Below are 120,450 nucleotides of genomic sequence, written 5' to 3' on the forward strand. Positions count from 1 at the left end.
ACCATTAAACCTCCATTTGCTGTCCTGGTCACTTCTCCTTTCCATTGTTTGTACTGGAGAAGCAGCATGATTGTGCTAATCAGGTGTGGTATAATACCACCTCACACCAACTGTCTCTCCTGCTGAGGAGTCAACAAAGAGATTAGAGGACAATACATCCCAGCTCCCATTGCTCACTATGAATGGTTATCCAATTTAATTTCAGATAAAATGCATTATTTATAGTGGCTTTTACACAAACATCAACACAAAGTATTTGCATTGAAGTGTGTAGCAATGTTTTTAGCAGCGTTTATTACTGATGATGACGATAAATTCAAATGTTCTGTGAATTGCATTTTCATCTGTTCATAGCCGATGCAAAACAATGCTGAAGAAATGCAGCTTGTGAAACACATAAATGTCCAGCCTGCTGTATGCATAAGGTAGCAAAAGTAGCTCAGACCAGCAGACTGGTACAGTTATTCATGGGTAGGTGTTGTGTGTTATTCAAATGCTCATGGTGATATTGATATTAATGCTTTTTTTCCATTTAATAGTGAATTTAATCCCTGAAAATGATATGGCATATGAGTCAGTGATAAGGAAGTAATCATGTGGTAAAAAATAAAATTGAAAAGAAAAGGAGAGTCACAATATGTATATTATGTCTAATAATACTCAGCCAGTCTAAACCTGGCCTCAAGCAGCGGAGATGGAAAATGGCAAGCAGGATTTCTCATTAGCTTGGTGTCTTTTCCACGGTCAGTCGGTATATAAATAAGGAATACTGCAGAGGAAAAAATAAAATAACAATAATCAGAAGCTGAAATTAAAATTTGTTTTCTCAGTAACATATCTCTGTTTGCCAGTGCACCATGGCCTAATATTGCAGACCATAAATTAAATACGTTTGAGGCTGGCAAGTGTCACAATCTCATCAACTGTATCGGATTTCATTATTCGATTGCAAAACATATTTCAGGGGTAAAAAAGAAGAGTTATAAATAACAGTTTGAATACATGACAGTTTGTCCAAGGCCAAACATCAACGTATTTATTTTCTAAGCTCACCTTGATGTAGTAACTTTATTACTTGAGCCAAAGGTTTCCTCACACTACATACTGTATTGCATTGCACTGCAAGCGCCTGGTAAACAGACTTCACAAAGACAGTAATACTTTGAAATGCACTGCCATCTTGAAATCCAATAAAACATGTTGGTAAACAAATTTGTGGTCTTTGCCTATGTTTTACTTTGATAGTGGACTTGCGGACATGTGGACTGTGAAGCCTATGACACAAGGTCATTGGCTCTTGGCTGATCAATGAGGACCATCAGTGAAGGAGAGTAGTAGCAGTTATGACTAACCTCATAAGACAAGCAATGAGGTGTTAAGTATAAAAGTTATAGTCATTGGATGTTGAGGTCGTGCAAAGGATAAATAAGGCAGGGAACCATAATTATAGTGACAGGATCTGTACTGGGTACCCATTATACTTTACAGTGTATCAAACATGGGGCAACTGCCCTATGGAGGGCTCCATGACTTTTTACAGTCATAGCAGGTGATAAAAAAAACATGGCAGTGTCACTCCCAATTTACTATATAGTGCATTATAGTCTGTAAAGTCCACTTATTTTAGTATCTGATTTCTGTTTGTGAAATGTGAAGTGTTTTGCAATGTATGCAAAAAGCCCTGAATATTCCAACCATGCAACAAAATATTGGCATGTGCCTTCCTGCTACAGCTGTATATAGCATTGAGTAACTTTGTAGAGTGGAAAATGACACTCTTCCACACGCCTCAGTTAATGTATTGTTTCTTGAACTGGAGATCAGGTTTGTACCACACTGTCAAGTGCTACTGCACACTGGAGATCAAAATAAGAGAACAACAAAGTATTCATACTTCATTTATTCTGAAATACTGTTATGTTTTATTGTTCAGGATTTGATAGAATATCCGCTGTGGCTATACCACTGCTGTACTAGCATGTTTTTTTAAATAACCAAGGCACTTCAACAAAAACCTTTATTTTGTGAATAAAACAGTGATCAAAATAATAGAACAGTAACAATTGTGTCAGAAGAGAAGATTTAAACAATGTTTTTAGAGCTAAAGGGTTCATAAATGAACAGGAAGTGTAGAGGCCCTTGCTTTGAACAACTTCAGCACATCTGCGCCCACAGGACATCACTAGTTTCTCACACTGCTCTGGTTTGATCTTGGTCCATTTTTCTTGCAGTCTCTTCTAATATTAAATTCTGAACTGTAAAAAAAAAACAATGCTTCAGAAAAAATCAAGTATTAATACTTTGTTCTCCGCAGCATGTGATACTCTAGTCTCTAGTCCTGTTACATGGTATCTCTTTTTTCCCGATTTGTAATAAGGTTGTCACGATACCAGAATATAAAACTTCAATACAATACTACTATAAAAAAAACATACTCTATCTCCTTCAATACCATGCATACCAAACAAAACAAAAAAGTCTGTGACACACAAGATACGATATTTCTTTCTATATTTTATTCACAACCTGAAAACAGAGCTGGTACAGAAAAAGTAACTGAAAACATACTGACACACTGATGTTCTTCATCTCTGCAGCCTCGCGTAGAAAATTGGATTGTAGATCTGTTTTTTCTATATCTTTGGTACTTTGGATACTATGGAATGTGGATACCTGAATTTACGATCACTATCATTGAATTTGTTGTCCAATTCTATTTTTGCAGTTTCACAATAGCTTCCAGCAAAGACTTGAACCTTTATTTGAAGTTAAGGTTCCATGGTGAGAGAAAAAAAACGCTGTACTCTTTATTAAAAAAATCAGCTAATACACAAACTTCTTATGACACCCGTGATTATGAATGTGCATAAATTATTGATACAGAATTTGCTACTGTATCATCACCACAGCAAATACTGTGACGGCAGTTTTGACAGTTTTGAAAAAGAAACATGACCTATGGTGCTGTGTATAATGAAGTCATTAGGTGGCAGCAAAGGCCGATCCACATTACACGCATGTCTCATTCAAGCATGTGAAGTTAAAAAATGTAAGAATATTTTATTTGCATGAATCTTAGCCTGACTGATTTGGAAAGGGGAGGCGCTTTGAAACATGCATGGCAGGTGATTGGATGAGCCATGTCTGTCAAACTCACCGAAGTCAATCAGGAGAAGAAAGAAAACGTCTTTTCCATCGAGAAAAAATGTATGAGCTGCACTGGTTGTTTTGGATGAGCTGTTGCTTCTTGTGTAGTTGTCTGCCAGTAGCTCCTCAGACCAAACAGTGTCCTCAGGACACTGATTGGTCTGGATAATAAAGAACAGTTGTAATAAATTCTGTGTAGGACATGGTCCTTATTTAGGGATTACTGAAAAAGTCTAAGTACAGTCAAAACATTTTTAAATCATCAACACGTTCAACCACACTTTTATTGGAGTAGCTTATTGGAGAGCTTAAGCGTACAAGTCTGCAGCTGTTCTTGGACTCGACTGCCTACTTTTCTGTGAACAGTTATTGATCTGTTGACGAGGGAAAAAAAAGTCTAAATTTGCATCCCTAGTCATAATTCCAAACCAAGGTGTATTATTAATATATATCAATCACATGTATCCTATTGTGAGGTTGAAGGCAATAACCAGCCTTACCAGTAATCAATGACTAAGGTTCTGATGACAGTAAGTATTTTCTGCCTTTTACTGTGAAGTACAAATGACCTACGGCTAATTTGACTTTCTCCTGAACGCGGACTTTATGTAAATCTGCTCTTAATTAAAAGTAATTTGTCTGAAATAGATCCAGTTAAAATTGTGATGTCTGCTCTCTCTTCCTTGTAATGTTCAGATCTATTAAAAAGGTTATATTTTCCAGTCATATGGCCAAAAGACATTTCCCAATTGATGTTTATGGCTGTAGTCAACACTGAAGAGTTTAGCCATTATTCTGAATGCCATATTTGTCGGGCATGTAAGTTATAATAGCTTTTATTAAAAGTACTTTAAACTGAGCACAGGATGCTAGCTTGCACACATACATCTTGTACTGTTAATCAATAACTGATTTATTCTGCATCTCAAACAAGGGCAGAATGTCAGCAGATGTTTACTTGCCAAAAGCTACTCATCAAATTAAAATGACTACTGCTGTGATTGCAGAGGACACGTTCTATGCTCATGTAATGTAACGCATCTGTGAGCATTGTTATTGACAGAGAGCAAGAGGTCAAAGGACACATTTGGAGTTTGTTGAATTATCTTTACTGGGGTGAACTGAAATGGCACTTTTAAAAAGTAATAGATAGCCACAAGAAAGTTGGCTCACTCTGAATCACTTTGTACCTATTGTGGGTGCACGGCATCCTCTCAGGGACTACAGAGCATGTTCTCTACTGAGCAATGCCATACGTGTTTAATTCTCTCTGGACTGCAGAGCCTTGAGAGGAAGGCTATCTCTTGCAAAATAAGTACATGATGGCAGACCTATAAATGTCTGTGACTCACTGCATCATAAATCTCTTAACTTCAGAGGGGAGGCAGAGGGTACTATCTCATGAGTGACATGTCAATTATTCCTCCCTCCCACCTCCACTCATTTCATATGTGGCTACTTGCGGTAAACCCCACCAACCAACAACTACCTCAGACATCTTGAATCTAAACACCGGACAGAACCATGATTGATGTATAGTCCACCTTTTCTCATCACCTGGGGCCAGGATTACTCTTCTGAATAATTCATCCAACCTGTTTGTATTCTTCATTGCTTTAACTTTGATGCTTAGGCCTCTGTTTAATTGGAAAACCTTGAGTCACTGGCCACTTGTTTTATCCCTCTGACGTTCAGACAGCTACAATTAGAGGGGGTAAAAAAAGGATGTGGGAGGCTGTCTATTGACCAGCAGGCGTTTCATCAGGGCGACATTACAGTGAGTGAGTGAGGTGACTGGTGTCATAGCAACACGCCACATCAAAACTGCCTCTGTCTAAAGACTGTTTAAAGAAATGCTGCTGTTTGCACTTTGTTGAAGGTATTTGAGATGCATTTTGTTTGCAATGCTGACAGGGGGGAAGGGAATTCACTTCTTCAATTTAATACTTCATCCGCTTAACCTTTCCAAACAAAACTTGTTTATTTGCCCATGATGCAGTTACAACATACATGAAAGCAGCTCTGTCTGAGCTATTTAGGAGCAGTTGATTTTAAACACTTCTAATAAGCACAAAAAGTTGTTGTTGGGGGGGAGAATGAGATACACTAAATTCTCACTGATAAAAACAGTGTAACAATATTCCTCTTGATCACACTTATTTGGCTTAATATTTTTCACCCCTGAAGCAGCTGTTTGCTGTTATTGATCACCAGTGCGACATTGCATAATGTCCCGTGGCTGTAATGTGACTAACTTCATGAACAGGAGGTCCATTTGGGATGAAGTACAATTAATATGTTGATGATTGCATACTTTATCCCCATTCCACTTTTCTGCTGAGACAGTAATCAATGGTTTAACCAGAGGAGTCATATATTACAGTACAATCAATGAGTTTATACCCTGAATAATATTGTAGCAAGATAACTACACAAACCACTGGGACTTTTATGACATTTAAAGTAAAACAAGAGTCCTACTGTCTCTTACCTTTTAATGAAAAGATTTTATTTCCTCCTCTAACATCCATGTGCCTTAAAGGCCCCTGGGTGTCGACAGTGAACACTAGCTATCTCCTCATCTATCATTCACTTAACAGATGAAACGGTGTCCAGCCTAATATCCTTAATACTCAGGCTCAGCTATAGTCAGTATTAATCACAGGCCCTGGTTGACAGAGAGAGAAGTCATCTGTATTCTCAACTGCTTTTCAAGAGCATCACCCAATATTTAATTTAATACAGACACACTGGAGCACCTATAACCTTGCCAAAGGGATAGAAATATGTCATCAACATTGACAGGAAGTTTCCGGAAATCTGTCAAATACGATCTCAGGATATGAGAGAATTATGCTGAGGATAAACAGATAATCAATCCTATTAACTTGAACATCACTAGGGATGAAGATACAATTTAAGATTGTTTATATGTGTTAATTTATTATGTTATATGTTATATATTATTAAGCACATATTTTCATTTTATGTGGATAGAAGAGTTCTGAAAACAAATGCTGGCAACAAAAAATACTGGTAATTAAAGTTAATGGCTGGAACAGGTCAAAGCGTTCCAGGTTGAAAACTGGGTGTCACATGCAACACACAAACAACCCATCACATCAGTAATGCCATGGTGACATGTACAGAAGAGTGCTGCTTAGCCTCAAGGTCAGTCTTCAGCCTTGACTCACCTCTGCAGACCCCCCCTGCTAACGATTATAATTCTCCTGCCAGGGGCCATGATTTAAGACCAAACTGTCACTGCAATTCAAAGAAATGCCAGGAATAGTTATGACCACGGTAGATGCTGACCCAATGTCTGTAGTGTTTGGGAGCCTAAAAAAAAAGGTACAAAATTTCACAGAACAAAAATGTGTTACAACTAAAAAAAAGACGGTTTGAAAATGTCAGGATATTTGTGCCTGTCGTAGTGCTGACCTGAGCTAAGACAATGATAATGAAGATGGCTTGTGTGTGAATGTGCACACATGTTTGAACGGTCTTGCCTGTGACCTGCATGACGACATCTACGAAGATAAATTAACAACCTTGTAACCCGACAGCATCCAGTCATCATCTGTTAGCGTGAAGCTCATCCCTCCGTACATCTGTGGATAGCATGAAATATTCTACTGAAAGTCCCCCTGAGCAGCCGCCATTTATTCAAAGGGTTGTGGTCAGGAACATTATTAGTCTGCTGAAAATCCTCCATCTGTTATTAGATGATCAACAAATGTGGTAAAAGCAGCAATATTTATTTAGTTTAAATGTCTGCAATCAAACATGCATTTGCTTAAATTACAGGTTTGTAAAGAAGAAGTAAGCCAACATGGTTTTGTGTTGTATTTATGTGTTTTATAATGTGAGGTTACAGCCATTGAAAGACTGAAATACAGGACAGATGGACACAGACGTCGGTGCGAGGCAGGCAAAGCTGGAATGTGTTTATATTTTGCCATCTGCATTTGTAATGTCAATAATTAGACCCAGTTGGACTAAATCACCCACATTTCAGGGAAATAATACAACTGGTGGTGCAAGTTCATGTCCTGTCTCCCATGCCAATTTTATATTTTCAGCCGTCGACCTTTGGCCACTGTAGACTAGCTGTAAACAAACATATAATCACTTTTTATAAGTTAAGTAAAATTTTGATAAGGCAAACTTGTTAGACTATTTACACATCTACCAGGTAGCATGTATTTGTGGTTGCGTTATGTCCCCCTGATGAATGGAAGTCCAACATTCACGTTCCTTTTAGCTCTGTTTTGGGCTCCTCCAACTCCTTAAATCTGTCTCTTTATCCACTAAATGCTCCATGTTTATTTTTACTTTAAATCAGTGTATTTGTTGTTTTGTGCTGGTCAGGTGGCATACTGCGGGTTTATCAGAGAATATGCTTTGGTAGAATTTAGGGGAACTGCAGAGTTATGTTGAGTTCACACCAGCTGTGTAAATTTACTTTGCTCCACGCAATTCGCAGAACTATTGCGCTGCTCAAGTTGAAGTATTTCAGATACACAAACGACTTATTCAAATCGCGCCATTCTTGTCACTGGCATTGCCCGCCACTACCTATTCATATCTTTGCATTGACTTTATTTATTTATCGTATATATATGTTTTCCATGAAATGCAGCTGGTGTCAATATCCGTTCAGATACATTCAGTAATTTGATCTAATTTAAATCTAACAGTATTTATAAGTTGGGACATCAGATATTGAAGGAATACCCAAATGAGAAAAATTGGCAGTAAATATTCCGTAAATATGTGCCCAAAATTAATGGAAGAACAACAATCTGGACAACATTATGTTTCTCGCAAAACATTTTTCCACTTCAAAAAAGTTGCAGAAGGCCCTTTAACTTCATTATAGATTCAAACCTCATTTCTCTTTTTCTGTAACAAAGTCACTTTTAAATGTTGGTCTGAATTTAATGACAGCATTTAATTTGTCATCTCCAATGATCTCCTGATTACTGAGTGTGATCAATGATCGCCTTCATCTACAGTAGCTTCTTAACAGACTGAGTGCACCTGAATAAAAATTGAAGGCTTTTGTCAAGGCTCAACATCAATAGCTGCTATTGATTTATTGTTTCCCCTTTCTCTTTATGGGTGCAAATTCACTCCGCTCTAATAACCTCCCCCTCAGGCGCACACACACCGAACACACGCGCGCGTGCAAACGCACACCTACACGCACATGCACACACACACACACACACACACATACACACACACACACACACACACACACACACACACACACACACACACACACACACACACACACGCACACACACACACGCACGCGCGCGCGCAAACGCACACCTACAGGCACATGCACGCAAACACACACCTGCGCGCACACACGTACACACATGCACACACACGCACACACACACTTTATTTAAGCAAGAGCCACCATGCTGAGTCATTTGACATGGCAATCGTTCCTGAAGTCTATTAGGAGTGCCAAGTCGACAATGTCAAATAGGGGAAGAAGAAGTTCCAGGACTGTTGCACTCATTTAATCATATTATAAACAGTTTCACATTTAGCTGTTGTTGCTTGTTGCTGAAGAGTCTTATTTGTTTTCACTTCACTTTATTGTAGAAAGCAAAGATGGAAAATGTACTCCAATTCACACAGTCAAACAAACTTGAAACCAGTTTACAATGTAGAAATGCAAAATGACAAAATAAACTGTGATATTTTCAATTTGTTTTTTTACATGTTATTGTACTTTATTCATATTTATCTAGAAGTCTATGGAAAGCTCTTTTTTTCCATGGCTTATGACTTTTGTTAACTAGCCCTGACTGTTCTCCACTGCGGTATAAATTGATGGCATTATGCAATAACTTGAGAAACCCGATTGTACCCATATTTGAATCGATGAAATAAGGATTGACATACTATAATTCAGTATGAGGGAGGAAAACAGTTAAAGGTAATAATTTAATTAGACAAAAAATGGCATTTATCATCCACTGCCATGGCTATTGCTTGTAGCCATGTATTGTTTTGTAAGGGGTCACCTTTTAATACACTCCACTCTGTGCGTGCGTGCAAATAAATGTGTCCCATACATTTTCTTTGGGTCCTCAGAAATACACCTGCCAATGTTGATTGGATGAAATGTCGAGAAAATCGAAGGACAAACATGCAGACAGGAAAACTAAGGACAATGTGTCTATAAGGTACTTATATAATACAAAAAAGTATTATATATCTAACAATGCACATTATTTATCCAGCTCACAACTCTAATCATTAGATATGCATAATGAAACTGTGCATCAAATGAGAAACAACCTCTCATTTGTCTGTGTGACAGCTGTTCAATACAAACATCCACAGCCATGACACGATGATAAAGCATCAGTGTTATTAATGGGCAGTGCCAGCACGGTTGTGATCATGAAAGGCCTGGATTTGTCGGGCCTACAGCTTGCTGCCATATTGAGAAGTTGAAAGAATGAAATGGTCTTTAGATCATTCCTTACAAACTCAGGCTCCTTATGTGACATGACCAAACTCACAAATAGCTAGCAGTTGGAGGAAGGTGTGTCTGATTATACGGATGAATAAAATCTTAATCATCACACTGAGGTCATAGTTGCTGATACGTTATGTATGTACGTATGTTTGTATATGTGTGTATGTATGAGCAGATACACACATCAGTCACTGTACCATGCTCTCAATGACTTTCCTTGTTTCTGAGTGAACTGCCTGCTCGCTTCATTGACCTGACCATCTTGTGAGGAAAGCTGCAATTGCAGAATATTTTAAAGTATGTGGCCATCTATTTTCCAATTCGTTAAATGCATTTGATATGAGTGTGAACATATTTGCCTTTTTTCCTTAGTGATAAAATAGATAAATAAGTACAAAAACATCCCCCTTGCTGGGTGTACTTTCTCTGAAGAGTTTTTTTGCAAACATAAAAACTAGGGAAAAGGCAGGAAACCATCAATACAAATGTTGTGTTTGCACTCTTAGTAAGTAGAATTAAACACAGGGCTATATTACATAAACAGATTGTAAACACATATATCATGGTTTCATACCATAGGATAACAATCGTGTAACATGATAACGCATTTAATTGTCTCCATTCAATAGTTTGTCAACCAGAGAGCACTGACACGTTTATTCAACAGTTAATGAACAGTTAAGAACTAATTGAAAGGGGGCCCTATCAAAATGCTAGTTTGTTATGAGTTTATGTAAATATAATACATCCAACAGATTTGGACATTTGCATTGTCACATACAGCTCCCCTGGGTAATGTCTATATACGTTCAGGGTTGCAGTGCATGTGTGAAAGGGGCTAAGGTGACATTAGTTTACACACCAGGGTCCATTTTGTGCACAACGCATGCAGCCCCCACGCTTATTCTTGACGGTTCATTCCCATTCTGTCTCCCAACTTATTTGTACGGCAGAATCAATTTGAACCAGCTGTCTTCATGTTCCAGCAGACCTCCTGAAATGAGAATAAATAAACATATTCAAAGTGACAACCTGCTTGCCTTTCTCTGAAAGCAGCGGCTATGCTTGGATTGAACTGGCGACTGGCAAATGAGACTGGCGCTCAAATAGCACAGGCCCCTGATTGGATGACAGATTGGAACCAAACCTTTTTTTTATTTTCCTTCTTCTTGCTCTGAAGCAGTTTCTTAACTTCCTTACCTGATGAGTATCTCATTCCTCTCTCCCACTATTTTATATTTCCTATTCAAAGAGAATAGAATAAAAATGGAATACAAACTAACACAGTTATTGTAGTCATGAAAGGAGCGTATATTTCAAGTATGTAGTTTTTACATAAACATATATAATCTTACACGCCATTCTAACCCGTTTTGCCTTATCCTGTAGGACATACTAGTAAAAATAGCTTGACCTTGGCATGTGTCACTCAGTTTAGTGTTTCTGAAGGTAATCTATGTATTGATCTCTGTGCTACTTGATGAATGTTGTAAGTCTATACATGGGTGTTGAAGGTCAATAACGACATTCCAGTGAATGACTACTTAATGGTGCAGACTTCATGATGTTCCGTTCATCTACTGATTTATTTGTTAAAACTGGAACAGGATTGATCATGTTATTGTTGGTTTTCTATGCTCTATGTTGACAGATGTGACCCGGGCTGCAGCCTGAATCACCGAACGAGGTTTCATCTCAACAAGGGAAATAAATGTAATATGTAGTGATCTCTCTGAGAATGACACTGGGATCATTTTTATCCTCATTTCTACCACTATATTTTTTAATATATTAGACTCAATGTAGGACATGTTTTGTGGAGTGTCATGCAATGTGGAAGAAGAGATTTGCTTAAATGACTTATGACAGGTTCCCTGAACATGAAAATGTAATTAAATTCTTGGGAGTCCGCTGGGACAAAGAAAATGTTTCTTCCCTCCCAGTTTTGTCTTAATTTGTTGACAACCTCAAAAGAAACATATTACTGTTCACGCTTCAAAGCCACTGAGTTGTCAAGTGGATAGCTGATGCCAATTTCCCAAACATATGATGTGATATCATCCTTCCCCTGAATTAGGTAATAACGCCATTTGAATTAAATTATCTGGATTGAATTAGATTGCTACCCAGATGATGATATAGCTTTTACTGTTGTTGAATGAAAATTGTCCTGCGAAGCAAAAGCAAAGCCTGCTGAGCTGTAAACAATCATGGAGTGCACGCTCATAAAATAGGCTGCTACAGCAGTATTAAAGAAATTCATTTGACCAGGTTGCCCAGTACTTTCAAGCAGTATTTCTCTGAGAACAGAACATATTAAATAAAGAAAACTACTGCTTATGAATGAGGAATGAGATGAGGAATTATATTGATTGTAGAATTATAATTGGTTGAGATACTGTTATACAGTAACTGCTCGCTATGGGATGAAAAATGAAATCAGTTTTATCCTGATCCCTGTGCCTTTTTAATGAGTCCAGACTCAGCCCTACAATGATGTCTTTTTGAAACTGAGATTTCACAAGGGCCACGACATTTTATTATCTTCAAAGGTATTATGATGACAGGAAAGAGACTTTGCATGATCAAACATCCTTTCACCTTGATAGACAGTGTTTTTATGAGGTGATCGCTTCAGACATTGTTTGATACAAGTTCAATGAAAAAGAGTCCAACTAAACTCTGCACTTTTATTGCACAGCTGAGCCACCCATCCTCCATGGTTATCAGAGTGTGCCAAAAGGATTGGCTACCGTCGAAATTCACTCGTATTCCCATTTTGCAGCTATTTTTAGGGAATAGGGTCACTGGGGCTGTTGTTTAAATGTATTGTTCCCTTGCTGCAGCAATGCTGTAACCAGTGCTGTTTCTAGCCTCGTGAGTTGTATTTAAAATACTTTATTTTAGAAGAAGAATTCTGGAGACACTTAAACGTATATCCATGCAAGCTCCAAACATGTAGTTATAATACAATTTAAAAAGTCTGTTTAAATTAATTTTATCTAAATATTGTACAAAAACAATGTATGAAGCAGTGTAACACGATGGTCTGTGTAATACAAATAATACGAAAGCTGTGGTGTTATGCATGCAATGTTATCTTCATTTTAATACTATGTAGAAATACCCCAGTTCCTCAGACTAGATCACAACAGAGTTTATGCAAAAATTGCGCTGGCTGGAGCATTTGCTGCATGTCATTCCCCTACTGTCTGTACCAACATTTTCTCTCTCTCCACTATCAATGTCAGGCCTTAAAAACTGTTGCGATTTGCATGTGCTTTTGTGCGCACATAAAGCAGTTGCTGCTGTGGCGCTGCCTGCCTTTCTACACTGAGTTTTGCCTGTGGTAATGGCAATGGAATCACAGAAAGTAAGTTCATACTTGTAGGTGTTCTGGATGATGGGTGTTAGGAGGTGGACAAAACAAAACAAGCAGTTATTTTCCCTTGATGGCAATTATGCTCCTTGCATGATCAGTCACAGTGAGTCGATGGCCGAACCCTCACATAATGGCGGTTGATTGAAGGACCAATTTCCTCGGGGATCCAATTATTAATTACCGTCTGCCTGGGAAACTTGAAAGGGTTCAGATTTCATGGATTCCGGTGACCTGGCGGACTGATTGGCGGCTGTCGGTGGCGCGTTAAGTGTAGCCCGTGTGTGTCATGCCAGTTGATGTGCTCGGGGTAGGTACTTGTCACAGGCACTGACGAAGCTTCTCACCTATGCCGGCACACTGAAGAACCATTATTCACAGCTGTCACGCTCTCACTGTCGCACTCACACAGGCTGTACTCAGAGACACTGTGGGTTTAGGTTGTATTGCAATTATTTAGTGCACTATCTGGACTTTAAATAAACACCCACATGCTGAGAAACCATAGTGTTACGATAGTGTAGGTGGCTGCTCGAAATAGACTACACAACAACAACAACAACAACAACAACAACTTTGGATTTGGTACAAGTACAGATTCTGTGCATTTGTGGTAATATAAACCCAATTAATTAGCAGAAAGTGATCTCATCTCTCTCTGGTTCCTAGTATATGAGCATCTCTTCTACACTGAGTCTTATTATGCCTCACTGTATCACAGCGGCTCATAATATCAACTAAACTCATTTAGAAGAGGCGCTGCTCTGAAGTTTTCATGGTAATAGAATTTTTCTCACTTTTATTTGTTTGATACTGGGAATGATATGCAGATTTCTTTATATAGTATTTTCAATTTAAATTAAAGGGGACATATTTTAATGTTCAGGTTCATGCTTGTATATTAGGTTACTTCATGTTTACTTACTTAAATGTTAAAAAAAAAACATTATTATGTCCTATCTGCTAATAAGGAGGGGGCAGGACTTATGACCTATACTGCAGCCAGCCACCACTTTTGGGGAGCTGTTTTTGAGGAATGTTCAGTGTACACAAAATTAATTAATTATTAATTATGTACAATTAAAGCTTCACAGAGTGTCTTTCATTGGGCCAGAATACATGTCTGCTGTATTAAAGACTACACCATCTGACATGGAACAGATGTGATGGATGGGTTTTGAGTCTTCATCCCACTCTTCCACTGGTGATGTGATTAATTAGGAAGATACTTTGCTTTTGACATGGTCAACATAGACCTTTGAAGTAGAACATGACATTTTTGCTGACTTATTTTGGTCCTCTGTGTCACGTGTGTATACAACGTAATGATGGAGACAGATGTTAATTTGAAAGTTCCACTGAATTGCACCACAGAGCAGCAGCTATAGTGATAATTACCATCTGTTGAGGATTATACCAGAGTGTTGGTTTGTAGAAAAAAAATCATATGGTGTTAACATAGAAAACCAGATCAGGCAATATCAAAACTTGCCATCCACTTTGACCAAATGGTTTGGGAGAGAATAGTAATGTGAACGTAACATTGAAAAGGTCCCTTAATTCTGCAAATGTATGCCTAACAGAATTAACAATCTATTAATATTACTAGAAGAAATGAAAAGAACAAAATCCTCTGTATTGTAACTGATTTGACGCTGATGGTGTGACACTGAATTTAAAGAAACTGCCGTTACACTAATTTGGCATCTACATTTAAAGTAATTTAGCTTTTGTTTGACCAGTTTGCAGTTTGTGTAACCTTGCTGAAATCTCACCTGAACACCTGATTCTGAGTAAACAAGGTAGACAATGTGGCATTAAATAGTGTGTGTGTGTTACATTAATGATATGTGCGGAACAGGGGCAGACAAAAGCCTGTAGTACACGTTTGTTTATGTTTGGTTCTCTTGGGTCTTACATCAAGCTCATGCACAGCATTCCAGAGCTTTTGCAAAATTTGCTTCATCCATCACATAATGTGCCTGGATTAGATGGGACAGGTGGTGTCACTGCAAAAGCAAAAGCTGTTCTGCTGTGACTTTCAATGTAGGGGCGGTGTTCACATGCATTTCAACTCTGCTGTGTGATTCAAGCCACCAATAATCATGATAATACAAAGTTTTAACTTGTGTTAGAGAAAGAAAAAGAAAAGCCTACTACATGCTTCACTGATCTAAGAGATTGGCCATGACACCTCAACAGACACCAGCACCATCCTTGCAATAATAATGGTTTGCTTTATGCAAAGCCCCATTAGTGGATGTGCTCATACTAATAATGGGGTCCAGTTAATTTCTATCCCAGTGGCTGTCATGTAATCCAGCCCATTCTTTGATCTCTGCTCAGTGTTTGCACTGGACACTCTAATTGGCTTCAGCTTTGATCATGTCCTACAGGCACAGCAGCTCCACATTTCAAAAAGAAATAAAATTACAAACCTCATCAGTGCCACATCCTTTGTCATGAGTGTATGTGTTCCTTTGGGCTGATCATTATCATCGTAAACCAGAAAAAAAAAACGGTTAACAGAATAAGTAGGCACCACTCAAAGTCACAGTGATTCATAATTTGCCCCTCCCTCACTCAGTTTGGAGTTCTGGGCGAAGGGAGGTCAAACAACTTCTCTTCCAGTGGATGATGAGGATCTTATGGCTTCAGCACCCCCTCACACTGCCCTGCTGTAAGCATGGATGCATCTACACACTTCTGGCCACGGGAAGAAATCATATTCATGCTTTATTGGAACTGCTAAAACAATGCATTGTCTTGGAGTGGCTCATAATCTATAAAAACTTTACAGGTTGACAGTCATTGGAGCACTTGTATAGTAAGCCATCCTTCATTCTTCACCTGTTGCAGTGGATGCGAAGTAGTGAGCATTAACTATTAACCTAATTAATCACAAACTGCTAAATTTCAGCTCTTTCTTTCTTGTGCCTACTTCCGGGGCGTGCACCAAACTATACTAGGGAGGAATGGGGTAGATGGTCCATCTCATAGAATATGTGGACTATGGACAAGTTGTTTTTGTAGGTGTACTAGAGGAGTGCAGTTACGTCAGCACAGCTGTAAAGACAAATATAATGCAATTAATCTCCTTTGTTGTTATTGAATATCAGGTAACTTTTTGATATAAATGAAATGGTGAGTGTAATAAAAAATCAGGGCCCTTTGATAACATTCTAAAAAGCAGAGGGAACAGTTTGTGAATCAAAATGTTTGATATCAAATAATTTCAGTATTCATGTTTTCAATCATTTATCAAAGAGTAGCATGTTTTGTTTCTGTAAAATCCAGGATTTGTCACATTTTGAAGGTGAAGTGTTGGACATGGGTATTTAATGATAACCTTATTTTGTTATAGTCTTTGTCTTGTTTAAATAAGACATGGCATCAGCAAAAATAGAACAACTATAGTAAATCTGGGGAGACATGAATACTGTAGGCGGATCATTTACTCCAAAAATAGTGTACAATAATATTTTATAGCAACTACTGTATTATGTATAAAATACAAGTCAATCAAGGTTTTTGTCTTTGAATTACCATAATTTCTGCTGATGTGTTTAACTTAAAAAGACACATAGTGGAGAATTAAGCAATAAGAATAACATTTTGCAGCTGGATCAAAGGTGTTGACCTTATTCCCATCTATTATTAGTATACAGTATTGAAAAACTACAGTGTCTTACACACTGAATAAATCTATATATCAAAAATGTGTTGAAACCTCTGTCAATCAGCCAAGGCGCTCGTCAAAAAAGCACAGTATCACACCTGCACAATGAATGGCTGTTACATAACCTCAACAGAAATGTCTGAGAATTTGTTACTAAAGCCTTTCTTGTTAAGTAGCCAGGGTCTCCAGATAGATGTGTTCTTTGTCCTATTGTCAGATTTAGTGACCACTTTTCTTTAGAAAAACATGAAGATTAGCTTATTTTGAATTTTCAAGCACACTGGCTCAGGTAAAAGTGGAGAGCAGATGCAAAATATTCTTTATGGACCCATCCCTACAACCTACAGCAGAATTACACTTGGATAGACTTTTAACCTTGAATAAAAAAAAAAAACGTGTCTGGGACATGCATACATGTATACACACACTCTTTCATCATTTGTACAGAACAGTATGTCCCTTGACTACAAATTTGCCTTGCCTTCAAAGCGTTATTGGCAATAGATGGAGGTTCCTGTATTCTGTGACCAGTATGTTCAAGTAATTCCCAATGTCCTTCCACATTTTCAAGCTTTTATACAGTACAAAGCAAAACTACAGGCACATTGAAGGAAAATACGCAATAACCTTGGTTTTAATGGCAATTATCATTTACAAAGGAAGCAACTTTCAACCATTAAATGTAATCATAACTTAATGGAATATGAATAACTTCTATTGATTGAGATAATTCAATACCAAGGATTAAACACATTAATAAATAACTTTATTTGTATAGCACCTTTAAAAACAGCAGTTTGCAAAGTGCTTTGACATAGCAAGAATCAAAATACACAAATACAGTATAAACAGAACAAATAATAGTAATAGTATAATCCAATGAGATATAACACAACCATAACTTACACATCATTGTATAAAAGTGTACAGAGGACAAAGGGAATTATTATTAGCTTGTTAGTTAATTAATTGAAGGTGCTTGCAAAGAACGAAGAACACACAGGAATGCAAGTCTATGAAAACGTGTGTTAAGAGGTGGTTTAAAAGAGAATATTATGTTAATTTTATATGGAACTGTTATTAAGCAAAGTTGAAAATTAACAATGAGTGCGTAATGTCATAATTAAAAGATTTTAAGAGGAAGGGAAATGCAAATTGAAATATAGGCTTACTGTTAATGTCTTGTACAATATTCTCCCCAAAGTATGTGCAATTAACTTTCTTTAGCAGTTTTTCTTTTACTGTAACTTGCTTTTGCAAGAAATATTAAAACATCTTTGATGTTTGGCCCACTCTGCCCACAACTTAAGATCCAACTAAAGGAGTCAAACTGGAAACTGACTGTAACAGACTCCTGCAAACTTGAAACTGAAGTTAGACGACAGTCCCTTAGGATAGTGCACTTTAAAGTTGCAGAATGAATTGAAACACGGGCATGTGTGGCACATAGTACTGTGTGTATTATTAATTAGCACATTTGGCTGATAATAAGGAAGAAAATGTATGAAGTCGTGGAGGAGCGGTGTTGCAGAGCTCTACAGCTTGTATTGCATCAGTTGCATGCATTAGTATTGATGTGATTTAGTTCCAATGAGACACACTGCCCTGATTCTTAGGGATACTGTTCTCTTTTAATTTTGCTTGTACCAAAATACTGAACAGACAAATGTTTGTGAGAAAAGGAGAAATGCCTAAATACCATTTTTTTTTTAAATTTGAGACAAATAACTATGCAGAACTGTGCGTTTTTATATTTTCTGATTAGAAACGTCAAGGAGAAAACGGCTGCTTTTCCATCACCAGCACAGCACGCTACAGCATAATACCCTGAGGGCAGTGTTTGGTCCGTCAACTCAAACAATGTACAGAATCCCTCATAGAGACCCACTGTGACCAATAGATAGATCAAAACCAGAAAATAAGCCAGAGCATGTTTATCAGAGAGGCTCTTTAGATCAGTGCCCTTTCAAAGCAGCTTTAGTTTGCCCCCACTGGGCAGTCGGGGAGAATTAGATGTCATTCTGTTTCTCAGCAATAAAACTGGCCTAGCTTTGGGCAAAGAGTAAAATCAGCAGCGGCACTGAATGGAGTTCCCCTCTCCACAATGGGGATTATGGTGTGATAAAGCTGCAATAACACGTTTGTTGATGTTGTGGGGGTGGATGCAATAAAAAACAGACTTTGAAATGTACAAGTATGAAGCTAGATGATGCAGGGTATTTTCCACAAAAAACTAGAGATGATTGCTGAATGAATGGACGGATATTGTCGTGACTCTATTTGTTGTAGTATTCTGATTACATTATGTCACTAAGTCACTGTATATATGTACTGAATATACTTTAGTATGAGAATTTGTTACGAAATCTTTTCATGGAAAGTAACCAGGGTCTGCAGATAAACATGGTCTTTGTTCTATATCATGGTTATTATTTAGATATTTTAGAAAGCACATGAAACACCCATTACATCAGTTGTGGATACAGACTGAACATTGGTTTTCCATGCAGATTCTATGTGGGACATCATCACTTGTATGCAGTGACGAGAACCAAAACCCATGATGGAGATGATTGATGTCGCCGTTCAATACAATGGTGAAACCATGAAGCAGCCAGTTCAGATGATGAAAGTTAATTATCCAGCCATGCTGGGACATTTGTGGCCAGAGGAGATAAGATGGGACTGCAGCATCTACTGTGCAGCAATGTAGAATTTCCAACATGCACATATAAGACAGTATTAGACAAAAGTCATCCTTGTCCCAGAAGACCTACTTTTGCAAAAGAACAGTGGTAACGCCACTAACCAACACCCGAAATTCCAGCTCAACTTCCATATCAGCTGCTGAACTTTAGGGGTAATTTTGGCATTGGTAAGATAAGAAACACACATCAGCATCCTGATTATGTTCATATATTCATATCAGAGTTAAATGTTTGACTTGATTCAGGGTTCAGGATTTTAATGTATTCTTAATAATCTTTACCTCAGTTTGAGGTATGAAGCCCCCATTGGGAGGCCTTTTTTAAATTATTCAGCCTTAAATTGGGTTTTTGATTATCTTTTGATATGAATGCTATGAATTATTTATTTAAAGTAGTTAGAACTGTTTGCTCTCTAGCAAAATGTATTACTGCGTTTCATTATGAACAGCTAAAGCTGCAAGGCACACAATGCTTCAAAAGTGTGGATTAATTATGTAGGTTATCACAAATATTTACAGAACCAGAATCTACTCCTATCAACTCAGCACAGATGATACTGTACCAAAGCTCATTTTCTACTCTCACACTTTACAGAAGTTGTGATAGGATTCCTCTTACTATCATAGCAGGGGTTAGACAGAGACTCTCCTCGGGGCAGGAATGGTAAAATGAAATGCACCCGCATCAAACTGGACAGACAGGCAAACCTCAAATCGCCAACATAGTGACACATATAATAGTCCATCCTGTCATACGGAAGACCACTCACACGTGTATACCAGTTCAGAGTAGATATTTTGTGGGAATTCATCATTGATCTTAACACACAGACCCTAATTTCAGTTTTAGATTGAGGCATGATTAGCTTAGATACCCTTGATTTTCCTTGTGATTGAATCACACTGATTGCTCAATAGTGCTGCACAGGCACCGTTATTAGTTCAGTTAGACCTAAAGGGATTTTGTAGTGAGCCAAAGACTCTCTAAAAATCCAGGAAAACAGGAAATGGCTTGTCGTTTCTATTACTGTGATGCAGAGGTTTCTATCCGTGGTTGAGTACAAAATGTTAATAAAAACGGCATCCAGAAGTTTAAGTTTAAATCTTAACTCCACCACGTATTTTTACAAGGTCAGTGGTTCAACTGAAACTCATATAGAAGGCATCAGATGGACAGCAAACACTGAATGTTCTTTCAGTACATCCAAGGACATGTGGTCTATATAAATAAGCGTTCTGCACAGGTGTAGCTCTGGTACTGGTACTAAGTAGAGCCATGAACCTGACCCGTAACTAGAGCTATATAATACTTTATGTTGGCTTTATTTCATCCATTACTGGTTGTTGGCTCAGTATGCTAAAGCAACACACTTGCTACATCCTCTTCCAAATTGTGTATGCATATCTACGCAGCATACACAAGCAAGGGTGACACAGTCAGTGAGAGAAGGAGATCTGTAGATTATTGAGCGTTGTTGAATACTTGATACTAATTGGTTAATTATGGCATTCCATGGTCTATTATTTCTGTATAGCATACCGCTGCTGTTAATAACAGATCATTGTTATGGACGTACTTCTGACACTACACTATGGAGGACCATTTTTAAATCAGTTGAATCATTTAAAGCTCAACGTTTTGTGTCAATATATTGATTTCTTTAGGATTGGGGTAGCTGTGTCATTAGCAAGATAATATAAAGGAACGGGTCAGTTTTGTCATTTGAAAATAACTACAGTAGGTACAGTTTATTGTTACAAACGTACTGGTTAGCGAGTAATAGTACTAAAATGTTTTTCTCTTGAGGATTATAGTAAAGATCTCTCTCCACTGTCACTTTCAAAATGGTAAAGGTGTACAAAATACAAAATATCAGGTAGGACAGAGGGAGAAGTAGTGTGAGTGATGTGTGATTTCACTTTACAAGTCATGTCTCATCCTCCTCTGCGATTTGAATCTGGAAGTACCTGTCACATTTTGTCGCTCTAGGTAACACTAAGGGGGTGACATTATACAGTACTGTCAGACATGGAGGACCTGGAGCTCTCCACAAGCCTTTCTGTAGTGTCACAAGGCTGTATTTTCTCTAATCTTAGCTGCTGATCTGAAATAAATGGGAGTAATGCAATATTTTTGAGGATTATTTTGGAGGACACATTAAATCTTTGTGTGCAATGCATTTATTGGTACTGGGCAATAAGTATGCTTACAGTATTGAGGAAAAGCTTTCCCAAGCCCTTTAATCTAGATATAAAAGACTTAATAATTGTTTAAGTCTTTTCAGGAATGTTTCATGCAAACCATATACCATAAAAAGAAAACAATAATTAGTAAATTATAGTCAAAAAGCATCCCTGTGGACAACTGGTTTTGAGATGCACGCTGTGTAATTTGCAGCGTCCCTAGTTTGAATCCAGCTGGGGCCCTTTGTTGCTCCATCCCCTTGTTCCTTGTTTATCTTCACAGCATTTTGAAACCCTGAAAGCCAAGTGTTCACTGTTGCACAATAACCAATTATCCTTTTGAAGTTAAAAATAGATCACTGTTGGTTTAATGGATTAAATGGATATCAAGGAAACTACATTTATCCTACGCAGACATGTCTGCTTAATTGAACTTCATCTGGATGTGGCCTTTGCACAGCTCCCCACCTTCCGTAGGTTAATTAAACCACACAGAGTGATGGCTCTTTTCAGATCTGCACGTAAATGGGTCATATTTCATGGTTCCATGGTAACTTTAGAAGAGCAATCAAGTCGCAGGTAGATGAAAACCGTTTTTTTATGGAGCCTTGTGATTGTGGGTTGGTTAATCAATGAAGTGACAATCTTTAGCCTCTCACTCATACAGTCATTTGTATTTATGAGGCATCCCTGCAGGGTTTAAGAGAGCAGGTTCAATTAATATTCTCTCAGATTTTATTTAAAACAAAAGAGATGGAGCGACCACACACAGCTTTTTCAAGACTTTGAAGTGGAAGCGAAGAGCAATTCAATAAAAACGAAACATTATTCTCAGCTCTCATCTTTCCGAATAGCTTAATTTGTGTTTTCTTGCCCATAAAACACAACACATAAGGTCAACAAGTCCTCCAACCCATACGACCACTTACAGTGGGTCATCGGTCCTACCCTCTAACATGACCCACAGGAGTGTTCCATAAATTATGGTCGCCATTTGGTTAGGGTTAGGCAACAAAATGACTTGGTGAGGTTTAGGAAAGATCATGGTTTGGGTTCAAATAAGTATGTTATGTAACTTAACTCACATACATGAGGTAGAACTTGATGTAACGTAGGTAATATTTGTAACTGAACTTACAAATTACGTCAACACTGACTTTTGCTTTCATCTGGGACAAGGAGAGCAGGCTCCTGGGTGAAAGTCCTGTGTTTTTCGACCCATATATACACTTCAACCACCTCCCTATGCAGACTTCAATGCTCTTTATACAGTATTATATCACCAGACTTCCTCCTTTGCTCCCGGGTAAAACTTTTGTAAGAGAGGGTAAGTTACAGGTACAGTATGTCTTCACAAGAGAGCGTGCAAGGGAGCGAGTGTATAAAATGTCACACCACAGGGCGTACTGAGAAATCCTCTGAGGATTATTTGTTTGACAATCATGTGATTGTGATAAAAAATACATTTTGTTTTAACAATATTTGCTAATAATTTAGACAGGAAACATTCGAATCTTTACATCTTTGGTATCTTAATGAAAATAATAAGACAGAAAAAGCTTAAATTACCACACCCTAAGTAAACATTTATAACAAGTCTAAGGGTTGAAGTCTCGTCACCACAGAATGATCAAAGAGTAAGAAAATAGCAGGGGAAAAAATGATAAAACAAGAAAAGAAGGGATTTTGAAAAGAAATGACGAGTAAATAGAGGGCAGGAGGGCGTGATTAGAGGTTGAGTATTGGTCCTCTTGACAAATCAAAGCTGAATGAGATAGAAGCTGTTAGCTAATGGTGTACCAAATACATAAAGGAGCGGTGCACATTAGAGTTGATTGTCTGTTCATCAAAATCCATTATGATGCTTTGTGAGGTTTCATTCATAAAGTTTCTCTCTACTGTCTTCAGCCTCTCTAAGTAGAAAAGTTTGCTTTTGCCTGTCCTCTATCTCTATGGCTGCTCAAAGGTCATTTAGGTCTTTCAGGCTTCAAGTCATAATAAAGTCTATTAATAATATTGACACATTATGTCTTATTGGCATCTGAATCAAATCCAGACCGTTAAGCGAGATGCCTCATAAATTTTTTTTTGGTCATGATCTCAGATTTATCACTCAGAAGCAGCAAAGTTAAGTATTTTCTCTGTCGGGAGCCTCCACAAGCTATTATTAGTCTGAAATGACTCTGCATTCAAGTAGTGCCATTAGAACGGCAACAAATGTGCCGACACATCTTGGCACAGAAGATGGAGCTTGTTTCCGCCGCACCTTTGTTCATTACTGAAAACGGCCACTCTTGGCTTTTGTACCACGCCAAGCCGCCAGCCAGACGGGCTGAATTTATTTATGCACACTCAAGTGCTTTCATTCCAGGTTCAAAAACCAAGTGCTGACTTTCCATCCTACCTAGTACTTAAGGTATCCAGAGTAGAGCTGCAGAGGAAGGAGGTTGGGACTTGGGAGTTTTGGATGGGTCAATGAAACGTTTGTCGTCACCTCCAATTTGCCTACCAACAGTCAGCATTGTTGTAAAAGAATAGTTCAACATTTTGGTAAATATACTTATTCGCTTTCTTGTAGTGACTTAGCTTGGCATAGAGAATAGAAACACCTAGCCTAGCTCTATCCAAAGAAAACAAAACCCACCAAACACCACATCTAAAGCTCACTAATTAATCTTAATCGTATAGATTTTTGTTTAATCCATACAAAAACCAAAGTATTCAAATCACAATTTGGTAATGTTGCATACTATATCATGGACTAAAGCAGACAACCAACAGAGACTTCTTTTCCCCTGTTCCTGTCCACATGTTGAAGTGTCCGTGAGCAAGACACTGAACCCAAGTTGCTTCCAATGGACCCTTTGCGTGGCAGCTCCAGTGTGTGTGTGTGTGTGTGTGTGTGTGTGTGTGTGTGTGTGTGTGTGTGTGTGTGTGTGTGTGTGTGTGTGTGTGTGTGTGTGTGTGTGTGTGTGTGTGTGTGTGTGTGTGCATGTGTGTGCGTGTGTGTGTGTGTGTGTGTGTGTGTGTGTGTGTGTGTGATAATGACAGAGAGGCCCATTGTGAAGTGCTTTGTTGTTAAAGGTAGAAAAGCACTATGTAAGTGCGCTCCATTCACCATGTGCAGCTGCAAGACTCAAATTTAACCCTTCACCACTGCTGTGCCCTGTCTCTACAGTACTTCTGTGAAGGGCCAAGTGATCTTACCACTGTTAGACTCAGACTTGACTTTTCTTCCTCCCGGCTCACTGGAGATGGAATAACCTCTCGAAAACTGTCACTTAAAAAACCTTGCTAAATCATGAGAACCCATCTCTTCCCTTCACCTACTTCTCAACCTCCTCCCTTTCTCATGCATGCGTGAACTTGCACCTGTCTTACAAATGCAATAAAAAAACATTTTTTTTCAAAGGAATGCTTTTGGTTCTCAACACATACTGTAGCCTACTGTATATATTGTTAAACATTTAATATTACATCAAAAGTAACTTGCTGTAAGTCACTTTAAATAGGAGTGAATAGTCTAAAGATAATGTTAATTTTTTTTGCGTCTCATAACATATGATTAATGATTTGTTTGACCATCACTATTAGAGTCATAAATGGTCTATTTTCACTTCATTTTAGGTCCCTTTTTCCGCCCACAGTGTGACTGCAACAGTAGGCTTGTGCTCTGAAAGCTGCTTGTTCCCAAAGTGACTTGTGTGTTTAGCCAAACAAACATATAAGCTAACAGACTGCCCATAAGAGCCACTGTAGCACGAACACAATATGTTCTCTAGCCTGGTGTGCGTAGGAAACAATAACCACAACATATTTGTATGGGAAGAGAAAACAACCGTTTCTGCACCCACAATGAGCAGGTTTTTGTTTGTTTCTTTAAAAATCTGGCAGCTCTTTTTCATGTGCTTGTCCTTTGGCTTGCAATTTGCACACTCCAAAAAACCCAGGGAAAGTTTTTATTTTATAATCCATTCTGAATGATAATCAAAGAGACTTACCTTTTTCTGAAGCACAGTCATAAAGTAAAATACCCCAGTGACGTTTCTATAATCTGGAAATTGGACTACAGTAAAACCTGTCATCCTTGGAAAAGGTCAACGGCATATCTGTGAGCAGAGTAGAGTTTATCTCCAACATTTACTTTATCTTTTTTTGAGAATGGCAAGTTGGCTCCACAATTTCTCTTACTGGAATACAGAGTAGGGGAATTAAAGACAGATTGTAAGCAGATGCTGTACTGTTTCAATAGATATTGTGATTCCAGTTGGAGGCGTTGCACCGTTTGATGGCTAACTGGGCACAGACCCCTCTCTATCCCACATATTGTAATGCTCACACATTAAAGTTTTAATTCACTTTTTAAATGGTGATCCTGAAATCAGACTGATTGAGAACGATAAAGGGATATTTTTTTATCTATCAAGAAATGCAACGGAAATTGAGGGACACACTTCAAATGAATGCTCTATTTGCTAACAAAGCAATAAAAGTTATTGTTTGACATTATTTTGTGCTCATAGTTTAAGAAAAATATCACTCAGGGTGTATTTACAACAGGCCATTTACATGCATAAAAAAACAATAAAAAAGAGTTCTAAATTAAATAATAGGAAGATATCTTAAAACTACTGTATATCCAAAGAGTTATGTGTATGTAAACATTTCCAGAGTATATGTTTTGGACAAAGATGGATAAATCTAAAGGAAGTATGTCTTAAATATTATTTCCTTCCATTTCTTTTGTAGGTATTTTTATTTTAGGTATTTTAGCCATCAACATGATGTTAACAAAAATACTGTGGAGCACTCTACATAGTGTCATTGTCACCACTGACAATGTCCTCTTTATTAGAAGTAATTTACAGTATTGCTCCGTGGAAGAGGAGGGTGTGTGCATCATGTTTTACACAGTCCAGGAGCAGGTGGGCAGAAATAATCTGTTAACTAGTTTATTAATAGATACTTGGGACAGTGATGGCAGGAGAGAAAAGCATTTATGCAGGTTCCAAGCCTCTAGGTTTTTATGAATTCATTTTATTAGATTTACAGAAGTTGTGTTTTGAATTTGTTGGGTTTCATGAGATAGTATTTTTTAGTGAGCTCACAGTAGTAAAAGCCAGATTAAATGACGAACATGCTTGGCTGCCAGTGGCTAGTGACTGTTTGTTGCAGATCTAGTTTGACCCGGCTCTCCTGCTTGGGTCCCTGTGATGTGCAAAGTTTAGGTAGGGATTCTGTGGGATGTCGCCCGTTAGTGTAAACGCGCACATTAAAGATAAAATATCCCTGCTTCGCCGTATGAATCACATCCTTCTATATGGCAGCTTGAGTAAGATAGTGAATATTCAACTGTCAGGATCATGTGCTTTTGATGGCTCAATGATTCACAGCTGACAGCAGGCAGGAACTTGGCCACAGATATATAAGATTATATTTTACAACACTGACACAGAAAAATGTGCCATAACACGAGCTGTAGCCATGATCTATGATCAGGGTAAACTTCATAAATCATGATTACAAGTCCATGTACATTTATTTATTCCCTCATACGAAGCAGGATACTACTCAGTTACTTTACTCGAATCACATATGGCAAATATTTATTCATACAAATAAGTAAAGCATGTTTTCTTACAGTATTTGATCCTCTTGGTCTACTGTTTAACATTATTAAAATAATGTAAAGAGGGGAACCATCTTTTTGTAATAACTTGATCATATTTCATACAACAATTGCAACAAATAGATCATGTCAATGTACATTTTTCTAATGTCCAAAATCTTTGACATGAGCTATATACTAGATCAAATGGAAAATGCCATTCTATATATTCTCTATTTTTTACAAGGATATATGTGAACAAAGATGATTTAAGTTGATCATGAGGCAGATGGATGAATGTTTGTGGCGTGCTATTAACATCTACAGCTTTAAAGGAATAAAAAAAACTAGACACAGCTGTGATATATCACTTTCCTATTTTTTATTTTACGTCCCTTGTTCCAAATTTCAAGAATTAAATAAAGCAAATGTCTCTCTTTAATTTGTTTTGCCCTTTGCTTTTGTCCTAAATCTGCTGCTCTGACCTGTTTTAAAGTCAAAGCCATTTGGACTATGAAATATATGACAGGGTGAACATGCGTAGTCCGTTGTTTGGCTAATTTGTTTTTTGTTTGTTTCATGGCTATTTAAAGATAATACATTCAGTGGTGCCAGTGGTGCTGTCTAAGGACTAAGGAAAGTCAAATTTAGCAGAAATGAGTTCAATTGATACAGCTTTTTTATTAACTATTAATGAACTGGCTGTTTTATGTTGTACTAAATTGAAATAGTTTGTTACATTTAAAGAGTTTTGGCCCTCAAAAGACAGACAGCTGTGACTGAGTTTGAGCTTGAATACATCCCAGGTGCAGAGGCAGATGTCAAGAGATGTACTGTACTATCCAGATTCAAAGTTCATTGCTGACTGTCAAAAATAACTCTGGTTAGAGAATAATGGTAAAGAAAACCCCCAACAGTCCTTTAAACCCACATAAGTCTTGACCGACCTTTGCAACATGTTTGTGATATGTAGGAAAAGCTTGTCAAGCTGCCATTGTCTTCCACAGTCGAGAACATTTATATTTATACGTACACATCTCAACAAATCAACTTGGAGCATGTGCAGCATGCAAATGCCATACATCAACTTGTATGCTAAAATACAAATGGACATTTATTTATGAATGTGCCAAGCTCATGTTTCATTTGCTCTTGCAGATGCGTCTGGTCCCCCCTCACAGTCAAACTCAGGTCAAACTGTCAACTAGGCAGTGCTATTTCAAGCATAAAATGTTTTCAGAAACACTTTTTAGTGTACTGTTTAGTCCGTGACCTGTGTGTCTGTGTGCTCTGATTGGTTGTAGGTCACGTTGTGTTGCTCTGATTGGTTGTAGGTCTATCTAATTTGCTCCCAGTGGCATTTTGGTCTGCACTGTTGATAACACCCCTTGGAAATAGAAAGTGAACGCATTAGACTCATACATGTTTGCATATTAATAAAGCCCTTTTCAGTATGAAAGGATTTAGTCACAATAGTTGTGGTGTCGGGAGGTGAACACTGCGGTTCCACTATGTGTAACTGTGTGTAACTGTGTGTATGAGCTGGGAAGGCTACTTTGTTGTTTTGCTCTGCTGACATTCATCATGACAAAGAAACAGTGCAACCATTCTGGGAGATAATTCATCCCTATAAGAATCAATAGTAGTGAGGTGTTAAAGTGAATTATCTTCAGAGTCATCTAAAGCAGCCTCATTAAACCATAACAGGAACGTGTCTCTGACATCAGACAGTATCTGCACATCTAGGAAGAAATAAAATATTTATTACACCCTGGAGAAATTAGCATTCTTTAAACTCCCATCCAAAGTGTCCCAAATCTGCCTGTTCTCTCAGTTAGTAGTATGTCTGCCCTATTTAATAATTTTTGTAATGAGCTGAAAGTTATTCTTTGCCAATATGATGAGATGATGTTTGTCGATTGCAGCTTCTGTCTCAAGTCGATGCAAATTAGCTGGCTGTGTATGAAAAACTCACAGTGATTTAGTGCAATTGTATCACAAAAGCTCAAGGGTGCACTTTGTATCAGCAGTGGTTATCAAGTGTATTTTCTGGTGTCTGTGCAGTGCTGAATCCATAGAGAAACGATAAACACTCATAGAATAAAAAAGGTTTCTACTAGAACATGTTTCCAAGGGGCATCCGGTAGCTAAGTGAGTGTGAGCTCCATATATAAAGTCCCTACAAAAGCTGAGTCCTTTTTTAAGATTAGGATTTTACATTAAAAAGATTTATGATAAGATTATTATACAATGCACCATTGAAGATTAAACTAGTAGTTCCCAAGTTTGTTGTCTTGGGACTTGACTTTAAAACAGTGTATAGTTTTTGTAACCTTTCAGATGTCTCCAAAATGTCAAATTATCCAATCTTTCACAAAACACATGGTCCAAGAAATGTATTTACATTTGTGTATCAGAAATTTGTTTTTTCTTCTTCTCTCGAACGAAGCTGCAATTTCCCAGCTTGAGATCGATAAAGTATTTCTATTCTATTCTATTCTATTTTTCAGCTGGTGCAACTTATACTCCAGAGCGACTTACGTTCTGGAAATTACGGTATATTGGTGTTATCACTTAAGCCCTGTTTACACAACAATGCTTGCAGTTGAAAACAAAAATATATTTTATTTTAAAGGGTTAAAAACGCAAAACTGTGCTCTGATCTGCTTACGGTGGCTCTCGTTGCGGACGCGTTTATGTAACATCCATGTGTAGTACAGGCAAACAACAACAAACTTGTCGGACTATTTCCATCAGTCGGACATTCAAGTTGCCTGGGTGGAGGGCTGCAGTTCCCTGTCACATTGTATGGCTTCTTGCTTCTCCGCTGCTAGGGAGACAAGTAGAAGGAAGTTTCTATGCATGCGGGACCTCTTGGTTGTGTTGTGTGGCAGTGCCTCACTGCACCACCTAGCCACTAGCCATGTGGCGTGCATGCTACATCGAATCCATACAATTTTGTTTCACCGTTTGCACACAGATTTCCCCCCAAAGATGCTTGTCTAAATGCGGAATCAAAAGTGAGAACACTACGCCACTTTTGCATTTCCTGCCCAGACCGTCTCTGTCTAAACAGGGCCTTAGATAAAGGATCTGAATAATCTCCTCACCACTGCCACTTTCCAGCCAACAGCTTCAGTATCGTGGCTCTGCATCACCATCCTTGTTTGAGTCTGTGTCCCACCTTTGCCATCCCAGTCAAAATGATCCGGCTGATTCAAGTTTAATCAATAGAGCTGACTGGGTAAGAGAATCTCCAGAAACAGGGTTTGAATGAATAAGTGGCATTTCCCCTCAAAGGTTCAGATTCACACGTACAACTTTAAAAGAGTTCTAATCTCTAGTAAGAAAAGTGAACTTCAACAGGCATCAAGTTCTTATGTAATGAGCCGCTCTTGTTTTCAAGTCTTATCTTCACTCTTCACACAGGACATGCTGATCAGCAGTGTTGAAAGAAAGGTTCAGAAAGTCACTGCAGAACAGCTGCTCTATAAGACAAAGTACAACCGTGTGCATATTCTTTAATTTGTGTTGATAAACGCCAAGAAACTATCTTCAGTAGATAGTTTATAGATATGAGGTGGCAGAGACTGAAGCCAAGTTAGCTGATTGCAATAGATCCGGATGTCGTTTAATAAGTTTTCTGAATAAACTTATCGCCCTCTCTTTATTATATTTACTCTCCCACACCCTTTTCCTCTACTCAGTCAGGTCGCTTGGGCAGCAGCTCTAGCAGTGGACAACAAACTTCCCTTTCCCTGGCCACATTAACCAGCTCTAACTGGGAATCCTGAGGCGTTCCCAGGCCAGTGTGGAGATATAATCTCTCCACCTAGTCGTGTGTCTTCCCCGAGGCCTCCTTCCAGCTGGACGTGCCTGGGACACCTCCCTAGGGAGGCCTCGATATCCTGTCCATGAAAGCACAAACAGGATTGGTGACAAAGCGCACCCCTGGCGGATCCCAACCCCCCAATGGAAAAAAAGCTCTGGAGCGGATCCAAGCTGACATCGGGCGTGAGGCAGGGTACACTCCGGACAGGACGCCAGTCTATCCGGGGCACATAGAGACAAACAGAAACATACAACCATTCACCCTCACGTTCACACCTACAGGCAATTTAGAGCAATCAATCAACCTTACTTCTTTGGACTTTGGAAGGAACCCGGAGAAAACCCACATAGACACGGGGAGAACATGCAAACTCCACACAGAAGGGCCCCAGCCGGGATTCAAACCAGGAACCCTCTTGCTGTGAGGCGACAGTGCTAACATACAGTTATACGGCCACTGGTATTTCAACATCACATTAGAAAAGATATATAGAAAAATAAATATAACAGACATATTTATATAATTTTGAAGATACATATCATCATATCGCCCATCCCTAACACTAAGCTAACTGGCTGCTGACTGTAGCTTGATACTGAACAGACAGTTATTAAAGACCTTCTCATCAACTCAAAAAGAAGGAAGCGAATACGCAAATTTTCCAGTTGTTACCACATAACATTTACCCTCTGAATACCCAACCATTGTTGGCCATCGCTGATATATATTATTTTAAAATACTGTAACAAGCTATGGCTGAAATCAGGTGGATTTACAGAGCTGAAATCCCAAGGCAAGTAATGGTACACCTGGGACCTCTTTAATTTTAGTGATTGATCTGTTTTTTATATGCAATATGCAATATCTTCCCTTAATTAGCTTCAAATTGGAGATCGAGTGGGAATGCAAGGGCTAGTGGTCTGTCACCAGACTTGTGTACTGACAAGAACAATGAGACTCATCCGACGCATCTCACCATGCCACAGTTACTTAAACACAAACCAGTGCAGTCTCTTGAGGATTTTGGCAAAGCATCATAATTGGAAATCGAAATGTAACAACAGCAGAAAGGGACGTGAAGATCAACAGGATGTAAGAAACATGAAAGCAACTAACGGATCGAAAGAACTTCCAGAAGAAAAAGTGGACTGAATACAAGAGACAATGACATTGAACTCTGACAGAAAATTGCTATGTTTTATAGACTTAAGTGTAAATACATGTCTGATATTCGAGTTGGCAAAATGAAATGACAGTGATGTTCCTGGAAACTGAGTCAGAGAGGATGCAGCATGTAGAGTATGCATTAATTGAAATAGGCAATAATTGAATCGTTTATATCCACAGGCTGTTAATTACTCACTTCTTGGGAGTCTGTCGCTCTAATGAGCTCTATTATTAGCTTGATGTTATTGTCAGTGTAAACTGCAGTGGTTCATTCAAGGGTTAAATAAAATACTGTACTGTTAATTAGCTCATGCCCTTTAGTAGAAAATGATTTGTTTAGAAATCTCAGTGACTGTGCTGTACTACGGTTTTGTGTCGTTTTTATCAACCCTTTGCCCCAGATTTAAAAAATAAGTGTATTAGCCTTTGACTGTTTACTGTACAACTCTGTCCAGTGTGCTGACTCTGCTAGTTTCAGGCACAACACAGTGCTTCAACATCATTCTAAAAACCCAAATTCACCATATTTTATGAAAACATATTAAAAAAAAATCAATATTATATTCACTTCAGTATGGGGGATGGGGGGGGGGGACAAAGCAAGCGAGCTATTTTAGAATCTGTGCCATCACCAGAGAATTTATTCGTGAAGGCTCATTGGTTCGGAAACCACTTTGAAAATTCAACACAGGAAACTGAAATGGGAAAATGTTCCAAAATGTGACCAATCACCTCAAAAGCAATGTGTTTAAGGTCAGAACTCTTTAGCACATTTCAGTTTCCGTAGTTTTACAAAGACCGGAGGAAAAACCTATTTCAAAGCTCGCCAGAGTAGTGGGGGGTATAAAAAACTCTTAAATTTAGCTCTTTTATTGGCATCACTGGTGTCCATAATGTGAGTCATGCATGCATGTACAGTAGTGTGCTGTATGATGACACAATAATACAGCAGTCTTTAACTTGAACTGCTGATATGAAAATGTTTCCCATGCTGTAGTTCTACAATGTCAGCCACCTTTAGAAATAATACCAGAAGTTATGCGTGTTTTAGCAGGAATTACAGTGTCTTGTCTCACTGGGTTACTTCTATTTAATTCTATTTGTATTAAAATCAACTTTAACAACATGAGACACTGTTGCCACCAAGTGGTCTGAAAAAATAGTGCCCAAGATTTGCAAGAGCTGTTAGTTTAAAAAAAAAAAATAAGTGGAGGAGGAGATGGAATAGCCTGCCAGCTGAATTCTCTCCAGCAGACTATATTTTATATATTTTACATTTTCAAGAACAGGATGATTGAATACAAGGACAATGTTGTCCTGATGTGACAGGAGGAGTGATATAAAATTTAGAAACACGTACTAATCACAGGCTTCAAAGATAAGCACAAGGTCAGACTTTTCTATGTGTAATTCCCTGCCTCTGCTGCATCCTGTTAGGGCAGAGAGAAGTAACATTATGCTCTGGCAGAACAGAAATCTTGTTTATCAGAAGTCAGCAGCTCTCGGTATACCATAGTACTGTACAATCAAATTTATAGCTCCCACTTGATCCACTTACCATCTGCTTGCAAAGCTTCACTGTACAATAGCTGGTAAATAAAATTCCCTGCCAAAGTTAAAACACTTTTGGTTCTTTAACATTAAAGGTTGTGTTTTCAAGTAGGCGGGGCTAAGTTAGAAAAAGGTAACGTCACATACGATGGAGTTTTTTTTACCTCAAACTTGAGTGAGAATGAGTATTTATTGCTATAGAGAAATATTGAAGCAAAGCTTTCAGTGTTTGTAATATGTTCAATTTACAAATTGCTTTACTTCAGATAGCTAATTAAATGTATTAGGGTTGTAACTAATGATAAATAGTTAATATTTTCTTGAATAATCATTTGCTCAATAAAATGTCAGAAAATTCAAATGTAATGTCTTGTTTCATAAGACCCATGGTCCAAAACCCCAAATATATGCAATTAAACACCATAAGACAAAGAAAAGCTAAAAACCTTCACATTTGGGAAGCTAGAATGGTCCAATTCTTGGTATTTTTTCTGGTGAAATTATTTAAAATTATCACCAAAATAGCTGCTGATTATCTTCGAGGGACAAATGGTTTCAGTTCTAAAATGTGTGCGCCATTCATGATCAAGTAGCCTGAATGTGATACATACGCTTCCTTACATGAGAGAAACAGCAGGGTCCCCTGAGCCACCCACGACCCCTTGCTGAAGCTTTTCCATGGCTTTAGTAGTATGATGGACAGCTGAGTTCGAGGTGAGGTCTGAAGGTCGTCCTCACACTTCCTCCCCCTGCGTTCCACACTCCAACTAATCACATCCTCAGCCTTGACAGATCGTCCATCTTTCTCATCCCAAGCCGTATTTGTTCTCCCTCTTCCTCGTCTCCGTTGTCCCTCAAAGAAGAGGTCAGGACCTCACCAGACAAATGGAAACAGCATCATGCCTCTCTGGTATTTAGCAAGTGAATTTGTGGCTGTGTTGAAGAAAATGTCACTTCAGGGATTATTTTCTGTATTTGGAGAGAACACAACCTATCTTATCAGCCAAACCTTAAAAAGGAGCTACAACAGGTCTGTGTAGTCCCCGTTCATTCATAATATTCTCCCATATTATAAATGTTGTTATTATAAAATGGGCACTGGATGCAGTCACTACTGTCCTTATCAAAAGTTGGTAAAGGCTCCTAACTATTTGTGACTCAGTACTGTTAAAGCTTCAGATTGAAGTGCAACCCACCTCTCTGATAAGTACCAACAGTCTGCTGGGTCAAACATCTGTCTTATTGACTTACCTAATATTAACCCTAAGCAAGACTGCAAGGTCCCTTTTACCTTCTACGTTATATCCTCAAATGATCGTTCTCACTGCTCCGAACATGTCCTCACTGTGTTCCCTCGTCTGTGCCAGGCCCATATTATAATGTCTGATGTGCAGTTAAAGATAGTACATCAATGGATGACGGAAAGTGGTCCATGGCATGGAGTCACATTCACAACAGGAACATTGCATACAGTTGCGTCATTGGCTCATTTAGTCATTGTGGGTTATTTTCAGATCCTGAAGGGTTGATATTTTTAGCCACTTTAGCGAGGATGGCGATGTCAGTTGGTCGGTCAGTTTGTCTGCTTTGGTTCAGACTGAAATGTCTATGAGATGGATTGCCATTAAATTTGGTGTCTTAACAGGGGAAAACTGTCTTTCATCAACTATTAGATGGATATGCACATCATTTTGACACCATTAAGTGGTTCCAAGTAAAATCTTTCAACTATTGGACGGAGGATCACTTCTTTGGAGACTTTGGAGATCATTTAAGTTTTCATCTAGCACCATCATCAGATCAAGATTGTCAACATGGTCATCAGCACAGTAGCATTGTCACTATGCTGACGTTGGCATTCAACTCAAAGCACCGCTGTGCATCCGTGCAGAACTGCTATCATGGCTGTAGACTCTCAACCAGGGCTGTGGCCAAGACCACCTTAAGTCTTAAGACACAAATAGAGTCCAAGTCAAGTCCAGAGTCCTGTTCAAGATTGTTATAGGCAATAGTGTCTTTCCAATACTAATATAGTGATTAAGGGAGTTAGGATGGAACTTATCCTGAATCAGCAGCCAGGAACAACTTCAAAAGTTCTCAATAGTCGAGTCCAAGACAATTCAACGGGGCACGAAACCAAGAAGTGCAAGATTTAAAAAAAAAAAGAGTGGGCTTGAGACAGACTCTGAATTCTTAACGTTATGGTCACACTAGGAGTGACAAAGCTACAGCCTAGCATTCACCAGCTACATTGTCACAGTGTTACCGTTATAGTGCTGCTCAAGCGGGATCGTTGACGTAGTTATGTCGTCATGGACTTGTGTGTCTCTGCGAACATGGATTGTCAGGTGAGAGCGCCTGTGTTAACATGCCCCATGGCATTCCCGTGCGCATTGCAATACACTGAAAGCTAGCATAGTGTCAGCTAACTTAGCTTAATAACACAGTACCACCGCTAGCCTTTGTGCATTTAAAATGTATGTTACATACCTGGAACTCCTGTAATAGCCACCACCCTCTGCCAAGCTGCATTTTCTTTTGTTAGTGTTGTTTTTTAGATCAAGAAAAGAGGACCGGAAATGTTGAAACAAAAATATATGATTGGTTTACGCATTACCATGTCATCAGAGCACTGAAAATAGTTGAGACCAGCACATCTTTGATTTGGGGCGTGTCACACTGGTAATGCAGTGACAAGAGTCAGCCGTCAGTTTGTAGCTTCCTGTCACCGGCTTCCATTGAAAAAATGAATTAAAAAGAATTGTAGCCTGTTGCTTTGTCTTGCGTAGAACATAGCATCAGTCTTGTTATTTGTTAATGTGTCTAGTCAGGTAGTTATTCTAACTGTATAGTGTCTTAAAATTGATGGTGAGGTTGTACATATGTGAGCTATTATCATCTGAGCACTGATAATATGGACTCTGACATTTACCAGTTTATATTCTCTCTTGGATTGTTAATAAAATCTGATCCAGAATGACAGGTCAGTTTTCACCACCTGCAATTTCGATCATCATTAAAATTAAGACTCAAGGCAGTAGTAGTTGACATTGAACTGATGTGTGAAATTAGATTTTGTCAGCAGATGCAAACTGCTCTGTAGAGAGAGACATGAATCAGCAGTAGCGGCTGCCAAACTGACTGACAAAGTCACTCAATAACATGCCGATAGCAGCTGAAGGTTGACACTTATGTCACATCAGATAAATGTTGAGCGTGAACAGCCATGGAGAAAGTCGGCTCGATCAGAGGGCTGACGTCACACTTTGGCATTAGGAACTATGTTTTTTTTTTTCATTCATTTAGACCAAAGCGCAGCCCAGAATATTCCTGTGCTCTAGTGTTTCCATGCCCCCCACACAAGAACATGCTAGCATTAACACTGATTTCATATGTGAGGCAATTATTCTTAAAGTGGAGCCCTTACACGCGGTGATACATCATATTTAGAATGAAATACACAAACATTAATATTAGTCATTTAAATGACTCTTGCTGATAGAATCTGTACTCAGCAGCAATATCCCCATTTGCCAAACATACACACTTTCCGCTCTCAGCAACACATAGTGATGTGTCACGTTTTTCTATACCTTCACAGTTCACCTCAGCAGTGGTGATATACCATACAGTCAGAGACATAAGAGCAGTAGACCTGTTCGTCTGCCTGCACTTTAAATCATCCCTGACACTTTCATGATTAGAGGGGACATCAGCTCAGGCACACACTCCAGTCTCTCCCTCCTAATAACCTTTTTTCACTCAGATCATTTTGTGCACCAAAACGTGCATTTTTAGGGCCTGTTGTAAATGGGTTAAACGATGCGAGACAATAATAAACACAGGCTACTGTAGCATAATAAATGAGAACATCCTAAACTTAAGAGATTGTACAAATGGTCTGCTGTTATTTTTCAGAATTTGGTTCACTTGTAGACCTTATCTACGTTGTCAGTTTGTGTTGTGAGAAGCATACATCAGGTTATAAGCTGTGGATTTTCCCTGTTTCCATTACAGTGAATTAGCAGTGTATGAAACCATTCCATCTGCTTCGTCGCCTGCTTTTTTTTTACTGTTACACACACTTCTGGCCCTGTAATGCAGATTCATTTCAGTATGTATTGATTCTGTAAGGGAAAGGGGCAGTTGCATCTCAGGAGTGAAAGCACGTAGTATTTAAGTTTAAATAGCTCTTTGCCTGAAAATCCCTCTAATGAAAAATATTATCTGGAAATCACCAAGTGTTGCCAGCACAGGGATTCAAATTTTCAAAAAAGCCTAAATGACTTGATACACGAGTGCTCCTGGATGATCCGCCGGCTAAGCAACTGTAGCCTAGCGACACCACTCATGGTTTAATTAGAGTGACTAGATAGAACAGCCTGGAGTTGGATGGTAATCTCCTTTAGTGTATTTGTGGTTGCGTTGTTGTGTCTGTATCATTTTAATGAATAAATGTTTATGTATCCTTATATATGATGTCTGCGTAATGTACATGACTGAACAACCTTTTAATGATGAAATAAATGATGAAAAATAACTGACCAGCCTCTTCACTTAATAGAATATTCTCGTAGGACCAGTGTCATGTTTTTGAATGAATGCATCTTAAACATGTGACTTTAAATTGAATTCAATCATTGTGTTTGAGAATCCACAGCTCATTTTAATGCCGTTCTGATAAAAAAAGAAAATAGCAAGGATGAATCTAAATTAGCTCTCTGATTGATCCTATTGACTTTATAAATGTCTGTCTGCTCCCCAGAAAGAACATTATCATTCCTCAAAGATTACAGAGCGACTAATTACCCAAATTATCTCTTTGGCTCATTAGGTTCTGATGGCAGTTGACACCGTTAAGGCACTCTCCACCAATGGGAGACATAACACTGTCAAAATGTCACTCATGCTGTGAAATAATCACACTCAGAAAATGAAATCAAAATCAGTTCAGTGTATACAGTGCTGTATTTATGTGCGTTAATCAGCAATTGTTTCCCAATATGTCTACGTTATGCGTCCACTAAAATAAAGTGTTCTGCTTTATAGTAATCACATTAAAGATATGTAGACATTATATTGTAAAGACAAACAAATCTATCTTTTTTTTTTACAGTAATGATACCCTTTGATTTATGCAGTGTTAAAGGGCCAACAGATCAGTTTTCCACCCCCCTAGTGTTCCCAAGTGGTATTGTTGGTGCTGCCTTCGCAAAGTAGGCAAGATAGGCATCACTTTCCATTTTCCTCAGAGCTGCTTATTCACCCTCTCAACAATTCAATAAACAGCTCTCAAAAGCTGAATCTGGTCTTTCTTGGCTTGCGCTCCTTAAATTAGAAATGCAGAAAAGCTGACCTAGCCCTTACAAAACATGTACAGTAAAAGATTCTTGTAAAACATACAGTATTAAACACAAAACGGCTAAACATGTTTGTGCCTCAACAGAAACCCACTGGAGAAATCAACAAAAAACATATTTTTCCAAACTGTCTAAAATCTCGATATGTTCTTCAGCCGCATATATAAAATATACTCACACAGTTTTTAACACCACATCAATGGCTCAAATTTGGACCAACCAATAAGTGCTCTAATGGCAGAATAGGTCAAGAATATCTGGGGGACTGCAAAATACGTGTTGCTGCTCACACTGCACTGCAAATTGCAGAGCACTTATGTCACTTCATGGTTGTTATCCAGCTAGGTGAAATGTTATCAACTGTACGGGTAATTTGAACATAAGTACATCATTTACTTTATTGGAATTTCAGCTGGGAAATGGGCAAACCAACAACCCTGATCGTGTTTGATCTTCACACTTACCCTGCGTTGTTACATCTTTCCCAACACTGATTTACAAGACATTTAAGAGTCAGTTTGAAATATATCTGCATTCAGATCAGTAGTCCTGGTTTTGCTCCAATTATTTCCAGACGTTTCAAAAATATGAGCAGATTTCTTTAACATAATGAAGTTAAAGGTCTGGATGAGGGAAGTCACATCTGGTCCTTAGCCTCTTGTATGACATTGACATACAGAGCTCCTTAGCATTTCCAGTGGTTATTAAATCACTAGATGGAACCAAGTCATCCGGCTCCACGTCCACATAGCTTTTACGATTTTAATATTGGAACAGTTGCTGGACATCCCTTTCATTTCATGAATTAGTGCATTAGCTTTGTAACAATACTACGAACAATGCCTCTCTTTAGATGATCATGCACACAAAGTAAGTTTTACAGAAGACAGGCAGCTGAAAGAACGGCCAATAGTTACAAGACCTCATATTTTAGAACATCTAAAAACTTGGCTTCATACAAGTGGGAAATAATAATTCAGCTTGTTGACCGCCACATTTCGTCTTCCACATCCGGCAGGACTCTTTATGGTAACGCATAGTTTAATGTTTTTATGAGCTCCATCAGTTTCCCGAGATAATTTCCCTAAAACTAAGAGTCTGTCCCAAGAAATTCCATGAATACTAATGCTCTGCTCTCTCGCTTCGTAAGCCACTAATGCCCTTTCTGGAATATTCCTCGCCTTTGATAGGATTAGAGTTGTGTGTTTAGCAGGATCAAATGAATGAAGCACATAAAATGCAAAGGCTGCATTTATGGACCAGCCTTCACCAGAATTTAAAAGGCAGAAATATCAATTGAGGCTAAAGATCGATTTTTAGCACTTCCCCTGATAATGTAAATGACAGTAGGGGAAATTACATAAATCAGTCATGGAGAATGACTTTGTTATGGTGCCAATGTTAATCATTTTTAGGTCAAACACGACTTTTAATGCAGCACAAGTTTGGACTTCCTTGGCTTTGGAGGAAGCGTGTGAATTTTTTTGGAGCCTCCGTATGTAATGTAAAGAGATAAAAGGCCGATTCATCAAGATAGGATGACATAACTTTATTTATACGCTCTAAAGTGAAGGCCTTTTAACAGGAAGGAAGATATATATAAACCTAAAGATGCTGTTTCTTAGTCCAGCTCCTATTAGCACTAAGACACCCCACATTCAAAATGTATATGGCTGCAAGCTTTTTCCATGATTGTACCATTGAAGCTCTTTCAAGGTGGTTATATAAATCAGCTATCTGCGATAAAACAAGATGGTATAAAAACAATGGCCGCACATTTCTGCACTTTTGGGGTAGTAGTGGTGCCTCTCCTCTGAAGCACTTTTCACTAATGAAAAGGTGTCATGTTCACTCAGACCATGATGGATTGAAAGAACATAACCTCTTGAGAGATCTCTGGCATATCTCTGCATGGGGGAGACTTCTGCTGCCAGTCCGAGGAGAAGAGACGGGGGGGGGTGGGGGAGACAAGAGATGTGATTGATGCCGCTGAACCACTACCTCCTGGCAAAGCTCAATCTGGATAAGCCGCTCGCTGTCCTGCTGGTAGCTCCAATATCAACAATTTGCTGATGGAATCTGGACAAGTGGATATGATATTATCTCAGTATCATTTACAGAGTGTTTTGAAGGGAAAAGGAAATTACATTTTTGTTTAAAAATATATTGGGTTTTTTGTGTAATAATTGGGACAAATTTCAGAACAAATTGAATGACTTCTCATCCAATAAGCTTTTGAACTCTGGTGTAACTGCAACATTTATACCATCTCACAGTGAAATTAAAGTTAAATTGATAGCAAAACAAGTGCTCCTTTATGATGGGAGTCAACTTTTTTTGCCCTAATTAGTTTTCCAGTGCTCTAACCCACTGGCTGTCTCACTGAAATCCCAGTGAAAGTTTGTATTTGGCTGCCTCACTGCTACACATTGGCTTGATCCCTGCCGCTCCCGACATAACTTGCCAGAAAAGAGTTCTTTTCCCTCCCCCAAAACTTTGCAAATCAATGGAGAGTGCATATTATTCACTATCAACCTTGACCAGCTGTTGAAAATGAAGCATAGGGGATGAATGCTGAGGCCAAGTGGAAAGCAGAGTTTGGTTTAACATGCACACACACACACACACACACACACACGCACACACACGCGCACGCACACACACACACACACATACACATACACACACTTCTTATGATGAACATGAATGACAAGTTTCTGTAGACTGTTCTACATGGTGAAAGAGACAGACTGGGGACACAATGACCATGTGAATGTCTGGAGAGTCGCTAGCAGCCAGACATGGCTAACACTGATTAGCTCGGGGCGGAGCGCTGAACCAGCCAAAGCGGCTTTTTTTAACCAAGCACTAATATTGCTCGGGATAGCACCAAACCTTTGTAGTTGCATGAGAAGAGTCCCTACGCATAAAAATAACCAACTGAAATCATCTTTCAGTGTTGTCTATAGTGTTCTTCAAGATATGAGAAGTCTTTACGAGGCATGACATGTCAGGTGTGATGGAAATCTGAGGCCCCTCGTGGAAACGGAGGGAAATGATCTCGTCATCATGAGAAAACGGAGGGAAATTACGTCGTTATCATGAGAAACGGAGGAAATAAAATATATGTTATATATGACCATTTAGGGCTTCCGTACTACTGGCTAGTAAACTCAACCTACTATGTATTTGTGTTTTTTTTTCTCATTTTCACTGGTGTTTTGTATTCTGAGCTCTGTTATTTTACCTTACTACCTGTTCTGTTTGTTCTGTTGAGATCTGTCCTGATTATGTTGTTGTTCTTTATCTTGTTTATTTGTATTTTTTTATATATATATCGATGCCAGGTGACTACAGATGAAAATTAGCCTATTGGCTTATTCTGGCATTTTTAACCCATGCATGATCATGTGTTTTATTAATTTGCACTGTCCCCTTCTTAAATAAACTGAATTAAAGTTGATGACCGAATGCACGGGAGTTCAGTTTAATACTTTCCTCCTTGAACCGAACTCCAGTTTCCTCATTCCTTCCCTTTTTTTGAAATAGAAAATGCTGTCATTTAATGGTCATTATTCAGAAACACAAAAGAGTTGGACTTGCACCAACTATAGCGTCGCTGCTAAGTGTATCACAGACTGCAAAGAACGCTGTTGCATGCATTAAACCAGACATAAAGTACATTTTCCATATATTTCAGTGTCATGCATTCTTGTTTGCAGCTGAGAGCACACCCATGATTCACTCCAGTATAGCGTTTGGCAGCGCGCCAAATTAATCACCGGGGTAATGGGGAGACAGACCTATTGACCAGTAGTCCAATAGGACAGAGGGGCAGGACGTACAAATCAAAGCTATCCAGACTCATATTGACCAGACTGTCCACAGAAAGCAAGATTCATTCGGGTGACTGGGGTTGGAGACGGGGGCCGAGCACAGGAAGTCACAGGGATTTGATTCAGCTCAAATGCTGCCAGACCTGCACGGAATTATGCTTGAATATGTTTTTAAAGGGCAAGACTCCAATTGGTACTTTAATCCTTTTATATAATCCCCCTACAGTAAACCAGAATTCAGTTCTACTGAGTGCGCTCTTCTGTTCTTTTGTATTCTTGTTGCTCTCCATTACGGACTGTCCACAAGTGAAGACAAATGTAATGTAGAGGGCAAAATCTACACACTGGGATTGCTCAAAAGCACTGTGAAAACCTTTTTTAATCAGATTTTTGCATGAGTATTTTGAAGCGTTTGTGCATCAAGTAGTTTTGAAAGACCACATGAAAAAAAAGCGGCACTCATAGAAGGCAGCCACCACTCACCGACCTCTGTATATACTGTACACTGTTGCCAATTAAGGCTCCCTCCCAGATTGCTGTGTGGCAGGAACAAGTGGGAGCTTCCCCATTACAGAATCGATCTTACAGTTAAAGTTCCATTCTTCATCTGTTTTTTCATTATATGCGTTATTGGCAGCTGACACACCAGAAATAAATGAACTTCATTGACACGAACAGACCTCTCCTTCATAGCAGCTGTATTTTCCAAACGCTCCAATTGCGTCAGTGAAGCGGAACGAGAGATGTTTTTTATTGTCTCTGCGGTTCGTTGTGTAAATCAAAGATCCAAAGGAGAGAGTCGTGATGAATGTGCTCCTCGCATTGAAATGAGAAGTTTCCCAAGCAATTAATGATTTTAGGAAAGAATCAGCAACTACGTGGTGAAGTGAATAATATGACAGCAGGATGGCAGTACTCCATAGGCCTTTTTCAAAGACCTTCTAACATTTTAGTAGTAAAAGCACAGGTGGAGATAATAAAATAAATTATGGCTGAATTCCATTTAGCTGCTTCTGTGTCAGGGTCCTGGTATTGTTGGCTCATAGTCACTGGGACACTTGACTACAACAGAGCCATTGTTAATGTGTGCTTTTCCGACTATGACAAGTCAAGAAGTTTGCTGAGATCTCTGTTGGTTACTAGGCCTACATATATCAGTCTGATGTCTAATTGAAGGATTTTAAGTAAATAAAATCGTAATTTTAGAAAAAATAATAACATGAGATCTTGTGAGGAGCCTCTTCTACTTTTTTGGTCAGTGCGTGGTCACTTTTTCCTATAAAATGGGACCGTTTATCTTCACAACATGCACCTGAAACATACTCCTTGAAAAGCCAATCACATCTGAGCTCAATAGAAATACCAGCTCTGATGAAGGTCCGTGTGGCAAAATGCTTTAACTTCCAATGAAGACAATAACAGATGTGGATTTACTTTACTTTTGCATCTAGCACATTGGTGTGATAGTCTAGATAAGTTTTTGTTGAGATGTATTGTATATAATTCATATACCAACCAACCAGTAATACAGTAGCCTGCAGGAGTGGGCTGTGACTGTCCCCTTGTGGGCAGAGTGGTGAACATCTATCAGTGTGTTAGGGGTAAAGCTATGAGATCACAGGAGCTGTGCCATCATTTGTGCATGACTGTAAATGCTTAAACATCTCTCTGAGAGGCTCATTTACAATAGACAACTATATAAGCCTGAAAGGTAAAATATAAAATGTAACCAGTGCCTAAAGCCTAGTTTCAGTAAAGATTGTAAAGATTTTGCATGGTGTTTACATTGGCTATATATAGGGAACGGGCCAAAAACTAACTAAAAGAATGGAAATTTTAAAAGCCAGATGTCATTGTCAGTGAGCTCAGGGTACCACTGTACAGCGCAGTGATCTTAAAGTTTACCTGGCAACAGCTGAGGTAACCTCACAATAACATTTACAGACACATATGCCTCCGTATCTTCATGGCAAGAGGCTGAATGTGGTAATACTCACCCTGCCTCGTAATAAATCCACCCTTTCCCCGTGTACGTTAGTGGACGCGGACATGACCCGTTGATTGCTGTCAACACAGAAGCCCACAGTGCGCGTCCGTCAGGCAGACGACACGGAGGAGCAACCGGGCCGAGCCACAAACAGAGATCTCCCAGCATCAGTAAGCCTTTATCCTATTTTACATCGCGTTGCATGTTTTCTCTACGTTCACCGAATTAAACGGCGTCGTTCGCGTTTCCGTCGGGTATCTTATATTTTATTTATTTCTGTCGGCCCGTAGCGATGACAGTGGCTCTTATCAGTATTCATTTACTGCGACTCTTCCATCCATTTCACCCCACAGGCTGAATGACCATTTGTATTCCCTCATTTGAGCCTTTTTGTCGGGAGATGATTTAATTAATAAACCAAGCGATATGGTAATTCATCTATTATGATAATGCATTTTGTGTTAATGCATCAGTAAAATTCAGACTTCATCAGCGTCTAATTTAATAATAGGTTCAGCAACCCTGAATAGAAGGCTAGTGGTCAGTGATGACACTGTAGTTATAGGCTATCAGGTTCATTCTGTCATTGTTTTAAAAGATGTATAGATTTGGAGTGCTATCCAATTAGATAGATAGATAAACAGACAGATAGATAGACAGATAGATAGATAGATAGATAGATAGATCTAAAGCTTCAGTAGCCTAATACAATAAAGTGAGCCACCATATATGCAGTACAAAACACTGCAGAGCAATACAGCAATACAGCAATACAGCATAGCCTATAGTCATCACAGCAAGGACATAACACAAAATAGTTGGTTACTCATCTCTAGGGCAGAGTGAGTCACTGCCTTCTGTCAGTCAGAGCAACTATATGATGCATGTTCTTCACTTCTACAGTCTCCCTCTCTTCATCTCTCACAGGTTGACGAGCTGGTTTTGATGATCCTTTACCTGATGACCAGCGGAAGATGGCGCCTTCAGATGCTTATGGAGATGTGTAAACAAGATTGAGTTAACACAGAAGGGGCCTCTCAACCAACTCTTTGAAGGATAGATGTCACTGGAGCCTGGTCTTATGAGGACACTTGCTTTTACCCACAGCTTTGTGCTGTGCTGTAAGTAGTGTCTGTTTGTTGTCTAAATGTACAAAATCGATCTGTAAAGTATTCATTTAAGGCCTCCAACTAATGATTATTTTCAGAATTGGATTATCTTTTGATTATTTTCTAGATTCAAAGTTTGTCTAAAATGTCGCCAATCTGTGAGATTACCAACTGTATAACAAAACAAACATGGTTAAATACAATGGAGATTCATAATGTTCTATATGTGTGTTTAGTGTTGACTCAGCACTACCCCACCCAAACCCTGTGTATTTTGTTCTGAAGGGGTCTAACTGGCGACTAATTGACCCAAAACATTGTCACTAAGTAGGATTACACACTGTGCATGTTTTGGTTTGCAGGTAAAAATTTGTTCAGTACTTTTGCAGGAAAAATATATATTTGCACATGCATGCCCTATATGTATGGAAGCCCATTTCCACCAATGTGATGGGGAAAAAATATCCTTTATGTCATTAAAATGAGAAACTTTCTCACAATAATGACACAAAATTGAAGTGTTTTCACACTGGTGGAAATTGACTGCCATACATATGACATATAAAGTGCAAAACACATGGGGGAACTCAATTTCACACGGGGAAAGATTTATTTCCCTCAGACTCTGTTTCACAGCTTCTGATGGTGAAATAGAAATTCAGCGTAAGTCTGTCTCTGTTTGTTTTTTCCTCCACTATAAAGAGAAAGTCCAGCTGGAAGTGAGGGTGCTCTGAGGAAGAGCTATGGGCTGTGGGGGGAGCAGGACCGATGCTCTCGAGCCCCGATACCTGGAGAGCTGGACCAAGGAGACGGAGTCGACGTGGCTGACCAGCACAGACACTGACATCCCCCTGTCGTCCATCCAGAGCATCCCCTCTGAGAACTATGAGGCCGGCTTCAATTCTGAGAAAACCATCAGCCCTGGTAAGAAAAATAATTATGACTGAGTGGATGGGTGTATGGATACTTAATTGGTCCCCTAACCAGTTTAATATTTGTTTTTATTCACACCACGTTTGGAGAGCTCAGGCTTATGCTGCTATTATCAACGAATGGGCTTCTTTACAGCCTTAACATTAAAGGGAAGTGGGACACCTTTGTGTTAGTCTGCTGCTTTTCTCTGTAGGAAATATCCTGTAGGTGTAACACGTTTTCGCCGTCAAACACTTTCAGAGGTTTGACATGGCCGATTTTAAGAAGAAGCCATCGTGCGCACGGAAAATGTAAATGAAGATGGAAAAATGGCTGCGGTTACCCGTAGTCGTTGCTAAGTAGACTGTTATGTATGACGGCAAGGATATGCGATAGACTAAGCATTTGGAAACCTTTGTTCTTTAGGGCTCAGTTAGTCCACTCATACAGCTCAGAAACAGACGGAGCTGACTATTATTCCACTGTTCTTCTGTTTGTGCATTGAAGTGTTGGTGCGTTTTCTTTGAAGCTAGCGGGAAATGTAAATGGAGATAATAGGCTACATCAAAGCCACTGCGCCTGAGACAGGACTTGGCTCTCATGGCAACAGATGCAGTTGTTAGTGAATACAGGCAGAGGAGCCTTGATGTAATTGTGAAGACAAATGCAGTTACGCTACACTCTGTAGAGATAAAACAGATACGGAATTGGGACTGAGTCACCAGCTGGCAACAACAAAGATTGTATCAAGCAGTGGAGACATAATCATGTAACATATACATCTATAATATTTGGTGATGTTTTTTTAACATTACTGTGCAGAATTTCCTTTAAAATGTCCTTGCTTTGTTGGTATTCTCCCAAAAACTACAAATGATGTCCTGATTAGTTAAAGGTCCTATGTCATGCTCATTTTCAGGTTCCTACTTGTGTTTTGGGTTTCTTTGTTTATGTCTATATGCTTTAATGTTAAAAAACACATATTCTCTTTTTCCACACTGACCCTCTGTCTGAAATGCTCAATTCTTTTAGCGTCTGTCTCTTTGATATTTTCACAGTATTTCTACAGCAGCTCAACTTGCTTTATTTTATTTTTTTTAAAGACATGGAAATCTTACTTTTTAGAATATGGGACCTTTCAGTTCACATTCACACATCACTAAGTAGGTATCCATTTGTAAAATGCCATCATTCAGTACACTTAACCCACACTTGACACAAAAATACCGCTCCAGTGATATTCAGAGTGTTTTCCATAATGCATGGCACTTCACTGCAGCATACTGTCGTCAGATTAGCTCCGTAGTGGCAGTAATGCACCTGTAAGCTATCAGTAAGCCCCAACCTGTGACTAATCTATTTGATTTACAAATTATCCACTTCTACACTACGCAAATCATAAACAGTGTGAGAATAGTTATAGTGTCAGGGCTGGAATAAACCATTTTGTGGTCTAGAAAGGAGTGGAGTGGGAATGAATAAGATGCTTCACTGTTTACAGGCGAATGTTTCCCAAAGCTGAAAGAGTGCATTTCATATTTATAGTTTACTATTATCCTGTACACAGAGACCACTGATTTCCTTGTTGTAGAGATCTGGTAACCACTAATCAGCATTTATTATTTATAATGATTATGTACAAAAATGGTAGTTTCAGCACCTGAATTACTGATAATTGATAACTGATAGTCTCTGAAATGGTAAATCAGCTATTGTCAACATATTTAATACTATCATAAGCTCCCTGCTTCTGTTAATTTTTCCATCCCTTTTATAAGAATCGTTGTACAATATGGTTTCTAAATAACTTCATGTAAAACAAATAATTCTATATTTTATGTTTCAATAAACATCATTTTATATGTTTATTGTATTCAAACATTTGAATGTACAGTATGTTTTTCTGCTAAAATATTTTTTTATCTTCTGACTTAATTAGAGCTTTTTTACAGCTACTTTGTGTAAATACATTTTAAAACCATCGTAGTTCAAGCACCCGTGAGCCTCATACAAACATGAGTGACGGGGCCTTGTTAAGCAATCATGTGCTCTGGAAAACACTTAAAGTCTTGAAAGGTAAAAGGAAAGTACAAGTTGAGAGTTGCCAATTCACCCCAGTATCCAGTAAAGAGTGCAAAGTAAACTTTCAGACAAAGCTGAGGATTTGTTTTGATCCAGTTCCAGATTTCTTTGAGGACGCCCTCCCTCTTCCTGCTCAGGCTTATCTAAAGGTCTGTTCAGCCGTGTCTGAAGCCAGTCTGAGCGACGTGAAACCCAGCAGCCCCACTGCAATACTGGGCTCTCCCCTCAAGGAGCCGGTGTTACCATCATCAGGCACCACGGTGCAGCGCAGAAGTGTTCTACACACCGAAGAGATTGTAAGACTCTCTCCCTATTTAGAAAAAACAAAAGCACCTTTTCTCTGCTATTTGCTAAACATTCGCTGGCTCCAGCTTCTCAATTGTGACTATTTAGATTTTTCATCATACATGATAGTAAACTGAATATCTTAATAATGTTCCATCCTTCATTCTCCACCAATTGTCAGACAAAATGGCAGGACAATCGGATGTCGACCAAGCAGGTGACCATCACAGTGACGCAGAGCATCCATCAGGTGGACAAGAACGGGAAGGTGAAGAAGTCCCTCACCACCTACGAGGTTATGAAGCCTGTGGAAAGCCTCAAACAGGTGGCCACACAAAACACTTGAATGCAGGAGAGACTGGATGAGGCCAAAGAAAAAATTCAAAAATGACTGTGAAACACGTGAAGTGATGGCGTTTTGTGGACAAATCTTTAATGTCTCATGGCTGAGGAGAGGGATGAGACTCTGAAGTGTACAATTTAGATTGTCACATTAAAAAAGTGGCTCATTTTCTTCTTTTAAAAAAACCAAACTAGGCCATATTGTATTTAATACTGTAAGATGTAGTTCTACAGTGCCTGTTGCGTCTTACTGTACTGACATGTAAAGCTAAAAAATCAAACACGCAGTTTCAATTTCACACAGTATCAGATGAGAAGTATATGAGGAATTACAGGAATTACAGAAGACAGGAAATCATGACTTGGCACATTTCAAAAGTGACCTGAAATCTAAAAAAAGCCTTCTCACCCCATTTTATGATGCTTCTGAGGATAAGAATGTGTAAAAGTATTATTTCACAATATAGAATATTCAAAACTATACATATAGATTTGTTATTTGACTTTGATACACATCATGTCATTGCTGCTGTGCTACAATCTGTATGGCTCAGGAAACTGAAATCGATTGCACTATTTACAGTGAAGCCTGGACAGGACTTTGTGATGAGGATGTACATGAACATTGTCTTTCTACGTTGTGTCGTTTTGTACAATACAGTGTTACATTTTCTTATCTAGTCATTCATCTTTTCTAATGACAATAAATGAAACAAAAACATGCATGGCCCTTCTTTTAAATTACTTCACAAACTATTTCTTTCCATATTCAAGGAAAATCAGTTTTACTGACAAAAACATGGGAAAAGCATATTGGCACTGAGGAACTGTGGTGACAAATACATTTTCTGAGATCATCACACAATATATAAATATACACGTAACTTAGGATTGTAGCATCTTCTCCGGCAGCTTGCCTTTTTGTATGAGCAATCGATCAACAACTGCAGAATTTCTAAGAGGTCCTTGGGGGGGACAGCAGTTCTGGGGTCAGCTTTGCGTTGAGTGTGTGTGGATCTGTTTTTGGTGGTCGTAATGTGTTTTTCCTGATCTGAATGATGGCTCCTCCTTCTCCATCCACTCCTCCATACAGAAGTCTGGGAAGAAGAAATTGATTTCTCTTCGTGCAGACTCAAGAGAATCTGCAGGGAATGGGGGTTAAACATATGATGACTTAAAAACAGTATGTGATTTGACAGCCCATGTGATAATATATGGATGAAGGACATGTTGTATACCTGATGGCCTACATGTGAGCACTGAGGAGTCTTACATACCAGAGCCATGTGTTGTGTTTCGTGTGTCTGTGAGTCCAAACTGGGCCCTGATGGTAGCGGGTGCGGTGTATCTAGCTCTGAATACTTTGGTTGGTCCCATCAGTTCTCTCCAGTGACGTATGCCGTCCTCTCTGGCTAAAATGTATGCTCGCATCGGACCACTGCAGGGAGGAAATTCAACAGCCGTGTGAGTGGTCATGAATCACAGTCAAATATTATGCCATGTAAGATTACAGTCATTGCAAAAGCATATACTCCTCTGTGAGGCTTGGATGCTTTCTATGCTTCAACAGAGGGCCAATCTAATCCAATTTATTCACTCCAGAACCTCCTGGGAAGAGAGCGTGGCCATGAATGCATATCAGTTTATCAATTTTGGCTAAACAATGCCGACATGCAGAGGATGTTCCCTCCCTACGGTACGTCTCCAATAACACTGACAGCATCAAGAGATAGGTTGCTGTAGCAACTACTGAGTCACTGCTTTGAGCAGACAAAAAAGACAATTTCATTACAAGCACTTTTTGCATCCCATAGGGGCCACATGGAGCTATTGTGAGCACCATGGTGACGTTTAGACTATTGATACAGGGTGGTTTGTCCGCTGATAGAAAAACTCTTGTTGTGAAGTGTCAGAAAATGATTCATTGGAAACTTGATGATCATGAAATTATAGCCCCATCACTTGACGTGGGCTTTTCTGTCAGTCCAGTGGCTTGTGTTACGTACGGAAATGTTGCTGTTATTCCATTTCAAATACATTGGTCAACGCTGTCATGGTTTGATGAATGTGCATGTATGACGTCATTGTGGAGACTTACCTTGACATGAATTCAACAAGTCTTTGGTAGAAGAATCGCTCTATAAAGCAAACAAAAGCAAAGTTAAACAGAGCTTTCACAATTTTAACTCTTAAGTTCCTTAAAAAACTGTTCTTCGCTGTCTGACTTGAATGAAAAATCGTTTTACCTCTCTGTGTGTAGGTGCTCTTGCAATACAGTAAAGGATGAATAACTTGTTTAATCCGGCTTACACACAGTACATATAAATGTATGCTAAAACAGGCTCAACTGTTTGGTCAGATGGAATCACAACAGCAGCACAGGTGAGTAGTGTCCACACACCTGAATGTTCAGCGTAAAATCTTTCAGAATCCTGTCTCCTCCACACAAGATCTTTGCGTCTAACAATTACAAAGTTGTTGTCCAGGATGCTCTGGTGAAGAGCCTGAAAGGAAACAAAATATTGTTTTAACCCTGTTGTGCCATATTGTAGCTGATGACAATCAATAAACTATATCTAAATATGTTTGGACGAAAACTACATACTGTTCAGGGTAAAGTGTACAGATGTCTTTCAAAAAGCCAGAAGGAAGATTTGTAATTGTTAACTTATCTGCTGGAGCTGCCAGATGGATGATACTTAAAACAGCCAAATATTCTGAAAGTCATTCTCCTGCTGTTTATTAAGATGACAACAGATGGACAACTTCCAGGGGCGTTTACAACTGGAGATTGTATGACTAATGACTTTTTCATGACTTTCAGGCCTTGGGGCTTTTGAATCTATCAGGACAGCAAATTGGGCTTTTTCTTTAACGTTTGGATTCAAATGTAAAATAATAGAAATACTAATGAATAAACTTGGATTAGCAATCAACAGTTTGATTTATTCCAATTATTATAAATCTTACAGAATAACTAACTAAGGAGCATAGAGCCTCTCCAAATTATAATACACACCCAACTAAAGTGTGTGAAGTCAAATTGTTGAATAATCTGTGTAATTAATTAAAAATAATTCAAAATTCAGCTCAAGAAAATGTAAATTGACCAGATATTTGGTCATCTGGGTAAATGTACGTTTTGCATATGCTGTGTCCGTATTTTGTAGGAAATAAAGTTGTTACAGGGTTTGGTCATGAACATCTATGTCTTGTCTATTTATTTAGAGAAGGGGGAGCCAATATACATTATTAATATAGAATACAGAGATCAACGTGTTTACTCTTTATCTGACAGCACTGCTCAAGATAGAAGACTCACATGACAGCAGTAGCTCTTAAAATTAGAATATATGGATACTATTGTTAAGTTAGTGTACCTGAATACCTTTGGAAACAGTCTAAAACAGGGTTCTTTAACTTTTTTTAGGCAAAGGACCCCTTAGCTGAAAGAGAGATGAAGCAGGGACCCCCTACTACAAATATTGTATTACACTGAGATGCGTATTAGACTGGTCCTGACAGCTAGGGTGGCCTGAATCCCATACACACATCTTTTTATGCTGTATACAATACTAAGATATTACAATGATCATTATTAACATATTCATATATTTACACATATGTTGATGTTAAACATACATTATGAAGGCACATTGAATCCTTCATCGCAACTGTATCTGTGCATGGTTACCTTAGTGATTACCTTGCCTATAAGCCAGTAGGCCTACCATCAAGGTGATACAAATGTATCTTTGATAATAATACGTTGCATTCGTTTTACTGTGTGTTTTCAGACATTTTTGAAGAAAAACAACGTTGGAAAGGTTATGAAACAATTTGGTGGACCCCCTGCAGTAACTCTGAGGACCCCCCTGCACCCCCTCGCATTATAGGTGATTTAGTAGCTTATATACAGGTAACCCAATTAAAAGCACACACTTTTGAACCTATGAATTGCTAGAAAAGCTGGGATTATATATAGGAAACGTTAAATCAAATACATTCAACTTGCTCAAAAGATTAATTTAATTCATTTTGTAATTATGGCTGCAGTATATTTCCACAGAACACACAGAAAGGTGTTGTTTTGTGTTCGCTTTTATCCAAGTTTGTGATTTTAAACTCTTTAAAATAGTTTAAATACTGTAAGTAACCAATGTTCTGACCGTTGTGGGTTACCTGTATATAAACTACTCTTATAGGTGGAAACAACAGCCTCATGATCCATAATATCACCTATAATGCGAGGGGGTGCATTTCACGGCAGGGGTGCTGAATACGGCACAACACCGGGTCCCCTGTTAAAGCTCTGATGTGGTGTGAGCTCACCTCTAGCATCACAGGATGAGCTACAGCATCTGGTTTGATAACCGCCAGGGTGAGCTGCAGCACTTTGGACAGGCGGCGAGCTGTGAGTAGCATTGTCTACAGGAAAGACAGAAATCAACAAACCATAGGTTATCATAGACAGTACGCCATCAGTAACAGTTAGCTTTGCCGCGGGAATATAGCGTTAGGTAAGGTTTCATACGCAGCTTTAATTATTTATCATGAAACGACAAATAACTGCAGTATAAGGTGAGACAGCACAAGTAGAGCACTGGTATTTTTACAGTTAAGTTACTGTTAACAAAAACTATCCAAGCTAATGAATAAGTCCGTTCCCAAGGTTACCAACCTCTGTTCCGGAATACTGGTCACTATGAAGAGAGGATTATAGCAACGGTTGCCGCCATATTGTTTTAAATAGTTAACTAAAAAAACAGGTACTTTAATATGAACTAGTCTTCACTCCGTGTCATTCAGCTTTGTTTATGTAACTACGTACTGTAAAAAAGATTAACGTTAATATGCGAATATTTTCTGAATGACTCCAAGCGCCGGTGAGTCCGCGCGTTAATACCGTCCCCGGAAACTAAACCAGCACACCATGTTCCCACTGCGACGGTGGCACCCATAGACATAAAGAGTAGACGCCTCATCGAACGTTGGGCCTATTGGCGCTGACGAGCGGTGGGGCCGCCATCTTGGCCCGGTCGCCCGCTCCACTCAGTGTAAGGACAGGACACGGTTCAGCGTATTTTAATATTCACAGTGGGATTGACAGTAATAGAATATTCTGATATATGATATATGTGATGTATGATAGGTGTTTTGCAAACACTATAAATATAAACACAACAAGAGAAATCATTTATAGAGTATTAATAGGCTGTATTTCATACATGAATACATAAATCTCTCTCTCACTCACTCTCTCTCTTTCTCTCTCTCTCACACACACACACACACACACAAACACACGCAAGCACACACACACACACACACACACTCAGAGAAAATTAAAATACATATAAATCAAGAGTATCAATACAATTAGGTCAGAGAGAGAGAGATGACATTTTGGACACATCTAAATACAAGTCAAACAGACACACTTCCATTTAAAGCACTAAAAAAGCAAGAGCCGAACCCTATATGTTTATGAATATTCAGAAATGATCCATGCTCTGCCAGTCGCATAGTCGTGGTAGTGGAGAGGAGAGGGAGGGTCCACATTTGAGCGAGTGTGTGTGGTATAAAAATATATATAAAATTTTGTTAAATCGATCATTTTCACACTGTTTTGTTCTTGCACAGTTACCAATTTGAGTGTAGCTCTAATTGGTAAAGACAGTGATGTTGTAGGAGAACTTTGTATAGTATCTAAAATGACTGTGTCCTTTGTTTTTAGGCAAGGTCTAATTATGTGAATGTCTTCTTTATTACATATTTTAATTATGTAGTAATTGTATTTAATGTGCAAACAAAAACACGGGGCATAGTTCAGTAATATCCATTTTAAATTATACAAACGATTTAAGATTTTTCCTTAGTTAAATAAATGTATGATTTTTTCTTTTCATACTGTTTCAACTTCTGTGGTACAACTGAACTAAAAAAGCCTGGACTCATCAGTTCCGGTTTACAAACATGTGACGTTGGTCCTGCTTTAAGTGGAGATGTGGAGAACCAAGTAAAAATGTATGGAACATTTAGTTCAGCTGTGAGAATATCGGGCACAGAGTGGAAATACATGTCACGCTTGCCTCGTAAATCTCTGATTCATTCTTTATAATAAAGCCCACATCATGTTGCTCCTGTTTGATGAAACAGTTTAACAGCAAAGGATATTGATCAGATTCTGCCACTTCTCCTTTGATAGTCTAAACTTTAAAAAAAAAAGTGACATGACATGAAAAATGATCTCATAATTCATCTCAATGTCATGTTCAATATTTAAAAAAACAAAACTGAGAATATCTGAGGTGACCTGAGATGAACTGTCTCTGAAGTGTCTTCCTCTCATGAAACCACAGCACATCCTCCGCTGACCTAATGCTGGAAATGTGCAATCCATTTACACTAGACCACATGTACGACAACCCCTCTCCTCCCTGCTTCTCCTTTCATATCTACACAGGCACACACACACACACACACACACACACACACAGGCTTGCACACACACATCTGGCCGGGGGTAAATTAACTAAGATTCCCACAGAGGCTAATCTCCACGCCTCTACTGTGACAAGATAATAATAATAAAATAAGGGACAGCAGCTCCTCTGGCAGCTAAATATGTATCTACCTGCCACAGCCTGAGGGACTCACTATAACATTCAAAAAATGCATGGATTTATGTATAATTGTTTAAAATTGTACTGTACCGTACTGATTATGAATTGTAATATTGTAATATTAGATTAGAGCAGGAATACGCTGCACAGGGCTCTGGCATCTTGTTCCTTCTGCTGCTCAACTCAGAGGCTCAACGAGTCACTCATAGAACTGATCTGGGAGAAGGACCGATCCAAGATGGCGGCCGCATTTCTCGCGGCCCAACGTTCGATGCGGCATCTACTCTTTATATCTATGGTGGCACCTGTTATCTAAACATTAGGATTTATAAATTAATATGTGTAAATACTGAAATTTAAATTAAACTCATACGCAATAGTTATACGAATTGACCGGGTGTATTTTTAACTTGAGCTGCTGTGATTGGAAGTGCATGTAACCTTATGTTTATGTTTTTTTTTTTAGCTGATCTGTTGTACTACCTCTTAAATCTACCTCCTGCATTTAGTATGTTCCTTCTGTACATTTGTTATTATGTATAATTGTATTTAATACCCTAGTTCATATTACATATGTGTATATTGTATATATCCATAACGTATGTACCTGTCTATTTTTTACCATCTGGATTGTATATTTGTCCCAATTTATTATTATTATTATTATTTTTTTTTTTTTTTTTTACTTATGTGTACTGTCTATATTTTATGTCTACCTGTCTGAGAGAGTGAACACCTACCAAAGTCAAATTGCATACTTGGCCATTAAAGCTGATTCTGATTCTTGGGTTGATGCATGGGAGATGTTCTTAAATTGTATAATAAACTAGACCAGTCAACTTTGTAGGTTTGGTCCAACTCAAGTTTGGACATAGGCCTACCCTAGTTCTCATGTTATATGGCAGTGTCCCTCTTCACTGCACTATACATTATTCCCTCTGTGTAATTTAGTATCAGCAGGTAGAAATAAAAAATATTCATTAAATATTCATTTACATTTTTCTTCAAATAAAACAGCCTTGTGATATCTCATTGATTCACCCTTTTAAGGTTCTTTACTGATGAACTAGGAAACTTGAGAAAAAAAAGTGAATGAAATATCAAAAACAATATAACAAAAGAAGCACAGTGTCCTCATATAGTCTCATTGGGACTTTCCCAGAGCTATATCCTTACCATACAAGCAAGAAAGTCACAGTTCATATTTATACATGTAGATGTATACAAGTACGACTACTACTGTAAGTGTAAATTATGGTGGACCATTGATGAATAGATGCTCTCTAGTAACTGACAGTCTCTTGGGAAAGACACAGGCATGACAACTACACGCAGGGACTGGAAAGAAGGCGATGTTTGCCTGTGGTATGACATCAATGTGAGAGATCAGACATACAGTATGAGTTACAAACACGAAGCACATTCCAGCAATGCAAAATGGCCACACCCTTGAAAAGAGGAGGTTGTGGTTTTGACATTCAGAGAGAGAATAGGAGGGAAGAAAGGGGGGATGGATGTCCCACATAGGTTTCTCCCACCTGCCCATGTCATGTGACTTGGGGTGACACCACAGCTGTTATTGCCCATGAGGGGGATTGAGAGAGGAGGCATTGGGTGGGTGAGGGGTTTAATGGATAAACCTAGGTTCCTATAGCTACACAAACTGAAAGTAGTCCCACAATGTGGAAATACTCTACAAGGAAAAGTGCTGCAGTTAAAATCTTCCTCACATGAAAGTATCATTCATTTAAAGCTACATTTACATAAAATATTTAAAGTAAAAGTACTTGTTTGGAAGACAACAGGCCCTTGGTATTTACATTTTATAATAAATTACATATCAACACTGATGCATCCATGTGTAACTAGCATTTTACTGTCGTAGTTGGTCGACGGCTAGTTTTAATAACTTTATATACAGTTAGTTCAGTGGTTCGCAATCTAGGGGTCAGGTACCACCAAAGGGTCACAAGATATATCTTAGGGTTGTTAGGATATGTTTTGGACTTCTCACTAATCTTAGCTTTTTTGTATAATATTGAAGAATTTGAACAGTTATTTAAATAAAAATGGGAAGTTTAGAGGGTAAAGCATCTGCTGGAAACTCATAGACGTCTGAAACATGGCAAAGAGTTCAAACTAGACACAGTTTTAATCCACAGTGGTTTGGGGAGACACTACAGGCAAAACATAATTTTGTTTATTTTACTCAACTTTCTCTGTTTGCATCTGTAGAATTATCTTGAATTCACCAGTTAGCAATAAATAATGACTTATGAGACAGAAATCTCCACTTCAGTAGCACTTATACACCTAACTTTCCAGTTTTCTATCTATATTCTGAAGGTTTTTTTCAGACGGGTTTGTTCATATATCATTCATAGCCTGATTTATAAAACATTTTATTCCTAAAAACATTGCAAATTAATTTTGTTATGGCTGTTGACAGTATTTTCTGATTTATGGAGTATGAATAGATAACCAAAATCCCTTATGTAAAAACCTATGACTCCAATATGACAGTGAAATGAAACAATCATTTTGCACCTGGCTTTATCCAATGTTCGGATTTCTGTTCTGTAAATGTACGCAAACTAGAACATAGTTAAAATTGTAATTATTCACATATTTCAGCATCACACTTCAGAAAACCTGTAATACAAAAAAATGTTCCTCTTAATAGAAGTAATCAGCTGGGGGAAGTTTCATGGTGACATGTATTAGTTAAAAAGTTTACCCCATTCACCTGTAGTGTGTCTCTTTAAGACTTTCTTATGTTAAATTTTAATCTGAAAGGTCGTTTTACAATTATGTAGAAAAACAGTGATTATCTGCCCAATATTATAAATGATAAATGCACCAGGATGAAATCAAATTCCACAACTGTCATTATATCTCTTATTTGGACATTTTGGAAGACAGAGTGAGAAAGGATCTCTGCCTCCATCACACAAAAATGAATTGTCTTCTTTGATGCTTACTTCTCTCTCCCTCTCTTTGTAGATTAAGGATGTGAGGGAGGTAGAATAATGTGAGTTTGTGAGCTTAAAGAGACTAAAACCATGTACTATTGTTTCAAGAGGACGACAGGTTTCAGGATGGAACAGAGACCACCGTTGCTCACTGCTGACTCTTGCTTCAAACATCTTCAGCTGGGTGGCTGATTCAGCTGACACCCCCCCTGCTCTCTTTCCGACCATAAACCCCATCTCTTGTTTTATCTCCGTGTCACTGCTGCTGCTGACTGCTGCTGCTGCTGCTTTTGCCGCTGCCTCTCCTGCAGTTGTCGTTCCCTTTTGGTGGGAGTCGGGCAGCTGACTGACGACCCCCACAGGCTCTTGGGTGTCCATAGGCTGCTCCACATTCATTCAGCGGGAGCCATGGTAAAGGATTATGTGAAAATACGTTCCATATAGTACAAGGGAGAACAGACTTTCAAGGTTTGGAGGGAATATGATATAAAACGTTAAAGTAGTAAACTCTTAAAAAATTTAACATATTATTAACTTCAACTAAAATAATGTGTTTAATATGTTGTGCAAACAAAATGCAAATTCAGAATAGGCACATTGTTTGAAATCGATCTTAAACAATACTGACATGCCATTACCCCTTATGGGATAATGCCTGATGAGGCGTCCATTGTCAGGAATTAATGAACAACATCCATTAATTCCTAATAATGGACTCTTCGCCAGGCATTCTCCTGCAGCCAGTTAGAAACGAACATTCAACTAGACCATGGTATAATGAATGAATGAATGAATGCTTTATTTCAAACATGTGAAAAATATATTACACTTGAAGCACTAGTCATTAAAACCCTTTGTATGTTTGAAAAGGACCAGGAAGAAGCATTAGCTTATTAATTCCTACCCCCTCTCCACTTAGTACCTAGTACTATAGGTTTTCTTACTTCCTGTGTATCCTGTGTTTTTTTTAATAATACTGTATTATATCACTGTATGCACTTTATTTAACTGCTCCCATCCTTTCCCATAACTTCCTAAAAAGGCAAACAAACAAACTATGTGAAGAATAAAGTTTTCAATAAAGAATGAATATCAATGTTTTTTAATGGAGCAGCTCAAGGAAATTCCCATATAGTCAACAACACTTTGACTCTGTGTTATTTACTTTATAATGCCAAATCAAATTATTTTCAGGACACTTTCTAAGAAATGATCAGGAAATTACAGACCCATAGGTAAATTGGTTATCATATGTTCTTCTATATGATCATACACTGTGAGACACTGAGATATGATGTATCCATGTTATGCTACAATATTAGTACTGTAAGTTAAATTCTGTCCTCTGCCTTGTTATTCGTACTTTAACTAGTCAATTATTATGTCTTGTGTATACTTTCAGGACTGTAAGTCGTTTAAACATCAAACTTCTTCATGCATATCATTATTGACGAGAGAGTTCAGTTTCTACTAGTGTGAAATACATTTATGAACAAACTACCAGAGGTTTAAATAAAATGTTCAATCTCAATACATTAAACTGGTGATTTTCATTTTATATTTTAGCTGTGTGCCTGTGAAGCCCTTTGGGAATGTCATGACAAGGGTTTTTATGAATATACTTGATTCACTATGACATTTGAAGCATCCAACCTCTCTAGTGCATTTCAAACAGCTGTTTTGTTAGAGAATACTACATATTCTGGTTTGACCTGTGCACTCTGTTGTAACTATGATCCACCACATTACAGCTCACCTGTCACCCGGTCACTCAGAGGCCACCTGACCATTACAACAGGGACATTTAAAGCGGGGCACAGGCCCCATTGTGACACCCACAACCCTTTTATGTCCTAATTGTTTGGCTGGTGAGAAAAGTCAGTGATGTGTTTCCTGTTATAACACCTTTCGGGGCTTTAGTAACAGATCAGAGCCTAATTATGGTGCCTTATTTCAAGAAATCTATACGAATGAACCTTAAATGTAATCAAGAGGGAACATCTTTTGTTTAACTACATGGCCAATGTGGAACTGTGTCCTAGATTGTTTTATTCTAATGAAAAAATATGCACTTTATTATTAGAATAAGTAGTAGTATGCTCAAATCTAATGACCTCAAAGCATCCTTCTAAATCCCTCAGTCCCCTGTGTGAAATGCGGGAGTGAGCTGCCTTCACCTCTCCATCACCTGTTCTCTCCTTTAGCCTAAATGCCAGTGACCTTTGACCTTTCTGCTCCATTGCTTCACCACACGGGACCAGGCTCCCTGCAACAGCTGTGTCAACCTCAGCGCTGGCAACTGTCGTGCCCAGAGAAGGACAGAGAGTGGCATTAATGTCAGACTACGTAATGAGTCAGTAACACGCTTCTGTCTTTGTTAGGGTCACGCAGTTCAGTCTTTCACGTGGGTCTATCATTGTCCTTTACGGGTTTTAGATTTGAGGTTTTCAATCCTCATATCATGGATTTCGTCCCCTTACATGCCGCATATTTTTGCTCTTTGCTCTAGTTTTACAGTTACACATGATACCTTATAATCTACTACAGTATCTCTCACACATTTTTTTTTTATTTTTGTTGATGTTGAAACCTACTTCATAAATGCTTCGGGACAGTATTTACAGACATAACCTCCCTCTCCAACATCCCAAAACATATTTTTCAGTCATACTGCACTCTCTCTGAACTCTGTTAGAAAAAAAAACAACAACAAATCAGACAGGGAGATGTTCTGTAAGGTGTTTTAAGTCAAATTTCAAGTCACACATAAGATTAACTCTCCACCTCCCGCGGGGACTTTCCTCCAAAGAACTGAGGTTAATCTGCGAGGTTGTCCCATCCTCCGCATGTGCAGGACCTGATCTGGCGTCAGCTGGCAGTTTATTTATACCCATAGAAATCCATGCTATCCGCTGTTGAAGAAACTGCTCTGGGGTTAGCCGGTCTAACTCCTACCTGCTGTCCCAAAGGAAATTATTTCTTCCTGCCAAGAAAAGTGTGTTGTGACCTCCCCAGAAGCAGTGGGACATTGGCAAGGGGATAGATGGGTATGACAGAGGGGAACAAAGTGATTAGCAAACGGGGGCCCCGGTATGTGAACGCGGGTTAAAAATAACCTCACTGACCCAATTTGTAGATAACATACAACACACCTGCTGACTCCCTGTGCTGTCTTCTTCCCAGTTTGGCTTTAATTGTTCTTAAAAAATAACTTTTAAAGTGGTGAAATCTTAACATTGAATCACAATCATGAGCATGTTTTGTGAGAGTTTTTATGAGATTCGACAAATGTATAAGTGACCAGACTGATGATTGGTTCTCAGATAAATAAAACGGAAGAGGGATTGACAGATGGGAAAAAAAAAAATCACAGCGTAAGATGAGATCTTTTGCATGATGCGTGACACATGATGAAAGAGAAGCAGATGATTAGATGAGAGACTTCGGCTCGGCCTGCGAGCCAGTATGTGACAGTGATCAGCTGTTCTGTTAGGAGCAACAGCAGGATTACGATTCGTGTCTTAACCATTGTGTCCGGTTTTGAGCGACCAAGAATCCACTCAACAACAAAAGTAATCTGATATTCCTAGCACTCCAGATATATCTGGCAAGGCCTTGGTGCATAGCTGACATTAGTGGAAATGTTGCATTTGTGATACACCCTGGCTTTTGGCCATGGGAAATATTGAACAACTGTTGAATTTAGACAACATCCTGTGGCGGAGAAAAACGGGAGCTACAAAGATGCGACGGGGTGGCTATTTGTGGATGGCGAGTGCCTCGAAAATAGCAAGAGTTTTAAGTTTCAATATAAGCCCCCTTCTCTGAGCTCAAGCTCTCTGTGAATGAGGCCCGGGTTCCTATCACACCCAACCCAGGCGCTGATTTTAGAACACAGGTGTTGACCTTAGTGGTGCGGCTTGTGCTTGCAGCAGAGGAAAATGAACCCCTGAGCTCGGCCTGTTTGCCTCTACAGTGTTGATAATCACAGATTCTTCGAAACAGTCATATTACACTTATGTATGTATCACAGTGACTGATGAGAAAGTGCTGCACTTCAATTGGTAACTTAGTCTTTTACATAGATTTCAGAGTTGTTTTGCGGTTTGTATTACATTCTGTGTTGTTTTGTACTGTAAGCGTGACGGCGAGAGTATGGTCACCTTGTGGCTACAGGAGGATTTATTGTTTGTTTTTACGGTGCCACGAGAGCACCTGTATAACTTATTCACACTCCTCACATATCACTGGCTTCATTAACGGAGGTTTACATTACAGTGTGTCAGAGGATTTATCACATTTGGTTGAATGTGAAGCAGATTGAGTGGTCTTGTGGCTCCCTAAAGGTCATCATCTCAGGACAGCATGTCATCACATAAAAATTGCGAGAGGCTGTTAAATGCTTTGACAACAGTCACTTTTCCCTAAACTGTAAATGATACAATGAAACTAGAGTGAAGCGCGGAGAAACCAAACTGGGATGAAACTCAACCTTGGCTTCAGCTGTGACTCGTGGCCTGCTGTAACTGCTGTTCTGACTGTACCCCCCCAAACCCAATAAAACACGCCCATCGTGCAGTTGCTTCCTTGTTTCTCTGTATCCCTCTCTTTCTAACTCTTTTTTTTTCCTCCAAAAAGGAGCCATTGACATTCGGTGTAAAATAGAGGCAGGGTGGGGTGGGGGCTGAACAGAGGCAGGGGTGTAGGGTGTCTCGAGCTCAGTGCGAACAGCTGAGAGGTGTGATTTCACAGGCTGGCTCCCCCCTGTCAGGGCCCTGATTGGGCCGGACAGGAGGCGCAGGAGAGGCCCGGGCTTCTAAAGGACACCAACAGGTGGGAGGCCGCTTTGGAGGGGGGTGCTCCTGGCGGGATAGAAAAGGCCGATCTGCAAGGCCTGTTGTGGGCACAATCCACCAGGCCAGATATGGAGGAGGATGGTTGATCGCAGGATAGCTGAGGTGAAGAGAGCAGAGGGGGGAAGATGAAGTTGGGGAATGGTTCTCAGGGAGCAGAGGGGTAGTTTGAGATGAAAGGGCAGCTTCAGGGACAAGGAGTAAGGTTGGTCTGAGAGTTTTCTGGTCATGGTGCTCCTTTTTAAATCTGTGCTTTCTGACCAACAACTTTTTTTCTGGTAAGCTTTTCTTTTTTTGCCAGTTTGTCTTCCAGACTTTTGTTTAGGGTTTTAGTTTCCTCGGTTTGCAGCACCATGTGAGTAAAACCAGGCGTCAAACCAGTTGTTAGATGTTTTCTGCAAGTTTTACGATAGACGAGACACACCGGGGCAAGAGCCTGACACCTCTATCAGGTGAGGGGAAGCTGAGGTGTGATACAGGAAATAATCAGGAAATTCTCATCACAGTCCAGTCAAAGTAAAGGGCCATTTGGTTTGGAGCTGGCTGACATAGCAGGGGTTAGATTTATCAGTTGACAGTGTAGGAGAGGCCGGCTGAACCCAATGTGGCCTCCAGCTCAACTCCAGCTGCTCACCACAAGAAGACAACAGAAGAGGAGACGCAGCACAATTCAATGAAGGTGAGTCAAAAAATATTTTCAACGCATTTGAAATATGAGCCCTTTTAACATTGATTTCCTATTATTTCTCTTCTCAAAAAGGACACTATGACACAGTTGTTGGGATGGACGCGGCTTGGCATGGCATGATGTTTAGGAAATAGCACAGATTGTGACCTTTGTCTGCTGGAAGTCAGAAATATGCCTCGCCCTTCAGAGTTATTTAAACACAGGGGAGTTCAGCATCATCACACTGGCATTACCCATCAAAGAGCTGCATGGTATTTAGCACTATCAATCTGAACTGTAATACTTATTACCAGGGACAAACATTGTTAGTATTTTTCTCTTTTAGCATCTGAGGGTCCTACTTTTTTGGCTTGTGTTAGGAGAGAAAAGCCACACTTTCAACAACAATTAAACTTCCCCTTCTGTCAAACTACACTAAATGTCTCACAAGTCTGTGGCAGATGATCGCGGCCACCGTCACGTGTTCCTTTAGCCTCGTCCTTCCTCGCTCGCTCTGTCACAGTTAACCAGTGTTAAGCCGGTTGTTTCCCGCTACTTTGCAACTGTGACTATGAAAGGGTGCTTTGTGTCCGAGGAGCGCTGGATCCAGTTGTTGCCCCTTGTGAGGACATGCTTCCTTATATCCCCATATTAATACACCACTTATGGAATGTAAGGAAGTGTGTGGTTTCAAGGGGAATTGAGCACTGACCGCACTGGGAAGAAGAAACCATAATTCAGTTTTTTGATTTAACATTATAAAAGATGGAGCTCCATGAAGCGCAATGGTATGAGTGTGCCTTTGTCTGCTTTATGTCATGGCGGGGTGATGTCAAGGTTCATAAGCATGTGTGATTACATGTGTGTGTGTGTCTGTCTGTGTATGTGTGGCAGGACAACAGGTGAAACGTCTGTTCCCTCTCCTTCAACTCAGCCACATGCACAGTTAGTATTACTCTCTGTGCCAATGATCGGGTCTCAGGGACTTCTTGAAAAATTCCTGCCCTGCCCCAACGGCTGACAGTCAAGGAGGATTGACAGACCACAGCTGTCACCCATTATAGCAACCGCAGGACTCTCCAAAAAGCAAGAAGGGGAGGGAGGGAGATGTCACTGAGAATGAAGGTTTGCTCCTGTAGGCTGGATTTGGAAGGAAATAGGCTGATGTCACCAGCTGTCAGGGTTCCCAAACCTCTAAATAGGAACTATCTGCTTGGTTACATGGAGACACTTGTTCCTGTGTTGTATCCACGCAGGATTTGTCAGTAGTGGCTCAGTCGTGATATTCTTTTTCTCTCTCTGTGTTTCATCAGGTAAGACTGAAGAGGACATGATGGCCTGATGATGTCCACCTCCTATTTCCCTCTTTCTCCTCTCTCTCATTTCCTTCTTTTCTATGTCCTCAACCCCTGTAACCTTCCCTCTTTCCTTCCTCACTGCATGCCCCCCCCCCACTTAGCACAGCCTCTTGCAGATGAAGCAACACGCCTTGCTGTGGCTGGTCAAACGGAACCAAGTCAGGTGTTTCTGTGAGGTTTGGTCCCCTTCAACCAGCTACTGCGTCGTGAATTCAGTCAGCGTGGAATCAAAGACACAGTGGCGTTGTGCTGCATTGGAGGTGTCGGTCTATTGACAATGATAGATGTTTGCTATTGGTTGTTTCCTGTATGGTGATGATGTTTGATGAAAAGCAAATAAAAGAGTGCTGATTACAATCAGTGGCGGATAATAAAATTATTTGAAATGTCTAAAGTTGAAATTGCTTTTACTTATTTTAAAATACAGAAAGAGTAAAATGTCCCTGTGAGCTACAAATCCATTTGAACTGTGTGTGTTGGGTCTTGTTTTTGATTAGTTATAGTAAAATGTGTAACTTTCCTCCAGGTAGGCATATAACTCTGATATCAATATAATCATCAAGTCATCATTATTTACTGTAAATGTCTGATGATAACATTTTGCATTGCACTACCAAGCTCACTTAATAGGTGATTTATACAGTAGGCTCAATACATTCTTCAACAAAAAATGCCTCCACTAAAACAATCTAACTCTGTAGGGAAATGGGACTCAATGACTTGGTAACTGTAATAATAATAATAATAATAATAATAATAATAATAATAATAATAATAATAAGGTCCTATTTTCCATTCATAGCATTATTTTGTGAGAAGCTGTAGTCTTTGTCCGTATGTTATTCAGTATGTTTAAAAACTGTGAATTAATGTGCTGAAAATGGAGTGCTCAATATGGAACAGAATATTTGTTTTTTTTTGGTCAAAAACAAATAAACAAAATAAAAATAATTGTTGGTCTGATGAATGCAGTGTGGTTAAATTAAGCCTTTTTTCCAAATATGCACCTCGTTACATACATTTAATAGAGGAATGGATCGCCCACAACTAAAGTCAGGATGCATTGTTTGATTTGGGAGATCATACAATAGATTGGACACAGAAATATCTTTGTAACAATAAAGTGGGCTGTATGAAGTTAACAGTTAAAATCTTGAATTTCATATACTGGATGTTTCATCCTCTTTGATTTATACAACATCTAGGTAAGATAAATATCTCAAGTCAAATGAATCTACTGTATACCAGAGGATTCAGAACCACACCCTCCATGATTCCCACAATAATAATTATGTTTAGTGATGGTTTGTGTTTTTTTATGATAATGTAACTAGCACAGGAATTTCAGAAGGACGACAAGAAAGCCTGGAGATCTGTGTATAAATAAACTGCCCTGTTTCTATTAAAGTCCCAGGTTTTGGGACGGCAGTAGTTCAGTCCTTGGTGACTCGGCTGGGAACCGTAGGGTCGCCGGTCCATGTGTCGACCATGAATGGAGTGTGGACTGGTGGCCGGAGAGGTGCCAGTTCATCTCCTGGGCACTGCCGAGGTGCTGTTGAGCAAGCCACCGAACCCCCAACTATATGAATGAATGCATATATAATATGGAGCTTCTATTAGATATACAATATGACGAAGGCTGAAGGATGCTTGTTTTTCAAAATGTACAGTTCATAGGGATCCAATCAAAAAATCTCAATAAAAGGGATTCATAGGTAATATGCTAAACTCTAAAATCATAATGATACATATGTCAACTTTAAGTGATTTCATAAAAATCGTGTAGAAATGTATGGTACATCTACAGCCGTTAATAATAAAAAATAAATTGAAGTTATTATAAAACAAATTGAAAGCTTGTTAAATCATATTCCTTTACATGAAAAATGTACATGAAGAAACACAATTTGGAATAAAGGCAATAGCAGCATTATGTTATGGTATGAACAGAGGCAGATCAATGCAGCCAAGGGGCCTCGGGTGTGCAGGGGCCCTGGATTGGCAGACTATTTTATTTATTTTTAATTTACTACAGTGGGAAAAAACTTGCCTCCTTTTGGGGCCCTTAGAAACATTAAAAATATGAAGTCACTGATTAGATATATATGAGACACATCAGTCGCCATCCTGTGGCCGGGTTCATAAGGTCAGTTTTGTTGTCAAATGATGTCACTCACTGTTACTACACAGTATAGTGACAAAATGTCAAGTGCAACGAGTGAAAGAACAACGGGACCAAGATCTACTAAAGAAAATCAGTAAACTGACAGGATTTTATAAGGTTGCAGAATCTTCTTCTGTTCTAGCAGAGTTTTTTTCTGATAAAGCATGATTAATAATGTGGGGGCCCCCCAAAAAAGTAGCCTAGGGGCCCCTGACCACCTTAATCTGCCACTGGCTACCATCCATCCAGACCTCTCCGCTTTGTGTCCCAAGAGTCAGAACTAAACATGCAGAGGCAGCGTTCAGTTTTTATGCTCCACATATCTGGAACAAACCTCCAGGTCTGCTGCAACTCTCAGCTCTTTAAAATCAAGACTGGAGACTTTTCTGTTTTCCGCTGCTTTTCAGTGAACAAAACCATTTATTAACAGCTTATACTGCACTGTAACTTCTATTCCTGTGATATTATTGGTTTTATTTTATCTAAAATAATTGTATTTGCTGGTTTGTGTTATTATTTTTTGTAATAATTTAATCTGAATGTCATTCTTTATCTAAATATCATTTTATATGTGTTTCTTTCTAATGTTTTTAATGTTTTACATAAAGCACTTTGAATTACCTTGTTGTTGTAAGCAGCTATACACATAAACCCGCCTTACCCATGTTGACCCACCAGGGGGCGGTATAAGTTTCCCGGGGCGGTAGTTTGTGCCTCAGCAGAGGAAGCTCAGCAGCATCGTAAACATGGCTGACAGTGCAGTGACAGGTGAGTTCGGGAGTGTGTAACAGCTGGGCTTTACAACTGTCCACGGGTATTTTTCATTACTTCGCCGTGGCCGCAGTGACAAAATGGCCTTGCGCTCATATTCCGTGTTTTGTGGTCTCTTGTGTTTGGCTTGTAGCGAAGTTAATTCCCCCCTATGCTAGTGCTGCTAACGTTAGCATTGCAAGCAAGTCAACGGTGCCATTGATGTTGTTGCATCATCTTTTCGAATAGTTTTTCTAATTAACAGAACAACTAAAAATGCCTGTTTTAAGCTGTGAGTGCACGGTGCAGGTGTGGTTGCTAACCAGTTATGTGACTACCGTCGTTAGCATGATGCTAACCTAGCAAGTCCTCTGACATACAGACAGCTGGCAGCACCACCGACACTGAAGCACTGGTATCACAATGAAGGCTGCTCCGGTCATTACAGCCCACACCTAAAGAACAGAACTTAAACTGATGTAATCATAAACCATCCAGTCCTTGTTTTTACAGATGGACCTGACAAAAAAGATGACATCTCACGAGCAAAGGTTAGTGTGTACTCGAAGTCTGCCACAGTCTCATATAAGGCTACATATGTGACTTTAATCGCAATGTCTTTAGCTGCCATGTTTTTTTCCCCTCAACAGACTGAAGGCAAAGAGCTGACCAAAGAGGAGAAGCAACGGCTGAGAAAAGAGAAGAAACAGCAGAAGAAAAACAAAGAGAAACAAGATGCGAAGGAAAGTGAAAAGAAGAAGAAGAAAGAAGAGAATCCTGTCAGTGCGGCTGCTCCGGCCTCCCAGCCTCCAACACAACAGTCTCAGAAAGGTGCATATGAGAATAGACCGCACCAGTGATGTCATCTAAGGCGCATTTCTATTCATTTGTCACTTGGCAGATTTCTATGGGATACTTGTTGCATGTAACAGCGTGTTCTTTTATAACTGCGACCTGTTACTGTAGTTAATATTTCCCCTGACACCGCTTTGTCTCCCTCAGCTCCTTCAGCAGTGCCTGCTCCTGCACCCGTTCCTGTGCCTGCCTCAGAAGACAAGCCAGCTAAGAGTAAAGCAGACTTGAAAGCTGAGAGGAGAGCTCGGCAAGAGGCTGAGAGGGCCTCCAAACAGGCTGGCGCAGGCAAACCTAAAGCCCCGCCTAGTGAGCTGCAGCCAGGTACCGTAGTAGCCACAAGGAAAATCCAAAATTATACATACTGTGGAGAAAGTCACACTTTTTTTTCTACTGTGTTTCCAGTGGTGAAGAGGCTCCCTGAACACGTCCAAGTAGACAACCCGGACGTTTTAAAGAAACTGGCAAAGAAATTGGAAAGACAACAGGTTAGCTACGTTATGTGTCATCTCTAAAAATCCTCAAATCAATAAAAGCATGCTTTCTTTGTCTGACTCATGGAGAGCATGACTTTACATAATGAGCATACACTGCCTGTTGCAAACCACCCTATGTGTTAGCATTCTTGGCTAAATCTTGAGTACAATAACTATAACTTAAACATTCTACATTTTAAATGAAAAAACAAACAAGTAAGGAACATATTAAATGAGTTAAGGCATGTCGACTCTAGTCAATCTTAAGAAAAGACTAACCATAATCAGGAATCATCTGGATCCTGGTTGTTTTAATCAGGCTCCTGTTGAAAATAACATAACGTAATATAATGTATGGTATATAAGCTAAACTGTGTTGTAATAAATCCAAATCTACACTCTGCTTTCTGCTGCATGTGCTTAATTAAAGTAATCAGTAAGATCTATGCCATTCCACTTACATTTGCTCACTTTGCATATAATTAGAGTAATCCAGAGTCAACTTATAACTTGCCAGTACTCATTCTCTAATGATAGTTCTTTAAATCCTTATATACCATGAGTCATAACTGCATGTGATCATACCTAACATTTCTTTCAGACACCAGGGTGCAATGCTGCTACAAATGTCAAGGTCTGGCTTTCTTAAATGTAGATGTGTGCCATTGACACGATTTGTGTAGTTCTGTTTACTAACCTGTAGTCGTTATCGTGCTCCAGCACCAATATGTAAATTAAAGTGTAATTCCGGCGCAAAATGATCCAATGGCCTTTTTCGGCACGAACATACATCAAATAAGCCGGTGAGACATTTTTTTCGCTTATGAACCGTTAACAGAGAAATCCGGGAGAGTCGCTTACAGGCGGACTTGGCTAACACCGATTAGCTCGGGGCCATATGGTAACGTCATTAAAATGGCTTTTTTAACCACTAATACCGCTCAAAATAACACCAAAGCTCTGCAGTAGCATGATAACAGTTCCCACACATAACATGAAGCACAGACAATGTAGTTACCAAACCCAGAGTTTATTAAAAGAGTGTTTTAAAAGATTTAACAACTGGCCCTGGTACCAGCTCCTTTCATAGTAATGTTCATTCAAGTGGATTCCCAAAGTCAATCCAAAAGGAAAGAGCCCACTGATGCTTTGTTTTATATGTAGGGACTCTTATCAAGCCCCTGCAGAGGTTTGGTGTTATTTTGAGCAGTATTAGTGGTTAAAAAAAGGTTGTTTTAATGCCCTCACTGTACTGCCTCGAGCTAATCAGTGTTAGCCACGTCCAGCTGTTAGCGACTCAATGTCTCAATGGCTTATTTGATGAATGTAAGAGCCGAAAAAGACCATGGGAAGATTTACACTTTAAGGCTGCAGACTTATTGTTTGGTCCATTGAGACTGAGGTTGGTGTGTCGGTGTGATCATGTTGTCATTTGAAAAGTTGGTTCAAGAGTTCATAGATTCTTGGTGTTCTTTGTGTGATTACCGCCACACACACTGAGCTGTTTGCTCTGCAGGATTATGGCTGCACTCGGTGCTGCTCTGTTTATTTTTGTAGAGTGTTCACGACACAATGCTACATAATAAAAATGTAGGGTTTTTTTTCTGTGTTGCCAAAGTTAAACATTTGAGAGTTGTTTATCATGATTACCAACCTTCCGGTGTTCCATTAAATTTTACTCATCAACTTTGCCGTGATTAACCTTGTGATCCGTTTTAATGTCTGAATAAGTTGCTGGGGATTGATGTCAGTGGACTCTAATGTGCTTTATTTCAGATCCCGCTCCGGTTGGACTACGGCTACAAAGTCAGCCTGTTTTCTCATCTCCACCAGTACAGTCGCAAAGCCCCTCTAACACAGCAGCTCGGGTAAACTGACAGTATACCTACAGTGTTTGTGTTGTCTGAGAAGAGTGGGATTTATGGAGTGCCAATCATTTGTCTTAACCCCAAATATAAGCATAAGTCTGACTGTTTTTGTCTGTTGCAGCATCCCCTCCACGGTGATTCATCCTGCTATTGTTCGCCTGGGTCTCCAGTATTCACAGGGCATCGTGGCAGGATCCAACGCTCGCTCTGTCGCCCTGCTGCATGCCTTCAAACAGGTACTGGGGAGTGACAGATACAGCCACGCACAAGCGCTTCACCTGCTGACTGTGTGGCCCGTTAAATGGCACGTTAAATATTGTTGCCGTGTTACAGGTTCATACTATTTCAGCTTGCTATTTAATACAAAATTAAATGGTTAATGGACTTGTACTTATAAAGCGCCTTTCTAATCTTCTGACTACTCAAGGCGCTTTCACAGTGTTTGTCACATTCACCCATTCACACAGATATTCACACTGATGGCAGTGGACATCCACATACCATCTAATCACACCACACTTACACACCCATGCGCAGCACGGGGAGAAATTCGGGGTTCAGTGTCTTGCCCAAGGACACTTTGACATGTGGACTGGGGGAGGTGGGGATCGAACCGCCAATCTCTCGAGCGGAGGACCATCCACTCTACTACCGAGCCACAGTCTCCCCCACAGTTAAGAAAGCTATACAGTACAGTTTCCAGCTTTCCAAGCTATGAAAAGTTTAGCCCCCAGCTGTCCTTTCAGCAATGTAGCTCAGCAACAACTTTTCAGCACTCAGTTCTCAAATGTGGTGTTGACATATATATATGTTTATTTTGTACAGATTTAAAGTAAACATTCTCTTCCTGCTTCAGGTAATAAGGGACTATACTACGCCTCCAAATGAGGAGCTATCTAGAGACTTGGTCAACAAGCTGAAACCTTATATCAGGTACAAACACACTGTTCTAATTCTACTGATGTGTCATCAATCAATAATTTGTCTGTCATGTTTTTCATGCCATGAATTCAATTCTACAGTTTAACACGTAGCGTAATTGTGTTTGTTTGATTTTTCTTGCAGTTTTCTGAATCAATGTCGCCCCCTGTCAGCCAGCATGGGTAATGCAATCAAATACATCAAGAAAGAGATCTCCAATATTCCTAGTCAGTGCAAAGAAGAAGAGGTCATTGTCACGCTTCTTTCCATCACAATTTAGCCGGAGATCATGACATTGCATATTGCTGATGTACAGTTTCCCCTCACACACTCTCTCTTTCTCTATTTAGGCAAAGAGAGAACTGCTGAGCTGTATCGACTGCTACATTAAAGAGAAGATCATCCTTGCTGCTAAAGCTATTGCCAAGTACTCCATAGAAAAGATCAGTGATGGAGATGTCATCCTAGTTTATGGATGGTAAGCCCTTTATTTAAGACATCATGCATGTTTAAATGTCAAAACTGGCTTTTTAGTTTCAGCTGTAGAATTCATTGCTTAATTGTTTTTCACGCATAAGAAATCTAACACTTTCTCTTCCCTCTTTCTTTTCTCGCCCATTAAACCCCCACCGTCCTTCCACAATACTCCTCTAACATTACTTCCATCTCTGCTCAGTTCGTCGCTGGTCAACAACATCCTGTGCGAGGCCTTTGAGAAGAACAGGAAGTTCCGTGTGATCGTGGTGGACAGCAGGCCTCGATTGGAGGGCCGGGAGGCCCTGCGGCGCCTTGTCCAGAAGGGCATCAGCTGCACCTACGTCCTTATCTCGGCTGTCTCCTACATTCTTCCAGAGGTACCTTCACACTTTTGAGCCTTAGTACATAGAGCAAGGCATCGATATTTACCGAATGAATGGATAAAGCATCTTAAATTTCATACTGTTTTGTTTTGTGGATATGTCATAAAAATGCCTTTAACTTGGACCTTATAGGTATCGAAGGTGTTCCTTGGCGCTCACGCTCTGCTGGCCAACGGTTACGTCATGTCTCGCGTGGGGACGTCACAGATAGCGCTGGTGGCCAAAGCCTTTAACGTGCCTGTGCTGGTGTGTTGTGAGACCTACAAGTTTTGTGAGAGGGTGCAAACAGATTCCTTCGTGTCCAATGAACTAGGTATAGGAAAAAAAAGAGATTAGGGCTTGTTGAATTGTCACAAATTTACCTTCGTATTGATTTTTATTTCTTCCAAACAATACATCGGAGAATTTATCTTCATTTGTGCTTTCCAGATGACCCTGATGACCTCATTGTGACCCGCAAAGGGAAGACCCAGCTAGAGCACTGGCAGGAAGTACCCTCACTTGGCCTGCTTAACCTGGTGTATGATGTGACGCCGCCTGACTTTGTGGATTTAGTCATCACAGATCTGGGAATGATCCCGTGCACCTCGGTCCCAGTGGTGCTGCGAGTCAAAAACGTGGACCAGTGAACAACCTCCTGCTCTCATGAGTCTGAGCCCAGAGCCTGTTTCTGTGTTTTTGATAGGGGGAGTTTGTGGGCTCGAATGCTTGCACACAACACAAAATATCGTGCTTTTAGCATGCAATAAATATATATCTGAAATGGCATAAGCTTTTTAAACAGAGTCCATGTGTGTTTTTTTATGGCAGGATTGCAATTAGAGATTGAGAAGATGTTTTAATAGATCCATGCTGTGAACTGTTTAACAACAGAACATTTAATTGCCAGTATTTAGAGCAGAACAATTCCACTGTGGTTCACAGCACGCACTCATTGTCAACCACAGCATGCAATTTTAAACTAGCCAAAAATTGTTCCCTGATTACAGTTGGAGCTGCAGTATCTCTGAAGAATGTATGCGAGCCATAAGATCCATCTGACTAGTTTTCAAAGACCAAAAAAAAGAATGTGACATTAACCAGGAAGTAAAACATGCTTTTGGCAAAGGAACTCACATTGTTTATTGTCCACAAAATCAACATGTGATGCTCACATGCTTCAAATCTCATATTGGCACACATTTTAGTGTGGTTTAAGAGGAAACAAAGTTGGAAGAAGCAACATTTTATCCAATAAAGTAGCTACCTTAAGTTGTACTCTGAAGTTTTCAAGTAATTAACTGTCTCTTAAGTTACTATCAAAGGGAGAGTAAAAGAAATGGTGATTGATCTTATGACCCACTAATAAAAGCACTTCTACTTGCCTTTTTGCCGAGTATCCCAATATCCGTGTCTGTGGTGACATTCTCTCCCTAGATGTAAATAGGCCGCCATGTTTGTGACGCTGCTGACAGCGGTTAGTCTGTTGGCCCCATAGACTATACAATTCGGAAATCAGGAACTTAGTAAGGGCAGAAGTGTGTGTGTGTGTGTGGATTTAAGAGAGTAACATATGGGGGACAGACTGGAAGTAGAGAGGTGAATCCACCAAAGAGGCCGCTAGAAACAACGTATCTCAATTCTTATGGAGTACAACTCTAATGCGGTAGTTGACATTCAGCAGTTATCTGGCTATTGCAACCAACCAATCCATTTATTTGTCACATGATATAAAATACAAATGCAGTGAAATGTACTGAACATACTAGGACTGCTGTATGTCTTTGCTTATAAGGTGACATATCCAGACACAAGTGCACAAGAGTGTTCAGATTAGCAAATGCCTTGTTTGTGCATGATTTCATGGTGGTAACTCGAGCAAAGCAATACATGTATTCTTGTTTAATGTTTTATTAGAACCTTGAATCTCATTGGGAAGCCCAACACATTTTTAGCAGATGAGTTCAGTGTCACTCAACATTTAGAGTCCTTTTTCATGTTGGAGTTGAAGTCTATGAGATGTGGCAACAACAAAAAAGCAGATGACAACTAAATAACATACTGTAGTTAAAATCAAATGTCTCACTTTTTTAATCTTACTTAAAAAAAACTTGAGCCTGACTTAGTCTTTGCTCTGAGTGAATTACATGCAGTAAAAAAAAATCCAAAATTCAACACAGTTCCTCAAATGTGCTCAAGAAGTAGTTTTTATCGTGTAAACCCATACACATTCATTGCATGTTCGGTACGGTTTACCGCGGGCAAATCCTCTAAAATTTCTTACACACAACCTTTTCATTAATATCTCGTGTCCGCTACATTAAAAAATAATACTAAAATGGTAACAGTGGTATCATTCCAAAACAATTAAAACTTGGAGCAACATGCAGAGACTCATTTTCTCCCTAAAATTGCACTGATAATGCAGTAAAAAAAATATATCAATGACTTTTCAGAATAGATAAAATGCCACACAGGAGGAAAATAAAACAGTGTTTAAAAGAAGCCTGGGGTCACCTCAGACTTTGTCAGCATTTTCACTTTCAGTTTCAGCTCAGTAGATCATTGCAGATAAAGAAGCGGACCACGGTTCAGCCTCAGAGCGACTTGGCCTTACGTCTCTGGGTGACCCACAGCAGGACAGCGAGCACAATTGTTGATGCTCCAAGAGGCCCAAACACCTGGAGAGCTGGGAACTCCCCCTATGGACAATGAAAATTAAATACATAACTCCAAATAAAAGATTCACAAGCATCAATGTTAAACTTGGTAATAAAGTACAGAACGTGAATGATTCAAATAAAGCTGTTTGCAGAACTTACCTCTCGGAGACACTTGTATCCATGGTAGCTGTCGGCGCAGCTGCACTCGAAGAAGCCGGGGCCGTAGGGGGCACAGAGGGAGTTGTCCGGGCAGTTAATGGCTGAGGATTGTTGATAATTATGAGATGTATTATCAGAAGGCTACTGCAGTGTTAGATCGTATGTGTCACAATGAAAGACTATCAGACTGGAACTTACACAGCTGCCCGGTCTGGTTGCACATATCTTTCTGGCCTTCACAAAGACGAGTTCCCTCTTTGACCTCCACCTTTTCCCAAGAGGTGTTGCCCCCTGGACAAACTATGTCTTGTGGCAAAATCCTAGAGAAACCAAAACAAAGAGTCACAAAGAAATAAACCTTTATACTCATGAGCAGCTGTCATGGTTCATTTTTTTAGAACAGAATACTTACATGTAATTTAACTGAGTAAATCCTTGAAATGCGGTGTCACTGATGTTGACAATCGGATTGAGTGAGATGTCGCTGCAAAGCAAAAGTCACATATCATGGTCATACATTCCTTATACTGGAAGTGCTCTATTTACATACATACTAAAGAGTAGTTTTTGTTCACTGTCAGTAAGAGGGATGGTGTTTTTATTTGCTCCTAGGAATAGAAACTCCTGACCCTTGCCTTAGCATCTTGTCAACACTAAAACATTCTGAGGAATCGCTCATGTGTGTTGTGCAGAATCATCATGCACGCTAAAGATGTGACGTAATGTGTCTTTGACTTAAAAATAACCTAACATAGACACTAAAGAAGCGTCCAGGCAGGGTCTTCTAATGTTATATCTCTCTGTATACTATACTGTATGTTGTATAAAAAGGAATGAAACTGTAGTTCCTGTACACACATGATTAATGCCATCGATGCTCCCTGAAGATCCTCCACGTGAGTCAGTGAACAATTGGACAGATCCAACCTGAAACAAACAAAAAACCTTGATGAAACAACTAACAAAACAAACGTATCATGTAGATCTTACTTTTAAAAGTCACAGAGACATATGCATTGCCATTGGTATTAAACTGGGACAAAGGCTACCTCATTAGCACTGGTCAATTATCATTTTAATCTGATAACTTTGACAAAATTACGCTGATTAAGGTCCCTGCAATCATCATATTTTCAATGATAGACAAAGATATACAAATATAATTACAGCAAGGAATATATGAAAGAATACAAAATAAATTATTACTTAAAATCAAGGGAAATTTTTTTTTCATATTTTTTCATGTTTAAAAAATGTTAACTTTTTTTGTTCTTGTAACTTATTTACTTGTATTGTATTTATACTAGTGTTCTGCACATACTTTGTTATCTTTTACTTAAACTACTTTATCCACGAGACATTTATAATCTGGCGTAATAAAAATGAATTATACATTTCCGATAGACAGTGAAGGCGACGTTGAGGTCCTACCCGATGATGCGTTCAGGGTCGCTTGTGTTGTCATTACTCAAGCAGCAGCGCCCGTCTATCCGACCAGCGGATGAGGAGCAAAACTGGCCCACTGTGGTGCCATTTAGGACGGTCCCGCTGCAGAGCTCACATAGCTGCGATCGCAAATCGGTAGAAAGGGGAAAAAATAAGTGTAAACAACTGTACATCCACCAAAACACTCTGCTTTTCAATGGTATGTTGTGTGGTATGTGTCATTTACTTATTCTGGTAAAGACTACCGCTGTTACGTTGCCGTATCCCAGTCTTACCTGCAGCGCAGTCAGTCCATAACCTGCGTAAAAACATACGTTAAAAATCAAAATAAACACTGCAGGTTTCAGCTGGCTGCACCCAGCTTTCATTTTCATCGACTCAAGTCATATGATCATACTGTGGCGGACATGTGACAGGAAGCTGCTCCAAACACTTTGTGGACAACAAGTGTAAGTTAACTTTGCGCTAAAATTACGCATACACTGAATTTGACTTTAATTTAATGTTATGATCCTATTATGTTTTAAATATACCAAAACAACAGTAAGTGAGTAGATACAGTGAGCATCTAGATTGTTTATTTTGTACAGAACATTTGATAATACGGCAAAAATAATTAATTAAGCAGCCAATCAAAGAAAGCCTTTGGTTTAATTCAATGGTTTAATACAGCAATGCGTTCTTTATATAAACCCTTCTTAGTATTCAACATTTTTCCTATCTTAAAAAAGTGTTTTTGCGCAACAAAGTCCACCGGAAAAGGTTGTAACATTAACAGTGCTATTTAAGTGCATTTCGAAAATTGTTGACAAAATCTAGACGCATTTTTCTGACTGTAATGAATTTAGACTGCGCTTTCACTGTCATTTTGGGATGCACCAAATAAAGTGGGTACTTCAAATCGGACAATTTTTACAAGATTCAAAATATAGGGGATAACATATTTGTCTCATATTTATACATTTTATTACAGTATTATAAATTCAAATGGTGAAAGGTATGACGAATATTATGCCAGTGTTCAATTATTTCGTACCCGCGAAGAGTGGACCTCCCCCCGGCTGAAAATGAGATGGTTCGGCCCAGAAGGATTGTTGCAATGCCTCTTGATGGGCCACTAGACACACTGAACACAGAATGACTTAACGGCTCTCTGGCATCTGCTCTCTCCTGCGATTTAAATCACGTTTTATCTATGAGTTTCCTCCGTCGCCGTACAGATCTTCCTCCGGCAAATGTAGGAGACAGGAAAAACAAGCAGAAAAACACACAAAAAGTGCAACTGTCTCCCTTTATATTTCGAAAGGTTTACCAACGGCTCTGCGACGCTGTGGAGGTTTTTGCAGGAAGCAACTGCACCTTTTATCCCGAAACTTCAACTGGTTACGCTATTGAATACAGCCACCTGAATACGTAGACACTCAAACATTACAGTAGGTGGTTTTTAAGTTATCGCGAATTATTTAGAAGTGGGTGGAAAGGGGTATATTAACGCCAAATAGTGAAGGTGTAGTTGCCTAACACTTGCAACATGGCTGCTGCGGGAACTGCAGTGAGAAAAGTTTGACACTGACGTGGGAGAAGTTTTATGCGAATGCTAGTCGGTACATGAGTTTGTTGGCCAGATAATAAAGTCGTCGGCAGTCTCCTCCAGCCTGGCACCGCTTTCCCCCCGGACTTACAAACCAGTGGATACACCGTGTGAGAGCCGCCTCCTCCTCCTCCTCTGTAGTCACCGCCGACGGTCACTGCAGTAGTGGACTTCGTGGGGAAACTGAGGTGTCTTCTCCTCCAACTGGGGTGGCGTTCAAGGACTTGTCTTCGGGCAGCAAGCTGAGTTAAAATGCATTTCTCCATACCCGAAACGGAGGTGCGTTCGGGAGAAAATGGATCAACCTATGTGGTGAGCATGATCATTTGTGTTTTTGTTTTTACACGCTTTCACTTACAGCCTAGTGTGGGGCGAATGTCAGTCAATGCAGCGTCAGTTTCAGTGTTTACTGTTCAAAAAAAGAAGATCTGATGGACAGTGGTGCATCACTACAGGCCAAACACCTGCCTAATGCAATGCAGATTGTTTTACAAGGATACAATCTTGACTTAGAGAATTAAGTTGAGTTAAAGTCCTGACTATTAGACTGAATGTGAAGCTATGAGTCACTTGAAAACAGGAGGAAAATAACCCCTGCTCTTCATCATGAGTCAACATTGGTAGATGTTGTAATGCGGCTTCAAAATGTTGAATTGTTATGGTGCGTCTTTGGTTGGCACCAATTGAGCTGTTGTCATTTACTGTCAATGACACCTGTGTTGGGCCAATGCAGCAAGAGTTCCTGTGTTAACTGTTAATGAATGATATGATGGTGCATCACTGCAGGCCAAACACCTGCCTAATGCAATGCAAACACAATCTTGATTTAGAGAATTAAGTTGCGTTGGTGTTTACATGGTGTTTAAGAAACCGGGATATTCCCTTAACCAGAATATAATTGGGTTTTTAGACTGCATGTGAACGCACAGTGTGTAAATTGAAATCACAATGTGCAATACTTTTATTTTTCCTCTGTGCCTTAGTGTACATTTTGAATAATCGTTAAAAATTGCATATATTGTTCCCGTTATTCTTATAATTGATATTTCCCTGTGTTTATATTATCATATTTTTCTATATGTTCTGCGATTTATTGTTCTTGTTGATGCTTCTTCGATGTGTGCTATCCACTTTGCTGCTGTGAAAAGTACATTTCCCCTTTGTGGGACTAATAAAGGAATATCTTATCTTAGTTAAAGTCTTTTTGAACTCCAGTATATCCTGACTACTAGACTGAATGTGAAGCTATGAGTCACTTGAAAACAGAAGGAAACTTACCCCTGGTCTTCATCATGAGTCAACATTGGTAGATGTTGTAATGCGGCTTCAAAATGTTGAATTGTTATGGTGCGTCTTTAGTTGGCACCAATTGAGCTGTTGTCATTTACTGTCAAAGACACCTGTGTCTGGCCAATGCCAATGCAGCACTTTAACTGTTAAAAAATGATATGATGGAGCATCACTACAGGCCAAACACCTGCCTAATGCACTGGAAACCTACCCTCAGTTAGACTACCAAACTCTAATTTGTATAACATATGCACTGTTTCACAAGGATACAATCTTGATAGGCTGGCACTCTTGTTTTAGACAATTAAATTGAAAAAAAGTATTTTTGACCTTCAATACATCCTGCCTACTAGACTGCGATTCCGTGAGGCCATTGAAAGCATCAGTAGGAAAATAACCTCTGGTCTTCATCATGATTCAACGCTATTTTTATTTGGCATTGGACTTTATCTGGTAGATGTTGTAACGTGGCTTCACACTGTTGACTTGTCATGGTGCATCTTCAGTTGGCACCAGTTGACCTGTTGTCGTTTACTGTCAAAAACACCTGAAGAGACTTTTCCTGTGGCCCACCCGATCCCTTGATTCCTCCCCTCAGGCACAACAGAGTCCCTTTTGTTCTACAGGTTTGAGTCAGCACTGCCATTCTCTCTTAGATTTGAAGTTTGCCACCAGGACATCACAATCCTCCTTGTTATTTACGGCCAGTGTTTCTTTAATTTACACTGTCAAGTCACTCAACTAACAGCAATAGCAGCAACATCAAGAGCGGCAATCACTTGTGACTCCATTTTTGCTTGGGTTGTTGTCCGGCATGTCCCACATTGATTATATATCCACTTGTCTCATCGTCTTTAATCTTGTTGTAGACATTAGGCCTACCTAAAGCACTTTGGATTGTGACAGTTGCTATGCCTTGTGGTACCTTGACGCACAGAGAGCGATAATTCATGGAGGCTGGTCAAGGACTGCTGTAGCGAGGCAGCATAGACATGGAGAAAAAAAAGTACGCCTTTGTGGATATTTCAAAGGTTTCCTCGTTAACCATTAACACAACTCATAGGCACATTCATTCACATGATTACTGACAGCTAAAAATATTTTCTTGCTTGAGGCTTTGGACAACATCATTGGTGTTAATGTGTGTCTATTGACTTGCCTATAAACGAGACCTATTCAGGAGTCATTATGTTGCTAGGGAACAAGAACTTGGGTTCAAGTTTACTTCATGTCAGTTCCTGTATAGTTGCAACACAGCTTGTTTTTCATGCAAAGCATACATACTTCTAGTATTCCATTAATTATTCTGTTTAATTGCCCTTTTTTTGTTTTTTTTCCTGGTGATGCATGCAAGTACTAGAAGCTGCTGATGCTTTCTATGCCTTGTATAAACCCTTTCTAAATGATGGAAATGAGCCAACCATATTTGAATTTATTTCCATGGAGCAAACACCAAAACAACAAACATTGGATCCTTTTTAGAATATTAAGTGTATTGTTTCATTCAAAAAGCTTTCATAGAAGAATGCAGCCACTCTGATATTCACCAGATGCTTTGAAATAACATCTGCAACATCTGATTTCCATGTGACATCACACTGGATGTTCTCAATGTCACACACCTGCCAATGACTATTTTCCATCTTGACTCCATGTGCTCCGAAGAGAAGAAAAAAAAAATCTGGGAATAAACTCATTAATATCGAAAATGTCAGTGCGCACAGTGTCCCTGCTGCCTCAACAAGTACAAAATTAGATCTGCAGAAGTAGTGAGCATGGTATTAGATGTGCAGTGACATGATTTAGATCTTATACAGTTTAATTCCCATTTCAGGAGCCATTAGTTCATTTCTACCTGGCCGAGCACATTTTCACCCTGTGCTGCAGTGGCAACTCTAAAGCGACGTTTTCCACCTCTCAGCTGGCAGGCTTGTGATTGTCATTGTGACCTTCCTGTAACCAGCCCACAGGAAGGGACTTTGCTTGATTATAATGCTGAGGGATGGCCTGTGTACCTTGGAACCAGTAAGCCACTGAATATGCTGAGTTTGCACATGGCCTTTTAGAATAACAAGGGCTGCAGTTAAAAAGAAACGGAGCAAGCAAAGACATATTTTTATTTTTCAGTGCTGACACTTCCTCTTGTCTGGTAGACTTGTATCTTCCCCTCTGTTGGCATGGTATTGCAGTATGGTTCTGAGTGTTTTTGGGTGTGTAAAAGAGAGAGAGACTTCGGTGCTACTGTAAGTGATGGTGACTCATTTGCTTTGGAAGAGGATCAGGTCAGAATTTAGATGAACAAGTTCATCTGTTTATAGTTTTGCAAACCAGTGAGTAATATGTATAAACGTAGAGGTGATCTTAAAATGTGTTAAAATAACAGCCGTCTTACAGACTGAGATGGATTTAATTCTACACGTACATCACATTTTGTGAAAGGAAGTAGTGTAAACATGCACAATATCACACGTAGATGCGAGGCAATTGGAAATTTGCGGCGATGATAAGAGTAACGCCTGTGCACATGTATTCAAATAGATAATGTTTGTCTCCCAGACATGTCTTCTTCAGATAAAAAACATTTAGATGACGGTTTTTGTAAGTCCAAATGTTTTGGCCTTGATGAAGAGCCGACTGGGATCAAAGTGTACAGTATTTAAATAGCTTTATAGTTTTGAGCTAGTGTGCAGCAAAGGGCAATAGATCAAAGTATTTATATTGTTCTCCCTGTCCCTGAGTTGAACTGCTTGCAATTCACAAAAAAATGTAGGGGTATTTTTTTTTTGTGTTATCAAACGGAGCCAAGACATTCTGCATACTCATTCTTCCTTCCTGCCTGGATTCTGCCTACATGCACAACTTTCAGTTAATTTGTTGGCCTTCCTCCAAATTCTTTAGCCTTCCTCTTTTACTTCTAGAAGTTTTGGTTTGTACTTCGTTTGTTTGGTTGTGTAGGTCAGCGACGGTATGCAAAGGTGCGGGCAGGAGGACCCACCATATTGACTCTAAATATCCATTGAAACAGAAGGGGAAGATTAAAAAACACTTGTGACACTTTGTGCCTTGACACCCAAGCATACAGAGCGTACTTCCTGTCAGCCAGAGCTGCACACAGGCTGGTGGAAGCTGATTATTCCTAACAAATAAAAGAGCAAGTAACAACAAAGTTAACAACAATAAGAATAGCAGTGTTTAGAGTCCAGGCCACTTGATTTTAATATATAACATATAAAAACATCTACAGTTTAGGTACATGTTACAAGCAAAAGGAAGGAAACATGATCAACCATCTTCATGTCTTCTAATGACTTTTTTTAGAAGAAGAAGAAGAATTACTTTATTTATCCCGCAACGGGAAATTTAATTTTTTCACTCTTACTATTAATCATGTTACACACACAGGCCCGAAATACACACATGCACACACAGGACCTATACATATAATTAAGGAGAGATGTTAGAGCGAGGGGGCTGCCAGTGACCGGCGCCCCGAGCAGTTGGGGGTTTGGTGCCTTGCTCAACAGCACCTCAGGAGTGCCCAGGAGATGAACTGGCACCTCTCCACGCTCCATACATGGTTCACACAGGGACTTGAACCAGCGTCCCTACGGTTCCCAGCCAAGTCACCTATGGACTGAGCTACTGAGGAGGTGATCGCAACCGCTAATTGTTCGTAATCACAATATTTGCCAAACCTTTAGTAGCCTCTGACCTTAAGTAATGGTCAATAGATTCAGTGGCGTTAAAGCCATGTTTTTTTTTTAAGTTAAACAGACTTGTGGTACCTTGTGAAAAACAAGTTAAAATTCTTTTGCAGTTTAAAGAGGGCTGTCCTGTAAGCGAGCCTGTATTTGGTCAAACTTTAAAAAAGATATTTTTCTTTTCCCGAGGACATTACTTGAATATCACTCTGTTATTCTTTTGGTTTTGTATAATTCCCAACACTGTAAGGCATCTGACATGAAAAATGAATCTGCTTCCTGAGATTGGCTCTGAACATGATGGCAAGCAGATATTTGGACTGCTGATTCCAAATGGGGGTTTTTGCGGAGGGCTATCCAGTGATCTCTCCTTGTCCGTCTGTCAGAACAAACAGGGGATGTTTGGGGAAAGAATTAAAGATTCCCCACGTGATCTTTGCTTTTCTCTTTTTTTTTTAGCGTCTGCATTTATGCAAGGAGAAGCTGTTGGCTGAAAATTGAAATGTGCAGTAGGGTTTGATTGAAATCAACTCACACTTGTTTAATTTTATGCATTTATCCTCCTTATGAAAACGAAGAGTAAATAAACACTTGTTGGTGAGATGGATGGAGTTTGAGGTCGTTCTGACTATGAGGGTAATCAGGAGTGAAACTTACTGTAGGTGCAGGATGTTCACAGTTGTTGCTTCACTTTTACCAGTTGCGGTTTTAGAACCTGGTATCTTAGGAAATGGATCTGAAGAAATTACAGTCAGCTTTAGTCTGATGCATTGAAAAGTACTAAATTAATTTACTTGACCTAAGAAAGGCTATTATTTTATATTTCCTTTTAAATCTGTCTATAACCTGTGTATATATACAGTACACTGGAGAACAAAATTAGAGAATAAAGTATTACTGCTTGATTTATTCTGAAATTTTTTTTTTTTTTTACTGTCCAGAATTTGATTGAATATCCACTGTGGCTATACCACTGCTGTACTAGCATGTTTTTTCAAATAACCAAGGCACTTCAACATAAAACCTTTATTTTGTGAAAAAAACAGTGAGCAAAATTAGAGAACCGTAACCATTGTGTCAGAAGAGAAGATTTAAACAATGTTTTCTTCGGGCTATAGGATTAAAAAAAGGAATAGAAAGTGTAGAGGCTGTTACTTTGAATGACTTCAGCACCCACATGATAACACTAGTTTCTCACACTGCTCTGGTTTGATCTTGGTCCATTCTTCTTGCAGTCTCTTCGGTAACTGTAGTGGGTTTCTTCGTTGCCAAGGATTTTCCAGAGATTCTCTACGAGATTTAGATCTTGGTCCCTAAGAAAACATTGTTTAAATCTTCTCTTCTGTGTGGTAACTGTTCTCCCTCTCTGTCGTACTGTCTTTCTTCTCACATTTAAATTTGTCCCCCTCTCTTTCCCACAGGCCTACAACATCCATGTCAATGGTGTGCTGCACTGTCGGGTACGCTACAGTCAACTTCTTGGCCTCCATGAACAGGTAAGTCTTCAGCCTTCAGGATATACCCATTTGCTGTTTGTGTGCTTTGGACCAGAAGTGACTGGTCTGCTTGTATGATGCGCCAAACGCTCTTTAAATGCCACCACATTTACCCAGGGTGACCTTTCACTCGTCTGTGAGTAGTGCGGTCGATACGCCAGCCTCCCATCACTTTGAATCACGGCTACGTTGCCTCAAAGTCTCATGCTGTTATTCCTCCTTCCAAAGTCTAAACTATTGAATGTAATTAGGCAGTATTGTGGAGGAGGTTGGAGGGGGTGCGTGACATGGAAAGAATGTTCTTGGCCTTTCTTTCTCGTCACCTGCTTGGAAACGCATCTTAATCTGACAAAGAAATGGCGTTGGAAAGCGTTGAGTTGCCTGGTCTAAAGCATTTTTTAGTCTCTGCCTCAGTGAAGCTTTACCCAGAGATGCTATATGTTTGAGACGTTTTTAGGCAATCGGTGTATTCAGCAACTACTTCTACTTCTGTAGTGCTGTGGTTAAAAATGGACTTACTTCTGAAAGTGCTTAACACATTTTTGTAGAAACAAATAATGTTGCAGAGATAGATGCATTGTCTGTAAAATATAAAACGTACACCATGGCAAACATATACTGTAACGTAGCCTTATAGAAGCACCCGGTCTCCTGCTTTCACACATTAATAAATAAGCAAGCAAGGGCCAAACTTTGCTATCTCCATCCTCAAGTCCCTGTTATCTAGCCTGACAGTTGCCGTTGCCTGGCAACAGGGTGTGGGGAAGACACACTCAAATCTTTAAGTACCAACCCCAGAGGGCTCCCTGTGGCGCAGCATGACCCCAAAACACTTTAGTGATTGCGGGGTACACACACACACACACACACACACACACACACACTGCACAGTTATTACTGAGAAAATGTAATAGTTAATTGTTTCTCTTGTTTTGACTTCTCCAAATTTCTTTTAACAAGGTCACACTTTTGCTAAAGCCAGAGCTTGTTTTATACCAGCAGTGAAAACAAGGAGAGTTGTGCTGAAAAGAAGCCGTAGGAGTGAATATTTAGTTCAGATTTTGAGCACTCCGATGCATTTGTAACCTGTGCTTAGTGTCTGTGGTTACAAGAGCTGATATGTATGTGCGACCAGTGCCGGCTCTGATGTACTGAAACTACCAAAGGACAGTATGTGAAAATGACTTTTCTTCCTCTAGTACCCTCTGTTGCTAACCCTTCTCAGAGAATTCCTAATAACGAGTGTGGTGTACAGCATTTGCCTGCAGCTACATTCAGATTCAAATCTACCAGCCCAGTTAGGGCTTAGTTTAAGACTTCCACAATTCAAATCTACCAGCCCTTGTATGATAAATAAATGGGAAGAAATGAGTCAAGAAGCTGGAAGACAAAGTAAACTTGGAATGACTAGACATTCAGGGTTCCAGATGTGTATGTGTGTGTTCGTGTGTGTGTGTGTGTGTGTGTGTTGCACGGAAACTCCACCAGCTCGTCGTTGCAACAGGGCTTAAAATAAACCTGTGATTCATTTCAAGCAGCATGAATATACCTCTTAGAAAAATGAATCCACAGTTCTTTAATTTAAGAGACATCTACTCTGTACTGAACTGACTTAATTGGTTTAGCCATATGATTTTATAATACAGTATAAGGATGTTCTAAATTCTTAAATAAAAATGAACTAAGGCTACCTGACTCTTCTCGAATTCCTTTATTTGTCAAAAGAAGAGACACATAGGTTGTATAGCTTGCCATCCTGCAAGCTCACCTTCACAGCTTGTTGCGTTTGTACAAACAGATAAAGAAAGAATATGGCAGCAACGTGGTGCCTGCATTCCCTCCGAAGAAGATCTTCACTCTGACGCCTGCTGAGGTCGAACAGAGACGAGAACAGCTGGAGAAATACATGCAGGCTGGTAAGTTATTCATGCTGAATGGACTTTTTACAGATGGTTTGTATTGCATTTCACTTCATTCCTGTCTGAATCTAAATTCCAGCTACCATGCGGTTGTTTTTGTCAGTTTTTAATTTAGCTACTATGCAGTTCTGTCCGCTGTTGCAGTACACATTGTAACATTTTTCTGCAGGGAAAAAAAAAAATCTAAACAAACGTAAGAAGATTTTGTAACAACAATGCAGCTTTGCAACACAGTTTCCTTGAAACATTTGCTTCTCCGCAACATTCACAAGAATGAGTTGGCTCCATGTCTGCGGGGACTCCGGCCCTACACTGGTCTCTTCACACCACATAAAAGCATAAATAGCTTATGATCTGAGCAAAGACGGAGCGGGCACACTCTGCCAAAGCCTGACTGGACAGAGTTATGCTGACACACCTGAAGGGAATTCAGACCTGCTAGGGTTTTTAAAAGTTTTATGGGTTTGGATTCTCTAGTGAGGATGTGCCAACTAGTGCCAACTCTAGGGAAACTTTGCTTTTTTTTTTAATCGTGTACCAATTTAGGAGGTTTTTAGCATATTGCCCAAATTTTGTAAACAGGTCGAGGGTGAACTCCCTGCATGCACAGACACACACACACACACACACACACACACACACACACACACACACACACACACACACACACACACACACACACACACACACACACACACACACACACACACACACACACACACACACACACACACACACACACACACAAATAAGTGGAACTGGCAACAATGCAGAGGGTTTGTTTTAATCCTCTCAAGCACTGGCAGTTACAGCAGAACAAGGAAGCGTTGTTCGAGTGTGTATTTGCTCATAGTCTGGGAGCATACGCACACAGGGTGTTCTTGGCTACAAGCTCACTTGGTTACATCATGGTTTCTTGCATAGTTATGGAAAATGAAGTGCCACAAACACAATCTGCTGTGACGCAGATGGCTCTGAACTTTGTAATTTTGTCAAAGGGTTAGACTAATTTGTGAAAGAACAATAGCGCAAAGGCTGACACACACACACACACATACACACACACACTTATATTGTAGTCCTACAGGGTTACCATGCAGATGATTAAATGCACTACATTGCAACTGAAAACTACCTTGAATAGAAAACGAAAGACATTAGCATAAGAGAGTTGTTCGTCTTGTATTTTGTTTACCAAATCTGGGGACCACACTATGATGAAAAAGTCTTGTAATCATGTTGAGTTAATTTAACCTATGCCAGATAACATTTTGCATGCTAACTTAAATTGCTTTGATAAGTGTCTTGAAAGGTCAAACACATTCCACATGACCAACATTAAGTTGTGTGATAAGAGGGAAATTAAGAACAATTGGGAAATGGCTTTCCCCTAAGGAGGTTTATGTTTATGTAACGTCCACTAAAAGACCCTTAACTAACCGCTGTGTTATCAATTCAAAACCAAAACAAAAAACACATCTCTAATCTCTTCTTGACTTCCGCTGCTCCTTCCATTTCACTGAGCAGTGAGATACGACTGATATATCTCCTGTTCATTTTTTCGGTTTTACAGTGCGTCAGGATCCCTTGCTTGGAGCCAGTGAGATGTTCAACAGCTTCTTAAGGAAAGCACAGCAGGTTGGTAACGCTTTCACTTTCATTTCTGTATCTACTGTACCTGCAGCAGGCTGTTAGTTGTTTCAACACAAGGTCATCAGGCCTGTGAGGATGCAGGGCGTACTCCTCGAACCAAAAGGCTGTTGACGTAATTTCTGCCCGGATAGTAATTACTTTTGGTAATGTGGTAGAGTGAGGTTGCTGTATTGCTTCTGTTTGTCGCAGTGCGTGGCAGCATGTACTCCTATCTTGGGCCGTGTCATCTCTACATGTAAAGTAGTTGGTTAGAAGTGTCAGATTATGTTGGGCTTGCATGTAGAAACATGTGAAATGATCACACACTGAACTGAGGGGAAAGCAACCTTTTTCCAAATATAGCAACATAGTTGCGCCGTGCATGGGAGCCGGATCCCTTTGAACCATTATGTCATAAAATCAGAAACAGTAAGCCCCCTAATGAGACATTGCATTACCAAGCAAGCAAATGTTTGCTGAAGTGGACAAAGCTGTAAGAACACAAAATCATGGCTTGTTGTTGCTGCTGCCTGAGAGAAAAGGCTTTTTGATATGGTGTTAAAATGATGTATCCAGCCCAGGTAGCGCGTTTGATCCGTCATCATTCAATCTGTGACCTGCGTCGCCAAGAGGGCTGTAAATCCAATAACCTTCATGGACAGATTCATCCGTCTGCATCCACGTCACACCCAGTCTGCTTCTCCTCCTCTAGCTTCCTCTCTCATTATTACAGTCTGTGTTAGTCTCTCTCCCCTTCCCCCCCTAGCCCCTTATGTACTGCAAGGACAGCAGGTGCAGAATAGTAAATGAGTTACCACCCGGTGTTGTCGTTTCATCTGCACTTTCAGTGGTAGGGATGTACTTGGAAGACCCCCCTGCTGAGGGAACAGGGAAGATAAGAGACGATTTAGCAGAGGTGGTGACAGACTGCCTGGGGAACAGCAGAAACTGGGGTTATTGGTTTAAGATTTCTTAATATCTGATCAGAAGGGTTTTAATGACAAGTGCTTCAAGTGTAATATATTTTTTCACGTGTTTGAAAGAAAGCATTCATTCATTCATTCATTCAGAAGTCATTATTTAGGGTCTTGAAATATTCATTGGTTTTGTTATTCATTCATTCAGTGGGTTTTTGTTCCACCGTCTGCCGCGTTCAGTTAAGGAATGAACAGACTCACAAACAGGGCAGTAACTAATGAATACAGTACCCTTAATTTCCGGGTCAGCTGAGAGTCGTAAAACAAATGGAGCTGCAACAATAAGTCGATTATTTAGGTGTGTTGACAGAAAATAAATCTGCAACAGTGTTGACACTTGATTAATCACTGTGACTCTTTTTTGAAGAAACAATGGCAGAAAGATCTGTTCTCAAATCGGCTGCTTAAGTGATTATCTTTGGGTTTAGTACTGTTAGTCGGACACAACAAGACATCACTTTGGACTCTGCGTACTAGGGAGAGATATTTACACTGATTAACACTATAGACAATTAATCAAGAAACAATCTGCAGACTAATGATAACAACCTAATCATAAATTATTTCCAGTTTTAGGGATTCCCCTTCACGTTTATTTTACAACCTGTTTATTATTTAGTTTTGCCTTGAATTAACCTTCAATGTCTAATCTACCTTATCTGTCCGCGCTCATAAACAGCCAAACCTCCTTTTGTGTGTTGCATGAAAATAATCCTCATCAAGTAGCCCATTTGTTTTTGTGTCGTCTCCATCTGACTCCAGTGAAACACACTTTTTCTGCCAGCATGACCGGGTGTAATTTTGTTGTTGATCGATAAAGAATGAAAACACGTTGCTGACCCACGGAGCTGAAGGAAAGGCTGTTATGTTTTTGTGTCATTCCCACAGGAGACGCAGCAGATTCCCACAGAAGACGTGGCTCTAGACATCTGCCTCTCCAACGGTCAGAAGGTCACAGTCAACATTCTGACTTCGGATCAGACGGAGGACGTCCTTGATGTAAGTGCCGCAGTGTGCTCTGTTAAAGAGTAGCCGGTGCTCCATCTGCTATATAATCTGTAGAGATTCGTAATTCAATTTGATAATAAAAAAAAGAAAACAAGTGCAATATGGCTTTATGTTTCGATCCAGCAATCTTTTGGTCTAAAAACAGATGCACTACTTACTATAAAAGATTGATATCTGAGTTTGTTTTTTTTCCCTAATTAAATCTGCAAATGGCCAGAAGTTTGGAAACGGTTACCATCATCTGATGTCGTAAACACTGTGTGTTATCAACCTTTGCAGTGTTTGTTTGTGTCTCTGCTGTTCATAACAGTGCTGACCGACACCTGGGAATTCTCCCAGGCCAGCAGCATTGTTGTAGACTTTTCTGTAAGCTCTGAGGTTTTACAGATACTTCACACAAATCAAATGAAGTCACATTTATTTATGATGACCTTCTTAGCAACCATCAAAACAGCTCTATGAAGTTAGGGTTACTTCGATCATCGAAAATAACAAATCAAGCGTTTACAAACAAAAGGTTTAGTTACAGTCACTATAAAAAACACGTTTAAATTATTTGGGAAGCATTTTGTTTTAATACTTTCACTTCACCTCTGATCCTGATTGACCGTGAAAACACACACAGCCCACAACTGCACTCACTCGTAAATAACTCATCACAGTAAACATGCTGATGTTTCGTCATAATGTCCTTTTGTTGCTCTTGGCTATAAATCTAGCGTGTTAGGGTGTTTTTCTTTTTTTAAAGCGCTCTTGTGAAAGTTTAACCACAGTTGACCTCTTTTCAACAAAGCAGGTCTCAGTTCGCAGTGCTATATCCGAATCACAACAGTTTTTTTAATGTGCTTGTGTTTCACTGACCAGAAATACCAGATTTTTCTTTTCCTGTGTGTGTTGATCCACAATTACACTTTGTTTCAGCAACAGTTGCGTCTGTTTGTTGTTGAACGGCAGGTCAAAGCATAAATAGTACCATAAGCACACGTCAGCAAAATTGGGCTTTAATGTCAGAGAGTGCCATCACTTAGATTCTAACAATAATGCTTTGAGCTGGTTTTAGAAAGAGATATTATTTATTTCGTTTGAATTAGGCTTCATTTGGTTGTGGCTAGTATCCTCGGATAAAAAAAGATGTTATCTTTGTTCTCTAATCAGAAAACATTACTGTTTCTTTTTGAGGTACCTGCTTGGATACATTTCATATGAATTTGATATTTTGTTAACCAAATGCTCTTGATAAACAGTCATAATAACACAGTTTTGCTGTTTTACACTACAAAACACTTAACTCCTTTATCTCAAATATTTCACTGTAGAGGTGTATCATAGAAGAACATAGGCTGCATTTACTGCCATTTGACATGTTTGGATTGGACCACTTTGCAACAACAAATGGGATTGACCAAAAATGGTATTGTGTTGACTGGGGAAAAGGGATATTTACCATCATAATATCATGAAGGTAAATTTGAAAACTTAATGTTAAATATACGGAAGAAGAAGATGGTAAAGTATGATCATTTTCTGTACTGCTTTGGCAATATAGGTTGTTGATCTTTCATGCTATTAAGGCTAATTTGAATTTCATTGTTTTCAGTAACAAAATTTCCCTTTTTTGTTTCATAATAGGCATTTTTTTTTGTTATCCGTTCTGTCTTCAATCACTTTTATCTTCCTTTGTCATAACTTACTTATGAAATTTTGAAATTTGATTGCGAAAATGATCTTTCTCTCTCTCTCTCTTTCTGGCTTTCTACAGGCTGTTGCAACAAAGCTTGACCTTCCGGATGACCTTGTTGGTTACTTCAGTCTGTTCCTTATCCGTGAAGGCGTGGATGGAGGTTTAACCTGTAAGTCACAACAGTTTTCTGAAGAATCAGAGGAATTTAAGGACTGAAAACACTAATATTTCCCTGTCATTACTAATAGAAAGTATTGTCCATGATCCATTACTGCTGATTATTTAGAGGCACCCTGGAATGTATCTTTAGAAATGTCTGAAAAGAGGAATCCCAAGGGTTTCAGTATTTTTACTTTTTACACTCTTACAGCTGGAAACCATCCGATAACCAGTCTTGTTTATTGAAGCAAACTAAATGGGCTGTACATGAAGCACTTTGATAAATAAATGTAAACTACGTCATCAGGCCAGCTAAGGACCATTCTCAGCAGACACACAAACCACACAGAACTTAGAGGACAAATTATTCTTACAAACCGAACCAAAAGGAGCTTGGAGTTGGAATTAATAGCTATACCATTTGTTCCATTGAAACTCTGGTTAACCAAAGGGAATTATCAGCTGCAATGTCACACTTTTGATTTTATTTTTCTCTCACTCTAAATTCCCCGCAATACACCGTAAAGAGTCAGCTCTGGCAACAGTCCCCAGCAGCTCAGTTTATTCTTCTCTCTGTTTGGCCATGTATTGTACTTTAATTAAAAAAAGAACTGCATCGCCCGATGAGAGTTGTCTCTTGTGTCGGAGTTCCTACTGTATCTCTGGCTAGAATACATGATTTATTTATTAGCTGCTCACAAGCTCAGCGAGAGCCGGGATCTCTGTGTTTGTTGGCTGGTTCATGCAAAACAGTTGTGCAGTGTTTTAAGCGGCGTGAGCTTGCACATCAGGCTGTGCGCAGTGTTTTCTGGTTGAGAATGTATTCGTTGTGGTCTAGCTCTACATTCTGACACTGGTGTTGGCTATGAATGCAAAATGGAATTGCATTCACAGGCAAACTTATGATGTAGTAAATGCAAATGGAAGATTTATAGAAGAACACATAGTTTTGGGTTGGGGAAAAGGTGTTTGTTTGGGCTACCGAATTAACAACAAAGCTTCAGTCAACAGATTCATAACTCTATAATCCTCCATTAACCAGCTAATGGTACATTTAGACTGCACCAGGGGTCCACGTATTGATGTTGTTGCATCTTTGACATTAAAACCAATTTCGCTACACTCCTAGTAAATAAGAAATATAAGCATAAATATTAAACAATCTTAGAAACTGTACTAAAATACTCTTAAGCTGCAATATATCATCATGTATTGAAATAACAGTGCTTCATTGATGAGTGTTGAAAATAACTGTACAGTGAATTTATATCTGCAATTTCCCAGCTTGGGATCAATAAAGTATTTCTATTCTTCTATTTCTATTATATATTTACAAAGATATCTGCAGGTAATGCATTATAAAGTTTACATCAGCATGGTCTCAAAAGTGAGTCCTATTTGGGTTGCATGTTAACCTTTTAAATGTATGTAAATGCCCACCATAAATCAAAATCAAGTGTATAAATATATATATATATATATATATATATATACTGTATATATATATATATATATATATATATATATATATATATATATATATTTGCCATACAGTATGTTTCCATGATTTTCAGCTTGTTCCTCACTTTTCAGGCTTAGTAAACATTTAGCATTCTATTTTTTCTGACCAGTGTCCCAGCAATTTAAATACAGATGGTTTGCCATCCTCCAAGCTCTGTTAGTAGTCTTGTGTGTCTTTGAAAACACACTTATTTCGTGTAGTGTAGTAGCTGTGTTTGTAATTGTCATTAAGTCACTTCAATTTTAAGTAACCGTGTGAACGCAAACCACAGTTGAACATTTGCATCTGCATTTGTTGGAATATCACAGTGACACAGGCGTAAGGCGTTTCACATCGAGGTATTTCAGTTTTCCAATCCCCTTTTTCCATTTCATCACAGCCCTGTCAGGTCAAACCCCCCCCCCCCCCCCCCCCCCCCCCCTCAGTCCCCAAAGGTTCTCTTCTCTCAGCTTCCAAATGCTCCCCCACTCCTCGAGCCAAAATCCATTCCAGGCTGAAAATGGTGCCAGGTAAACTTGGAGGAATCTGTAAATATGACAGGCATGTTGTATATTCCTGGCACAGTTTAAATCTGAAACTGTGAGTGTTATGAAAGAGAATGGCCATGTGTTGAATGCAACTCGACTACCAGAATAACTCCGGCACAGCAGGCCGCAGATCAAACAAAATTGCTGGTGGGAATATTGACATAACAGGATTGCAAGAAGAATTCAATTCCTCTCTGACAGGCAGCAAGTTCCCAGACGTCTGTGCGTAAATCAATGAGCGCTGTAAAATATTCAAAGACAAGTCGAGAAGAATCAGTATTTGGCTTGAAATAGCAGCGCAGGTCTTCTTATGTGCACTTTAGGGATGCTTTGCAGTTTCCTGCTGATATTTAAGTCTGCCTAAGAATGTCCCAAAACATTTCAAGCATTCAGTTTGTTTCCATTTTTTATTTTTTTTAAGTTCCTGCAGAGATTTCTGACATCCAACCAACGCGGTCTCTTTCCGCTTCCCTGTACACAGCATCTCTGCCCATAAAGATGTAAAGATACTAAAACAAACCTAATGGTAAAATAAAAGCGCTGTTTAGTCATCCAATTTGTCATGTTGTGCACATTTATTGATGCCAGAAAACACAGCAGCAGCATCAGGAAGCACCTGAGATCTCTTTCATTCTCCTTAGGGAACGGGCCGCAGTGAAACAGCTGCAGATTAGGAACAAACACACACACTTAGAGCCCATTATCTGTTTTTTTCATTTGAATACACACACACACACACACACACACACACACAAACACACACATACAAACACATACAAAAGTTTTACCCTGCTGGTACCTATCCAGATGGAGTTCTCACATCCTTCATTGTTGTTTTTACCATCATTATCCAAATGTCCTTGGGACTTTACCGGAGCTGCTCTTGTTCTTTACTCTCTCTTTATGTTTTTCTGTCTCTCCCTCTCTCAGTTGTGCGGAAGCTGCAGGAGTTTGAGCTGCCTTATGTATCCATTACCAGCTTGCGGAGCTCTGAATTTCACATACTGCTACGGAAGAGGTACCCACCATCTGCTCACATCATTGACTTTGACTTTTATTGTGTTCTTCCCAAAGTGCTCTCCTCCACATGTAATTATAGCTGCGATTAATTGTCCAGTGTCTTCATGTGTTCATTTATCTTATCCTATAAAGAAGCAGGTCAGATATTTCTGTTCTGGTAAGAAGTACATTATCTACACGTGCTGTACTTGGTATAATTTATATTAGCCAACCAGTAAGGCACTTTTTTTCCCTTTTGTTTTTTTATTCGGGGTGTTGAGTAATTCATTCCTTACCTGCAGTGAGGCACTTGTTCTTCGTCTTCAAACCACGGGCAGCTTATCTGACTGTACCATATTCTACAAAGAGGCGGTTAATTTGGAAAAGAGACCTGAGTCATTTGTTTTACGATTTATTTGGCCAAGGACAATAGTTATCATGATGAGACAGTCGCTGTGTCTGACTTTGGTGCCAGAAAAGTCAAGAATTAATTTATTTTCATAGTTGGATAAGATTTCCAAGCTTTGTCTGAGGGGAGGCCCACAGTCTCAGACTTTGAAAACCCCTGTAATGAAACAGGACAAACAGGACCCAGAACTGGGACAACATGATAAAGAAAGTGCGTGCGCTAACGTATAACAAACAAGTGTACTGTGTTATTGTTTGGTCAATAAATATGATAATATATCTTGCTTCAGATTTGAGGTCATGTCATTCAGCCCTACTGCTCCTTGTAGGTTAAAGATTTATCAGCTATGACCGCTGAGAACTGGACGCCCTGGGATCAGACAAGTCATTTACTCTTATTATATTTGAACTTGTCTTCAATGATCATTGACAGGTTAACAGCTTTTTTGTTCTTCAAGAAAGACGATATGTTAAAAGACCTGACATAGAGCTAGCTTGAAGAAAAAGGACCAGCCTTTAAAAAGTCCCATGAAATCGAACCTCCACGTTTCAACAAAATTTAAACATTAAGCCCAAAGATTCGATACCAGACGAAACCGTTTTAGAACATTGCAGGTGAAAGTTGCAGTGGTTTGAACTGACCCGTCTCATCTGGACTCAACCGGCTGATGTTGTTGCCTGTGACTCAGCTTCCAAAATTGCCAGCAGCTGTTTTTAGAACGTAACACACGTCACCTGTTGCAACAGCTAATCAAGTCTTAGAAAACTTACTTACAAACTGTCAGCTACTTGAAATAGCAGAGAGAGAATAAGGAGAGGGAGCGCCATAATTCAGAAACAAGGCAGTGAATCAGGGGAATAAAACATTATTTTCGCATTTTAGCCCAACTTGAAATGCAGCTGTAGCGAGTATCTCACTACCTTCGTCCTCATTTTTTATTTTATAACGCTACAAATTATATCCAGCTACGAAGACAAACCCTGAAAAGTCGGAGGTGAGAACGGATGTACAGAGAGGCGTTGCTATGGAGATGGTAAACCGGTTCAAGTCATCTCATCTGGAATCTTTGGTCTGAACTAGGCTTTATGAATATATTTCTTAGGGAGTGTTGCACTGAAATGTGTGGATGCTCAATGTTGAGAATTCAATCGAAGGTGGTTAGCGTTGGAGGGAGGATGGTGGGTGGCTCCACTAAGACATGAGGACTGTTTGAAACTAAAAACCCTTGTTTTTTTCACACAAAGCATCCCAGGCTACATGAAACAGAACTCTTTCTTTAAACTTTGGTATCAAACAAACCAATTAACCGAGTAACAGCAGAGCGCACATGCTACACAGTGTCACAGTATTTTCTTTGGCTTAACACAAAAACCCTAAGGACCTGGTACTGGTTTATCTTTTTTCCAAAAGAGTTTAAAGAAATGAGCTCCATCATAGATCCGTTTCACATGAAATACAGAAAAATTAAAAATCTTCCTGGGTGGGCCACCCGAACAGGCGCTACGCACGGAAAACACTAATGTCGCTTCCCCACAAAGTCTGAAGTTAATGACTGCTCCCCACTTCGACATAACATTTTTCTACTTCCTCATGTGTCTGTTCTTTCGTCACCCTGCCTCCCGCTGACTGAGGTACACAGGATGTTTACTTTCTTTCGGGCCTCAAGGAAAGTCTTAGTACTCCTGACCTAGTTTCTCCGTGGAGTGTAGAGCAGCAAGTAAAGAATGAATGTAGAACTAACAAGCGGGGATGGATGAAAAACAGACCCCCAGTGTATGAGCTCCAGGGGAGGATCAGGTCAAAATGATTGAAAAGCTGTTTTTGGCTAAAAGTGCGATGCTAAAAATGGAAAAAACGTTGTCCCTGTCCAGCGAAAACATGGAATTTACATAATTTTAACCTTTTTGGGGGTCGCTATGTGTTACAGAATTCTCCGGAGTATTCAAGATAGAAAAAACAGGAGTATGAATAGTAGTGGAGATTTTTTGTAGGTCAGTAGCAATATGCACTTATGTATTTATAATGTGTGGCTAATGGACATGTGTAACCTACATAAAGGGGATTCAGAGCAGGTCATATGTCTGGACTTTCAGTGCACTTTTGATTAAAACGAAAGCAGCAAAATAAAAGCACTCAACACACACACACACACACACACACACACACACACGCACACGCACACGCACACACACACGCACACAAAACTATCTTCTACTACTCATTTCCCCTCCCTTCCCAGATCTGTTCTCCATCTTCTTTTCCTGTGTTACCTGTTTTGAATTGCTGATGTGGTCAGGCAGAATGCTTCACATCTGCTTGAACAACTTGTCCATCCACTAACACCCCTTGTGTCCCGCAGTAATGTCAGGTTATGTTAAATGTCAATGCAAAATCAGTGTTCTGCAAATAATAAACATCCCAAACTGATGAAACCAAGGACCAACCAAACCAGGAGCCAAGATATTAAAAATGAGACTTGGGTGTCAGGCCTTTTCTAGTCCGTCTTCTTTTTTTATAATCAGGTTTGGGCCATTTTCAAATGTTGCTCCAGTTCTGATCCCTCTCCATAAACTGAATTCATATTTAAAAAAAAAAAAAAAAAATCACGCTGTCCTCGGACTGCCCTCCAGCCCCCACGCATCTCTATGCACAGAATTACCACAAATAGCCTCTCATACAACCACAGTGCTGCCATAGAAACATTGTACTGCCTCACTCACATCTCCTCCAGGAGACCCGCTGTCCTTCAACCTCTACAGGAAATAATCCTTGAGATGAATTCTCTTACACTGATACTTCACTGCCATTGGGTTGAGGAATTTAGTCTGAAAGTCGATCTCATTTCACAGATGTAACTCGTATATATGTGGCGTAATTGCATCAAAGTTGATTATACATTTAATTTAAACATTTAATTATGTGAAAGCTGAAAATAGACCTTTTTTTCTATTATTCACGAAAACTTGATGGTTTCTTGAGATGCATGGTTTTCACAGGACAGCGGCGCCATGTTGTGGTGCTGGATATGCAAACAGCGTTATAGGAGATGATATTATTAGTGACGAATGGTCAAATATGATTCGATTTTTATAGAGTCTGGCTTTCCAGGTCTCTTCAAGTCATTCAAATATCTGCAACTGTAACTGTGCCAATTTGTTAATTCTAATTAATTTGCAGACTATAGATTTGTAAAGAGTGAATGTGCCTTTTCTCTCTGCAGCTACTGGGACATGGCGTATGATGGCGATGTCATGGACAACAGAGTCGGCCTGAATTTGTTATACGCCCAGGTAAGAGGTTTCAGTGGGAAGGGAAAACCAAAACGCTGACGAATATTTTCAGCTGCAACAGTGGTCTTTAAAAGATATTTTTAAATAAAATTTCCCTTGAGACATGGAACCGAAACAGAAAATCCAAATTACTCCAAACTGTTGTGTTTAATTGAGCTTCCCTGCTGCCAGCATCACACCAAGAAAATGAGCTCAAGCACTGCTTCGTCCCGCCGCCGAAGGATTTTGTCCGTTGTCCCCCGGTGCCTCTCCGTCATCTGATTGCGATGTCAGCTTGTTTTGACTTTGTAACACCTTGAATCCTGTACCTCTTTTGTGTTCCTCTCTGATCCAATAATATCCGCAACAACTGTGATCTGTTGTCTTAAGCATTTTTGGGGGTCTGCAGGTCTGATTAAAATCTGGAACTGCTGAGTGTTGCCTGCCTCTGTGTAGCAGAGGAAATCAAAGGAAAGTTAACGGTGTCGGCAAGCATGTTTCCGTGTAATTGTTTGCTGACCTGCACAGTTTTCACCAAAGGCTTGGGGTTGTGAGTTTTCCCTGACGTGTACCAACTAAAACCCTTAAATCTGCTTTGTTTTGTGCATCTGTGCAGAAAGATGAACTTCAGTTGTTGTTTTTTGCTTCACCAGACAGTGTCGGACATCGAGCGAGGCTGGATACTAGTCAACAAAGACCAGCACAGGCAGCTCAAATCACTGCAGGAGAAAGGCTCCAAGAAAGAAGTGAGTAAAGATCAACTCTTCTGGATTCTGCCTCTCTTGAGTGCAGCTGAGCTACTCTGAAATGTCTTTGTCCAAGGATAAATCTGTAGACCATAGAGAGGATACTGCCTCTCGCGCAGTCTGTTATGCAATTAGCCCAGTTTTTCCCCTGACATGAATTTTTAATTACACCAATTCAGTAGGGAATTCAAACTCATTTTCTCCAGGGAGCAGACAGAATTGTTTTGTTTTTTGTTTTTTTAGAAAAGTTAGTCATCTAAAAAGTGTTTGTTTTCTTTCCCAGTTCATCCATCTAGGTCAGACTCTCAAATATTACGGCTATATCAAGTTTGACCCTTGCGTTACCGACTTCCCCGAGAAGGGCTGCCAAGTCATCGTCAGTGCCGGCAACAACGAGCTCAACTTCCACGTCAAGCTGCCCAACGAACAGATGAAGGAGGGAAGCTTCAAGGTTACGCGCATGAGGTGTTGGAGGGTCACGTCTTCTGTGAGTGGAAATGCGCGCGACGGAGCGAGGATGCGCGAATTGTATCTCTGGAGCTGTGAATAAATTGTAATCCCTCCATATTATTAGGAGACTGTGAGCTGGCAAAGTACTGATATGCAGCAGCTTTTGGCTAGAGTCCACCCCAAACCAACAAGAGCTCCTGTGCTTCCTGTTAAGTCGCCTGTTAACAAACCTCATCTCACCGCACCACAACCAAACGTCTTTAGTTTTTGCCAAGCATTCGTTTTTTACAGCTACTGCTCTCTTAAAGTGCTGACCTCCACACCGTTCATCTTCATCAGTCCAATTACAACAAACACGCAGCCCACACCCGTAGTGGTGTATAGATCCTCCAGCTTCGCACATGAGCAGCATCCTTTATGCGAACTGATGATGGTCTTAATTGGCGAGAAGGGAATCTAATGGCATGTAGTACGAGGAAGCACTTAAACAGCCTCCTCTGTACACATCTGTACAGCTCCACTAGCATTATAAGTAATTAATGGACTTTTTATTTTATTTTTTTACAATAAAACCTTAGAGACGTTTCAGGAAAGGAAGAAGGAAAGCAATAGAGGCCATATGTTTAACACATGAGGCCACTATTTGGACTGCCATCTGTATTGATTGGCAAACAGACTCAGCTCAGCAGATGACAGTGATTGAGTGATTGAACGCACCATAGGTTTGATTTGCAGGGATTAATCTATACAGTGTGTTGCATTGTCACTGAAAAAAATGCGATGTTTTTCTTGTTATTTTCAAGGAAATGTAAGTGGCAGAATGATTTAGTCAGTCAGTCAAAAAAAAGAAAAAAAAAACACCACAAAAAAATTACAATCTATTTTTGTATTAACTCATGCCCTAAAATTCACAATTCCTGTGAAATGAATTTGTAATCCATGCCCTTGGATTTCGTTTTTTTCTACACAGCAGTGAATGGAGTGGACATATCTCCCCAGGGATATAAGCTTTTATTTTTCTGATTTTTACAATATAACTTAACTAAAGTAAGGTCTTCAGGGGTATGACTGGTGGTCGTTGTTATTGGTTTGGGCGTGTACTTGTTGCCATAGCAACAGTAAATATTCGTAAGGTTTATGTTGTCACAAGTTATTTTGTCAGAATTAGAAAAATAAAAGCTTAAATTCCTGGGGAGCCTCGTTAGCATAAACGCTAAATGACAGTTGTAATCTACAGAAGCCTACCTAACACCGTCATTTACTCAAGCAATGTAACGCAGCACAATCATTTAACGCAACCATATAGACAGACTAACTACGCTGTCGGCAAATGTATTGCTTCTGGGACATTTACCCAACAAGGCAAAATATCAGTACAGGTTGGCTGACTTCCATTCGCATGTGTTAATGAACGGTCCACTTCATTCACTGTACAAGAAATGAAATCTCAGTGCACGGAATAAATTGGTTTGCACAGATTTACACATCATTCTTTCCAACCGTGTTAACCCTAGGGGCTGCAAAAACTACTCACACTATGAAATTGTTTTATAATGCTTTCTGTGGTTCTGGAGGAAAACTTTGAACTTTGTTAAAATGGTAATTTCTTACACAAGGTCAATGTTACAAACTGGTGGTGTGGGATTTGAAAGAAGTGTGCATATAGGAGGAGATTCATTCCTTTTTCTTCTCCGTGCTCCCACCCAGTCAGACGTCTTGAAGAGGGACAGTTCCTCTGAAAGCCTGAACAATCTATTTTCACTTCGGCGAATAGCACAGAAAAAGCATTACATGCAGCTCCAGCCACACCATTTCATCTAGCATTTGAAAGACGAAGCCTTCTCGGGCGCCTCATTTAAATGAAGATGGGGAAAACAGTTCACTTTTGTATCACATTAGTGTTTCGAGCAGCGCGGTCATTATATGCATCGCAGAAGCTTTTATGATTCTCCAAAAGTTAATTTGCACAGAGATCTGGACACATGGCAACACATCTTAAATTAAAATTCATCTTGGCTCGTTTGATTACAGCCTGAGCCTCCGCGCTGTCCAGTGGGGTGTTTAATTCCTGAGCTCATTCTCAGAGGTTAAAATCATTTTAATGAGCCCTTTCCTTTTCCGAACAAACTATTCGTAACATCTCATTTGGTGCGGCGCTGCATCCCCTCTCGTAGTCCAATCTCAAATTGCATCCAAAAGAACACGTATAAACAGTTGGCATGTGTGTCAGACCTTTGTTTTTTATGTGTATTACTTCCTTATGTCCTCTTTTGTGTGGTTAGCATGGGAGGTGCAGCTAGTGTCTGGCCCAGAGGTAATAGTCTCAGTGAAGAGCTGTGCGTCTCTGAGCTTAACATATTCCTCAAGGCTTTTGAAATTCTGTATTTGTACATAATTCTTTCTGTCTTTAGGCCCGTGTTAATCTTCTAGCATGTGTCTTCTCAGGAATTGGCTGGCTCTCATGGTGATGCTGACGCAGTAGCAGCAGCTTAAGAATGGCAGCTTAACAAGGAGAGATGTAGGATAGGAAATTTGATTCAGCTTCTTACATGAGCCCTCGAGTCATGGAGTAGAATAGCAAGCTTATCCTCTACTTAAGAATCCAAGTTGAATGTTGAAATATGGAAATCGGTTTGTTTTCCATGCACTTTAAGCACAAAAAGAGGAGTCCACAATAGAGTATAACCATAAACTCTAAGAGGGTTGATGATTACAGTTCAGGCAATTGTAGTGTATTTAGCGGATGATGATGATTATGATGATGATGATGATGATGATGATGATGATCTCTCCCAAACATCAAATCATACCTCTCCCATCTCTCTGTCCCGACTCCGCAGCAAGTCCCGATAACCAACGGCACCACCAATCCCTGCACCTCGTCCAAATGTGAGGTCAAACTGGAGCTGGCCTTCGAGTATCTGATGAGCAAGGACCGCCTCCAGTGGGTCACCATCACCAGTCAGCAGGTAAGGGGTCGCCTGACAGGGTCAATGTGGGATTAACAAGCATTAGGTCATGCAGATTATTAAATTGGTGTGATCACTAAGGTCCGAGCATTTTGTTCACTCAAACTACTCAATTATGTATATTTCAAAATGTCCAAGAAAGAAGTGAAGTAATACCGTTCAATAGTCCCGATTGTATTGACCTTCAGTTTATGATTTCAGGCTATCATGATGAGTATCTGCCTTCAGTCTATGGTGGACGAATTAATGGTGAAGAAGTCAGGCGGCAGCATTAAGAAGGTTTGTGTTAAGAAAAGTCAAATCCTCCTAGATTCCTCATAGATCAACAAAAAGACGTTGTCCTTTTGAATGTGTTTACATTTAACACACAGATTTGCTTGGGGGTGTTAATTCACCTTGCCCATAAAAGGGCATCGGAACGCAGTGCTGAAATCACAACACATTGTATTCTTCACTTGTTCTGCTGTCACCTCCTAGATGCTGAGGAAACGACACGACTCCATCCACCGGTCAGAGAGTCAGCAAGCTGTGAAATCTCCCCCTCTACTGGTGAGAAATGGGACGGTGCGCCCCCTCAGTGTGAATTTGATTTGGACTCGGTGTAGATTTCAGGATCATTGGTTGTTGTTTCGTCTGCAGGACTCACCCGACCCGAACCGCGAACAAATCGTCAAACTCTCAGTGAGTATATTTTTGACTTTGAAAAACAAAATGTGTTGTGAAGTATAGTTTTCTAAAAGAAGTGTGTGTTTAAAAACCACATGCAGCAGACTGAGGTAGTCAGATCAGGGTTCCTTCACAGTATGGAAAAGTATGGAATTTAATTTGAGTGATTTCCAGCTCTGGATAAGTATGGAAACAGGTTTGTGTGGTTTTCAGACTATTATCTCACTTTCTAAACTAAATGTATAGATATTTCCAAATCCAAAACAAGCTTACTAACGCAACATAGCCGACTTGTAGATGATATGAAACTAGCTGGCTGTAGAATTGTGTCGGGTTACCATGGTTAGTGTTCACCGTGCGACTACGATTCTCATTTATTAAATTCTTTCCATACGTGTCGTTTACATTTGACTTATGTTGGAGCAAAGACTCATGTTTTCGTTTGTAGTTCCTGGTTAATTATTCATCCTTACTGTTACTGTCTGTAGGGGTTGCAGGTTCACAGTTATTAATTGCACTCTATGCTGTGCGTAGAACATGTCTCGGTTTGGACTTCATTCACTTATATGAACTACAGTACATATGTAAAAATGTCCTGTAATTACTTGGCAACATAATGGCATACAGAATTTAACATACGTGTTAAAAGTTGGATTTTAAAACCATTTATTGACATAAGCACCTAACAATTGGTATTTAGATGTTTAATATTGATCGAAAAATCCTGAAGGAACCCTGTCAGAGGATATATTTCCAACAACCTTAAACGTATTCTAATAAAGTGTGTCCAGTGTTAAATATACTATTGGTCATTTCACTCAGACCAAGCTGAATTCGGTGTCTCTGCGAGGGATCAGCGCCTCCAACTCGGCAAACGATATCAGTGGAAACGATTTCCATGGCAACTACGCTTTCGAGGGAATCGGGGATGATGACCTGTAACCCCCTGATTCGCCCTCCCGCCCTCTTCATTCCACTGTCAGCGACTGGGACGACAATGATTACAAGCTGAGCTGAGCTGAGCTGAGCCGAGCCGAGCGAACACAAGCCTGTGATTCTGCAAGATTGTAGCTTCTTCCTGGAGAAATCGCTGCCTTAAGCTCTCATTTAATCTTTGACCGTGTCCTTTGTTTTAGACTCAAAAATCCCATCTTGATTTTTTATTTTAGTTGCAATCATCGTATTCAATTGAAGCATCATCCCTGTGTTATTAAACTTGTGGCAACATACAGTAAATAACATGTAAAGGTACAGGTATGCAGATAGGGATGTTCTATTTTTGTTCTATGTTACTGACAAATTCCTACTTCTGTTTCATTCATGCAGGTTACTGTTTCATCGCCAGTATATCTAAAGGTCTATAATGCAGTTTAATTCATGAGGTACAAAGTAAATTAATATATTACATGAACAAAATCTGCTAGATCCTGGTTTCTTCCCTCCGGTGGCTGCATGTTTCCTTTCCAAACCCCGAGAGCCAAATGTTTAGTTAGACCTGGCACTAGTGATAATACAGCAGAACTGGATGTGGGATAGTTCTCAAAATGACCCAGAGTCCCGCGAATGTGTTGAAATTGAGCTCAAAACCGTAGACTAGTCAGAGCAACCGCTTACTTATATGGATGATCAGTGTTCGGCTTGGCTGTATACCAAAAGTCATGTTTTTATACCGTCAGCGATCCTCTGTGGGTCATTCCACTCACGTGCCAAGTCAGTAAATCATCAGGATAGGATAGCAGGATAGCAGCGGCGTTTTCAGCTCGAGGCACAGTCACTCATTCTGCCTTCAGAAATAGTCTGATGCCTTAACTTTTACTTTTTCCGCCTCTGGAGTTATTGCGACATCGGTCGAAGCTTCAGTGGGTGTCACCTAGAAACTCGCAGAACCTGATGGATGGTTGATTTGGCTGAGCTGCTTGCACTTGATGAACCCATCATTTTTGCACAGTATTACAGGTGGAGATGAACGTTCGAGTGGAAGCTTGAGCGGGACGTTAGACATCGTGTGGAGATTACTTTTTCCAAGGGGCTCTGTAAAACCCATCTATGATTTTATGATTATTTTTTTTTAAACCAATTTTTTAAAGGTTTCTCATAAATGCCAAATTATAGTTTACTAAAGCATTTTGCACAGAATAAACATAAAAATTATGACAATGTCACTTTTTATATTATGTACATGCATTTAAGTATTCTGATATGTACTAATCTTTATCATCCATAGCTTATTGTAATCAAATAGATCAAATGTAATCCGAGCTGTATAGAACACACAAGTTTAAATGGACTAACATTTATCATTGTTTACATAATGTTTAGGGGACTTTATTAGTTAAAATGTTAAGTGTTTACAAATTTTGCATCTGATGATCCTTGTCTTATTTTTGGAGCGATGTTGTGGGGAGCATTCATTGGGGCTTCAGTTCATTGTAATTTGTATGAACATTGTGCCAATCATCTCAGAGGATTTCCTTGAAACGGTGCTTTGGTGAAGTGGCTTATGTGAACACATTTGCTGGAGTGAACAAAGTTCATGAAGAGCACGAGCAACAAAATGAACATATTCCGCTGTTTTATTAGACGTCATTCCATTTTTAAATAGGATTTTTTTTTTAATAGCTTTTAGCATCCGTTGAGCTGCATCTCAACGTGTTTTCGAAGCCTCTAAATGTAAATCGATGCCAACCTATCAACAGCTTTACTCTCAGTGGTAGCCAGAACTGTAAACAAAAATGTTCTCAATATAAATGTCTTGTTCTTTCACTGCTGTGCGTCTTCTCTGTCTTCAGTTGCATCCACAGTAGGGGGTATTTTTATTCTCTCTATTCCTGTCAATAGCACATACATGGAAGCTGCAAGGATGTTAGTAATGTGTAGGTGCCAGATTAAAGTGAATTCATCATCAGCATCACTGTTCACAGAAAATGTCAAATTTCATGAGTATCAACTTCATTCCACTACTTTTCATTTTGATTTTTAGTGATGAGGTCAGTGACGACTGTCATGATGCTAAAATAAACTCTGAAACTGGGTGATCTTGTGGTTCTCAGTTGTCTGTTAATGGTCCACTCCATTACCAATGCACCAGTTTCTAAGTTACTTAAATCTTAGACAATTTAACAGCCTGACCAATATATCGTTTTGTCTATTATCTCTTAACATGATTCATGGATGCCGGATCTTATATCAATCCAAAAAGATTTCAGAACCACAAACTTCAACCTCATATTTCAGTCAAAACCAAAGTGATGGACTCAGCAAAAGACATTACCATCCATAGAGCGGGTCTAAACATTTACTGCGTGCATGGGAGAAAGAAAATGAGATCCAGACCGTCTGACATTCAACGAAATGAATTCCATGTGTTTATTTCAAAATCGTCACTTAAGGCATTTATGAGACACTGCATAAAGACAAAAACAGACACTTGGGTGGGTGGGTGGGGGATGTCACTCAGTACTAATCAATGCTCCACTGGGTCATGGCAAGTTGGCAACCTGAAAAATCTCACTTGCATATAATAGTAATTCAGAAACAGCGTAAACATAAATCACAGTCCCTATTTGTCCCATGGGAACTAAATGACGCGTCACACGTTCAACAAAACCAAAGTCTAAATATTAAAGTATGCACTTCTAGCAGTGTATTACAGCCACATTAGAAAAATAAAAGGACTATTACACACACATGCTTACTAATAGTGTCACCTTTTTCAAGTAAAAAACACGAGAATGGGCTAATTTCACAGTCAATAGTAAACAGTTATCAAAAGGAACATGATCAATTATGATTAGAAGTTGAAAGATTAATGATATGTAGCAAATACAAGTTTATGGGGGGAAAAAATCCTTTTAACAACATGCTCCATATATGAGACGTCAGCCAATGCCTCTTTCCCCCTCCACAACTTACTGTAGTTTAAGACCTTCCAAATGTAACTGTGTGTTTACGACTGTGCTTTCTTTAACCATACAACCAAGATAAGACTAAAGAGGGCCTTTTAAAATGTTTGTGCATGCAATTTTAGTGTTAAAATAACTAGAACTATTTTTTTTAAATCACATTTTATGATCCTGAGGGACTCGGGAAGGATGGCAATGCAGCTTGAGACACAGGAGATTATTAAGTTAGGTTAACACAACCTAATGAATCGATATAGTTTATCAAGGGTAAAATAAGTCCAGTATTATTAAATGGCACTTTAGCTAGTAGTACATACATTAGTAAATGAATCTGAAGCCATGCCATCACCAGAGCTTGTGCCCCAATGCAAACAAAGCACACATAGGCCCTTACAAGGACCCATCTTCACTAAACGCCGCACTGTGTAGTCCAAGTAGGCGAACCGAAGGTAAGTCAGGGAAATTATATCATCTTATCAGCGACATTCAAGTTGTTTCTTTTGATTTTTGGTACAAAAAAAAAACTTGGGATACTAACAACTTTGATCAAAAAAAAAAAGAAAAAAATCCCTTATTTAAAAAAAACCACACAGTGCAGCTTAACAGTTCAGGCATAAATGTGCATGTGTGTATTTGGTAATGTATTGCCCTCCTCGAATGAAGAACCATATGTGTTGTAATGCAAGAGGGAAATGCTAGAATTAGCCTAGTGTTGTGTAACATACAGAATGAGACGGTCTTCCACAGTGACACAAACGCAGAGCAGAAGACAAACTCTGAACAGACTCGTCCACTTTACCTAATCCGTAAAAGGGATCAAAATATGCAGCACAACTGTTTCATAATGTGCGAGATTCTACATATAAACAATTAGCAGCCTCTGAAGACATCTGACAAAACACTAAAAGACCGACACACACACACACACACTAAAACAATATAAAGGCTCTGAACGAAAAAAAGTTGCTGGTAGCTTAGTTTTGCTGAGTTATATTTTATACAATCTCATGTTTGTAGCAAGAGTGTATTGCCTGACCTCCCTCCCTAGACATATACTGCATATCAACCCCTGTTTCTTTTCTGTGAGTTGCAGCGCCAACTCCCATCCCTTTTCTCACTTGCTCTTCATCTTCGTTGCTGCCAGTCATTGGAACTTTGACCCAGCCGTCCGTGGCCAGGCCGTGTTTCTTCTGATGTCTCTTGTAATTGTCCCAGTGGCCGGTAGTGTAGCCGCACTCCTGACACTTGTACGGCTTCTCTCCTGTGTGCCGGAGCATGTGGCGTTTCAGGTTCATGCTCTGGTTGCAGCTGTAACTGCATACGGCACACTGGAAGGGTTTTGCGCCCGAGTGCACCCGCTGGTGGCGCTTCAGGTTGGCCAGGTTCCCGCAGGCGTAATCGCACAAATGGCACTTGTAGGGTTTCTCACCTGTGTGCACTCTGTGGTGGCGCTTGAGGTTGTCAAAGTGCGCTGAGGCGTAGTCGCACTGTGGGCACTTGTACGGTTTCTCGCCACTGTGAGTTTTCATGTGGCGCGCCAAGTGGTTTGGGTAGTGCGTGAGAAAAGGGCAGGCGGCGCAAGTGTACACCTTGTCGCTGCGCTCACCGGGGCTGTTCGGGGATGAGGAAGAGTCTTTAGTAAGCATCTCAAGGGTACACTTGGCACAAATCTGGGCTGAGGAGCCGTCCTCGTCCTCCAGGACAATGCCACACAACCGGCAAGTGAAGGGAAAAAGTGAAGGGGGGAGGGAGGCCGCCCTGTCTGCTACACCTTCTCTGGGTGCCCTGCTGCTGCTGCTGCTGCTGCTGCTGCTGCTGCTGCTACTGCCGCTGCTGCTGCTGCTGCCGCTGCCTGTGGTGTCCAGCAGGGGTGGGGGCTGGTGGCTAGGAGCTGGGTTAGAGGCTGGTATGGGTGGTGGCGATGCCCCCTTCAAGCCATCAAAGGCGGATAGGTAGTCATTGTTCTGGGCTCCCAAACCCAGGTTTAAAGTTGGCCTCGCAACTTCTGAAACTTCACAAAAAGATGAGTGAGTTATTATATACTTAATGACTGATCAAAGCTATCAAAAGGGTGCATCATGTTTTAAGATTGTGCGTCATCATTCACGATATTTAAAAAAAAAGCTATTACTAAAGGAAAATGATACATACCCTCAGATGAAGTACTAGACACTTCTTCATTGGGTCTTTGGCCAGTCACATGCCTCTTCAGGATGTTTTGGCCACTGGCAGGTCGTGGGAGGCCGTCGTGTCCCACCCCTGCAGAGGTGACGTGCATGCGCTGGTGCCTCTTGAGGTTGCCCAGGGAACTGCAGGCAAAAGTGCAGATGTCACATTTGTAAGGTTTTTCCCCTGTGTGAATGCGCAGGTGTCTCTGCAGGTTCACCAGCTGGGCTGAGGCGTAAGTGCACAAGGGGCAGTTATAGGGCTTCTCCCCGTTGTGCGTCTTCATGTGACGCTTCACGTGGTTGGCGTAACGCGATGAGAAGCCACAGAGGTGGCATGAGTGCAGTTTGGCCAATCTGTCCTCAGCAGTCAGTGCTTTGTCCCCCATCTCGTTTCCCAACCCTTCACTGTCGAGTTGCAAATGGGAACCCGAGCGAATCCCGCTGATACTTCCAAAAGCTGAACAAAAGTCTGTACTTTTGGCTTCTCTGGAGGCTTTGCAGCACCTAAGGCAGTATGGACCGACCAGGTCTATGCCAGGTCCCAGAGGTTCATCACGGAGCTGTCCGCAGCCCCTGCAGGACAGGTAGGGAGGAAAACTGGGCTCGGACTGGGTTGCTGTGCCCTCGTCTTCCCTCCCGTTGTCATTTGTGCTGTGTGAGTTGTCTGTTTCACTTTCCATGCTGAGCTGGCTGTAGGCAGGGCTCTCCTCATCACCCAGGGGATACACAGAGAAACCGATCTCAGCAGCTACTTCTGTAAAGGGGAGACAGACAGAAAAACAGGTTTCTAAAAACTGCACGTTCTCAGAACAAAGACCTTCACGATCCACTCTAAATATTACAGACTTGGCAAACTCAGAGCCCGTCTCTGTATTACTATATATTAAATCTACAACATTTCACACCAAAGTTTACAATTGCAACTGTCCTTTCTCTATTTTGAACAGCTTATTCTGTATTGTACTGAATATAGCCTTTATATAATCAAGTTAATTGAGATTTATTTCTTTTGCAAGACAGACCTGAGTACAGCAGAAGGAACAGAGAGAAGAAAACACACGCATCGTCAGTCACACAAAAGCACATCACACACAAACAGCATCAATCATAAAAAACATTAACTGAACAGAGCAAGCACAACAGCTGTAACAGATGTTGAGCACAAATGTATGGTCCAAAATGACCAATTTCGAATATACCGTTTTTGGCTGAGGTGCAAGTGGACGTGGATGAACGACAAACCCATTGAAAAGTTGCATCATCGAATAATACTAGCTGAAATAATAGTTATAATGGCATTAAAAACAAACTCAAACAGCGTGTACACTATTCGTAGTGCTGGGTCTGCTGAAACAATTTCTGGAACTCCTACATGGGCAGCAAAATATGGAATAGTGTTTGCTGCAAAAAGCTCTACGGTCGGGGCAAGCTGTGGGTGTATTAAGAGGGGGGCGCTAATAAAACGATTCGACATCCAATAAATCTAAATGATTACTAACTTAACACAGCACATCATAACCCAACGCTAACTCTCTTTAACAGGGCAAAACACCATAGGATGCAGCAATTTGTGACACTGATAACTGTTCATTTACAAAATCACAGTATGGTTTGACATTCTATGTACTCCTGACAATAGAGTGAGCCACTATAAACTAAAATAATAAACATTGATATAAATAATAAGGCTCAGTCATGCATGCAATAACATGAACAATTACAGTGATATACCATAAATCAGCAGAATCTAAATAAATGACTGTGTTACAAATATTTTGGTCATACTGCCCAGAACTACTAGAGTTTTACTGAGACTCTCTGAGCTTCCATGCCAATGAACTCCTGAAAGCTGAAGGCAAACATCCAACTCAAACAGTATCTTCCAACAAATCTCACTGAATGACTCAACACTGACAAATAAAGAACACAACCAGCTGTTACAGATAATGCCGCTCCATTTCCTCCACGCCGCGGAAGATAACCGCAGCGCAGACCGAATCTCTCTTCTCGGCCAAAAACGGAAATAAAAAAAGTGAGAAAAGTGAATTTCAAAGAAGCGTTAAATACTCACAGTGCTATCTGCTAGGTCAACTGTGTTTGATCTGTTGTTCTGCCATCTGAGGTTTTTCAGCCAATACGATGACAAAAACAGAAAGATATGTTTTTTTTCTATCTCCCAGAGGGTAGAAAGGCAAGCTTCAAGACTTCCAAGACACTGTGGCACTCTTCAGCTTCGGTGTGTGCTTCTGAAAGCGAACAAGCCGGTAAAAAAAAAAAAGCACCTTCCTTCACAGATGCCGAGGAGGGATGTGAGGAAGGGGAGAGTTGAGACTGCCCTTTTATTCTGCCCCATGGAAACCCCTTGTGGATGATTACTGAGCCCTAATGATAATGATGATGATGATGACTATAATGGTGAGGCTGCTGATGATGATAATGATGATGAGGGTCGATGATGATGATGATGATGATGATGATGATGAGGGTAGATGATGATGATGATGATGATGATGATGATGATGATGATGATGAGGGGGAAAACTATAATGGCAGTGGGGTAGTGGGAGCAGAGGCGGCGGCAGATGATGATGATGATGATGATGATGATGATGATGATGATGATGATGATGATAAATAAATGCCTTCTTATAATGGTGTCCTTGATGGTAATGGTCCTATTTTTACGACCCTTATATAATAATGGTGTCTCGGCTCCCTTCTCTACTTTTCCATTTTTCAGCTCATTCTCTCTGACAAAGAGTCATGCTGGGAAATATGAGCTGGCAGTTCCATTCCTCTTGCTGTCGCGCAGAAGGGGGCTACGCTTCATCACTGACAAGTCCTCTTTGTGCTGCAGCTACTTAACAAAATGGAGCCACCATTTAAATCCTTAAAATAAACGACATCACATATTCGTACTTGTTTACGTTGTGAAAACAGGCAGGGGGAAGACGAGGGCTGATAGAAAACTTAACGATACTATCGCCCTTTCACCAAAGCAAGTGTAGTTCAACCTGGGGGAGTCAATGGAAATCTACTATAATGACCAAGTTGAGTGATCCTCACATTCCCTTTATAGTATAATCAAGAATAGACTCATTTGCTGCACGTGGGATGAGATGTTTATGGAATATAGCAATAGAAAACATACAAACACACGAAGGTGAGCATGCAACGGCTGAAAACGGTGAGACACTAAAAGAGAAAACCTTATAGACTTGCCCTACTTACAAGTGAATGGACAGATACAGTGACAGACAAGCTGACAGGCTGACATCAACAGCGCACACACACACCGCCTTTTAAAGCTATAATACTTTCCATGGTTTATTTAACTAAAACCCTGTTTTTGATAAAATGCTTCTGCAATATTTTGATGTATTTTCGTTTTGTAATTATCTCTCTATACAGCAGTTTTCATCAGTCCGCTATTCCCGTGCTGGATTCAGATTTCCTAGTTACACACAAGAGATAACCAAGAAATGATGCAGCATGTCCTACAGCGTTATGGTTTGTAAATTTATATAGCTCTTATGGGCCTCACTGTCTACTGCTCACTCTCCTTACTCTACAACAGAGCTGTATGAGGTTACTGCTAGTCTATGGTGGGGGCTACACCGGCTCATCATCCTGGGATAGGGGGGAAAATATTCTGGGCATTTTGTATTTCTTTAAACCAATCACAATGATCTTATGATCTGTCATAAGAAACGGATGTACGTTGTCACAAGGATAGCACTGACCCCAGTCGATCCTCAAAAACAAGGTGGTCATTTTTGGCACATTTTGTCTTGTTTGTCTGTGCTATCAACAGATATACCAGCCGCTCCCCTCTTGTTATGTCTGACAAAACAGTGGCTAAAGCACTTACTGTTACCATGGCAACCGAAGAGGTTGCCAAATCCACCAGGACGGAAATCTATAGGATTGTAACTTTAAACACTTAATTAGAAATAAAGTCAACACACCTGAGAACTTTTCCAGGCCTAGAATCTTGTTGTCATGATCAGGATCGCCGAACTCAAGGTCTTGTCCTAGAAGGAAGTCTGTGTCTAAGGTGAGGTTTCCTGGAGCTTCAAAGGTTACACCATCTTCAGAATCCACTGTGGTCATAGAAAGGAGCAAAAGTCAACAAGATTTGAGGACTATTCTTTTACTAAAAGGCCAGTTTCAATCAATTTACATGCATATTTCACTTTGGCAAACTGTCGACAGCAGAAAGCAACTTTTCAGAGAAGCTACACACCCCTGAAGCTGCTTGAGTTTCAGTGTCCACTAGAATAGCTGGCAACCTGATGGAGAAAGCATATACGCAGATATTGCCTGTTTTATTATCTCTACGGAATTTGTTACAATCATAGTCAATCATTTTTTTAATAAAGGAATTCTTCTTATTATTCTTTTTATGTATATATGGTCTATTGTAAATATAAATCCGGATCTTTATATCTTTCAGTTGAAGGACTGATTATGAATACTAAGCTCGGCTGAACAATCTGCTTTACTTTCAACCATCAAGTGAATATTACTTTTTTTTAAGTGTATATGTTGGTTCTGAGAATTTAACAGAGCTTTAAGCATTAATAAAAATCATCATAATTTTCCATATATGCCAAAAACAAAACTGAACTGATCGTATTAATCTCTTAACTAGTCTCATTTTGCAACAATAGCTTTCCCCTGTCAAGCCACATCATCTTTTGTGTGCAATTGTTTGATCCACCCCACTAATGTTAAAATTGTGCAGAATTACACAAGAATTAATTTAGGGAAGTCAAGCATACAAATATGGGGTCAATGGAAAGGCAATAAGCAAGGTCAGTCATCAGTACTAGGTAATTGGTCTGTCTTTCTGCTGGTGCAAATCCTTTTAGTTCCACACTTCAATGTTATTTGTTTGCAAAGTCAGACATAATGTAGGAAGAGCCTTCTCATTTACTTCCCTACAGTGTACAAACAGCATGTTATGAATAAAAAAGGAATTGCTATCAGTTGACAGATGGAGCTCTTTTACTGCAGTTACAGCTAATGATGCCTGCAATCCAAACTCGCTCTCTCAAGCTTCATGGAATCCACACAGCTATCACACAGCTGTCAGTGTTCAGAAAACTACCACTGGGCCAATTCAAGGGCATCCTGCTCATCAGCCCTTGTTGGTAAACCCTTGAGAAACAGCAACATACTGCCATCTGCTGGTCATTTGAAGTACTTGGCATGCTGACAAAATCAAGACACTGTGGGACGTTTCTCTTTTTCACAGAGCTGCATCAAATCAAATGAGATTAATAGATTAATTATTACTGCATGCAACTTACCAATATAACAAGCGAGTAACTGGGCATTTTTTCAGGTTTTGTGTTTATGGTGTTGACAAAATGACCACCACTGAAATACTTGGAGCCACTATTCCTGTCCTTTTCCATGCAAAACAGAGGTGGTAACATCGATCAGAGAAACATTATGAAGCTGGTGACATTCTCTCTTTAGCTTTGTATGTTGTTCTAACGATTACATCTAAAATGTGAGTGTCTGGAGATAAAGGAGTTGGTTAAACAAATGCTGATACTACCCTTCGATTAACTGGCAACACTAACATCTAGCCGTGAGGTGCATTGTTTGATAAATTAGGCCACATTCTGTTGGCCCACTGCATGGCGTGCCAACAAAATGGGCATATTTACTGTGCATGTAATAGCTTAAACTCTGTATGAAGTAGCTGATTACTAACATGATCATTCATCTCATTCTGTTCACATTTCTCAAGTTACACTGTGGGTCATGTGGGTCAGTATGATTGATGTGAATCAAACTGCAATGCCTGGTGTCCAGATGTAAGCAGAGAAAGAGGACACACACTGTAAACGACCAGGCCTAACTTAGGAATTGGATTTGAAACCTAACTGTGAAGCCATGGTATTTGTATTTGGCTGAAGTAAAGATACGAGTCATACTGTCTGTAGCTCAGCTAAGCGACAACTTTAATTTTCTTTCCTTTTTATGAAAAAAAAAGATCTCTGAATACCTACACTTGACTGGCTGTGGATTCTGTTGTTTTTTTCTTGGCATCTTCCAGACAGCCTCTCTCTTTTTTGCGACGTCTTCTTGCAGACTTCCACAACCATCAGCTCATTGTCATCTGTTTGGGAGAGATTATTCAGTATTACTATCCATACTAGACAACACCAATTTAAATCAATTAGTGTGTGAGCATTTTCAGAATGAATAGCTTAATCTTTTGGTCTTCTTGGTCCTTTAAAAAAAAAAAAAGCAGCACAATTCCCTAAAACCTGCTCATAGACATTTTTAATTAATATCACAAAAGAATAAAAGAAGCAGCAATGGCTAATATTTAAGAAGCTTGAAATGACGTGAATGAAAAAGTTATTAAAATTGTTACAGATTTAATTTTAGCTCTTAAACTACAAAATTAAATACCACATATTTCAGTTACAATTACCTAGAGCTCACTTTTAACTGAAGGGAATCAAGTGACTGACTCATTGAGCTGAACAACAAAGTTATATGTCTGTAGTAACAGTAGAGTATCAGCAAAACCAATACTGTGCATAACACAGTATGTGATAATAGACTTATAAACAGCTACTTAAGCCATTTTAAGAATCAGAATCAGCTTTACTGGCCAAGAAAGTGTGAACACACAAGGAATTTCACTCTGGGTTTTTGTCTATTTCAACATACAGACACAGAAATAGATTTAGTCATACAGCTAAAAACAAGGATACCAAAATAACCAAAGGTAAACAAATATTTGACTACTATTTACAGCTTTAAGTAGAAGTATATATATATATATATATATATATATATAGCCTATAAAAACACAAGACAACATTATAACATGGCAAATTTCGGTGGATGTTGTAGCTTTTTTAAAGCCCTGTACTAGAATAACACTGCTAACTATTAATGCTATAAACACATGAAGTCACTAAGTGTCCTTTTTCTGCAAATGTATGATGTCTTATTGAAGACAATTAGAGAATATCACGCAGTAGTTGCAGGATTATAGACTCTACATATCATAAAGTCATTGCACAGGACACACACATATGTCATTTGGGTGTATAAGAACCTGAACTGGACCATTAAGTAGCTTCGTTAGCTATCAAGCTACTTTAGCAAAATGGCTAACACGTTAGCTCTGGTGCTGTAACCCGACAGAGAGCAGTCAAGTGAGTCAGCTAGTGATTTAAACAGAAACATGCCTTCATACAACACACAGCTAGCTGGTGTTGACACTGTATTAACAACTATGTGAGCATTATTTGGGGAAACTGACGGTTCGCAAACCCAACGAATGGCTACAAAACACAACGCATCCTCGTCAGCATGTTGTAATGACTGACAAGTGCCATCTTAAGTCAATGTGAGCGTTAACATGTTAACCTGCAGCTAAACAAGCCGAGCAGCTAATGTCAACTTCATTAGTTAGCTATAGAGCTAACTCACCTAAAAAACGCAAGTGTCCCTGTCGGTTAAGGTGGTCTTTATCGTCTGAAAAAACGCCATTAGGTGCGAAGTGTTCCTCCTCAAATGTACAACGTCTGGAGATCCGCCATTTCTTCATGAGCTGCGGTGACAAAGAAAGGCAATTAATGGTATTTTTCATAACTTAATTGATTTTCTGATTCGCCTGCGATCCAGCGGCAGCGACAACAATGAGACTTCCGCTCTGCATCTTTCAGAATAAAAGCGACATATCCACTAACTGTAACGTAAAAGTTAAATTAAGCACACAAAGGCCTGCAGTTAATGCTCGTCATGCGTTACTTTATTATTATATCGTGATTTAATCTGTAAATATGTAAAAAGAAAAACATGCAAATCTGATTTTACACTGCATGACATCATGATGGGATTTTATGATGTAAGATAATTAGACCCCGTTTGCATAATGTGTGTTTTCTAGTGTCATTAATGAGTTGTAGTGCTTTTAGGGCCACTGTGATAAATTATAAATGTTTTTCTGTTTTCTGTTTTCACCCTCACACAGTTCTACTAATTCAGATTGAACAACGTGACATGGCAGCGTACACGTTCTGGCATGCTTTTGCGATTCATTTAATTGGTATGAATACCTATTTTTAAAATGACAGTGTTTTGATACCTATTATTTAAAAGCTAAATTTATCGCTTTTATTCTGAAGGCCAAATGCGCCAGCCGGACGTGTTATTGTTGCTGGAGGGATTTTATCTTGACTACATTGTATCCATCTCTTTTCCGTTTAGTTGTGTTTCCGTTTCCGAAAATAATTTCCGGTTGCTATACCCCAATGCATCATTGAAGTTGTAGTTCTTATATTGTAGTTGAAATATCCCTATTGTAATCTTGACTGAATTGTTTTACAGTGCTGCGCATGTGAGACTTACCTTCAACAATACAATGCATTATTTCTAATGGAAGGGGAACTGACTACCCCAGCCTTCAAAAACAGTGGGCTGGACAGCAGTCTTTGTCTTCATTGTTTAGCCTACATGGCAAAATACCCAAAACATCCACCCTCACCAATGCCATTTAAAGCCTAAATCATAGGCTAAGTTCAGAGCCAAGAAGATAATGCAAGTAATACAACAAAGTAACATTGTAACTGAAAAAAACACTACCCTAAATGTGACATACGGGCAAAGATGCAAAAGTTGCATCATTTTGCTGATGTCTTGTGACATTTTGAGGCATTTGTATTTTACAGAAGAATCAAAAGTTAGAATGAGGGAGAGACGCAGCATGTCTTGAGATAATCTTAATTGTAATTGTATATTGTACATAGGGAACTATTATAGTTATTATATATACTATACTATATTATATATATATTATACCACAGTTATTATAGTATATATTTGATAGGAACATATAGGTAATACACTGTATTTACAGAAAATTACATAGTTGTATACGTTAAAAAAATATAATAAGTAATAATAAATGGAAATGTTAATCATTATTATGAATAAGGAAGCTTAATTAAAAAGAGTGATGGAGAAGGGGTGGGATTAGATAAGTGCAAACTTCCTCCCACTCCTTTTCGAACATGCTTTTCTTTTCAGCAAACGTT

General features: G+C 39.6%; 6 protein-coding genes and 1 long non-coding RNA gene across 7 annotated transcripts; 4 read left to right on the forward strand and 3 right to left on the reverse strand.

The window, feature by feature from the left end:
• Positions 1-46,024: 46,024 nt before the first annotated feature.
• Positions 46,025-49,682, forward strand: baalcb (BAALC binder of MAP3K1 and KLF4 b; the record flags this gene model as incomplete). Its single annotated transcript, XM_083934640.1, has 4 exons — positions 46,025-46,069; positions 46,760-46,981; positions 49,148-49,347; positions 49,518-49,682. The coding sequence occupies exons 2-4, from the start codon at positions 46,801-46,803 to the stop codon at positions 49,680-49,682; spliced, it is 546 nt and encodes a 181-aa protein (XP_083790766.1). The 5' UTR covers positions 46,025-46,069; positions 46,760-46,800.
• A 986-nt stretch (positions 49,683-50,668) lies between these two features.
• Positions 50,669-54,103, reverse strand: nme6 (NME/NM23 nucleoside diphosphate kinase 6; the record flags this gene model as incomplete). The annotated part of the gene is made up of 5 exons (XM_083934025.1): positions 50,669-50,820; positions 50,956-51,116; positions 51,777-51,816; positions 52,080-52,182; positions 54,011-54,103. The coding sequence occupies 5 exons, from the start codon at positions 54,101-54,103 to the stop codon at positions 50,669-50,671; spliced, it is 549 nt and encodes a 182-aa protein (XP_083790151.1).
• Positions 54,104-64,197: 10,094 nt separating this feature from the next.
• LOC310962024 lies at positions 64,198-66,240 on the forward strand. The gene is made up of 2 exons (XR_014593647.1): positions 64,198-64,808; positions 66,110-66,240. It is a non-coding gene; the product is annotated as an uncharacterized lncRNA (long non-coding RNA).
• A 2,805-nt stretch (positions 66,241-69,045) lies between these two features.
• eif2b4 (eukaryotic translation initiation factor 2B, subunit 4 delta) lies at positions 69,046-74,811 on the forward strand. The gene is made up of 13 exons (XM_083934245.1): positions 69,046-69,086; positions 69,582-69,619; positions 69,719-69,899; positions 70,071-70,244; positions 70,326-70,408; positions 72,173-72,264; positions 72,386-72,500; positions 73,121-73,197; positions 73,330-73,432; positions 73,536-73,663; positions 73,862-74,039; positions 74,178-74,358; positions 74,475-74,811. Exons 1-13 carry the CDS (start codon positions 69,065-69,067, stop codon positions 74,672-74,674), a joined length of 1,572 nt encoding a protein of 523 aa, XP_083790371.1. The 5' UTR covers positions 69,046-69,064; the 3' UTR covers positions 74,675-74,811.
• A 344-nt stretch (positions 74,812-75,155) lies between these two features.
• On the reverse strand, positions 75,156-78,682 carry atraid (all-trans retinoic acid-induced differentiation factor). The gene is made up of 7 exons (XM_083934187.1): positions 78,568-78,682; positions 78,278-78,411; positions 77,705-77,773; positions 77,259-77,330; positions 77,045-77,166; positions 76,847-76,947; positions 75,156-76,726 (listed from the first exon to the last, which is right to left on the reverse strand). The coding sequence occupies exons 1-7, from the start codon at positions 78,664-78,666 to the stop codon at positions 76,622-76,624; spliced, it is 702 nt and encodes a 233-aa protein (XP_083790313.1). The 5' UTR covers positions 78,667-78,682; the 3' UTR covers positions 75,156-76,621.
• Positions 78,683-79,434: 752 nt separating this feature from the next.
• Positions 79,435-108,066, forward strand: snx17 (sorting nexin 17). Its single transcript, XM_083934238.1, has 15 exons — positions 79,435-80,195; positions 86,296-86,370; positions 88,169-88,286; positions 89,863-89,927; positions 91,787-91,897; positions 93,666-93,756; positions 96,726-96,813; positions 100,424-100,493; positions 101,126-101,218; positions 101,502-101,705; positions 104,509-104,637; positions 104,839-104,916; positions 105,115-105,186; positions 105,277-105,318; positions 106,126-108,066. The coding sequence occupies exons 1-15, from the start codon at positions 80,136-80,138 to the stop codon at positions 106,243-106,245; spliced, it is 1,416 nt and encodes a 471-aa protein (XP_083790364.1). The 5' UTR covers positions 79,435-80,135; the 3' UTR covers positions 106,246-108,066.
• Positions 108,067-108,702: 636 nt separating this feature from the next.
• On the reverse strand, positions 108,703-118,970 carry znf513a (zinc finger protein 513a). The gene is given in 6 exon segments (XM_083934625.1): positions 108,703-110,239; positions 110,242-111,216; positions 111,357-112,127; positions 115,342-115,476; positions 117,400-117,509; positions 118,844-118,970. Coding segments are annotated over 5 exon segments (1,950 nt in total). The 5' UTR covers positions 117,440-117,509; positions 118,844-118,970; the 3' UTR covers positions 108,703-110,210.
• Positions 118,971-120,450: the final 1,480 nt, after the last annotated feature.

This window comes from Echiichthys vipera (assembly GCF_963691815.1).
Source record: "Echiichthys vipera genome assembly, chromosome: 19".
NCBI lineage: Eukaryota > Metazoa > Chordata > Actinopteri > Perciformes > Trachinidae > Echiichthys > Echiichthys vipera.

What these genes read in the sequence shown, in the direction of transcription:
- snx17 (XM_083934238.1), top strand. Translation starts at nt 80,136, where the DNA reads ATGCATTTCTCCATACCCGAAACGGAGGTGCGTTCGGGAGAAAATGGA. An exon ending in TGAATTTGTTATACGCCCAG is followed by an intron (nt 100,494 to 101,125) that starts GTAAGAGGTTTC and finishes TTGCTTCACCAG; the next exon opens with ACAGTGTCGGACATCGAGCG. An exon ending in TGAAATCTCCCCCTCTACTG is followed by an intron (nt 105,187 to 105,276) that starts GTGAGAAATGGG and finishes TTTCGTCTGCAG; the next exon opens with GACTCACCCGACCCGAACCG.
- eif2b4 (XM_083934245.1), top strand. Translation starts at nt 69,065, where the DNA reads ATGGCTGACAGTGCAGTGACAG. An exon ending in AAGCTGAAACCTTATATCAG is followed by an intron (nt 73,198 to 73,329) that starts GTACAAACACAC and finishes TTTTTCTTGCAG; the next exon opens with TTTTCTGAATCAATGTCGCC. An exon ending in GTCAGTGCAAAGAAGAAGAG is followed by an intron (nt 73,433 to 73,535) that starts GTCATTGTCACG and finishes TTCTCTATTTAG; the next exon opens with GCAAAGAGAGAACTGCTGAG.
- atraid (XM_083934187.1), bottom strand. Translation starts at nt 78,666, where the DNA reads ATGAAAATGAAAGCTGGGTGCAGCCAGCTGAAACCTGCAGTGTTTATT. An exon ending in GCATCGATGGCATTAATCAT is followed by an intron (nt 77,331 to 77,704) that starts GTGTGTACAGGA and finishes TTTGCTTTGCAG; the next exon opens with CGACATCTCACTCAATCCGA. An exon ending in GATACAAGTGTCTCCGAGAG is followed by an intron (nt 76,727 to 76,846) that starts GTAAGTTCTGCA and finishes CATTGTCCATAG; the next exon opens with GGGGAGTTCCCAGCTCTCCA.